At 40.5% G+C, this 122222-nt stretch overlaps 4 protein-coding genes and 1 pseudogene across 11 annotated transcripts; 3 read left to right on the top strand and 2 right to left on the bottom strand.

The window, feature by feature from the left end:
* Positions 1–7335: 7335 nt before the first annotated feature.
* Positions 7336–35012, top strand: LOC100756951 (beta-hexosaminidase subunit beta). The gene is made up of 14 exons (XM_027401676.2): positions 7336–7677; positions 11336–11481; positions 15012–15077; positions 16126–16172; positions 16598–16708; positions 21630–21731; positions 26474–26603; positions 28147–28327; positions 29047–29133; positions 30823–30895; positions 32408–32582; positions 34076–34166; positions 34319–34423; positions 34750–35012. The coding sequence occupies exons 1-14, from the start codon at positions 7457–7459 to the stop codon at positions 34796–34798; spliced, it is 1584 nt and encodes a 527-aa protein (XP_027257477.1). The 5' UTR covers positions 7336–7456; the 3' UTR covers positions 34799–35012.
* Gfm2 (GTP dependent ribosome recycling factor mitochondrial 2) lies at positions 28609–74966 on the bottom strand. Of its 6 annotated transcripts, XR_003482536.2 has the most exons (23): positions 74865–74965; positions 73102–73233; positions 71190–71274; positions 70260–70344; positions 68327–68384; positions 67717–67814; positions 66126–66251; positions 63668–63756; positions 62058–62146; positions 54432–54492; positions 54038–54217; positions 49986–50066; positions 48835–48983; positions 47166–47306; positions 46966–47065; positions 45096–45282; positions 42520–42596; positions 40934–41072; positions 38877–39056; positions 38496–38611; positions 36631–36813; positions 35771–35961; positions 28609–31060 (listed from the first exon to the last, which is right to left on the bottom strand). XR_003482536.2 is itself a non-coding variant. In XM_027401669.2 (22 exons), the coding sequence occupies exons 3-22, from the start codon at positions 71250–71252 to the stop codon at positions 35824–35826; spliced, it is 2340 nt and encodes a 779-aa protein (XP_027257470.1). In that variant the 5' UTR covers positions 71253–71274; positions 73102–73233; positions 74865–74965; the 3' UTR covers positions 35573–35823. The 6 variants fall into 6 exon arrangements, 5 of the variants coding, with proteins under 5 accessions (XP_027257470.1, XP_027257471.1, XP_027257472.1 ...); XM_027401669.2 differs by lacking the exon at positions 28609–31060 and having other exon boundaries at positions 35573–35961; XM_027401670.2 differs by lacking the exon at positions 28609–31060 and having other exon boundaries at positions 35573–35961; positions 74882–74962.
* LOC100755484 lies at positions 64492–65630 on the top strand (annotated as a pseudogene).
* A 48-nt stretch (positions 74967–75014) lies between the features above and the next one.
* On the top strand, positions 75015–82278 carry Nsa2 (NSA2 ribosome biogenesis factor). The gene is made up of 6 exons (XM_027401677.2): positions 75015–75157; positions 76824–77011; positions 77102–77252; positions 79324–79503; positions 81167–81359; positions 81803–82278. Exons 1-6 carry the CDS (start codon positions 75155–75157, stop codon positions 81868–81870), a joined length of 783 nt encoding a protein of 260 aa, XP_027257478.1. The 5' UTR covers positions 75015–75154; the 3' UTR covers positions 81871–82278.
* Positions 82279–84549: 2271 nt separating this feature from the next.
* Fam169a (family with sequence similarity 169 member A) lies at positions 84550–118434 on the bottom strand. 3 transcript variants are annotated; one of them, XM_035440509.1, is made up of 12 exons: positions 118303–118434; positions 117264–117363; positions 116780–116865; positions 112893–113064; positions 106026–106205; positions 100955–101083; positions 100202–100323; positions 97189–97228; positions 96614–96764; positions 92558–92714; positions 88497–88694; positions 84550–86725 (listed from the first exon to the last, which is right to left on the bottom strand). In XM_035440509.1, exons 1-12 carry the CDS (start codon positions 118432–118434, stop codon positions 86183–86185), a joined length of 2010 nt encoding a protein of 669 aa, XP_035296400.1. In that variant the 3' UTR covers positions 84550–86182. The 3 variants fall into 3 exon arrangements, with proteins under 3 accessions (XP_035296400.1, XP_027257476.1, XP_035296401.1); XM_027401675.2 differs by having other exon boundaries at positions 100217–100323; XM_035440510.1 differs by lacking the exons at positions 112893–113064; positions 116780–116865.
* Positions 118435–122222: the final 3788 nt, after the last annotated feature.

Raw genomic sequence — 122222 nt, 5'->3', positions numbered from 1 at the left:
GCTTCCTCTACATACTCATATTTACATTATGAGGGTTATGAAGGGTGAAGGAGTAACATTTTCAGGAGAGGTAGAAGCCATGCAGTCACCAACATGACCTCTGTCCCACGTCAGGTTGTTGTTTTAGAAGCCTTAAAAGTTCAGTGTCTGTTTGGGGTCTTGTTTTCGCTGTTGTTTTGCTTACTTTGGGGCGGGTTTGCATTTTGCATCATTTCGATCTTGGTTTGCATTAATCAAATAAATATCCAAGTTACATAAAGGTGCCTTAGCAATAGATGAAAGTGGAGTGTTGGCGAACATGAGTGCGAGTTTCCAGGAGGGGGTGCTGCCGAGCAGACAAGGAAGTGGAAATGGTTTCCGTGTCTAGTTTAAGGAAATGGGGAAATCGCCAGGGTAGTTTTAACTCCAAACCCTTTCTTTGCCCTCAGGGAGACTGTCCCGTTTAGCACACCGGTGTCAAAAAGAGCTAAATTGGATTTCATAACTGCACGACAGGATTCACAAATGTTTCCGGAGTGCTTATTGCTGTGGCTTGACACAGCTTCCTCACAGGTAGAATGTTAGCCCCCCTCCACTCCTAGTTCTGTGCAGTCCACCTAGCTCAGTCAATTGGTTCACTCAGTCGCCACCCACGCTTTCTCATCGGCACTGAAGCTTGGAACTACAATTCCCAGGCTTCCTTGCTGCTGTCCGTCCCCTGTGATTCCGTGAATCTTGAATTCAGAAGACAGACTACTTTTGTGGGTTGAGTTTGGAGCCACTATGATGTAATCCTAGAGTTAGTTAGCAGCCACAGGTTCTCTCTGTCCACCGAGAGCTTCTCAGTCTGACAGGAGCAAGTATTTAGGCATTTCATCCAAGAATCAATTTCTTCAGCTCTAGCAAGGATTCCATGAGGCACTCGATTCCCTACAATGAATTTGTATCTAAAATAGCTATAGTAAATTCTGTTTTCTGTAACTAAGCCTTGGATATTGATAAAGTACAGTAGGTCTGAGTTAGACATTTGACAAAGTTCCTAAATTCCACTGTCCTTTCTCTCCTTGAAGCCAACAGATCCCAAATATTGTTTCATTGAATGAAAGAAAAGTTATTATTTTGACATTTGCTAAAATAAAAGGAAGACTTTATTCGGGACTATTCCAAAAAATGTCACAGTTACTGCACTGGAAGAGAAAGACTGGCCTGGATTTGGAATACCACAAAAACAGCTAGAGTGAACCAGACACAATAATGAGGCTGGAGATGGAAAATGACTGAGAAGCAACATCAGTGTTGAGGGACTCTTGAGAACCCAACTCAATCAACTCAATAGAAATCTTGCTGAAGACAGACCAAAGTGATCAGAAACAGCCCAGAAGAGATACCAAAGAAGCCGGATGTAGCTAGCGTTGGTGAAGAAGAAAGGAGCTTTTTTTGTTTGTTTGTTTGTTGGTTTTTTTTTTGTTTTGTTTTTTGGTTTTTTTTTTTGGTTTTTCGAGACAGGGTTTCTCTGTGGCTTTGGAGGCTGTCCTGGAACTAGCTCTTGTAGACCAGGCTGGTCTCAAACTGACAGAGATCCACCTACCTCTGCCTCCCGAGTGCTGGGATTAAAGGCATGTGCCACCAATGCCCGGTAGAGTTTTTTTTTTTAAACTTTTTATTTATTATGTATACAATGTTGTGCCTGCATATATGCCTGCAGGCACCGGATCACGTTATAGATGGTTGTGAGCCACCATGTGGTTGCTGGGAATTGAACTCAGGACCTCTGGAAGAGCAGTCATTGCTCTTAATCTCTGAGCCATCTCTCCAGCCCCCAAAAGGAGCTTTTCATAAGCACAAACATGCCAACTGAACAGCGCAGAACAGCAATAGGCTCTACAGTTTTATTCTTGACTCCCCTGCTTTAGTAGTACCATAGGTTAGGCTGGGGGAGAAAAAGCTCCATAGATGCAGATAACACACCAGGGCACCAAGGACCGGAGCACTAGGGAAGGGGAGAAGGGATGTGATAGAGAGATCCGCAGACAGCAAGATCCTCCACACTGGAGAGTGTTAAGGAGTCCGTGTACAGTGAGGCAACATCCACTGATGTGTGCTAAATGCAGAACTGAAAGGGCCTTGTTTGTATTTTACACAGACTTGCTGAGTGACTGTAATTCTAGCAGAGATGCAGGATTAGCAAGATAGGGGAAGCAGCAAGAATCTTGCCAGGCCGATACCTAAAGCCCCACTGCATTCATCTTTGTTTCTAGGGAGGAATTCTAGGTATGGTGGCTTGAATGAGAAATGCCCCCTATAAGCTTAAGTATTTGAACACTAGCTCCCAAGTTGGTGGTGTGTTTAGGAGATTTTGATGCTGCAGCCTTGCTGGAGAAAGCACATCACTGGAGGTGTGCTTCGGGGTTCATAGTCCCATCTTACTTCAGCTTCACTCTTTATGGTTTCTGCTTTGTGTTTGTCACTGGACATATGATCTCTCAGCTTCCTGCTCTGGCCCCTTGCTACCGCCACATCTTCCTTGTCACTATAGACTCTTCCTCTGAACTGTAAGCCAAAAGAAATTTTCCTATAAGTTGTCTTGGTCATGGTTTCAGATCATTGTTGTAGAATATTATTTTAAGGCATGTTGCTTTTGTTTATGCTGCATTTGTTTAACTCTGTGAAGCTGTGATTCCTTGCCTGTTTAAAACACCTGGTACCCCTACTAAAGAGCTGAATGTCCAATAGCAAGGCAGGAGCAAGGATAGGTGGGGCTGGCAGGCAGAGAGTATAAACAGGACAAATGAGGAAGAGGAACAAGACAACAAGGAAAGGAGGACATCAGAGGCCAGCCACCCAGCCATCTGCTACAGAGCAATCCATGGAGTAAGATTTGCAGAAGTAAGAGAACAGGAAAAACCCAGAGGGAAAAAGTAGATGGGTTAATTTTAAGTTAAGAAAAGCTGGCTAGAAACAAGCCAAAAAGGCAGGGCACTCATAACTAAGAAAAAGCCTCCGTGTGTAATTTATTTGAGTACTGGGTGGTGGGCCCCCACAAAGGAGCCCAAAAAGAACAAAAACATCATACAACAATATATCACAGCAACAGAAAAGTAACTAACACACTAGGGAGTGAGGGAACACTACTTAGTAACAGCAGCTAGAAAAACAACAAAAAGTCTTACTGATGTTTAATGAACATGGGAAAGACACTTGGGAAGTAGACTGGAAGGCTTGGGTGTCACCATTTCGCAACAGGCTTATCATCAGAACACAGATGTTGTAAAACCTATTGCCAAATCAAAGCCAAAATGGAGAAAGAAAAGATACAGATCAAAGTCATTATCATTGACACATGGATTCAGGCAAGTCACCAATACTGGCCATCTGATCTAGAAATGTAGTGAGAGCCACAAAAGAACTAATGGGAATTTGAGGAGGCTGAGTTGGGCAAGGTTCCTTCAAGTATGCCTGGGTCTGTGCTGTGAGCATGGTATCCCTGGTGGCATCTCCCTGTGGAAACTTGAGAGTCACAAATACTATGTGATTATCAGTGATGCCCCAGGACAAAGAGACTTTACTAAAAGCACAAGCACAGGCTCATCTAGGGCACATCTAACCATGCAGTCCTGAATCTGGTACCTCTAACAATGACAGACCTGGAGGCATGTCCTGTGTTTCACATCAGGTGTGAAATAGCTAAATGTTGACATTAACAAAATTCATTCCATTGGGCCACCTTACAGCCAGAAAGAGATGTGAGCCATTTACATTTAAAAAAACAAAGCAAAAAAGCTTGCTACAACCCTGATGTGATGATATTTGTGCCAATTTCTGTCTGGAAGGGTGACAACATGCTAGAACCATTGATGTTCTAATACACCTTGGGTCAAAGGGACAGAAATCATCTGTGAAGATGTCAATGGAACTACATTCCTGCTATCAACTTGTCCAACTGATACAAGCATATATATAAGCATACAGAAGCATATATATATACATATATATATATATTCTATATATTGGGTGTCTATAAATTACTGGTAATGTCTCTGTGGGCTGACGTTTTCTCAAACAAATCATGTTCATCATTTTTGCTGCAGTCCATGTCACAACTAAAGTGTGTTAAATGCCCCATGAGGCTTTGAGAGAAGTACCTCCTGGGGAGAAAGTGGGCTTCAATGGCAATAATATGTGTTGACAAAGATGTTTATCTTGGCAGCATTGCTGGTGATGGCAAAAGTGACCCTTGAGTGGAAGCACTGGGCCACACTACTCAAGTGATTATCCCAAAATCATCCAGGCCAAATTCTTGCTGGTTCCACCCCCTTCATTGGGTTGTCACTTGGCTCACAGCGAATTCACTGAACAGAAAGAAAAGATAAATGGCCACTCTGCTACAAAGCTGGAAGGTGGCCCTACATTATGGGAATCTGGAGACGCTGCCATCCTCAGTATGGTGCCAAGCAAACCCACACAGGCTGAGAGCATCTCTGACTATACTGTTCTGGACTGTTGTGCTGTCTGTGATCTGAGACAAAGGGCTGCTGTCAGTGTCATCAAAGCCATAGAAAGAAAGCTGTGGCCGTATGTCCAAACAGACAATTGTTGTTTGCCCCTCAGATATAAGTGCTACTATTGCACCTTGAAGGACATCTTGCTAAGTTGGTTACTGTTGTAGTTATAACTTCACATAGTACTTCCAGTACTATGAAAGGAAGTCCCCTGCGTGGAGGCTTGTGGGTCAGACCCAGCTCCATTCCTCCATAATGATTTTAAAGGTGCTGTGGCAGGAGGAACACTACCAGCTTCAGCCCAAAGGTACACACACAAAATCTAATGGGTCTTCTGAGGCCTCAAAGTTCAACCACTAGAAAGGAGACAGGGAAACCCACTCTAACTCGTGCACATCTGTCTTCAAATAGAAACAGTTGACAGGCAGAGCTGTCTAGAGGCGAGAACTCAGGAATGTTTGCCCAGAATTTGAATCCTAGGCAAGGATGCTCCAACTTCTGTCTTGCTTGGCTTGGGAACTGCTATAGACAACTTGGTGCCTTGGTGCCTCCTGTTTCCTTCATAGAGTAGAATGTTCCTATTGGTTAATCTGTGCCCATTCTACCAATGTATTTTGAGTGGGGATTGGAAAATAACTTGTTTATAGATCATAGACCTTTAGTTGAGGAAGAATTTGCTTTTTATTTACTTATATACACATACACACAATTGTGTATTTGCTTTTTTTTTTTTGAGAAGGGTCTCACTATGTAGCAATGTCTGGTCTAGAACTCCATATGTGAGCAGCCTGGCTTCAAAGTAAGAGATTTGCCTACCTCTGCCTCTCAAGTCTGGGACTAAAGGCATGCCATGAGCACACTTGGCTTTGTACTCATATGGTTTTAGAAAGGAGGAGAAGGCATCAGGTGACTGTGAGCTCAGTCATGATAGATTAGAAACCAGAGTCACTCAACTGCATTTTTTGAGTTCCTGAATAACAACGACTGTGTGATATGTATCACCTCATTATAACCTTGATTTAGAGTGACAGAGCAATAGATAACTACCATATAAGTTGATGTCCTTGTGCATATGGTAATTTCTTTTTTTTATTTTATTAGTTCTAGTTAGGGAACAAGCTTATTTCAAGTCCCTTCTCCCTCTCCCTCCCCTCACCCCCAAACTTCCTCCCCCACCCCAGCCACCTCCCCCCCCATCCACCCACCACTCCCCAGGCAGGGTAGGGCCCTCAACCGGGGCTCTGCAAAGTCCACCAAGTCTTCCTATGCTCATCCTGGGCCCTTCCCCATGTGTCCAGGGCCAGAATATAACCCTTCAGCATATGGTAATTTCAACAACACAAATAGATGTTGCAAATTTAATTCCTGGTCCTTACAAGAAATGGAGAGAGTAATGTGCCCCTGAGGTTTGCTTTCCCGGAAGAACTCAACTTTCAGCATGTATCATGACAGATTTGGAAGTCTTTTCTTGCAACTCTCTTTTTCGACTACTTGTTAATGAGGAACTTCACTAGCTTTCTCCTAGGCAGGCTATGAAATCAAGCTTCTTGACTGGGATCCTGATTTTATGTCTATGAGGTTGAACATGTGTTTTCTTGTGAGGAGTTGGCCCTACCCCTGTAGCTGCCAGGATGACATAATGTGGAGAAAACCTGCCTGAAATTGAAGCTAAGAAAGGACAGCTGGTGGTAAGAAGATAGGAGAGGAGACACAGGGTCTGGTAACCTTGCTTGTATCTAGCAGTGTTTATCTCCAAATATTTCATAGAGGCCTGTCACAAATTAATGTGTGAGTTGCTCTCAGAAACTTTATCATAAGTTTTGTTTTCCTTAGGGATGAAGGTACTGAAAACTCAAGTTTAATAGTGCCGTTGTGGGACACATCACAATTTTGAACCACGTAGCCATCTTACTTTCAACAACATTTAAAATTTTCCTAGTTTATCCTATTGTACAAGTGTTTTGTCTGTATGTAATCTATGCACCACTTGCATGCCTAGTGCCCTCCTGGGCCAGAAGAGGGGTGTCATTTCCTCGGGACTGGAGTTACTGGCAGTTGTGAGTACTTGAAATTGATTCTCTGGAAGAGCACCCAAGCTCTAAACTGCTGAGCCATCTTCTAACATGTGTTTATTAAGTTATCGTTCAATCAGTCATACTGTGATTAGACTTATTGTAATCTCTGATGCATTTTCACTCTACCTAATCATTTTAAAAGTCTTGGGAAAATTATTCGTCGACTTTAATCTCTACTACAGAAATATTCTCCTTGTATGTGGCCCCCCCTTTATTTTGGAGGTTGTCCTGGAACTCGATCTGTAGACGAGTTGGCCTCCAGCTCATAGAGATCTGCCTGCCGCTCCCTCCAGAGTGCTGGTGCATGCGCCTCCTTGTATCACTTTAATATTAGCGTGGTCCATCATGTCCATCTGAAGTTTTAATTCTCTCTCTCTCTCTCTCTCTCTCTCTCTCTCTCTCTCTCTCTCTCTCTCTCTCTCTCTCTCTCTCTCTCTCTCTCTCTCTCTCTCTCCTCTCTCTCTCTCTCTCTCTACCCCCCGTTTTTTATTTTCATGCATAAATTGTAACGTACCATCAGTTCCAAAGTCAGCTCTAGGGAATTTTGACCAGAGGTTTTTATCGATCAGAGCCCACAAACCATCTAGACTTTGTGACAAAAACACCGCCGGTGAAGGGGGGAAGGGGGGATAGAAGAATAAACAGGTGATGCCTGAGGTTTTGAGGTCTAGAGAAGAGGGGTCCCCGAGCATGACAGGCACGAGAAAGACGTCTTGGCTGGGTGCGCAGCCGCCTGGTACCCGCCCAGACCAATTTCCGGGCCGCTCAGAGCTCAGAGGCGGAGCCCGGGCAGGGCGGGAGCTTGGTCATCTGACTCGGTGACCCGGGCACCGACGCTTCTTTCCCTGTATCCTGGGCAAGAAGGCAAGTTTGAGGACTGCTCGGACAGACCGCTGAGCAGCCATGCGACCGTCCCCGCATCGGACCCCCGAGCTACTGCTGGCGCTGCTGGCGCTGGCGGCGCAGGCCTCGGCCCAGCAGACACCCGCACTGTGGCCCTGGCCGCGCTCCGTGAAGGTGTCCCCGGAGCTGCTGAACATCGCCCCGGAAAACTTCCTTATCTCCCACGGTCCGAATTCCACGGCGGACCCCTCCTGCTCGCTGCTGCAGGAAGCCTTTCGGAGGTAAACAGCCCGGTCTGGGCCAGAGAGGCGGACCACCAGGCAACCTGGTCTCACAGGTCTGGAGGATGGCATGGCAGGTCTAACCAATGCAGACCTAAGTCCAATGCTTGACCTGCCCTTGCTGCTTCCTGCGCACCCTGGATGCTCAGGGTCCCTGGTCTGGGTGCAGAATAACAGTGGGACTTGCAGCTTTAGTCAATCAGTTTGTTGGCCTCAGAAGGTCTGTTGAGATGGCTTCATAGATAGGGAGGAGAAGGTGGCTCAATCCTCTAAAGTGAGCCGCCAATGAGAGCATCTGGCCAGGCTTAGGTAAGGACCCTTTGAGGTCCCCAGGTATTCCTCAGTGTTGGCTGAGGCATTCAGCTCCATACTTCCCATACGTGGCAACAATTCAGATGTCCTCTATCTCTTGTAGTTTTTCTTCAAGTGCATCTGAGCCTGCACGAATTTATGTGTACCATGAGCCTGGAGGTAGCCGCAGATGTGGAGGACATGGAATCTTGGTGTGAGCCCCCAGGGCGGGTACTGAAACCAAACCCAGGTCCTCTGTGAGGGCAGTAAGAGCTCTAAACTTCAGAGCTATTTCCCCAGCTCTGAAAGAAAGTCCTTAAGTTGGAGCATTTGGGGAAACCTCTCCCTTCCAAACTGTTCCATTCCTAATGTTAGGTATTCCAATCTCAGTACTTACTTTCAAATGACTCCTAGATAAATATCTGCTTTACTTCTTGTTCCTCAACCTTTGGTTTCTTCCCCTAGGTTCCCTAAAACCTTTTCAGTGCCCTGTGCCCCAGGCAGTCACTGCACTCCAGCCTTACCAATTGTATCAAGAGCAGGCTAGGCTGCATTTTGCAGTGATGGTTGAATGTGCCACCTTCTGTCCCCTCAATGCCAGTCCTGTGTGGATGGGACTGCCCCAGGGAACTGTAAATTGGTGACACCTGTGCGGCTTGCTTTACATGCCAGATCTTGTCTGTGACTGGTGAATTCAACTATAACCTAATTTTTCCTGTAGGACACCAACAGCTGCCCAGGAAATATAAAACAAAGTTTAGGGTGGGTCTAGGCTGTGGTACCTAGGCATCTGCTGAAGAGGCCCCATTGTTTGCAGAAACAGCAGTGTCCTCTGCCACAGAAAGGCTAGTGTTTTCCTTATCATTTGTGCAACTTAGAGGACATTATCACCCTACTTTGGAAGCTTGCTCTAATAATCTTTTTAGGAGTTGAATTGCTAACAGGTTGGAATTCTTATGGTCCAGGTGGCATGAAAAGGTAAAACAAGTGGAGCAGTTTAATCCTGGCACTTGGCAGGCAGAGGCAGGCTAGTCTGGGACAGCCAGGGCTACACAGAGAAACCATGTCTTGAATTCCCCCCCCCCAAAAAAAAAGTAAAACCAAAGCAGCTGGCTGGTAGTATTGAGATGTTTAGGATTGTAACTCAGTCACTGGACTGGATAGCTTTTAAAAGGTGCATGCGCTTTAGGGCTGACTGTAAAACTGGAGTTTTCCTTTCTGCCCTGATATGAGCTTGAGCAGGGATGACTACTTGTTAATGAATACAACCTTACAAGGCCTTGAATCAGCTATGAGATGGTTTGAAAACAGGCTTGGCATCCAAAACAAGTGCCAGCAATTATTACCTGAAGGATTTGCCCAACTAACTTGTACCTTGTGAGAGAAGCAGCTGGTAATTGCACCTGACATTGTTTGGAAGCTGGTAATAAAACATGGCTAAACCTTGGGAGCAGGCAGCTGTGGCCTAGTAACTCCAGCAAGCATGGTAGAGAGGGTTGGAAGTCTCTAGAGATGCAGGGTTATTCAGGGGTCTCTGGGTAGTGAACATTCATACAGGCTGTTCAGAATTGTGTGCTGTAGTTGGAGCTTTCCTGTCCTGATCCCCTGCTCTCAAATAACCAGCAGCAGGTTCCCATAGAACTGACTCAGAAACCTAATATAAATTACAAATGCTCAGCTGATAGCTCACACTTGTTACTAGCTAACTCTTACACTTTAACTGATATTTCTTATCTATGCTTTGCCACATGGCTCCTGGCTTGTTACCTCATTCATTTTCTACACATCCTACTTCCTTGGCAGCTGGCTGTCGTCTCCTCTGATTCCACCCTTCCTCATCCCATCATTCTCAGTTTGACTTTCCTGCCTAACTTGATCCTGTTTAGCTATTGGCCAGTCAGCTTGTTTATTAAACCAGTCATAGCAACACATATTCACACAGCATGCAGGATTATTCTACAGCAAGTGGCTTCTATCACTAAGAGCCCAAGTCCCATCACAAACATTGCTCTCTGTGGGGATAGTTTGGCTGGTCACTGTGGCAGCTTCTTCAGCTCAGAAAACCTACTAAATAGTAGCCACAATTTTGTTTTTGTTTGAGAGATTGGTCTCACTATGTAGCCCCTGGCTAGCCTTAAACTCACAACAGCTTCTGTCTCCCAAATGGTGAGATTAAAGGTATGGACCATCACACCTGACCCAGAACACCTATTTTAAAAGAATAGCTTCAATCCTTTTGTTAATTGGATGGAATGCTAGCTATCCCCTAACTCAGACCTCAGATCTTAAAGGTAGTTAGTGGTCACTCCCTCCACCCCCCACTCCTATCCCACACTGGGAGGGCCTGGTACATGCTAGGCAAAGCGGTACCACTTGAGCTATACCCTAGCTCCTTTTAAGTTTTATTTTTAATTTTAAAGATAGTCTTTTATAGCCAAGTGGTAGTGGTGTACACCTTCAATCCCTGCACTCAGGAGACAGAGGCAGGTAGATTTCTGATTTTAAGCCAGCCTGGTCTACAGAGTTCTAGGACAGAACTTCACAGAGAAACCATGCCTTAAAAACAAACAGCAAAAAAATAGTTTTATGTGTATAGGTGCAATACCTGTGAAGACCAGTTATAAATGATTGTGAGCCACCACATGGATGCTGGGAATTCAACCCAGATTCTCTATAAGATCATCCAGTACTCTTAACTGCTGAGCCATCTCTCCAACACTATATTTTAAAGTGTTTTAATTATGGTAAAATTCCTTTATTTTTTTTCTTTGCTTATTTTGGGTTTTTGAGACAGGGTTTCTCTGTATAGTCCTGGCTGTCCTGGAACTCACTCTGTAGACCTGGCAGGCTTCTTACAGATCCACCTGCCTCTGCCTCGCTATGTTGGGATTAAAGGTATTTGCCACCACTGCCTGGCCACATAAAATTTTCCATCATAAGTTTTAAAAAATACTTACTCATTTTTATGTGTATGGGTGTTTTGCCTGCATGCATGTCTGTGCACCATGTGTGTGCAGTGCCTTTGGAATATGGAAGAGCTTTGAAAACTCCTATGTATGAATCTTATTCTCAGAAAGTTTAATCTGAAAGTCTGGACATTGGGATTTCCAGGAAGTTCCCCTTACTCAATGGTTTTTTGCTACTTCACAACTGATTTTCCTACCTAGTGGCAGTTCAGTTCCTGAGACCACTGGAAATGTGTGTTTTCCAATGGTTGCATCCCACAGCTTGAGAATTGACTGCACTGAAAATATCGTGAGGAAGTCTTTGGTTAGACTGAGCTGGCTTGAGATTTGAGAGTTGACTTCTGTGTCCCCTAGCACATACATATGATTTGGTTCATTATTGAAATGGATTTCTCCCACAGATATTACAACTATATTTTTGGTTTCTACAAGAGGCATCATGGCCCTGCTAACTTTCAAGGTGGAGCTCAGTTAGAGCAACTTCAGGTGTCAATTACCCTCCAGTCACAGTGTGATTCCTTCCCTACTGTGTCCTCAGATGAGTCCTGTAAGTACCTATCATGAAATGTAGTCTTTGTAGAACATTTGTAAGTTCGGGAGTAGGTACAGAAGGAAAGAGAATTCACCTGTCCATCACGGCCATTTCAGGTGGCCAACATGCATGTTGTTTGCAGCAAATGTTTTGCATGGATACAAACATTAATATGAAAATGGGAATAAACTGAATGTGGCACTGGAGAGGCTGAGGCAGGAGGATTGCAGTGAATTGAGGCTACCTGGAACTAGAGTAAGACCTCATCTCAAAAAAAAAAAAAAGAAAGAAAGGAAGGAAGGTAGGAAGGAAGGAAAGAAAGAAAGAGAAAGAGAGAGAGAAAGGACAGAAAATGGGAGTTTTTGTACATGTGGGTTTTGACTTATTTTTACATAATTATGAACTTCATTAACTATTCTTTTATGATACAATTTCTGATGCTTCGTTATTCTACCACTGTATGGAAGAGTTAAACGAATCTTAATTTTTGAGGCTGTGGTATGTTTTTTGTCTTTTTAAAAGATTGTGTGTGGGTTGGTGTGTGTTTGTCTACATGCACACATATGCCCGTAGGTACTCACAGAGGGCATTGGATCCCTTGACTTGGAGCTACACCTGGTTGTGAGCCTCCAGCCTTGAGTGTTAGGAACTGAACTGTGGTCCTCTGGAAGAGCACCGAGCACTTGAACTGCTGATCCTACTCTTCTGTCCTCAATCAACTTCTGTCTTTGAAGGCACATTAGGGCATCTTGCATACAAGACCAGCCTGCCCACAGGACTGTATTCCCAAGCCTTGTGCATACTTTCTCAGTAGGGTGTGTTGACTGGCAATGGTGTGGAATGGTGCCAAGGACTCAGAGACACAATGGAAAGACATGTACTATAAGACAAGTACCAGGAAGAGATGAGGAGATTGGGTATAGAAATCTAAAGAATGGCGGGGCGTTGGTGGTGAACGCCTTTAATCCCAGCACTCGGGAGGTAGAGGGCAGGTGGATCTCTGTGAGTTCCAGGCCAGCCTGTTCTCCAAAGCGAGTGTCAGGATAGGCTCCAAAGCTACACAGAGAAACTCCGTTTCAAAAATCAAAAAACAAAACAAAAAAAAAAAAAAAGGTAAGAAATAGAAAGAATGACGTGTCACATAGTAAGAAGAACTTACTCCTTTGTCCTTAGAATGCCTCCTCTGCATGTGGATAAAAGCCCTTTCCCTCCTCCCACACAGATAAGCTTTTTAAAAGGAATTGTGTTTATTGTTAGCGGTCCATTTATTCGTTTATTTACCTTTGTTTTTGTTTCTGAGCCAGTCTTTTTAAATTTTATTGTTATGCTCAGTGGTGTTTTGCTTGTATGTGTGTCTGTGTGAAGCTGTCAGATCCCCTGGAACTGGAGTTAAAGACAGATGTGAGCTGCTATGTGGGTACTGAAAATTGAACCCAGGTCCTCTGGAAGAGCAGCCAGTGCTCCTAAGAGCTGAGCTACCTCTCCAACCCCCAGATGAGCTTTCTTAATACACCACATAGGAAAATAGTTTCATTTGTTTTCAATTCTGTAGCTGTCCTTGGGAGAGGAATGGGTAACTTACCAGTGCTAGCCACATGATTTCAGTGGATAATGGACATGTAGATGCTATAGGAAGTATGATTTGCAATCTGAATTGAGCTAGAAATGGCCACTGTGTTGCCAAGGTAACTTTGCTGTCCATCACCATCAGCAGTATAGACAACCTATGGTAGATTCTAGAAAATAGGGTGCACTGAGACTGGAGGGACTGAGCTTTTATTTACGTCAGCTCGTCTCAGAAGGAAGCTTCCTGCGGTCAGTGTTTAAGAAATTCGCCAGCACTGCAATCACAGAATCCCAACCCCCTATGTTAGCAATAAAGACAGGCATACCCTGGGACGTGGAAGTGAAACCATTTCTACTTTAGAGAGGTAGCCACATACGTTTACCTGTAACAAAGAGTTAAAAACAAAACAAACTTGCTGTCAGCTGGAAGAGGACTGGCTGAACAGATAGACGTGAATTCATATGACAGACATGCAGAACTTACCAAAACAAACTGCTGAGTTGGACAAAGGAAGTTGTGCCGTATGGAGGGGAGTATACCATTAATACACAGGAATTTGCAGATAAAGAATATTATATTTTTTCATTACACAATTGCCGAGGAAAGGAACTAATAGGTATTTCATTTGGGGGAGGTAGAGAGAACTGGGTGGACACTCACGTAGTGTTTGAGTAGTATTTTAATTATTGATGTCTGTATAGATACCCTCTAAAACAAGGGTATTCACAGTGCAAATCAGTTCAGAAGGGGATAGCTGAAAAGTCAAGGCATCACCTCCTATCCACCCCCCAACAAACACAAAGGAAAGTCACTAACTGACCTACTAGTTGGGTTTTGAAATTAAAATTCTATAGCTATGTGTCTGCATTCTTAGCAGGTAATTCTTTTAATTGCTATGTATGATTTGATGAGTTGAGTCAGGATCCTTTTAAATATACACCAGACCTCAGCTATTGTAGGGAAAAGGAAGCCTGCTTTAAGTGTACTCAAAGTAGCAAAACAGTTCCGAGTGTGGTGTTTCACTCACTCAGCACTGTGGTGTTTTGACTGGAAAAGCTATTCTGATAAAAGACTGTCAGCTGAGCATGTCACATGACTGACACACACATCTTTTCCTTGCCTGACAGGACCTGCCTCCTGACAGTCAGGAGGTAGAAGCTGGCATGACACTAAATCATTAGGCTCCTACCACCAGTGCCCCTTCTCTGTCTGTCCCTGACATACCTTTAGCTTTCAGGGTCTGTACCCTCTGTGCCCACCTTGCCCCAGGATGCACTGATACTAAACTTGTTATTGGTCATTAGGCAGGTATGATTCCCAAGGCTGAAGGTTAATGGCCTCTTGGCACAGCCCAGCCAACTGGAACTCTTGGTACTTTTGTGTTGAGATAGGGTTCCTGTTTAGCCCAGGCTGGCTGTGCTCCTATGATCCTCATGCCTCAATCTTCCTGAGTGCTGGATTTACAGTCTTTCTTTCCCTCCCACCATGCCTGGTTGGAGTCCTCTTCTTGATGGAAGTGACTTCTTATTGAGTGAGATGCAACTGGACTGAGGTAAAGGGAGCTAGAAAGCAAGTCTTAGTGCCAGTTTCTGATGGCATCAAAGGGAAGGGAGGTAGGACAAATGAAAATAAGAAAAGTGGAGTGAACTCACCTTGGGGGATGTAGGAAGTGTGAATAAGGACCATGAAAACAGAAGATGGATTGTATTTCTGTGCTGAGGTGATGAGTGGTGGAGGGATGTGCAGGGCCTGCCTTGAACAGCTCAGCTGCCTGGCCTATGGCAATGGAGGAGATTCACTGAAGTGAGACACAAGGTCTCTGGGCTGGTCAGGCTGGAACATCTTGAGTTGAAGGAATCTAAGTAGAGACACACTGGAGGAACAGGAAAGAATGGTGGGAAAATACTAAGGTTAGATTTGGAAAATAGACTGTTCCTCATTCCGGAAGTAACCAACGTTCACCAATCCTACCCCACAGATTCTCTACTTGTGCAGGGACCAGTGGCTTTCCTCAAGGCTAACAGAGTTTGGGGAGCATTACGAGGTAAGTTCTGTGCAATTTCATTGTCTCCAGTAGAGGGATATTATCATATGTACATCAAGAACAGAAAACTGGGACCCAACCTTGGGTCTATCTTCTTTATTTCCTATGAAAAACTAGCCAAGCACTTAGATGCCTTCAACCCAAGATGCCCCAACCTGAACCTCAGGGACCTTGTGGCTCCCTTCATTGATTCCCAGTGCCATGGGCCAGGCATCTGAGGTGTTGAAGCCAGGTCCTTGGGCATCTGTTCCTCCAGCATGCTTCATCTTCTCAAGTCTGAACTGCCAGGTCAGAAATGCAAAATGTCTCCAGTATTCAGTGTTCTCATTCACTCACAATTCCTACCTCCTCATTTAATCTTGTCAATCATATTTGAGGGTGTGTGTTCATTCAGAGCATCAGACATTTTACTCATGTGACAGCCTTCAGAGTGTAAAGTGGTGGGCAGTCCTTTCACACATGGCTAGCAAGCCGCCCATGGCAGCAACATGTTTTTCCATACAGGCATACAAACAAATAATGAGTTAGTTATAAGAAATAATCTGAAGTAAACACATTCCTATCACTATACCTGGGAGGAGCACAAAAGCATAATCCAAGATCAATTCTGTGTTTTTGAAGAAACGGAGGCCACAAGACTCTTGTCTTATTTTCTTGGAGTTTTCTCAGAAGCACTCAGAATTCTCACATGACTCCATTTATGGACTGTGCTCCAACACTGGGCTGTAACATTCCATGGCGGTCAGTGGCCCCAGTTGGTTCAGCTTTGGTTTGGACTCAGCAATTCCTTCTTGCCACCTTCAGGAACCAAATATGTGTCTTCCCCAGTTTTCCATGCCTATGGCTTCAGAAGCATCAGCTTGAGCACTGTGAAAGGGAGTTTGCTGTAGAACGGTGGGAGGAGTAGGCGGGAGGAGGGCTGCATTTTACCAAGTGTGGATACAGTACTGTTCCGACTATTCACCCTGTGGTCATGAGCCTGTTTGGGTATTACTCTTATTTCAATATTTGATCTTGTAAATAACACAATATCTTTTGCTTCCCCCAGGTTTAGAGACATTTAGCCAGTTAGTTTACCAAGACTCTTATGGGGCCGTGAGTATTCCTATTGTTTTACTGAACCTGGATAGACATTCTTGTTAGGATGTAGCCTCCCCAGAAGTCCTAAGAGTTTCTTTTCCCAATATATTTGCTTACAAATTTCATGCATTTTTGGGTCCTAATATATTTGATTTATTTAATATACAGATATATAGAGATGTATAGTGTTCTGCCTGCATGTATCCCTGTGGGCCAGAAGAGGGCACCAGATCTCATACAGATGGTTGGGAGCCAAAATGTGGTTGCTGGGAATTAAATACAGGACCTCTGGAAGAGCAGCCAGCCAGTGCTAGTTATTTCTAAGCCATCTATCCAGTCACTGGTCCTAAAATTTTGTCTAGTGCTTGTGTATAGTTGTAGCCTTTGTTGAACTTGAGAGAAACATTCTAAAACTCATCAAAATTTATTTCTTCTCCTAGTTCACCATCAACAAATCCATTATTACTGACTCTCCAAGGTTTGCACACAGAGGAATTTTAATTGATACATCCAGACACTACCTGCCCGTGAAGACAATTTTAAAAACTCTAGTAGGTGATTTCTTTATCAGATCCCTTGCTCCTCCTGAAGTTCTGCCCCTGGGTTCCTTTCTCCTGGGTTCTTATGCTGTCAAGTAAGCTGGAGTGAGAGGACTTGTTTTTCTTGTCCCTCTCAGGATCCCTCTCTGGGGGAGAATGATTCTCGGGTGGAATGGTGGCATGCCCAAGTGGATCTCCCTGTGTTTTCACAGACTACATGAATTTGTCCAAGACTGTTATGAGAAATTTTATTGTGTTTTAAGCCAGGCTGCCCTCAAGCCCCCAATCCTCTTGCCTCCGTTATCGGATTATCAGTATGTACTACTACTTTTAGTGAGAATGGCAGTTTGGTTTGTTTGTTTGGTTGGTTGCTTTTTGGTGGGTTTTCAAGACAGTGTTTCTATGGGTAGCCCTGGCTATCCTGGAACTCCTTTGTAGACCCAGTTGGCCACAAACCCACAGTGATCAGCCTGCCTCTCTAGTGTTGGGATTAAAAACGTATGCCACCATATCCAGCAATAAACGAGAAAGGCAGATTTAATACTGCCATTGGGCCAACTAACATGCTCCCATTTGTCAATCAGGGGTCTAGACACACAACCCAGGAACATGGCCAAATCACTCTAGCTATTGCTTTTTTAGGTGACATAGAAAGGGGTCAGGGAGTGGGTTTTTCCCTTTGGAAATGTTCCAGAAAAATACGGAGCGTTCAGGTAGCAGGTAGGAAGGAGTTCGATTATAACTTTTCCTGAGGCCTTTTTATTTATTGATTTATTGTGTATACAGTTTTCTATCTGTATAGCAGAAGAAGGCATCAGATCTCATTATAGATGGTTTAGAGGCACCATGTGGTTGCTGGGAATTGAACTCAGGACAAGAACAGTCAATGCTCTTAACCTGTGAGGCATCTCTCCAGTCCTCCTGAGTGCCTTTCATTGCTTTGTCCCCACTACCACCGGCCAACTGCCTCTAAGCCGCTTAAACTTTTTAGAAGGCTACAAAGAACTTTCATATTCTCCTTAATCAAGATTATATGAATTTAAAGTTTATGACTTGAAAAATTTAAATACTTGTTAAATGTACATAAAACACATATTTGCCTGATTGTCCCAATTATAATGCCTGAGGGGTCCATGCAATAGGTGACTCAAAACACCTTAATATTAGTTTGCATATCCTATTAATAGAGAGAACACATCTCAAAATAGCTTTAGCGAAAAAGTCAGGAGCATGAAGCTGTTAGCATGTGCCCTCCATGGTACCCACAGTGCAGATTCCAGGGCCGACAATACAGCAACCAGCAACAGGATCTGTGCTGTATTTCCTTGTTCCGTCTCCTCAGTGACCTTCAGCCTGCAGCTGTTATCTTTTCTCGTTTTTGAAGACGGTGGTGTTTTAGAAAAGTACAGGCCAATTACTTTTAGAAAATAGCTTAGGTCATTTGATTCTCACAGTCAGGGCTGTGTTCCCGACAGTGTCAGGTGGCAAGGCTTTCTCACTCCAGGTACTGACCACTCATGTTGGTTGACAGGTCATCTGCCTTGCTTCTCCAATATAAAATCAACTTTAGTCTATTATGTGCTTATTAAGTACCCTATGGGAGAATTTGGGGGACTCTGTAAAATCGCACATCTCCTCAGTACTCACCAACAGCTGATTCTCTCCTAAGTCAGGAGGTTATTGCTTTGAACAATTACTGAGTGGTGGTTTCCCTTTTCTGTCATTTCTACAGTTACTCATGGTAAATGACCTTCTATATTCTATAGTAAGGCAGAGAATTCCTTTTTCATTTGAGCACTCATTATTTTGTCAGTCTGGATTATCATTCTGCTTCATGGGTTGTAATTTGTTAACACCCCTATATAACCCTACTGTGACCACTAGAAGCCCTTTCAAGTTGGTTTGTTTATTCTTGAGAGATGTCCCCCTCAATCTCTCTGTACTTTTGGCCCCATTAGAGCCCAGGCTTATGTAGCCTGGTCTCAGTCTAGATTCAGGCCTTCCCCCCTACCCAAGGAACTCTTTCAGTAGGCAGTATTTGAAAATCCAGGTTTGGGTTGTAGGTGGTTATATCTCCTGATTCTATAGACAGCTGGAAAGCATACCCATGTGTGTGTGTTCAATATATTTATTTGAACATGCAAGTGTACAGCTTTCCCTGTGTCTCTGCGTCTATATCAGGTGTTGGTTAAGGACAACCCAGCAGTCAAATCCAGTGCTGTCATGGCTCAGGAGACCTGGTTGGCCCTTTCTTCCCACACCACAGTTAATCAGGAAGACTTCTGTGATTTGAAAGATGCCAAGTTGGTTTTTTGTTTTTGTTTTTTTTTTCCTCTCACCAGCTAACCAGCAGCTCTTCAGCAGGACACCAGCAGGGTGTCCTCAAATCAAGTTCGGTTCTAATGCTGTCTACTAGAGATAGTGTCATATCCCAGAAGCTGAAGCCCCCAAGGCTACCCATCTCCCTTCTGACCCAAGCCCCAAGAGTTTTAACTATGCTTGTGATGTACCACTATAAATCAGGGTCCCCATAATTTCCCCCTCAAGTTCAAATACTTAACTTGAGTGGCTGTCAGAAGGTAAATACACTGGTCACTTTATTATAAAGGACATTGCAAAGGCTGCAGGTGAAGTGGTGCTTAGGGTTGGGGTTTGGAAGCAGGGCTCCCACAACCTCTCTGGGCATGCCACTTCTCCAGGAACTCCTGGGGCCCAAAATTTAGAAGCCCCTGAAATCTGCCCTTTGGGGTTATATGGGGTCTTCATAGGCATGGCTAAGACACAAGCACCACATGGAATGTGATCAAATAGAAAGGGTATGAACGAAGCCCAGTAGGCTGTAGCTACAGCAGGCCTTTCTTTCTCTTCAGAACAGAGTCCCTCCCTGCAGGCCCTCCTGGAGGAGGAGGGTCTTGGGACCTACTATCACACCAGATAGGGCAGAGAATTTCATGAAGGCCAGCTCCCAGACAGAAACCCCTGGCATGATTACTCTCAATGACCAGCCAAGAGTAACAGTTGTCCTAATTTCTACAACTTGTACTGGGAGGGAGTTAGGAACCAAGAGCCAGGAACCATGATCCATGTAAAACAAAACAAAACAAAACAAAACAAAACATAACAAAACCAGGCAGTGGTGGCTCACACCTTTAATCCCAGCACTTGGGAGGCAGAGGTAGGTGGATCTCTGTGCATTCAAGGCCAGCCTGATCTACAGAGCTAGTTACAGGACAGCTAGGGCTACACAGAGAAACCCTGTCTCAAAAAACTAACAAATAACAAAAACAATACCTGAAAACATTTATAATATCACAGTCATCCACCTTTGCAATGAGTTTCACTGGGATATGCACATGCATTGTTGCACACTGCTTTACAGCTGGCAGGGTGGAGTGGTTGCAACAGAAATATGGCCTGCAGGTTGAAATATTTATTATCTGACCCCTTATGTAAAGTATATGATCCCCTGGTCTGTATTAAATATTAACAAGTTTATATTACTACTAATTTGTAACTCCTTTCTCTGACAATAAAAACGCTGTCATCCCAAATGTCTCCCAAAAGCCAAGGCCCTTTAGTCCCAATACAGAGAAGGGAGGCTATGCATTTGTATCATCTGGTAGCACAAGTCTATCCCGTAGTATTTTGTCCTTTTAAGAATCAGTTTTAAGGAGTAAACTAGTTTTATACCTTAAGCTACAGTTTATTTCAACTACAGTTTATTCCTTTATGGTATACATTTCATTCAATATGTCAAGGTGCCCAGAATTCTCTAGGCATTTGCTTGGCTTTATATTAAGTCTATAATGAATTTCATTTGCCAGGGTTATCACATGTTTCGTGTATTATAGGCCATATGTGCCTATATATATTAATATATTCCAGGGTTTTGCATATGTGGGAATTGTAAGCTTTGTTAATTACATAAGTGCTTTGTTTCTCCTGTACTCTAATCTCTAAGACAGCCTCAGCCTCTTCATTCCCTATTCCCGGCAGACCTTGAAGCACAATGATAAATCCATAAGCTTGCTCTCTTATACAGCAATATCACAGCTTCCTATATACGATGTATACGCTCTTGTTGGGTCTGGGTAATGGGAGACAGACCTCCAAAGTTTATTAAATCAGAAGCAAGCTTTATTCCAGAAAAAGAAAAAAATCACCACGGGGCAAAACAAACAAACAAACAAAAACCTTCAGAGCTATAGTGAGGACTAGAGCCAGTGATTGGCTTCTGGAACTGTCCCAATGGGGGCTTGTTTCAGTTCTCCTCTTATAGTAAAATCAAGCAATAGTTGTTGGTCAAAGGGATTTTACAACCTTGAGGTCAGGCTTAGAGACACATCACATTTTAAGTTTTACAAGTTTTGGCTATAGGAAGTTAACTTAGGATGTTTTCAAAAGCCTGTGGCTGGCACAGCCGCTTTTCGCTGTCCCTGAAAGAATGCAAGGCAGAGAATAGAGTCACATAGGAGGACAGTTAAAATTTAAGGGAATACATCACAGAGGGTCCCAGGGAGGCAATGGTTAGAAGCTAACCTTTGTCTGCCATGCCTGCCTAGCTGGGAAGCTGGGAGGTGGGAGACAGTTGTTAGAAGTTTCCCACTGTACACAGAGGCTGCCAGGATGTCTGCTCTTAGACAGAAAGCTGACGTTGAAGGTTAACAGTGGCTGCTGGCTTTACAGGTGTTTTTTTTTTTTAATGTGTTTGGGCTTATAATTTTATATTTCTGTATTTCTCTTCCTGGACCCTCCACTCTGTGTGAGGCTTTAATGAAGTGTGCCAATTTGACTATACATGGTTAGTTTATAATTTCACGTCATTCTTTCTTCACTAAAAAGAAGCATGCATTGGAAGCAATCCCAACGTAGATAGACACAATACAGACCGTATTCCTCTATGGTGTATAATTCTTCCCATCTTTGCTTTCAGGATGCCATGGCTTTTAACAAGTTTAATGTTCTTCACTGGCACATAGTGGACGACCAGTCTTTTCCTTATCAGAGTACCGCGTTCCCTGAGCTAAGCAATAAAGTGAGTAATTCATGTCACTGTCTGTGAACAAAAATCCTTGGCATAGCTTCATTAGAAGATCATAGCTTCACTGGTTTTCTTATAAATGGAACCAATGTGTAAAAGTTAGATATTTGTGGTTTAAAATCCTTTTTAGGTTGCTGCTTATCATCTTATTTTCATAAATCTTTCTGTACTGTTACAGATACTAAGTAGTAGGACTATTACTGCAAATGTTATTCTAAACACAGTTAGTCTCTGGGAGCAGCAAAAATATTTTAAAAGCTTAATGTTGAAGACCTGAGCAGTTCATGAAGGACATAGTTAAGATATTCAATGGCTAACAGTAAATTTGCTTTAAATACGTTTAGAGCATGTACATGACCTACTTCCCAAGCCCCTGAAACATATAAAGTAGGACATTTTGCAGATGAGCTGTTTTGGTTGTTGCAAAAGGGGGGGTCTCAGGCCGGCGTGGCGGTGCACACATTTAGGGAAGCAGGGCAGGAGGACCTCAGTAAGCTGGAGGGAGGCCTGGTCTACACGGTGAGTTCCAGGACAGCCAAGACTAGATAGAGACCTCCCAATAAACAAAAATGCCAGGGTCTCTGCCATCTCAGGCTAGCCGTGAACTTGCCTTGAATGTGGACCCCTTGCTTCCTCCCAAGTACTAGGACCACAGGCATGTTCCACCACTTTGGTGGTGCCTGTTGTGAGTGTTCAAATGGACTACTCTAGAGCAGTGGAACTGGGAGGTCACCCTCGGGTCTCATCATTTATTCTCCCTATAATAGAGAATGCCAGCTGACATGCAGCCACATGCCTTGTCAGGAATCCTGTCTTCTGGCCACAGCTCCAACTCTGGGATGGATCTGGGCTGAAGTATATGGCAGTGAGTCATTGATGTGCTGGCTGCTTCTCTTCTACTTTTGTGTGCCATTTCCAATGCACAGAGGGACAGAATAGTTCATTCAGTCCCCAGCTCCACCATCAGTCTGTGACCAATTCTGCTGTCACTGGCAGACTCTACCCTTCCCCCCACCCACTCTTTTAAATCAAAGTCCAGACTTACCTCACTTTCAAAAAGGCTTGGTTTGTATCTAATCAGTCATCAATGCTCATATTATCCTAAGTGTTTTTCCTCTTGTGGTCCATGAATTATGGATGTTAATGAGTCTGCTAATTCATTTCTTCTTGTAAATTATTGTTATGGACGAAACCAACGGAACCTGGTGTCCTGTCTCTCTGCTGTCATGGTTTTGCTGGTTACATTCCACAGTCTCAATTAACATGTCCACTATATTTTGATTTGGGGCTTAGAGGTCAAGGTGATTTGTACAAGCTGAGCATGGTATAGCCTATATTTTGAGGCAGGTGCCAACCCTTATCTTCCAGTGGATCTTCATCATTACTTAGAGTCACTGCTAACTCTTCAGGTGACACCAAGAGACTGAGTTAATATTTCAACATAATTAAGTTACTTGTTGTCAGTCGTCACTGCTCAGAGACATCTAACACCAGCGATGTGTGCACTGGATCCGAAGTCGGTGGCGGGATCCGACACACTGAGGCACGGTGGCAGTTCTGCCTACATCCGCCGGCCAGTCAGAACCTGGTACGCCCGAACACTGCTGATGCCGGGGTAAAGGTAACACCTCCATCCACCAGAAGAGGGCATACATCAGAGTATTCGATCTGTTTGCATCCACCAGAAGAGAACCTTTGTCCCATAGCCACCAGGAGAGCAAGAAACTCCTGCTACACCCACCAGAAGAAAGGATGAGAAGAGGACAAGGTAAAAGTACATTCAACAACAGAAAACCCAATATGACATCACTGGAGACTAGGAACCATACACCAGCAAGACCTGAACATCACAGTGCAGATGAACCAGAAGAGAATGACCTTATAAACATCTTCAGGAAAATGATAGAGGACCTCAAAGAGGACATGAGAAAATCCCTTAAAGAAATGAAAAAAAAAAAAAAAAGTACAAGATATCAACAAACCTCTCAACGAAACAGTTCAAGACCTAAAAACTGAAATAGAGACAATAAAGAAAGCACAATCTGAGGGAACGCTGGAAATAGAAAAGCTGTGTAAATGATCAGGAACTACAGACATAAGCATAACCAACAGAATACAAGAGATGGAAGAGAGAATCTCAGGAGTTGAAGACACACTGGCTGAAATAGATTCATCAACCAAAGAAAATCTTAAGTCCAACAAATCCCTAACACAAAATAGCCAGGAAATATGGGATACCGTGAAAAGACGAAACCTAAGACTAATAGGTATAGAAGAAGGTGAAGAAATCCAACTCAAAGGCGCAGAAAACATTCAACAAAATCATAGAAGAAAACCTTTTCACAACCTAAAGAAAGACATGCCAATGAAAATACAAGAAGCCTACAGAACACCAAATAGACTGAACCAAAAAAAAAAAAAAAAAAGGTCTTTGGCACACAATAATCAAAACATCGAACATACAGAACAAAGACAAAATATTAAGAGCACAAATGAAAAACATCAAGTAACTTATAAAGGCAAACCTATCAGAATCACACCTGACTTTTCCATGGAAACTCTGAAAGCCAGAAGGTCCTGGATAGATATTCTACCTACACTAAGAGACAATGGATGCCAGCCCAGACTACTATACCCAGAAAAGCTTTCAATCAATATAGATGGAGAAAACAAGATATTCTATGACAAAACCAGATTCAAACAATACATATCCACCAATCCAGCCCTACAAAAAGTTCTGGAACGAAAACTGCAACTTAAGGAAGCTAACTACAACCAGAAAAATATAGGCAATAGATAACCCCATTTTAAAAACAGCCTAAAGGAAAAAGGGATAGAATCCCACACATAATCTCACCACCATCACCAAATCAAAAACAAACAAGAATGAACAATCAATGGTCATTAATATCCATCAACTTTAAGGTTGTAACTCCCCTATAAAAAGACACAGGTTAGCAGAATGGATAAGAAGACAGAATCCATCCTTCTGCTGCATACAAGAAAAACACCTCAACTTCAAAGACAGACGGTACCTAAGAATTAGTGGTTGGGGAAAGATTTTCAATCAAATGGACCCAAGAAACAAGCGGGGATAGTAATCCTAATATCCAAAAAATTGTACTTTAAACTAAAATCAATCAAGAGAGATGAAGAAGGTCATTTCCTACTCATCACAGGAGAAATCCATCAGGATGAAGTCTCAGTTCTGAACATATGTGCCCCAAATAGAAAGGCATCCACGTTTGTAAAAGAAACTTTACTAAAACTCAAATCACACATAAAACTGCACACACAGCCTTGAACTACTGATCTTCCTGTCTCCATTGCTTAATGTCTTGAATTATCTGTGAATGTCATTATTCAAATATATTTTCAGTTAGTAGTAAAAGCTATTTTTATTTAGTAATATTTAATTTTAAATTCTGGAAATATATATTAGTGCTCACAAATACAGATTTTTCAATCCCTCAAAAAAAAAAAAAAAAAAAAAAAAAAAAAAAGAAAGTAACTGCCGGGCTTTGGTGGCACATGCCTTTAATCCCAGCGCTAGGGAGGCAGAGGCAGAGAATCTCTGTGAGTTCGAGACCAACCTGGTCTACCACAGCGAGTTCCAGGACAGCCTCCAAAGCCACAGAGAAACCCTGTCTCGAACCCCCTCCCCCCCCAAAAAAAGTTACTTATTGTCTGGTGGTAAATTTTTAGGTGATATTAGTTACATAGATTAGAAGACAAGAAATCTGTGTTTTGTAATAATGGTTGAGTTGGTGTCATGACCTGGCATGTCTCAGCCTTAAGTCATGAGGTTCAGCCTGAGTGGGGGGTGTGTGGACCTGGAAACTCCTAGCAACCCAGCGGCGATAAAGACCAAGTACAGGCATCCTGTCAGATTTAGAGAGCTCTCAGTTCCATGTTGTAAAACTAGAGTCTCTTTATTTACCATCTTTTCTGCTGTTTCTTAACCATGCTTCCATGGACAGGAGAACACTTCTGTCCTTCTGTTCTCCTCTCTGCTAGATGGCTCCTAACTCTCTGTTTGGAGCCTCCTCACACCTCTGCCCAGATGCAAGCCTATTCAGATGCTCAGGCCCATAGAGATACAAACTAGGAGGCATTCTATACTGAGGCTATGGTAAACAATAGGGGACCTGCTAGCATTAGCAATACAATAGTGAGCCAGAGCTTTAGGGTGCTCCTGTTTAGTGAAACCAGAGGCTGGACCTCAAAACATTCCATAAGGGAACTATTTTGGTCCCCCCCCCCCAGTTTGGATTCTAAACTTGACAAGAGCAGTGTTTTCACTCTGGAGGCAAACATTTTGTTTGTTTTGCCGTTAGCTTGCAAAAAGTTGAAGTAACTATGGACATTTCTTTAAGTTTTTTCTTAAACAATCTTATTTCATATACCAACCCAGTTCCCTCTCCCTCCCATTCCTTCTACCATCTCCCCATTCAATCCCCCATCCATTCCTCAGAGAGGGTGAGGCATTCCATGAGGAACCATCAAAGTCTGTGTATATTCTTAAAGCAGAAAGCACTGACAATCCCATTAGTCAATTATGAAAGCAGCGGGCAAAAATTCATCATTTTTATAAATTCAGCTCAGAAACTAGGAATCGTCCAGTGTTAGGCAGGACTGTTTACTACCCTCTGGTAATAGGAAAACTGGCCAGCAAAGGATAAATGAAATTGTTTATGGTTTCCAGGGCCAAATCCATCTTAACTTGAATATTACAGGGAAGCTATTCTTTGTCTCATGTCTATACACCAAGAGATGTCCAAATGGTGCTTGAATATGCCCGGTTCCAAGGAATTCGAGTTATACCAGAATTTGATACCCCTGGACATACACAGTCTTGGGGAAAAGGTAAGGACTTTGTTTCACAGGTTGAAAAGGGAGTACTTGAGATCCTTTGTCTCTTAATAGTTTGGTAGTGTTGTTTTTAAGTGTGGTTTGTGCAATGGTAGCAAAAGTGCTACAGATTTTGTGTCCCTTCTAAGTCACTGTCTAGGTACCACCTAGTGTATCAAAGTTGGGAAAGTAGAAAACTTGATTATAAGTAGAACATGATAACTTAGTTTCATTTTACTGATGGGCATGTTTTGGGAGAGCACAGAATATAGTCATGTTTCTGCTGGAGGGAATAGCATGAGGAAAGGCATTCAAAGATAGTATGTAGTGGGAACAGAGTGGAAAAATTTTAGGAGATGCTACAGGTGGCGACTAAGAATGTGGGCTCTGGTGCCAGCCTGTCTGCATTCAGATCCTGCTTTTGTCATTTGGAGCAAGCCTTGGGAAAGTTAACATGTCACCTCCAGTTTCCCCATCTACAAAATTCAGCTAACATTTCTAAGCATCAAATAAATAATAGAAAGTACATAGCATGGGGCCCAGCATTTGTACTTGTTCAGTACATAGTAATATCATGGTCGACATGGAAAACAATGGGAACTGAATCTGGGAAGGGTATCATCAAGGCTCTTGATGACTAGTGGGCTTTGTAAGGACACCCCAGAAACCAGTGTAAATTTCTGAGTAGAGAAGTAACATGATTGGGGTCACTTTTGGGGAAAACCTTTGTGAAAGGAACTGACTGTAAGGAGAAAGACCCTGGAGATCGCACACTGGAAGGGTCAACCTGGACTTGAATAATAATGAGCAGAACCAGAAATGTTCTGGAAACACATCATAGAACTTGGTAATCAACTCCAGGAAGAGAGGCCTCAGAGTTTAGGAAGGCCAACAAGCAGACCTGGCAGAATCCAGAGAAGGAGATTTGGGTTTTTTGTTAGATCATATTGAAAGGCAGCAAGGGTCTCTATTTTTATTGAGCAGGGAATCTGAACTATGTATTGAAGCTCAAAGAAAAAGTTTGAGTCCCTGACGGATATTTGAAGTGGGTAAGACCTCAAAGTCTGTGTAAAGCAGAAAACGAGGAATGGAGGAAGCAGCTCTTGTCTTCCTGGGGAGAAACTGCCAAATGAATCTTGTAAATGTGGTTGACTTTTCTATATAAAATTTCTGTGGCTTCACCAACATAAAGTCCAGATGGTCAGGTTTATCATGGTTTGTTATGATGATGGTATCAGAGGGATTCATCCTCAATAGAAACATGCTTTGAATCCTGGTCTTTTCCCAGATGAGGGATATGATCTGAGTAGACACAGTTCTGAAGTCTCCAGGCCCCAGCAGATACACACACACAGATGCTGCAGTGTGTGTTATATCCTGCGCTACACTGGGTGGGTTAGTGTGTCAAATGAATTTTTGACTACTGATATGTTCAATTCATGGAGTTTATTGGGATTCAATACTATTGTAAGGGGAGTAACATCTATAGCATAATTGTGCAAATTCAAGTCTTTGTGATTAATATGCTTAAAAAATAAATCTTTGTATTTTCTTCTAGGTCAGAAAGACCTTCTAACTCCATGTTACATCGAAAAAAAGGAAACTGAAAGAGTTGGACCTATAAACCCAACTCTAAATACAACTTATACATTCTTTAACACATTTTTCAATGAAATCAGCAGTGTGTTTCCAGATGAGTTCATTCATTTGGGAGGAGATGAAGTAGATTTCCAGTGTTGGTATGTTAAATCTGAACCTTTATTTATGTTTTCAGGTTTTGTTCATAAGGTGTAGACATACAGAATCCACACGGACAAAGGAAAGATTGGGGGTAACATTTCTTCTTATAAGGGTTCCAGCAACTCCTGAGATAGTCAGTTATTATATTCTGAGAGGTGCAACAAGCGAAAAAGTTTAGGAAGAAGAATCAAGGGGCAGAAGCTGGATGGCCGCTCATGCCTATAACTAAGTTCAAGGACAAGCCTGGTCTATAGAAGTGACTCAAGAAAAAAAGAATAACAAAATCTATAACCAGTCTTGGTGGCACATATCTAATTCCTGTACTCCGGACAATAAATGTTAGGTATTGGTAGTTCAAGGAAAACCTGACTATAGTGAGACTGTCTCAAAAAACCTAAAAGACTGTAAGGACAAGAGACCTTTAGTGAAAAGGGGAAAGACTAATAAGGAGGATGTTCAAGTCAGAATCCTTAGATTGTAAAGGGGCTGAGATGGAGGATAGGTATGGAAAACCTTTTTTAAAATGGGAGTCATTTCTGGAAAAGCATTTCTGGGAAAAATAATTTGCATTAGAAAACGAAGGGAACTCATAACCAAGAACTTGGATCCTTTAGTATGTTAAAGTTGGTATAACTGACATGTTAGATGCACACTACTACTAATAATAAAGTAAGCAAATCAAGATGTCTGTAACATTTCATTCACTGTTTTCTTTAAGGTCATCAAATCCTAATATCCAAGATTTCATGCAGAAAAAGGGGTTTGGTAAGAACTTTAAAAGACTGGAATCTTTCTATATTAAAAAGTAAGTCACTAGAAAGCCTACTTATCAATGCTTTTGTACAAGTTTAAGCTGTAACTTAATTCTCTGCTTTACTGTTTCATTTTCTCCACTCCTTTTAAAAGTGGAGACATAAAAACCCACTACAGAAGGAACTTCTATACACTGTTTTCTTTAAAATGATGAGCATTTTGCAATAACCATTGAAATAGAGGGAGAAGCCATGTATTTGAGAACTTGGCTCCGAGTGATGGCTGCCTGCATCCCCATCACTACCCAGATGCTGCAACTAGTTCCATTTGTCAAGTCCTAGAGCATGGCTCTTGCTCCCTATGCTGTGTGTCCAGTAGCCAGAGATGTACAAGCCTGCTTGCTGCATTAGAGTTAAAGGCAGTTAAGTCCTCAGCTGCATCAGCTCCATGTCCAGTGTTTCACAGGACAGTACAGTCACGTTTCTCAAAAGTCTCAGTGTGCTGCTCTGCTGGGAATCAGCACATTGTTTATGATAGAAGAACCAGAGCCTTCATGTACCATGTGGAGGAGAGAGAGGGAGAGAGGGAAAGACAGAGAGACACAAAGACACACATAGAGAGAGAGAACGCTTTGCAAATTCAACAACCATTCTTAGCTTGTCAGCCATAGAAAAAAGGCTGCATGCTGTGGTTTTCCAAGTTCTGCTCTGCTCTATCCATTTGGGAGGCTCAGAGTTCATCTGTTCCTTCCTATTTAGCTTTTTGTGTGATGTTTTCTTTCTTATTTACCCTTTGAAGTGTTTGTTATTGCCTAACTAAGTATCAGTGCCAGCTAATAACTGAACATTATTGACGTGACATGTCAGGCTAGGTGTCAGTTTCCTTTCTTCCAACCTGTGGATTAAGGCCATTGGAAACATCAGATATTTACATTACAGTTCCTAACAGCAGCAATATTACAGTTCTGAAGTGGCAACAATAATAATTTTATGGTTGGAGGTCACAACACGAGGAACAGTATTAAAGTGGCATTACAAAGATTGCGAACCACTGTTCTGTAGAAATGTGTCACAAGCATGGGGAACAAAGCTCAGGTTTGAAGTTGTCAGCCCTGAGGCATCTCCTGAGGGATCTCCATTCATGTGTGGCTGACTCTCACAAGTCACAGTGAAATACTTGAGTTCAATTAGAAGGGCAGATGCATCCAGGAAGATTTCGGTCAGGGGGGCAGTACCTAAGTGGTTCAGTAGAGGCTATGGACGTGATTGGAGGACTTTGGGATTGCATTGTTTAAAGAGGTGATCTATAAGATAAGGGGAAGCTTACATATGAGGAAGACAAAAATATGGATCAATATTTAAAAATTAAGTCAGGTTTTCTATAAAAGGGTAAGAAATGTTTTTATCCTGAGTATGGCACTAATCTTAATAATCTTGCCTTAATAATCTTGGTATTTTAAGGTAGCATACTTTCTGTGTAGTTTCTTTGGAGGCAGTCTCTAGCCAGCAAGACATATCTCAGGTTGTCTTAAGGCCAAAGAATTCTTTCCATTTCCCAAGCCCCTTAACCTTGGCCTGTCTCTCTACCTTGCCTCCTACCCAACTTTAGCTGGTTCTGTATTGCTATGTTATCGTGAGGTACAGTACTTGTCAACGTTGCAAGCTGTTCCTGGTAGAAAACATGCATGTTGAAGAGCGTTAACTTTGTGATCCTAAATAACTGTCAATGTTTCCAATTTTAGCATTTTGGATATTATTACATCCTTGAAAAAAGGCTCCATTGTTTGGCAAGAGGTTTTTGATGATAAAGTAGAGGTAAGAACTGTGAAAACTCCACTCAGGGCTGTAGTGATGGCTCAGTGGGTGAGACTGCTTGCTGTACCAGTCTGAGCACCTATTTAAAAGTTGGGTGTTCATCAGCAGTGAGGTTGGATGGAGGAAGGGCTGGAGGGCTCCATTTCTTCACTGCTGAACTCTTTCCTACAGATAGATTCAAGGAGAGGAGGCATTGCTTCAGTATATATATATATACTGGTGACCCTACCAGGTCCAAGAGATCACAGCAGTCCAGTGGTCTCACAAACCAAGTCACTAGTGGGGGGAAGGGATTGAAGATTCAAGGGAGAGACTAATCAGTATGCATTATATACATATACGAAATTGTCAAGAACAAACTTAAAAAACAACAAAAAAAATCTGGCTGAGTGGTGATGGTGTAAACCTTTAATCTCAGCACTTTCTTGTGAAGAAGAGCCAGGCTAATCTGTGAGTTGGAGGCCAGCCTGGTCTACAAAGTAAGTTCCAGGACCGTCAGGACTGTTAAACAAGAAACCCTGTCTCAAAGAACAACAAAACCAAGCATGGCCTAGTGTGTACCTGTAACCCAAACACTGTCAGGACTGGGACAAGGAGGTTGCTGGGACCTGCTGGCTCCAGCATAGCTCCAGGTTCAGTGAGATTTTCTTGAGGGTATAGTGATTAGAGCATGATGGCAAACCTACCCATACACATGTGTGCACAATTATAGTGTGCAGACATATGACCTCACTTTTTTATTCTCATTTCTTCCCCCAACTCCTGCTGTCTCACAAGTTGAAGTATTTTGAATTAAGTTCTTTTATGTTTTTAGGAGCAAAACAGACAACAACTGATCTTTTTCTTTTTTCTTTTTCTTTTTTTAAAAGATTTTATTTATTTATTATTATGTCTACAACATTCTGCTTCCATGTATATCTGCACACCAGAAGAGGGCACCAGATATCATAGGGATGATTGTGAGCCACCAAGTGGATGCTGGGAATTCCACTCAGGACCTCTGTAAGAACAGTCCATGCTCTTAACTTCTGAGCCATTTCTCCAGCCTGAGCTTTTTCAAAACATAGTGTTAAAGTGGTTTTAAAATAAGTAAAATTAATATACACTTTTAAGAAATATTTGTTCTGACACAATTACTTATTATTTATTTGTAGTGGATCTCACAATTGCAGCTACCACTGTTACCTCTCTGGGGGGCTGGTGATAGTCTCATGGTTCCAGGTTAAGTAAAATATTAGTGTGTCGGGAATAGGATCAAGGAGCACATCTTACCCTGAGTTCTTTACCTCTCTGAGGTGTTAGCTTAGGCAAAAGTTAAATATCCAGTTTTAAGGGTTGAAGAAAATTTAAGTAGCAATGAAAACATGGTGAGTGAATAGCATATGACACTGACTGTTAGGAAAAAGAAAATAGGATATATGATTTTTTTTCTAAGATCTTAGAAAGTTATTCCAAGGCCTTAAAGATTGTTTTAGCTAGACCTAATACTGTGATTGCCATCTGCACCTTTAGCTTCAGCCGGACACAGTGGTTGAAGTGTGGAAAAATGAAAATTATTTGGCGAAGCTAGAAGAAGTCACATTTTCTGGCTTCAAAGCAATCCTTTCTGCTCCTTGGTACTTAGACATCATTAGCTACGGGCAAGACTGGAAAAAATACTACACAGTAGAGCCTCTTAAATTTGACGGTAAGTAAAGCAACCATCATTACTGCTACTTTCTTCCATAACTTTCATTCTCTCATCCCAAATCTAACTTGGATGCCTATTATTCCTTTTATGTCCGGTCTTTGATTTTATTAAAGATAAAGATTTGGTATCATTTTAACTTCTGAAAGGAATAGTGTGCTTTCTAAATGAAATAATACATAAGTAGATCCCACTTAGATTTGCCTCCATTTTCATGGAGTGCTTTCTATATCTGAGAGATGTTTGGCTGTGTTAACTCTGTAAGGCATCTAAGTAAGGGTAAGGTTACCATTTCTTCTGTGGATTTCAGGCTGTGTAGTCCTGGGTTTTCAACCACTTTATTAGCAATTCTAATTTATTCGGTTTTTGTCTATCAGTCTTTAGCTTAGAAAATGATGTTATGATTAAAAATCTCAAAAATATTGATCCACTGAAAACTATGTTTTTCTCCACAAGCATTTTGAGGATCCACAATGCATTTTTATACATTAGGTATAAAAAAATAGTTCTTAGACTCTGGGCAATGGTGGCGCATGCTTTTAATCCCAGCACTTGGGAGGCAGAGGCAGGCAGATCTCTGTGAGTTCAAGGCCAGTCTGGTCTACTGAACCAGTTCCAGGGCAGCCTCCAAAGCTACAGAGAAACCCTGTCTCAAAAAAAATAGTTTTTAGATACTCTTTTTTGTTCTGTTATCAAATACAAAGGAATATAAACCAAAAATAAGTGTAGTGGTCATAGTCCATTAAAATGAAGCTAAATATTCCAACTTGTATTTCTTGGCACGCCACTAATAATAGGAAGTGGGAGGAGGTGTCCAAAGGAGTTTGTGCAGGACCCTGAGTCAGCACAGGCTTCCATGTCTGTTGAATAGTGATGGGGAGTTCCTTCTGTGTATGTTCATCTTATTGATTGTTGAATTAAGTACTGTTTGGCCAATGAGGCAGCAAGTTAGGCGTTGAGGACGATTCTGGGACATGTAGTAAAAAGAAGTCTTGTGATATAGGCAGGAAGTGACATAGCAGGCAGACTGATATATAAGCAGGGACAAACAGGAAGTGGTCCTTTTCTCTCTCTTCCTCTTGCTGTCTGCTCTGAAGTCACCATGTGTGCTAGGAAGTTTGTTGCTGGCATCCAATAAGATAAGTCTTATAAAATATATGGATTATGATAATTAAGACTGAGCTAGCAGATGAGAAATCTAGTCTTGGCCAAGCAGCATTTGTACCTAATATAAGTCTCTGTATGTAACTTGGGACTTTAATGTGTGGGCGGGCAGAACTCCGGTGGCCTGGTGGAATGCGCCCACGTGGCTGCAGGGCTGGGGTGGCTTTGGAGTAAAGACTTATTGTTTCAGAGTAGCACTGAGCCAGGGTGGGAGTAAAGTTTCTGCTGCCTACAGGGTGTAGGGTGTGGGAAGGTAACATTGGACGACTACAGAAAGAAAGCCAGTGTTGTACAGCTTAGCTGCTTTCCCTTCAACTACTTTAATGCAGGTTCTGTGAAGCAGAAACAACTTGTCATTGGTGGAGAAGCTTGCCTATGGGGAGAATACGTGGATGCAACTAACCTTATTCCAAGATTATGGTAAGGAAGTAAAGGGTACCAACTGCCTTAAAAGATGCCTTAGGTCTTATTTTCCATGTAAGTAGGAAAGTACTTAGGAATTTCCTTAAGTAGATGACTTAATGGAAGGAGAAATCTAAATTGCCTTGGCAGACACATATTTTAATTTTCAGGCCTCGGGCAAGCGCTGTTGGTGAGAGACTCTGGAGTCCTGAAACTGTCATTGACATAGATGATGCCTACAGCAGACTGGTGAGACACCGCTGCAGAATGGTCAGGTGAGAGGCACTCCCTTCCAGTCTAGGATCTCTTATTAAAGTCCAGCACTCAGTGTAACTAGTGTCTTCAGCTTTTCGCTTTACAATAAATAAAAATGTCACCTAGGAAATAGTGATTTACCTAGTAGAAGTTGGACATTCCTTGTTGCAGGGGAGAAAGTAAAACCCATAAGATATATTTTAGTATAACTGCCATCTTAAAGGGGTTAAGTGCTTAAATTAGAATCAGTAAGTCACCGAAGGGGTGGGGATGGGATGATTTGCTAAAGTGATGTGAGATGGGAGAGCCACCAACCTAACACATCTTTTTTGTTATCTGTCAACAGCCGTGGAATAGCTGCACAACCTCTTTATACTGGACATTGTGGCCATTAGCATAAAGTGAAAAAGTGAACAGAAAAGGCTTCAGCAGCTTGAACTATAATCATGTTGATTTTGAAATCATGTAAAACTATTTGTTAGGTTTTGTTTTGTTTTTTTTTAATAAACCATCTTTTTATTGATTGACTACCTGTTGTATCGCACGCTGAATACTGGCATCTATTATGTGAGCATCTTAAAAAATAAAAGGAAAAGCTTTGTGATACCACTCAAATATTCCAAACATCTGCATGAATGCCTTCATTGTTGTGATGGCTTTACTGATAAATGTTGAGCTAGATAGAAGGCTCAGCATTTAAGAGCAGTTGCTACTTCTACAGAGGCCTGAGTTCTGTTCCTGGGTCTACATGGTGGTTCATAAGTATCCATAACTCTAGTTCTAAGGGATGTAAACATCCACTTCTCACCTCCATAGGCACCAGGCACACACATGGTACACAGACATGTATGTAGGTAAAACACTCAAAAGGAAAAATGTAAAAAGGCAATTTTAAATGAGCAATTATGTTCTGCACAGACCCGAGCCTTTGGACAAGTGCTTCCAGTGGGTGGTGCTATTTGGGGAGGTCTAGGAAGAACAGCCTTGCTTGAGTTCATCATTGGGTGGACTTGGAGAGCTCACTGGCTGGCCCCACTTCTAGTTCTCATTCTCTGCTTTGTGCTTGAGATTAAAGATGGGCTTTCTCAGCTTCCTGCTGCCTTCCTATCCCTGCAATTGTGGACCCTCCTTTAGGATCTTAAGCCAAAACAAACTCTTTTATAAGCTTCCTTGGTCAGGTTATTTTATCAAAGTAACAGAAGTCAGGGATCCAACCAGGGCACACAGTTGGGGGGCATTTAGAGAACAGTACATTCCACACAGAATGAGAATGGCAGCTCCAATGCCATTATCTACATCTTTTGTCAAGTTCTTTCCATAAACCAAAGCATTAATTTACCATCCAATGAAAAAAACAGCGTTCTTACTGAGAATGAAGCAGCCCGTGCTTTTCCAGGCATTAATCCATGTTCCCAAGGTCCTAAAGCACATGAGCCAAACCACTTCTCTGGGTGAGTAGAGTACTTTGGTCTTGAGGACTCATGGCTTGATAAGTAGAGAATTCTAAAGCAAAAGTAGCCGAGCCTGATGTCAGCGTTCGAAGCACAGTTGAATATCCCTAATGAAAAGAATTTCAGTTTGTTACTGCATTTTATTAGGCCTTAAGCTTTTTTTTCCTGCTGATAGTCTTTCTGTAGACCACAGCAGACAAGGTGGTGGTAAGGCAAAGCCAAACCACTGACCCTACGTACATCTTTTCAGAAAGAAAGAAAGGAAGGACGGAAGGAAGGAGGAAAGAAGGAAGGAGGAAAGAAAGAGAAGCAAAGAAGGAAATATTATGTCAAACAGGAAAATTTAGCATAGGGTAAGTCAGCTGTGCATTCAGTCAGAGGCCCAAGAATTTGGTGCCATCACTCTGACCTTCCTCCTTATTGATTGGTACCCCTAGTGCCTATCCCAGGAGCAAAAGAACCTGGTTGGGGAAGAGAATGATGTTGGCTTCAAAACTAAGGTAGAAAGGGGAAAATGGTCATTCAGACTGACTACATTTGGGACAGTATGCCATAATCTTTGTGGTCCTAAGGTGGAAATAACCTGCCTGAAGCGCTGTGTCCCCTAGCTCTCACCCACCACCGATGGCCAAAGTCCTATCATTCTTGGTTGAAACTTGGCATACATTCTCCCAAGCCAAGCCCCGATGCCCTCAGGTGTTAGCAACCACCTGGTTTTATTGAGAGTAGATCTCCTATATTAAGCAATGCGTACAGTTTAAACACTAAGAACTTACCATCATCTCTGCTAAAGGAACAAATCCTATAACAACTTTGTTGTCCTGGCGAGTCTGAATTTCCTGAACGTTCCCTCTTCTTTGTGCCAAATCTGCCAGGACAGGGCTGAGGTAATCTCCAGTCACTGTGACCTCAAGACTCATCAGTGGCTCCAGGACTTGCTTGTCAGCTTTCTTCAGGGCCTGAAGGGGATTTCACAAGTTGAACAAATTTCTATTCTAGTAAAACCAAGTTACATAAAAACTGAACTATTTCCTATATTCTTGAGCCTAGGACTCTGGTAACCCACTTGCTTCAACACTCCACAAAGAACATTTTGTAAGAAACCAAGAGCTTTAAAAATTGATAATATATACAAGACAATCGAAACATTCTCTATAAGCAAACCCTTTCCTTGTATAACACAGTTTACAACTTTAGAATTCAAAGGCCACAAAAGGAAGCTGAAAATGTTTTCAAGATAATTGTGTGACAAGGATGAACATCAAGGGGCAAATGGGACTGGACTCTGCTAACGAGCAGTGCTCCCCGAACTGCCCTCCATCCTTTTCACTATCTTCTCAACGTCACCCAACTGCAGAGGTTCATTATCAACAGCAGTCCCTGCCCAACCTGAGGGCTCCACTCCTGTCCTCCAGTTTCTACTCATGGCATTACTAGTTTTCAGTTCACTTGTATATACTTCTCTGATCTCCTTTTCCTCAGCAAACTCCATTACCTCTAAGCCTGTTGCTGGTATCCTGATTCAGACCTCATGTATTTCTTGTCTGTCCTAGACTGTCTTTCCCATACCAGTCACTTCTGTGCTCTGACCATACTGTAGTCTTCAAACAATTTATCCTCCGTTGTTCCCACAACAAAGTTCAGAGTCCTTCATATAGGGTTAAAAGGTTTCCCTCTGACCTCACTTTACTCTCCAGTGCTAAGCTATGCTCCCACACTGGGAAACAAGCATGGGAGTTGCTAGCTCTGGTGGGTGACTGAAGAAGCAGCAGATGGCCATGACACTCACTCCTCAGATGACCACATGTGGGTAATTTGAGAGGGAAGGTACTGTTTCTCAATGGAACTGATCTGTTTTGTTTAAATGAAATCAATCTAATTTGAACAAACTTAAAAATTGGAATTAATATTAGATTTTCATTGTTGTTTACATTAAAGCCCAGTGTCAAGCTAACCCCTAATCTGTCCATTTAAACCCACCATGCCGGTAGCTAATGGCTGTGTGTTTAGAAAGGGGAAGGCATAGATCTTTTGCTAAAACCAGGACGTTTTAATAGCAATCTATATAACCAATAATTTCTAAAATATTTCAAATGAAAACTTGGTTTAAGGCCAAAGATTCCCCATTCAAGGACCAGTTTAAAATTTTAAAATTACATTTATTTGTATGTATAGCATATGCTCGTGAGCACCACATTGTATATGTGGTGGTCAGAGACATCTTTCAGGAGTCATGTTTCCGTTCTACCATATGGATCCTGGAGATTAAAAAAGAATCAGGCTTGGCATCAAGTGTTTTATCCAATGAGCCATCTTTATGACCCCATAGCAGCAAGAACATAAGGTCAGGTCTGTTACTACTGCTTCCTGTGGAATCTACGGTGCTCACTTGGTGCATTCCCTTATAGTGGCAGCAGGAGGACTGCTCTATACCTTGTGTTCCCTAAAAACAAGCAGCAGGACTGCTCTATACCTTTGTTCCCTGAAAACAAGCAGGAAGACTGCTCGCTCTATAGCTGTGTTCCCTAAAAACAAGCAGGAGGATTGCTCGCTCTATACATGTGTTCCCTAAAAACAAGCAGAAGGACTGCTCTATACCTATGTTCCCTAAAAACAAGCAGAAGGACTGCTCGTTCTATACCTTTTGGATACATCTTGAGACACAGGCATTAACCATAGTTGTGGAGGTACCAGGGTGAATCATCAATGAGTGTAATGTTATTGCCACATCTTGAACTGGGGATCCAAGTAAAGGTCCTGAGTAAGGAGGAAAATAAAGCAGAATAATATAAACAATACAGCAATAAAGAATAATGCAACAAAAATACAACTGAGGTTCAAAGAAATACAGAGAGAACACTGAACATCTGTAAAACATGTAATAATTAGGAGGCTAGGAGTGTAATGCTGAGGCAGAGTATATGCTGGTTTGTACAAGAAACTGGCTCAGATTACAGGATAAAGAAAAAAGGAGGGACTACGTAGTCAAGGGGGAGATTGTGCTCTTATTTGCTTCCCTTACCCTGGAGGCATGCACTGTGCACTGCATTTTCAATGGCCTCACGGGAGGCCTGCAGTAGGTCTACACTGATACAGTCAGCATACTCAATCACGGCCATGCCAGATGATGCTTCTACTGGCCGGGCTTCCAGTTCTGCTCTCACAAAATGCCGCTTGTCTCCTAGAGTCCGGTCTAGGGTATCTGAAAACAAACACATTGAAATGCATGAAAATAAGGAGGTAGCTACAGACAATGCACAACTTTTGTCCAGGAAATAAGGAAGCCAAAGAAAGATGCCAGGATAAAGGCCAAGGGATATAGGCTGCCCCCGCTGATACTGCCTGCTTCTAAGTCTGAGTCCATTTAAAAAGAAGTCTTTAAACCAGGCGTTGGTGGTGCACGCCTTTAATCCCAGCACTCGGGAGGCAGAGGCAGGCAGGTCTCTGTGAGTTCGAGGCCAACCTGGTCTCCAAAGCAAGTGCCAGGATAGGCTCCAAAGCTACACAGAGAAACCCTGTCTTGAAAAACCAAAAAAAAAAAAAAAGTCTTTAAGAGTACCACATAAATGACCCTGGGCTGGTGGCACATGCCTTTAGTCCCAGAATTCAGGAGGTAGAGGCAGACAGACCTCTTGTGAGCTTGAAGTCAGCTTAGTCTACAAAGGGAGTTCCCAGACAGCTAGAGTTGCTACACAGAGAAACCCTGTCTTCAAAACACACACACACACACACACACACACACACACACACACACACACACAGAGTAAATGGAATAAATGACTAGAGCTTGAAAAAAGATAACACTCAGATTATAACACATCTAGATAGTATAAAAAATGGCTAAAAAATATAAAACTTGTTCCTCTGCCAATTTCCAAACTGTTAAATTTCATATATTCTTTCAGCAACATTTAATGTTTCTTTCCCCCAAAAAACTTTCTTGGAATACAGGTAAACAGTTTTCCTTGTTTTTTGATTGTTTGTTTGTTTGGTTGGTTTTTTCCTACTTTTTTTCTTTTTTCAAGACAGACTCTCACTTTTTTCAAGACAGCTCTAGCTCTGGCTGTCCTGAAACTCACTCTGTAGACCAGGCTGGCACTGAACTCAGAGATCTGACTGCCTCTGCCTCCCAAGTGCTGGGATTGAAGGCGTGAACCACCATGCCAGACTCTACTTTCTTTTTAAGTGCTGGGGATTGAACCCAGAGACCTTGCTCCATCACTGAGCTATGCTCACACTCTTACAGCTCTAGTTTCTAACAGCTGCTACCAGCATCGTACTGAAAGAAAACAGCTATATGTAATGCAAGAACTCATATCCCAGATTCAAAACTAAAAACTGAGCCTTTATAATTCCCTTTGAGCTCACTATTATGAAATATCTAAGAAGGTTTATATAAGCTAAAAATAAAACAATTATGAAACCTAGATTTTTTTTTTTTTTTTTTTTGGTTTTTCGAGACAGGGTTTCTCTGTGTAGCTTTGGAGCCTATCCTGGCACTCGCTTTGGAGACCAGACTGGCCTCGAACTCACAGAGATCCGCCTGCCTCTGCATCCCGAGTGCTGGGATTAAAGGCGTGCGCCACCAATGCCTGGCGGAACCTAGAATTTCTAAAGAAACAGAAACTGTCAGTACGTACTTTCTGGAGCACTAGTCACACACATGCATTCCCCGACCGTCTTTAGTGTCCTCATCTGCATGTAACCCTGTGTACGTAGGATTGCTTCTGCACGTTCTCTAGAATGCTACCAGCATAGGACTGCTGCATTAAATAGCAAAATTTTTCAATCATTTTATAAAATCAATATAGTTCATTGACTTCAAATTCTTACACTCATTTCAGTGGTGAGTACAGAGTGGAACAAGCACCTACTTCCCTGAATTATCCTGTCCCATACCCACTGGAAACACATTTGTCTGATGAGTGGGTAGTAATGGCTCTAGGCCTTCTGTGTTTATCACAATTTTTTTTTTAAAAATTGACACAGTAAAACTATGGGAACACTAGAAACTGTGACCCCTATTTACACAACTAAACACTGAACAACCCAGAATGTCCAAAATGTTTTATTTTTTACCTGTGGCACGAACTGAGTTTAAGATGGTTTCCCGGTATGCCACCTGCAGAGGCCCTAGATAGGTGTCTAAGCCATACTCCCTCTTGATTCGGTCATGAATAATCTCAATATGTAACTCCCCCATACCACACAGGACTGTCTGTTGATAAAAAGGAGAAAAAATAAAAATACTATATACAAGGAAAAATTTTTTTAATATTATAAAAATATGTTCGCATATTAAAGTAATTTTCCATTAATTACAACTAAATTTCTTCTGAAAAATTTCTGGGGGCTCCTACATGAAAACTGACTTTTCTGGCTAGGATAATAAATTAATTGTAATCTCCTTCTATGACAGTTTGGGACTGTGAGCTGGGTAAGTAAGTAACATCAAGTTATCTAACCCTTTATCAAATTCGGGCCAATACAACAAGAAAGAGTACAATCAATGTTCTGGATTATGCCTTATATCTTCTTTCTTCGTATGCAGTTGTTTATTATTCACTATTGTATGTGTGGTATGTTTGTGTATGATGCAGAGGAGGGGCATGTGTAGAGGTCAGAGAACAACTTATTTGGAGTCCAGGACTGAATCCAGGTCATCAAGCCTGTGCAGCCAGGGTTTTTACTCACTGAGGCATCTCCTCGGCCCTAGTTTTTAATAATTTATGTGTATGGATATTTTGCCTACATGTGTGTCTGTGCCCTACTGGTATGCCTGGTGCCTGACAAGCCAGAATAGAGCATTGGATCCCCTGGAACTGGAGATACAGATAGTTGCAAATCATCATGTGGGTGCTAGGAATTGAACCCAGGTTCACTAGAAGAGCAGCCAAGTGCTCTTAACGACTGAGCCATCTCTCCAGCCCCTGGTTTGCTTTGTGACAGGGTTTTTTTTTTTTTTTAACTCTGTGAAGTCCAGATTCACCTTTTCTTTCTTTTTTGGGTGGGCTAGAGTTGGTGGTGGTGATACTTTTGAGCCAGGGTCTCATTATACAGCTCTGGCTGTGCTGGAACTCACTTTGTAGTCCAGGCTATCCTAGGACTCAGAGGTCCACTTGCTTCTACCTCTCAAGTACTAAGAGGGCGTGCACCACTACACCTAGCTAACACCCTTTTCTTAGTGAAAATGCAGACAACTGTTTGAAACTATGCTGAAGACATTGCCTTGAGAATGGGATAAATAACTTCCCCCTAAAACCTCCCAACTATATAGATGTTTCCTAAATGTTGGAGGCAGTGACAACCCATGGGCTAGTTTCAACATGCATATAACAGAGAAACTGGCTTCTATGGTTTCTGACCTCCTTTAGTATGCTGCTTCTATAAGCATCAGTGTTGAAGACACAAGAGTTGAACCTTATCTTAAAACTTCACAAAAGCCTATATTATGGAAAGTCAAAACTGATGGGGACTGATCTGTATATGTGAAATGTAATTGTTTTAGGGAATTAAAGAGTATGTCTATTTAGTATGACAACATACATAAGAGAAACTTAAATAGTTAATCAGAGCTTTTCTTTCAGGAGCACAGACTAGTCAATGTTATATGCATGTCCTTCCTTCTTTCTCTCCCTTCTAGGGCTGGGCAATAATATACGCACTTGTCCAGAGTCAGGATCAAGCCTCACTTTCAAACTGGGATCTTCACGCTGAAGGCGTTCCAAGGCATGATCCAAATCTGAGTGATTAAACAATACCTATTGTTATCCTCACTTCATTTCTAAGTAAATTAAAAAATAAGTCTATAGTGGTGAGCACAGGTACACTGATTTAAAAAAAAAAAAGAAAAGAAAATTTCAAAGAGCCGTGAATACAGAAACTAAATACAAGGTAGGACAATTCCAATGAGAGGTGCTGAAGAGTGAGTGATGTGCACATATCTCCACAGTGAGTTGGGTAAAGGAGCAGTCTGGCAGGTAGACATCAGGCGGTGAAGAGCAGCAACAGATGAGAAGGAAGGCACATGTCTTATAGGCTATGCTGAGAAGTTTGGCTTTACACTGGGAAGCAACTGAAGGGCTTTAAAGGGGCCAGTAACCTCATCTGGTTCTATTTTGTAAAGACAAATCTAGGAACTGACAAAACAGGAAAACACACACACACACACACACACACACACACACACACACACACACACCAATATGCCTTCATAAACACTGGCTATAATGATGAGCCAGCAAAGGGAAGGTAAAATTACATCTGATCACTCTATGGTGAATTCTCAACCACAGAAGAGATGAAGATGAATCATTGTGTGAAATGTGCTATGTGGAGTAAGGTGTTAATAACCTTAGCTGATATATATGTTTGCCTTCTTTACAAAAGTTCCACAGACTGAAAAGTGCAGCCAAAAAAAAAGGTTGGGGGGGGGGCTGAGCCACAGATTAAAAAGCTAAGCTTTATCAACTACATTCAGTCAAACTATTCTTAGGTGTATAACTAGGCCTTCTAACTTCTAGAGTTGGGCTGTCTAATAGTAGCCACGGGCTACTATTTTAAGATTATGGCTCTGAATTAAGAGGTACTATAAATGTAAAATGCACACCAGATTTCACATTTCAGAGACTTAATATGAAAAAATGGTACTTTAAAAAGATTTATGTGTATGAGTACTTTGACTTCTTGTATGTCTGTACACCACTTGCATGATGTCCTTGGAGGCCAGAAGAAGTTGTCAGAGTCTCTGGAAACTGAGTTATGGATGGTTGCTAGCCACCATGATCCAGCAATGGATGCAGGGAACCCAAACCAGTCCTCTGCAAGAGCAGTGGTGCCACTAACCACTGAGCCATCTCTCTTGATCTAATGTCATTAATACTTTTTATATTGCTTATAATGATAATAAAGGATACATATCTCTTATCTGAAATGCTTGGGATGAAAAATGTTCAAATTACATGCATTTCAGATTTGGATTTTGCTATTTTTTTTTTGATGTGTTATGCCTGAGTGTCTGCATGTATAAATGCACCAATAACTGGGTGATACTGAGGAACCCAGAAGAGAGCACTGGATCCTTGGAACTTGAGTTACTGCCAGTTGCAAGCAGCTATGTGTGTGCTGGGAGCTGAACTCAGGTCCCCTGAAAGAGCAAGTACTCTTAACCACTGAGCCACTGCTCCAGCCCCTGCTATATCTACCTTATATTAAATACTGTTCCTTCAGCAACTTTCATTACTAAGGATCTTACATCTGCACTAGGATTTCTTTCATGTGTACTCTAGCTGGGTAAATGAACTGTAACCCACCTGGCTAGAGATTTTCTTTCCCATTGCACCTTAGGAAATAGGGAGAGGAAATAAAGATTTCTCTTGTTCTCCTGTAATCTGTGAGTGCAACTTGTTTTTAAGGAGACTAAAGAAAACTATAAAGTTTGTCTTTAAGTGGTCTTCATAATTGAGAAGTCATTGAGAGCCTCAGAAAGCACTGATTGTTTGAGCTGAGACCTATGAGTTTTAAAGACAGACAAGTTCAGCGAAACATAATTAACTATAATTACATTATAATGTAAGTAAGACTAGGTGAAAGAAGAGAAACCACAGTGCAAAATGACAAACCATCTTCAGGAAATCAGAACTGGTTCATACTTTAGATGCAACACAGTGAATTCATGTCCTAATTAATCTAACACATTAGGAGGGCAGGGCAAGGCAGGGGAGTGTAGGGTCCATTGCTTGGAATCCCATAAAAAGCATTACAAGGCCGGGTGGTGGTGGCACACACCTTTAATCCTAAAACTCTGGAGGCAGAGGCAGGTGTATCTCTGTGAGTTTGAGGCCAGCCTGGTCTACAGAGTGAGTTCCAGGACAGTCAGGGTAACACAGAGAAACCCAGTCTAAAACAAGACAAAACAACCAACAGGACAACAAACAAACAAAAGCATTACAATGATAAGAATGAGAACAATATGAAAGTAGAAAATTTGCTAACATATATGGAGTCTGTAAAAATCAAAGTGACTTGGGGTTGCTCTTCCAGAGGTCCTGAGTTCAATTCCCACCAACCACATGATGGTTCACAACCATCTATAATGTGATCTAGTGCCCTCTTCTGGCCTGCAGCCAGAACACTGCATACATAATTTAAGGATCACGCAGGAAGCTGCCTGAGGACTACCTGTGACACTACTTCTCATAGGCTACAGACACCGATGCATTGACCCACACACTGTCTGTACCTGGCTGCTTAGCCACTGATGGTGGTTCTATGGTGCAGAAGAAAACAGGCTCTGGAATCTCTACCCCAGCCAACAGCAGACTCTCTGTTTCACTGTTTTTCCCAGGTTTCTTTTCTCCTCTTCCTGCTCGACGGGCTGCAGCTAAGGCACTGGACTTGGAAGAAACAATGGTGTCTCCAGTGGCAGTCTGCAAGCAAATGGGACAGCTTCCAAGCTAGCACTCATCTTCCACCCAAAACCACAAGACAAAATGTTAGTGGCGCATATTCTTCTCATTCAACTTAAGAGAAATAAATTCACAAATCTTATAACTTTATGTAAACAAAGCTCCTTTACCTTTCATAAGAACTCTATCTAAAATGTCATTGTAATAAATCCTAACAAATAATGAAACATATGTATATATACATACATACGCATATGTATGTATGTATGTATGTGTGTATGTATGTATCACACCACACCAAAATTTACTGGCAAAATGTATCCGTCTGCCTGAATTTCCCATCATAGCAATGCAGGTTCAGTAAAAACTCATGAAGTATTTTAATACCAGTTAATAATTTCTTACTATTTTACAGGAAATTCTCTATTAACTTGAATATTCAATTAAGCAGAACAGACACAGATGGACACGGGAATAAAATAGTATTTTAAATTAACTTGATACTCCCATAAGTAGTATGGACTGTACATAAACTTTGAAACTACAATTTTACTCCTGCCCTGCTCATATCAAGGCTGTGCTGGTTTCTCTCTGTAGACAACTCTCCAAATTTTTGCAGTGCTCCTTCAAATATGCAAAAGGAGCAGGTCCTGCCTTTAGGAAGACAGAGAAGACAACAGTAATAAAGCCAGGTTCAGCCAAGCATGGAGGCTCACACCTTTAATCCCAGCATTCTGGAGGCAGAGGCAGGCAGATCTGAGTTTGAGGCCAGCCTGGTCTACAGAGAAAGTTCCAGGACAGCCGTGGCTACACAGAGAAACCCTTTCTCCAAAATATCCTAGGTACAAAATTCAGACCATGTTAAGTTTTCTCCTAAACATTTCTGAAACCTGCAGTTAATCACAAAGAGTTAAAAAGTTTAAAGTAACAATCTTATCGCAATAGGAGATATGCCAAAGCTTAATGGAAAACTACATTTGACTAATCTGAACTAAAAGAGAGTCCTGAGTTTTAACCCACCCAAACGAGATGTGGCTCCAAGTATTTCCTTCCATTCACTCTATAAATGTCTAGGCTATGCCTATTGTGTGCAAGTACTGGCGAGCTGTGGGCTGAGAACCTACTAGGAACAAAAGAAACCCAAACCCTGGTCCTTAAAGAATCCCCAGTAGCAAAATGTCTTTCATCATTACCTGATCAGTTGTAAGGTTAGTTCAAACTTTCTGCCATGATCAAAACAAGTAAACACTTACCAGGCATGGTGGTGAAAAGTTTGAGACCAGCCAGGGCTGGACAGCAAGCTCTCAAGGCAAGCCTAGGGCAACTTAATGACAGAGAAAGGGAGACAACCCTGACCCCCCATAACCCTGTCACCGCCCATGCACAGAGATACTCCTCCCCATGTACAAATAAGCAAAAGATTCCATGTGAATAAAACAGCATTTTAAATAAGCTTGACACATATATTTCAACAAGTAGTAGGCTTTACTTGGAGTTGAACTTCATTTGACTACAATCCATACTGTCTGTGGGTTTCTCTTAATCTATTTTTCTTTCTAGCAAATGTATGACATCCAACTATATTGATGATATGCCATCATATTCATATAATGACATTTAGATGATTTGTGAATTTTTTGCTATTATAAACTATTTATAAATCATATGTACACGATTTGCTATGGAACCCATGTGGTCACTCACTTGTTTAAGTCCAACTGTCAAAGCGATGTTACCAGCAGTCAGGGAAGGGATTTCTACATGTTGGTCAGCAAATGGCAAAAGCAGACGACTCATTCTCTCCCTAAAAAAAAAAAAAAAAAACAAAAACCATGATTTATATCAGTAAAGTACTTTTAAGTAAATGAGTGCAGTTTTAGAAAATAACCAAAACTTCCTCTTACGTGCAGTTTCTATTAATGTTATGGATGGCCAACTGGGGCGTCAGTGTGCCCGAGTAAATGCGCAGGAAAACCAGGGGTCCCCGCTGCTTGTCATGCAGCACTTTAAATGCCAGTGCACACAAGTCACCCTTATACCACTGCCTGCAAGACAAAGGAGGTATCAGAGAAGAACCAGCTGTCTGCACAAATCACTAGGTTCCTCCCAACGGTCTCATGCATCTTTGGTAGAGTTATCCAGGCCCACTAAGTAATGTCACTACAACCCTCTCTGCCATCACTGACTAAAATACTTAATGGAGGTCTTACAAATAAATCTTCAAAACTAAAATTAAAACTAATGGGTTCTCTTTCAAGTATTGCCATATTTGCAAACATCTTCATTGCATGAACTCTCGGCTTAAAAAGCATATCTTCAAAGGTCATAAAACCAAGGAATCTACAGGATGAATGAATATTCTTTCCAATTGTTGTTGTCAGGCTCTCATTTCATTTCATGTATAGCTAAATAATACCATTAATCTACGGTGGAAACTGGAACTTGTTTACAGAGATGGTATTCCTTTTTTTTTTTTTTTAACTAAGGTTTTTGTTTTTGTTTTTGTTTTGTTTTAAAGATTTATTATGTATACAGTGTTCTGCCTCTGTGCCAGAAGAGGGCACCAGATCTCATAACGGATGGTTGTGAGCCACCATGTGGTTGCTTGGGAATTGAACTGAGGACCTCTGGAAGAGCACCCACTGCTATTAACCGCTGAGCCATCTCTCCAGCCCCAGAGATGGTATTCTTAAAGAAACATAAAAGTTTGAATTTTCCTGAAACTGACAGATTCTGTGCATAGGTGCTTTTTTCTGACCAAAGATAAATGGAATTTTCATCAGTCTCAAGGAAGTATATGACTCAGTAAGTTAAGCACCTCTAACAATAGCCTTTCCGTAATCTCATTCTTAGTCCATCTGCCTTTAACCTTAATACAAATATGGAAGCTTTCGACATGCCAGCGCTGGTCCTCACGCTTAATAAACATTAACTTACTGGATTTTTATAAGTCGTGGTAGGAAATGGGTCCTATTGCCTACACATCATTGATACAGAGGTTTAAGTGACTTGGATTAGCTGGGAGAAGTCTACATGGCATGAAGCCATGCCCATTCTCACTTCACATGATGCCGTTCCAGTTTAGAGCTGTGAAAAGTTATTACTGTCCTTCCTTGTAACACAAAACCCATTTTTCTGCTATTCTGCCTACACTACTTCAGATGTTAGAGATCTATTATGCAAGTAGAGAGCTGGACAGCAGGGAGAAAACAATGATCTTTTTCTATAGCCACAGATACTTTACCACAAGAAAACCCTGAAATCCAGATGAATATAAACTTATCTACTAAACGAGTAACAACCTTCGACAAATACCAAAACAGAAGACCCAACTGGGATGGCACAATCAACACACATGGGAAATAGCCACCTTCACAGCTCTACCTAGAACAGATTTTCAAAGAGGGCAGAATGTCTTTTCAAGTGAAAATTACTATGACTATATATCATTTACAGAGATATTCTCCACCACTGTCTCTTTCTTAATGGCTACTTTAAGTGACTACTTTTATGAAACAAGGCCTATTCATTTTTTTTCAAGTGTATGAATTTAATGTTTGGTCACATACTTACAGAAACCCGTACTCGCGTTCTTCAGGTGATGGCAAGTACATAGTAATGGCATCCAGCAAGGGCTGAACACCCTTGTTTTTCAAGGCACTCCCACACAGCACAGGCACTGCGGCCTGAGCCAGTGTCACTCTGTGTATTGCAGTCTGTAACTAAAGGCAGACACAGAGGATGAACATGGACCTGTGCACAGTACACTAGTCCCCGTCAGAATCGGTCAGAGGCTTGCCCTGAGTGCCCGTGTAAGACAGCACTCTTCCTCACACCTCCACCCTTCTGTATGGCATATATATTAATCACTACTCAGCATGTTGGATGTCTGGTGTCTCTTGATCACTAGAATAAGACTTTATGAGCACTACAGTGAGGCCTCTGAAAATACAGCAAAGCTTTAGAAGATAGAAGAAAAGTTTAAGATATAATGGATGTTTAAAAATACTGACAAAGGGTAGTACTCCCTGGGGCTGATCTCTGCACTGTCTGTAGTGGTCTGTCTGCTTCAGAGAAGCCTCTTTGAAGCATGGGGAGAGCTACACTCACTGTTGGCCTAAGGACAAGGGTTAGAACGAAGCTATCAATTCTCCTGGCCCAGGAAAGTGTCAGTAGCAGGTTCTCCTCCTCTAAGAATCACGACCCCACTACCCCAGGTAGTTGTCTAGGTTCCAGTACCAGGGATATCCTACTCAGTGGGCCTCAGGCCCAATTTAGAGAGCTACTGATGGGAGAAAATTAAAGACCCCAACTCTATGTATATAAAGAAAAATGACTCCACTTCTAACTCTGTAGAGTGTGTCTGGAAACAGCATACTGCTGGCATTAGGACTTATATGAGCAGTGACTTTCATTTTTAAGCCACCATTTTTAAAATTATTTATTTGTTTATTTTGGTTTTTCAAGGCAGGGTTTCTCTGTGTAGCCTTGGCTGTCCTGGAACTCACTCTGTATACCAGGCTGGCCTCGAACTCACAGAGATCCATGTGCCTCTGCCTCCTGAGTGCTGGGATTAAAGGTGTGCACCAACACTGCCCAGCATAAACCACCATTTTTAATAGTATAAAAGGTTAACACACACATTTACACACACTCCAAAAACAGAAAAACCAAACCATATTCACTTAGTAAAATTTTGTCTAAATGAGTGAATAACACATTACCTTTTCAGCTGGTACCAAATCAAAATTTTCACTAAATTCTTCTAAAACCAAGTCAGCAAATTCATCATCCAAATCTGCAACCTGTAAAGAAAGACAAACTCACACAACGTGTATTTAGTTTCATCCTTAGCTATCAACTTTACAAGTGTGCACCGGGGAGATGTTTCAAGGCAGTCTATAACCTGCCACATGCAGGCCAAGCAGCTCTTTGTACCTTTTGAAAACACAGTCTGGTTTTTGTTTTCCAAAGAAAAGGAAACTGGAAATTGAAATGCTGTACTGCTTAATAAACTTGTATACATAAGACAAAACTTGTGCAAGGCCTCCCAAGCCTAGTTTTTTCTTCTTTCTGTCTCACATACCCATCAGGCCCCTGTCACCAAAGAACAATCTGCTGTTCCAGGTTACTTTCCTCTTAGGGCTGTACTGAGGATCAATAGCCAATTCTAAACACACTTTCAGAACATACAGTAAGGGCCCATAAGTATCAGCTATTACCATCATCATTACATTTCACCTCTAAAGTTGTCCTAAGACACAGAAAGCTGACTCCAGTTCACATTTAGGATTTCAATTTAAGATAAACCTAACTGTGGTTCAGTTCAAGTTTTACCATCATAGCCTAAAAGTAGTTTGCCATTATAATCATTTTTAGGTATAGCTGAACAGTATTAAGCTGATTTGTATTATTGTTATGTAAGCTCCTAAATGCTTCAATTTGCAAACAGAAAGCCTAAACAACACCCCATCTTCCCATTCCCAAGCCTCTGTCTCTGAATTTCCTCACAACATAGGGCCATCCAGTGTTTGTAGCTGGTTTATTTCACTGAGCACAATGGCCTCGGGTTTACTAATGTTGCACCTTATGTCAGAATTCCCTTTCCTTTTAAGGGGGAGTAACAGTCTACAATCTGTTGATCTACTCATCTGTTAATGACCACTTGAGTTGCTTCTGCTATGGTCTACTGTGAATAATGCTAATAGGAATGGGGATGGTTTTAAGACACTGCTTTTAATTCTTTGGGGTACATACCTCAAATGGAACGTTTAGAGGAGCCTCCATTTGGTATTTCCCATATGGCTTCCTTCCTTCCTTTCTGCCTTTCTTCTTTTCTTTTTCTCTCTTTCTTTCTTTTGGATGTATTTATGTTCTTTTTATGTATATGAGTGTTTTGTCTGCATGTAAGTATGTGAATCACACATGTGACACAGGTCATAAGAAAGTGTCAGATACTCTGGAACTAGAGTTACAAACAGTTGTTAGCTGCCATGTGGGTGCTTGGAATTGAACCTAGGTTCTCTGCAAGAACAAGTCCTCTTAAATATTGCCATCTCTCCAGCCTCTCCTCTATGGTTTTCTATTATAACTGTATCACTGTATTCCCACTGCAGTACCCAAGGATTACATTTGTTCTACACTCACCAACATACTTGTGGGGCTTTTCTGTTTTGTTTTGTTTTTTTGTAGCTAATGTACCTGAAGTGGTCTTGTTCTCTAAAATTTATCCACATACATACATACATACACACACACACAAACATATAATCAGTACCTGTTATTAGTTACTAGTATCACATTTTCTTTATCCACATCATACCCTACCATGTCCTAGTAAAAGCATGTGCACTTGTGTTTTGGCTATCCATCTAGATGACAAGATCATTCTTTATGCATATTAAAAGTGCATACATACACACATACACACACTCAAAAAAGAGCCAATTATGTGTCCAATTTATGATCACTGCCAATTCTACTCCTGCTCTTCTTATTATGCCTTACTAACCAAGAGAAGCAGGCTAGCAGGGAGCCATGGTGGCACGCCTTTGATCCCAGTACTTGGGAGGCTGAAGCAGCCAGATCTGTGAGTTCAAGGCTGCCCAGTCTATAAGGCAAGTTCCAGGCCAGGCAAGACTACATAAAAAAAAAAAAAAAAAAAGAAGAAGAAGAAGAAGAAGAAGAAGAAGAAAAAGAAAGAAAGAAAGAAAAGAAAAGAAAAGGAGGAGGAAGAAGCAATGTAGCAAAGTGGGTAGCAGTCCGACCTCTGATCTGATACTGACCTGAGTTCAGATCCCAGCTCTCCCTTTATTAGCTGTAAACTTTTTTAAACATTCTAAGCTTCTGACTCTTTATCTGTAAAGTAGGGATGATACATGGTTGTGAGAATAAGAGTGCATGTACAGCACTTAGCCAGCAAACACCAGGCCCTCAACAATCACTATCCAATAACAGTCATTATTATGTTCACTATAAAGTCAATGAGTAAGTTATAAATGGCAAATAATTTCTCTAAAAATATCTCCCTATACAGCATAGATGTCAGAAAATGCTGCCAGAATCTGTATGGCCTGAGCAGGTATAGTAAGTAGTCCATACTTGTATCCCCAGTACTCAAGAGTATGAGGCAGTAGGATGGCAAGTCTGGGCAACAGAGTCAAGACTGTCTTAAAAAACTTTTTTTTTTTTTAAACTTTGACCAACTCAATTTTGAAGTGAAAAATCAAAGGTTCAAATGCTTTGCTGTAAGATTCGAGAAGTCTATGATACGTATTATTTATTGCCACAAATACTGGTATAGTGTAAATAATACAGCATTAATAATCTTGCTATGTTCTATTAAAGTTTTGAGAGCCAACGCAGACCTAAGCTATATACTAACTATAATAAATTGATGGCTTTAATTTTTCTAAGCAATTTGGCATCTGGTAAAGTAGAAGATAGGCAGGGTCCTTGATGTAGTCATTCTGTTGCTGAGAATTCAGGAAAATTTTGCACATCGAGCAGGAGGACGATCATGGTTTCTCTGTTTGCCTATAATTTCGGGTTGGCCTGGAACTCACTATGGAGCCTCGGCTGGCCTTAAACCCCATCAACCCTCCTGCCTCAATCTCGGAAGCACTGGACTACAGAGGAATGCCATAACAAACTCAGAAACGTTATTTCTAACAGAAAGAGAAAAGCAATTTTAAGTCAATTCATGAGAGAACTGACAATAAACTGTACTATAATAATATGTCAGAACACCACACAACACTGAAAATAAACTGTCACTACACATACCTACAGTTACTAAGAAAATACAAACTATACCACTCCTCTTATATGGACAGAATATGCAAACTAATGCTAAGAGTAACATAATGTGTTGGGGTGTGTGGAGCATAGCTCAGTGATAAAGCACATGCTTAGTATCTATCCTCCAAGTCCTAGGTTCAACTCTGAGCCCACACACAATAAAACCAAACTAGGGCTAGAGAGATGACTCAACCATTAGAGTACTTGTTGCTCTTGCAGAGGACCTGAGTTCATATATCAGTGAACACATGGTAGCCCACAGCCATCTGTTAATTCCAGTTCCACAGGATCCCAATGCCATCTTTTGACCACCCTGGGCACTAGGCAGACACATGGTAAACACAAATATATGCAGGAAAAACACTCATACGCATAAAAATAAAATGAATAAATAAATCTTAAAAGAAAAAAGACTAAATGTGCTCCTGTGGTAGATTTTACCCCCCCAGTATGATTGTGCCCTTTTTCCCCCTCTAATCAAAATCAGTAGTAAGTTTCCAGAAAATTGGACAGTCTGCAATGCCAAAAAGGTCAGAGTCTGTATTTCAAGTTGTATAGAATAAAACTTTAGGCTGGGTGGTGGTGGCGGTGGCGGCGCACGCCTTTAATCCCAGCACTTGGAGGCAGAGGCAGGTGGATCTCTGTCAGTTTGAGACCAGCCTGGTCTACAAGAGCGAGTGCCAGGACAGCCTCCAAAGCCACAGAGAAACCCTGTCTCAAACAATCGAAAAGAAAAAAAAAAAAAAAAAAAAAGAATAAAACTTTAGTAAAATATAAAAAAAAGAAAGAAAAAAATGACATATAGGTAAATAGAAAACAGGATGCAGGCAGTTACTATTTTACTTGTTTATGAGTGATAGACACATTTTAATTCACTACATTTTACATATTACATACATAATTTTATATAAAGCTTCAGAATTAATCTGTCAAAAGAATACTGAACACTTACAGAATTTTAAAATAAAGTACTTACTTGTTCAATTAAGGAGTTCCTTGCTTCAATAGCCTCCTTCAGCAATTCCAGATCACTTGTTTCTAAGAGGGGTTTTCTCTCGAAGTCTTTTCCATCATCAGAGTTAGAATTCCAAACAAGTTTTTCTTTGTTTACTACATCAATCACTCCTTTGAAAGTTCTGGCTTCACCAATTGGCAGCTGTAAGTCACAGCACACTTTGTATTGGTAGATGATACAAATGCAGATACCCCAAGTGACAAAACTTACCATTATACTACTTTCCTCAAATCTTAACTATCTCAATCAAAATCTTTAGCTGTACTTATTTATGGTTTGAGTTTACTTCAAAAGTGTGAATGCCATAATAAATTGAGGAGGAAATACCAGAATGTGGTATCAGTTAACCAATTACCTGTAGAAGCAGAGGTTTCACCTTTAACTTCTCCCTGATGCTTTCAACTGCATAGTTAAAACTGTAAAAAGCAAGACCATCCTTTAGAAACACAGTAAAAACCTCTCAAAACAGGCTTAAAAATATTCTCTAACATATCCCTTTATTCTCCATAATGCTCACTATGTCAGTTTCCACAGGGCAGTATCTTAAATAAATCTCCTAACAGCAATTGAGTGTTTACCATTAATCTCATCATGGGGAAGTTAAAGGAATTGTTATGGAAAATGTCACATAACCCAATTGTGATGCTAAGATTAAAATCACAAATGCAAGATTCCATTTGAATTAAGGAGTCTTTCTTCCATAGCTATATATGCAATTGGTTCTCTTTTGAGAGCCAGACTGCCTAACTTTCTGCGCTATAATCTTAGGTATGCTACAATGCTTGTTTCTATGCTAACACTGGGGTGGGCTACCTATAGTGCATATGCTGCAGTTGGCACACAGGCTGATTTATATATACATGCACATCACTCTGGCTCCAAAATCTTTGAGAACTAGCTTAGAATCCAGGCATCACCTTCCTCATCACTGCAGACACTTAAGTCAACTAATGAGTGTAGGGAGCCGTCCCTGCATTCTCCATTACAATGATGGTGCCTGCAGGCACTGAATGTAAATTATTTCACAGGCGCTGGGTAATTTTCCATTTCCTTGATCTCTGCCTATCCCGTGGCTCATATGGCCTGAGGAGCTGAAGCCATTCATAGGGTGACACGTCCCAGGCGGGGCTGCCAGCCTTTATTAGGGGACGGGATTCTTGGCTCGGGGTCTCCGCTCTGGTAAGCTTATGCTCTCCTCTCTCAAGATGCATTAAAGCTTTCCTGCAGAAGGATCTGAATGTCCTGTGTGATTCTTGCCGGCGAGACTATTGCGCGGGACATCTGGTGCCGAAAACCGGGAACTTGTTAACATCGCCGGCACTGCGGAGACCCCTCTAACGGGCGGATTCAGAACTGCAGGGTGGTAAATTCGGAGAGGTATGTCTTTTCTGGACTTTGGCTTGGGAATGTTGCTATTTTGGGAGGTTAGTGTAGAGGCTTCTGTGCTTTTACTAGGAGCCATTTTGACCTTTCTCACTGTTGTAGCAATCTTAAAGAAGTCCAGAATTACATGTCAGAAACCGAATGTAGTGAGAGATGGGGCGCGCCCAACAATAAAATATAAGGAAAAAGGACCTCCCGGGATGTCTAGTGACAAGGGAGTGTGTATAAGAAGAGAAACAGCAACGAATAAGGAAAAAGGACCTCCCGGGATGTCTAATGACAAGGGAGTGAGTAATTTGTTAGATGATTCTGTAAATAAGTTTAAAGCTTTAAATCTTGATAGCTCTGATGACTCTAAAAGCTCAAGAGATAAAGTTTTAGAGGAAACAGCTCAGCTAGGTAAAAAAGAAACAAAAAAGGAGGGAGAGAAAATAGGGGATAACCGGTCACACCCCGGTAAATTTAAGAGACCTGTTAATCCAGCGGGTGTACTTCCATCAACACCCCCATTATTTGGTACTGACTCCTTTTTACCATTAGAGGAGCGGAGGAAATTACAGATGGCTTTCCCAGTCTTTGATAGGGGAAAAGGCCGTGCATGTTATTCAACACTTCTTGGAGGCCTGGAATGCCTGGGGCTTTAAAGCCTCATAAACATTGACGCTCGGGGCCATACTGCGGCCAAGCTCACACCTCAGAACCTAAAAGGCCAAAGGAAATGGTAAAATGAAAAGATATCTTAACTGGTCTTTGGAGAGGCCCGGATCCTATTCTCATAAGATCCAGGGGAGCTATATGTGTTTTTCCACAGGATGAAGAGAATCCCCTATGGATCCCGGAAAAACTCACACAAAGAGCCCCTTCGGACCTTCAAAAGTCGGAACTCCACCCTCTCCCCGGGAGCTGAGAGCCGCTATTATTATCCAGATTAACTCCTGTCCTTGACGGAGAGATTGTCATCATAGATCGCTTAAGGGGTGGGGATGGGATTGTTTGGTGCAGCCGTTTGCTGTGGATTGGTGTTACTTCTCTGGCTGGTCTGTAAGCTCAGGGCTCAAACTAAGAGAGACAAGGTGGTTATCGCCCAAGCGCTTGTAACTTTAAAATAAGGGGCTTCCACTGATATTTGGCTAACTATGCTTAAGCAATAGGCCGCCGGCCAGACAGCTCTTGCACACCCGGAGCCTAGGCTCATTGCACAGGGTAGAGTGTCTGGTTTGAGCAGCCCATGAGGGATGTTGAGCAAGGCATCGCACAGAGAGTTGCCCAGTATGCAGGCTTCTCTGGGAGGCATGTTGTCCTGCATAAGGGTTGCCTGCCCTAGTCTCCCTTTCCCAGAAAAACGGCAGAGGACAGGTCGAGAGCGCTTCGGGTCAAGCTAACAGCCTGATGGCGACTCTTGTACACAGTCTTAATGTTTGATTGGGAAGGTACAACCTCTGCCTCTATCCCTCAACATATGGGTGACCTATTTGCTTGTAAAAATATAAAGCCTTATCATTAATTAATAAAAAAAGGGGGATCTGTAGGGAGCCGTCCCTGCATTCTCCATTACAATGATGGTGCCTGCAGGCACTGAATGTAAATTATTTCGCAGGCGCTGGGTAATTTTCCATTTCCTTGATCTCTGCCTATCCCGTGGCTCATATGGCCTGAGGAGCTGAAGCCATTCATAGGGTGACACGTCCCAGGCGGGGCTGCCAGCCTTTATTAGGGGACGGGATTCTTGGCTCGGGGTCTCCGCTCTGGTAAGCTTATGCTCTCCTCTCTCAAGATGCATTAAAGCTTTCCTGCAGAAGGATCCGAATGTCCTGTGTGATTCTTGCCGGCGAGAATATCGCGCGAGAAACTCCAAAGGTTCAAAGTCTAGCAAATGCTCCAGGTCACTGTGCCATTAGTAATCAAGGGTTGCCAGTAAACAGAGTTGCCAAAGAAGTCATATAACCACAAAACACATGACTGTGGTCTTGAGGAAGGACAGTTTTTGTTTTTTTACTACCCTCTCACCACTTTTCCCTTTTTTTTTTTTTTTTTTTTTTTGGTTTTTCGAGACAGGGTTTCTCTGTGGCGTTGAAGGCTGTCCTGGAACTAGCTCTTGCATACCAGGCTGGTCTCGAACTCACAGAGATCCACCTGCCTCTGCCTCCCAAGTGCTGGGATTAAAGGCGTGCGCCACTACCAACCAGCCCAATACTTAGCATTCTTAATCCTGTTCACATTTCATCAACTCCTTCATATACTTTTGATTCTCTATGTTTTGGGGCCTAAAGTGGCCTGAGTGCGAGGCCCAGTGAAACTACCTGAGCCTGGCTAGAGTTTGACCACCTGTCTTTGGCCTGTAACCTCCACATGAGAGTGACTCAGCAAGGCCTGATTTAAGACTGCCCCCTGCTGAGCTGACTGCCAGCTTAGTGGAATATTATTGGCCCTTACTCCTCAGGTCACCTTACCCCATCCTAAGATTTCCATCCCCTACCTCAGCCCTATATAAGGTCCTGCCTATTGCAATAAAACAAGATCCTGCTTCGACAAGTTTCCTGACTCAGTGTGTTTCCCGGTAACTAGGAAGGGGCTCTGGGTTGCCCACACTCATCATCCTGCTCAGCCCTGGGAAGAGATCCCACAGCCCTACCTGCCAGAGGATCCGGCAGACTGGTGTCCCATGTACCAAAGAATTAACTCCTTTGTTTGACCTCCTAAAAGGTGGTGATCTTTCCTCACAGAGAATCCTATCTCCCAGTCATTTACAGATTTGAAGTAAAGTTCAACAGGCCAGCAACCTTAAGGAGGTGTGATGCTCTTTTGCCCCTCACCCTTTATCTTTTTCCTGGGGAAACGTTATGTACCGCCTTATTAGCACAAGAGGGTGAGCCCATACATTGGATTCACCTCTCTATCGGTGGTGTCCCCAGAGTTTATTCAATAACCAATCATATTGCTGATTGCATTATTAAGGGCAGGGACACCTCTGCCCACTGTTTGGCACAGAACCTCATCTTATTGTAACTCCCTTTAAGACAACAGATTTCACCTGGCTTCAGAGAAACAATAACAGGATTGCTATGGCTCTCAAGGGGTTTCTGGGTAAAGTTGATAGTCACTATGGTCCTCACAAGTGGGTGAGCTCCTTCTCTAGGTTAGAATGGAGGCCCCCAGAATTTTTTTTTTTTTTACCTCAACCCAATCCTGGCTTTCTTACTGTGTTTACTGATGGGGGGTGCCTGAGGGCTTCCCTAGTCCTTTATCCTCCCTTAGAATATGGTAAAGTGCCCATAAAGTCAGTCTCCCATGAGGTTGAGGGGTCAGCACAATTTAAAGAACTGTTTGCTGTGGTTCTTGCATTAGACACCATTCAAGAGTTATTTAACCTATTCTCTAACAGCCTTTATGTTGTTAATTTGTTACCCAACCTAGCTGAGGCCCATATTAAGCTGGACTCCAATCCTATATCGCCTCTAATGATTCAAGCCCGCTCCCTACTCAAACAAAGGATTAACCCCATTTTCTTCACCATCTCAGGAGTCATCAAAATTTACTAGGATTTCTTTCTGAAGGAAATAATCTGGCCTATAAAAATGGCTTCTGTGTCTCAATGTAATATTGTTACAGAAGCTACATGCTTCCACCTACTAACCCATATTAATTGGAGAGGTCTTAAACACAAGTATCCACATGTGCCAGTCAAGGACCTTAAAAAGATTGTCTGAACTTGTAAGTCCTGCCAGCCTTTCCTTCAGATACCTCCCCTCCAAACTACTGGAAGCAACCCTTGAGGGTTTCGTCCTAATAACCTTTGGCAAATTGATGTTATACCATTATTCTCCATTTGGAAAATTAAAGTATATTTTTCTCTCGGTTGATACATTTCCGGTGCCTGCTGGGCATCAGCACACAATGGGGGGGGGGGGGACGACAAACAGGCTCCAATGCTTTGCTACCCTTGGATTCCCTGATCAGATTAAGACAGATAATGGCCCGTGCTTAGTAAGCAGGGCTTTTATGGGCTTTCTTAAGACTTGGAGAATCTCACACTCCACAGGCATCCCATACAATCCTAGGGGCCAAGCAGTTGTGGAAGGACACAATTAAATTCTCAAGTCTCAATTACAAAAACAAAAGGGGGAATCTTTACACCCACATGACCAATTAAAAAGGGTGTTACTCACCGTGAATATTTTAAATTTTCTTAAAGAAGATAAATACCTGTCTTCTTTTCAAAAACATTGGTCCTCATTGGTTACCTACAGTTCTATTTGGGTCAGACGGAGGGGCCCATTGACAGGAGGGTCTGGAGAGGACCAGACCCCCCCCCCCACAGGAGGGAGAGGATTTGGATGTGTCTTCCCTCAAGATGAAAAGAGACCCATTTGGGTACCAGCGAGAGATGGTCATTGCCCCAACAAAGGGACAATGACCATCACTTCTCCAGGGAGTGTTCCACTATGCCTCTTTCCCCCCCAGGAAGGAATGAAGATGTGGGTGATGCTGCTCTTCCTGGTATTGATGCTCATCTCACCCAGTGATGGAGGATTTGGAAACCCACAGGACGCCAGAGATATCCTGAATGACCAGATGGGGAAACCCTGTGACTGCCAGGGTAGAACATAGTCAGCATCTCCCTTTAGTGGACACATCATTCATCAGGTAGATTGTGGTACCAGACAGCAGTCAATCTGATTGACACATCAGGATCCCATTTTTCAAATTCCAATAAGTGGATATGCATAAAGAAGCCCAAGGTTATCCCCCAGGTTGATGGGAAGCCAGGGCCCTGTCCTTGCACTGCTTTCTATCAAACAATGCATTCGGTTTGCTATGGCACTGCCCAAATGTGCACCCGTAATTCCACTCAAAAGACTTACTGGACTGGGGTCTGAAATAGAGTGACCTCCAGAGGTAAGAGTGGTTGGATTGTAGGAGATGGAGGGTGCGCCTCTGCCCCTTGCTTTGGGGCAGCGGGTGAAACCATCTGCTGGGAACTTGCTCCCCCTATCGGTTATGGTAATTCAGATGCCGGGCGGGCAAGTTGAAGATGAGGTTAGAGAACAAGTTCATAAAAGGATTGGGGAACCCCCATGGAGGGCCTTACCCTCCCTGGGGAACAGAGGGGGAATGAGGTGGGGAGCTGGTGGGGGTTGGGGGGAGGGGATGGAGAAGGAGAAGGGATTGACATGTGAAGCAGGCTTGTTTCTAATTTGAACTAATAAAAAAAAATCTCTTGGAAAAAAAAACAAAAACAAAACAACAACAAAAAAGAATAGAACAACTTGTTTTGGCCCAGTACCCAGAGCTCAACTATCACCCTTGTTGCCTTCCTGAAAATTGGGGTGAGCTAGCCCCCGACCCCCATAATGAGTCCCTTCTACAAATGGTCTTTGCATTACTGAATCAAAAGACTCCCTCCCTTGCAGAGGATTGCCTCCAATGTGGACCTCCTCAGTCGCCAATGATACAATCACAGATGCCCCTGCAGCTATAAAAAATTGCTCAGCTACATTTCCCATCCATGTCCAGCTCCTCCCAATGTCTCTTTCTGGGGCTTGCGTTTGGGCCCTGCTTGCTCCTGATAAATCCAGTATAGATGTGGGCCACATTGATCTTTCTTTCTGCAATTCAAATATGACCAAATCTAATGCTCAATGCTGCCTGCCTTCTGGAATGGCATATGACTTCCTGCCCACCAACTGGATGGGCCTTTGAGCCCCAGACACCTTGAGTCCCAATGTGGATATTATTCCCGGGGATGAGGCTCTTCCTGTACTCTCTTTTAAGACAGCCATACAGATTGTTCCTTTACTTGCTGGGTTGGCATGGCCACTGGAGCTGCAGGGCTGGGCATGGCATTTGAACTCCACAGACAGCTCTCTACCCAGTTGACTAACGGTATAAAGGCCGTGTCTAGTACTATCCTTGATCTCCAACAGCAGCTTACTTCCCTGATTAATGTAGTCTTACAGAACTGAAGGGGATTAGACTTATTTATCAGCAGAAAAGGGAGGCATATGCTTGTTTTTACAGGAAAAGTGCTGTTTTTACGCCAATAGATCAGGAATGGTTTAGGACAAGATCAAAAGGCTTCAGGAGGACTTGGAGAGGAGACGTCAGGACCTCCAGGACAACCCACTGTGGACTTGCTTACATGGCTTTCTACCCTACCTTCTCCCCCAGCTTGGGCCTCTCCTCGTCCTTATCCTTGTCCTCACTGTCGGGCCCTGCATGATTAATAATGAGGTCATGCAATTTATCCACTAACTCCAGCCATCAGATCAGAGCAGCCTTCAGGAGCAAAGGTGGGATGCTGTAGAGCTCCAAAGAAAATCAGTAGAAACAGCAAGACTGCATTCCATCAGGATTCTACAAAATGTGCTCATAGATCCAGATGGCTCACCACTTTGCAGCTCTCAACGACAATTGAGCTGCTTTGAAATTATTTTAAATTGTGTCTTTAAGATTCCATACTTTATAATTACATATCTATATTATATATGTCTATATATCTAACGTATATAATTATACTTAGAATTGCTTTTTCTAAACTGAAGCTATAAGCCATGATTGCTCTGTAACCTTAACAGCCTAAGAAGCACTCTTCATATACCTTGCTCCAGTTTTGTCCATCTTGTTTAAAAAACAGATCCGGGGTATCTTGTGTTTGTCAGCTTGCTTCCACACGGTGAGAGTCTGGGCCTAAAGGAAAAATTAGAAAAAAATGCCTGTGGCTGTTGTGAGACACCAGGCGAACAGATCAATGAATCTGTGGTAATGTGGACTTGGGCCTGATGCTGGCAGACAATCAGAACCTCTATAGTCCATTTCCAGAGGCCCTCTTTTGGCTCCCTGGAGAACACAACAGGAAACACAATGAAGTGACTGAAAGCTACTTTCTGCTGCTTTAGGTGAACCTGGTTCCCACACAAAGTGACATGAAATTCAGGAGATACTCAGAATTCTCAAAAGGGAACTTAAGGTTACAACCAGAAGACCTACTTTTTGTTACACTTCATTTTCCCAGTATGCAATTATAAACTTATTTATTTTAATTACTAGTTTTAAAAGCAGGTCTCACAAAGTCTAGGCTGACCTGGAACTTGCTACACAGCAAGGCTGCCCCTGAACTCCTGATCCTCCTGCATCCACCTCCCAAGTGCTGAGGTTCCAGGCAGCTGCCACCACATCTCATAATGTCAGTTTTTGATGTGTAAAAAGGGATTTTGCCTTGAGGAACAAATAATAATAAAAACATTAGTATAATAAAAATCACATATTTCAATGGGGAGGCAGAGGCAGGTGGCTCTCTGTGAGTTTGAGACCAGCTTCATCTACATAGCAAGTTCCAGATCAGCCATAATACATGAGACCCTGTTTGAAACAAAGCAAAGCAAAACAAAAACAGCATATTTCATCCTATAAGCAATAAGCTCTATTAAAAAATCCATTTTCAGAATTTACTCAAGGACTACATGTATGAGGGAGAAGGTAGCAATGCTGCACTTCAACCCAGGCACTCATACAAGTCAGGCAAATAATCTAGAAATGAGCTATAGACCCTCCTAAGAATTTTTATATTAACTGTGAGGAGATAACTATTATGTGTCTGCACTGCTAGAGGTGCTGATTCCCGCCTCCACACTATCTTTTAAGGATGCTTCCATAGCAAACAGTCTTTGAGGTAGTGTCAACCTTGGGGGGAAAAGGTAGGTTTGCTAACTGCCCTAGAAAATAGACACTGTCCATCCTGCAGAGCAATGTGGAGGAATGCTAATTACACATTGTAAGATATTTCCATTCATCTTATCCTGTCACATGACCAGCTGCCCCTGACTCCTACTCCTATCATGCCACTCTCTAGACTAGGACTGGGGGGGGGGGTTGACACAGGTGGTTACTACATGTAGACTAATAAAGTCCCCTGATTCTGATTCTCACCTAGTGCCTTTGTGACTTTTGACAGAATCCATGAAACTAACGCAGAGGAACTTGTTAGTTTGAAATCAACAGAATCCCAGCCTCCTCAGTTTCCAACATCAATCTTCATATTTTCTAGAAATAACAAACTTTCTTGCCATTGTAAACAACTGCCTGTTACCACAACCTGATTTATATATGGATTTACCAAATAAAGGGATATAATTAACTAATTCAGATACATTCTATATTTTTTTAAAAAACACACATTGTTGTTCTGTCTTCGCTTTGGCAGTACCTTACCTCGACACCAGCGGAGGCATCAAACACAGCCACTGCACCGTCCAACACTCTCAAGCAGCGCTCAACCTCCAGGGTAAAGTCCACGTGACCTAAGAAAAAATAAGCACTGAAAATCTTCAAAAACAATTACATGGGTCAGCAATGTCCCTCGTGAGTGCCCACACAAAAGAAGGTGAACGCCTGAAAGAAGTGCTTCAAGCAGTGATTTGTCCACCCACATTCACACTGAACAAAATCCATGCAACAGTCGTCTCCCACACCCACAGGCTCTGAATCTGGAGATGCAGTTATGGGCTGAGAAGATTCAAGAATAACGGTGTCTGTTCTAAACAGGGACAGACTTTTTTCATGCCATTACTCTCTAAGCAATATAAAATAACAACTATTTACGCAGCAATCAAATAGAGTGATTCCACTAACAGGTGTGGAGAGCAGTCATGTGACCAGATGTAGAAAGCAGAATGGTGGGGAGAGGCGCAAGGAAAGCACTTGTCTACAGAGTACAAAGTTTCAGTTCTATAAGATGAAATGCTCTAAACAGGGGCTGGAGAGATGGCTCAGAGGTTAAGAGCACTGATTGCTCTTCCAGAGGTCCTGAGTTCAATTCCCAGCAACCACATGGTGGCTCACAACCATCTATAATGACATCTGGTACCCTCTTCTGATGTGCAGATATACATGGAAGCAGAATGTTGTATACATAAGAAATAAAGAAAATCTTAAAAAAAAAAAAAGAAAAGAAATGCTCTAAACATATGTTTCTCGGTGCACACTTAAAAATGGCTAAGAGGGCCCACCAGGAAAGAGACCTGTAGAGTTCCAGCATGAAGCCACCACAGCAAAGGCGGAAGGACCTGCCCACTATGTAGGTGAGGCCATCGGCCCCGCAGCTAGAAGCCCCTGTGAGACGTGGCATCTACTGAGACCACTCCAGGCTCAGCCATAGAACTGGCCAAGGAGCTGCGCGGCCTCAGTGGGGCCAAGATCTGCTGATTTGTGCAGCAACTCAAAGGTTGAGTGGTTCGTGAAGTCATTTGGAAGGTGCATCCAGGTGGCACAGAAGGTCTAAGGCGTCAAGAAGCACAGCCCCAACCCCCAGCCCCCAGGGAAGTATGGATGGATCTTGTTGAGACTAACAGGCCCACTGGAGGGAGCCCTGACCACAGCTTTCTCCCAGGTGCCCACCATTGCTGCTGCAGAACCTGTCAGCATCCTGCACTCCATGCCGGACAATACCACAAAGGCCTATGGAAGCCACTGCTGATTTTGAGTACCCAAGGAGGGCAGAGGAATCCTGGCCTTGAGGCTGGGCCTGCCCCTATGACTGCTGACTCTACTCCGAGGCCTCTGTTCCTGTCCCTAAGGCCTCGGACCCCAACCCTGACACCTCTGGCCTCGCCTCTGAGGTCACTGTCTCTGATGCCCCAAACAAGTTCCTGGCTGGCCCCTCCACAGAGAGAGACCACTGTGGATTTTGAGAAGATCTACAAATATCTGTCCTTCTCCTCCAGAAACAGCCATGGCCCTGAGCTCTCAGCAGCTGGTAAGAGGAGTTGGGGAAGAGAGGGGCTCTAGTGGGGGAAGGTTGGGGTGCAGGGTCAAACCTTGTCCCCTCATTCTTTCCCTTTCCTTCTATCAGAGTCAGCTGTGGTCCTTGATCTGCTCATACCACTTCCAGAGGAGCTGTCCCACCTGCCTTGCACAGCCCAGGTGGAACATATGACAAAAACATGCTCAGCTGATGGCTCCCTAGACTTCTCTTCCTTGCTAGAAGAGCCGCAAGCCTGGGAGTGAAGATCGAGGGACTGACTGCAAGGGACCAGAGGAGCCTGCCCAAGCCAGTCCTCAAGCCTCTGAGCCTGTAGAACACAGGCCGGCTTGGCAAGCAGTTGGGATCTGCCCAGTGAACCCATTCCTAGTACCCCTAGAGCTATAGGGCCAGGTGCCCAGTCCTGCAAGGTGAGAAATACATAAGACCAATATGCAGACTTCTGCCTGGGACTTCAGTCCAACACCATGGTACTGGGTGGCCAGGAGGATGACTGTGGAAGTCCCTAACATACATTAGCAGCCTCAGAAAGGGAAGTAAGTCTGTAATGAGTGGAGACAGAGAACTCTGCACACACAGGCAGAATTCCTGGACAGACAGATGGGGATGGCTTCCCTATCCCAGCTGTGCCTTGTTCTCTGCTGTGGGTACCATAAAAGCATCATCTGTTTCATGTATATGCCCTCCTCAATCTGGGCTTGCATTTAGATTCCCCCACCTAACTGGTCACTATACATTTTTCTTCACTCTTTTCTGTCCTGTAAGTCTCAATAAAACTATCAACCAAGAGAAAAAAAATGGCTAAGAGAGGAAATTCAATGTTTTTGACCATGACTAAAAACCAAAAAACAAAAAAACAAAAAACTCCCACAGGAACAGCCTCAGTGACAGAGTGAAGCTACATCATACCTGGTGTGTCAATCAAATTGACTCTATACCCTTTCCAGTCAAATGTCACAGCTGCTGACTGGATGGTAATGCCCCTTTCTCGCTCTTGAGCCATGAAATCTGTCACTGTGTCACCATCATCAACATCTAATCAGGAAAAACAGGTCACAGATTAATTCAAAACAAGTGCATCTTAGTGGTTCTCAGTGCCTTACCTCCCCAGGATAGTTTAGTCTGCTCTGAGAAAAAAGCTCCCCAAAATACTCAGTTTAATACTAGAGCCCTTTATTTTCTCTCTATAAACTCAAGAGAAAAAGCTTTTTCAGCAGGATTAGTAATTCTGTCATGAAAGTTTCTTTCTTAAAAAATTCTACTAAACCACACACTTTGACTTTAGTTTTAGCTTGATGTTTCTTATTCCCTCTGTGCCACAAATCCCTTGCTATGGGGTAGAACAGCTCAATGAAGTCCACTGATTAAACTACCCTCCTAACTTTATTCCTATTCCTACCATCTTGATTATCTGGCCTACATGGTAAAGCTTACATAACAGAATTGCCCTTACCAAGCCATCACAAGGACAAAATAAGGCAGGATATAAGATCTAGCCCAGTTCAATAATGCCAAGTAGAGGCCACACTACATGAGGAACAGAAAACATTCTTCCCAAGTTAAGTTACCCTTTACAAGGACTCTCACAATTAAGTTTTCCAGAGCAAGGATTTGCCAGCAAATAAGGCCTGAGGTAAAGTCTTCAGTATAAACCAGTTGAGAAGGGGGTCAGGAGGAGGGTGTGGAGGACAAAAGAAGGTAATGATGGATGAAATACATTATATGCCCATATAAAATTGTTAAAAAAATAAACAAGGAATGCATAGAAAAATTGATGCAAATAAAACTAGAAAGCTGCTCTGGGAACCATAAGTGCAAACCTACTAAGATTTAACTACAATTTACAAAAGCTACAATTGAGCAGTAAACTGCAGACCTCAGAATATACAACACTAAGCTAAGGATTAACAAAATCGTCTCCTTTTCTGTAGAGATTTTGATCTTAACGTTCCAGCTCCTTTTCTTCTAAAAATAAAACAAAACAATCAGACGATAGAAGTATGTCAACTATATGGCTGGGACACACACACACACAGAGAGAAAGAGAGAGAGAGAGAGAGAGAGAGAGAGAGAGAGAGAGAGAGAGAGAGAGAGAGAGAGAGAGAACCCAAAATAAAACCTACATTCTTACTGGCAAACTCTATTAACTTGAGAATTACAGTTTGGAGTTACTTGCCTTGGGCCTCCCTGAGTTGGGTATGGAATGTCCCTTATGTGAACCCTGGAAACTGTAACTGAGTCTTCTCACTAGGGTGCTCTTGTAGAAAGAAACATCTAATGTTAAGTGTGGTTCTGACCTACAACCTTCTAGTAGACCAGTGTCATATGAAGCCCATGATGGCCTTGGGGGACTCAATTCTCACTTAAAACTCAGAAGACCCTCTGGTGGTATTGCCAGCTACCTTATCTTAATGTTGTTGTTTAGACATCAGACTCCATGCCATACTCTAGGTGACTTCTTTTGCTAGTGGGGGTGGGGAGAGGAGGAATCCATTCTAACCTCCCAATGATCTTGTGTATCCGGAATAGTACAAAATTCGTTCTGTGGTAGTAGTTTTCCCTGCATCAATATGAGCCATAATTCCAATATTACGAATTCTGTTTAAAGGGGGGAAAAGGATGCATTATGAAGTGCATATTATTACCAAAATATCTAAGCTGTGAAAGTTTTAAAGGTGATTAGTACTCCTATAATATATGTAATTATGTACAAAGACAAAAGCAAACACTTTGGTTTTAATATTAGCATATATTAAGTATACACAGTAATGCACTGTACTATGGTGTTTTTATATACATACATACATACATACATACATACATACTTAGGTCATATTCACCCCATATCTCTCTTGTTCCCTACCCACTCCCATTAATACATCCTACCACATTATCAGACAAAATAGCTAAGTAACAAAAAGGCTAACTACAATCTTAAAAATATCTTCTTTTCATTTGTTACTATAAAAAATTTAACTGAGGAAAAATACCTTTTGAGATACATACTAACGTTTATATTGAAATTAAATAAGTCACTAGTAAAGCCTGACAAGGAAGACTTGTAAACTTCCTCAACAGCCTATGGAAACCAGTATAATGACAGTACTTACTTAGCCACAGGAGGGCTAATGATGGAATAAAGGGATTTCACATCATTTCCTACTACACCTATAGGAAGAGAATTGAAATTAAACTGTCAAATTAATGAAACATTTTCTTTAATTTATAAATGAAAACATACAAAACAATTTAAAACAAATACAACATTCCAAATCAAGCTAAATAAAATATAATTATTTAAGATTTGTTTTCTATTAATACATAAGAAAGTTATGATTGATAGCAGAAGTTCTGGATACCAATTTCTTTTTTTAGGCCACACCCATGAATACCAATTTACAAATGAAACCCTTAAACAACACAGATTTATTTCAATCAGTTATTTATTACACCTCTATTCACAGAACTGTAGAATTAGTGTTTGTAACAATATGACAGAAGGTAGCAGTAGGTCCTAAATAAAAGGGAAAATCTAAATGTGCAGTCATGTAAATCTGCATTTTCAAGTCTTAGAACATTCAGAGTGATCAACTGAGTGTGAGTTGCCACACAGGTTAGAACCTCCCTTCCCTCGACTATGCCAAGCCCAGCACCTTTAGAGACAGACGCCTTAGTGAGATCAGTCAGCAGAAGCTGAAAAACCCTAAGGCTTCAAATAGCTAAGTAGTGTTTCTTTTTTATTTTATTTCTTTAAAGTTTTCTTTGGTTGGTTTGTTGAGGCAGTGTCTCAGTATGAAGCCTTGGTTGGCCTGGGACTTGATATGTAGACCAGGCTGGCCTCGAGCTCACAGAGATCCTCCTCCCTCTGAATTCTGGGTTAAAGATGTGCACTACTACATCCAGCTTTTATTTAAGGTTTTGAGGCAGAGTCTGGTATGTAGTCTTGCCTAGAGTTAGACTCTCAAGCCTCTGTCTCAGCCTTGTTAGTACTAGAATTTTAATGTGAGCCACCACACATTCATATGGTATTTTTTACATGAAATATGTCCACAATGATCACTCCATGCTAGCCTAAGTTTCAGTAATTATTTTGAAACAATAGTTTTACTTGTGAACTTAATTTCTGCTTTCATGCTATTTAAACCAAGTCTTCTAAATTTCTAAAAATAAAAAGTTTTAGATTTTTTTTAAATTTTATTTATTTATTTATTTAGGGGTTTCTCGAGGCAGAGTTTCTCTGTGGCTTTGGAGGCTGTCCTGGAACTAGCTCTTGTAGACCAGGCTGCTCTTAAACTCACAGAGATCTGCCTGCCTCCGCCTCCCAAGTGCTGGGATTAAGGCATGTGCCACACCACCTAGCTCAGTTTTAGATTTTTAAAACCTCATTGGGGCATCTAAAGACCAAAAGACAAAGTACATGCCACAGTTAAATTAGCAGGGGCAGAATACAAAAGCCTGCATACAGACTAACAAAGCAGCCCATGAAATTCACATATCCATGTAAATCAACAGCCAATCAGTATTATTTCACTTCATTATTTGCACATGATAAATATGTTAATAAGAACAGAAAAAAAAATTAAGCCATTTTCATCCAGTACTGTATGTCTGCTCACTTCAAACACAGGAAGGCAAAGAGGAATGAAGCATTCAGTTACTGGATATTCCAAATCTAGAACTCATGCATCTAATTTAAACTACTCCAGATAAATATGTAACCAAGCTTGTATAAAACCCTTCAAAATAAATTATCCTAGTGAAATATCTATTGACAAAAATGAGGAGCCCACTACTAAGCTCACCACTCTCTGTTGGCTCAGCTCATCACAGGTCCAGCAGAGGAGGAGCACAATTCCACTAGGACCAGTCCCCCTCACATCTACCAAAATACTCTCCCCTAATAATCTCAAGGAATTAGCCAAGAAGTTAAAATAGGTTGGAAAACCCGAACAAGCAAGGCTCTTTAAGAAAAAGGAAGTGAGAAACATGAGAGAGGAGAAAGCAATCATGTCAGGTAAAACAGAGGAATCTTAACATCTGTACCTGGTGGGGAGCTGTAGTTTCTTCTAAGAGGCACCGGAGTTTTCGATCTTTTTAAAATGGCTTTTATTTTACAGTAACACATAGTCTAGCAGAGAGAAAAAGAAACTGACATTAATTTTATTTTAGCATTATACGTCAAAAGTGGAATATAAAAATATTGTTGCTGGGTGCAATAACATATGCCTGTAATCCCAGAAATCAGGAGGCTGAGGCAGGCAGATCTTGAGCTTGAGGACAGCATGCACTATATAACAACAATCTCTCTGTATCCTCTCTCAAGAGAAATATATATTGCTCAGAACATCACTGAAGGAATTTTAAACTAGCAAAATGAGCTGACAGCCCGATGACAAGGCAATGCGTCATTTGGGTTACAGGTTCTCCGAAGCTCGCTGCTGGGTCCCTGCTCAAGAAACAGCCCAGACAGAGGGCACAGTTCTGCTTGAGGATTCACATTTTCAATACGTGGTGAAAATGTGAGTTTACAAAATAGTATATAGAGCGCTGGTGTTAGAACCAAGCTTACAGGGAAGAGGCTGTCATGAAACGTGAGGCACATGTCAAACTGCTTCAGAAACCGGCTGGCAACGGCTCTGTGACTATTTAACAATAACGCTGTATCCTGACATAAGGTCACAGAAACATACTTCACAGATGTTTCAAATTACTGACATTAAAAATAGGTAATACAACACACCCTTACTAAGAGTGAGCAGTAAGTTCTACTGTTCTTAGAAGAGGCAGAAAACACCAGCTGCCTCCAAAACAACTGACATTTTATTACCTCATGAGAACAGGATTTCATTTTATCTGCTTCTCTTTTTATCGATGAGCAAATTTTTATATTGTATTTCCAATTAAATTAAGGTAGTCTGACCAAACCAAAAAATAGGCTAATAAAGTACAGTCATTTTTGTAAGAAACACTTACTTTAAAATGCACACTGAATATTCTCTGATGATTCATTGCAAAAATCCTCCAGCTGATAAACATTGTGGCCCTCTAAAAGTTATCCCTGAAAAAAAAATTATAAAACTAAACATATGCATTACAAGTCAGTAAGACATATAAGAAATAGGACAGTAGGTTTTAGAAAATAGGAATCATTTTAGCTACAAAAATTCAGTGAATCATTCAAAAAGTAAAACTTTAAATTTAAATTTAAAAAGACATCTTTAAAAAAAAAAAGACACCTTAATTCTTAAACAAAGATATGGAAGGCTGAGACTTTGGTAGATACCTGTAATCCCAGCACTTGGAAGCAGAGGGAGGAGAGTTGCCAAATTTGAGACTGCCTGGGCTACATAGTAAGACCATACCTCAAAGAAAAAACAAAACCATAAAAGACAAACAAAACTTCAAGATATAATTGAAGTACAACTATTAAATTTTTAAAAATAAAAAATAACTTACACACACACACACACACACACACACACACTTGGTTTTTCGAACAAGGTTTCTCTGTGTAACAGCCCCAGCTATCCTGGAACTTGCTCTGTAGACCAGGCTGGCCTTGAACTCACAGAGATCCACCTGTCTCTGTATCCCAAGTGCTGTGATTAAAAGTATGCGCCACCACTGCCTGGCTCATAAAAGTATATTTTAAACATAAAATTAAGTATGATAAATATTCTCATGTAAACTTGGTAGTTTCTCATTGACAACAAAAATCTATCTAAATTTTCTGATGTTTTTAGCTGTAAATATGTGAAAATAAAACCCATGAAGATATACCAAAGTGGTTACAGAAAAAGAGCACCTTTGTTTTATATTCTCTAACCCTGAAGTGTCCCCCTTATGTAGAGCATTTGCTTAGTATGCCCAAGGTCCTGGCTTTGACTTCAGCACTGCAATAAGTCCCTAAATCCACATTTATCAAGTCTCCACTGGGCTTAAAGTACAGTATCAAAGGTATGAGGAGAAGACAGAAGTATCTAACACCCTAGGACATGGGGAGACAATGAGAAATCAGTTATGCAGGAAGGAAGTCATGCTGAAACTGTCTTCCTCCTAAACCCACATGTAATCTCAGAAGTCACCAAGTCTTTCTACTTTATTTCCTAAGTATATCTTGAATCTATTCCAAATGTTAGAGTTCAGGCCTCATCTTCTCTACTTTCTAATGTAAGACACTATCTTTAGTCACTCTAACCCAGTGCTGTCACCAGAAAAAGGTTTATATACTATCCTTGCTCAAGAGACAAAAGCAATAATTGGCATCCAGTAGATCAATACTGCTTCATATTCTAAAAATCACAGAGCATCCACCTCTGACAAAGAACAAAATGTCAGTAGGTTGAGAAACACCTTGCAACTCATTGATTCTCAAATGGTGATCTATAGATCTTTAGGATTGTTAAGTTCTCTTCAAGGTCAAAATTAGTTTCATAATAATACTAAGGCATTAACCATCCTTTTCAGTATTCACATTTGTACTGGTTGTATGGTAGGCAAAGCAGGGGTGGATCACCTTGGCAGGAATGTATCCAGGCACTGGCAGCAAAATTTATTATCAGTTGGCCAGAAGTGGTGGTGTACAACAATTTTTTTTTTTTTTTTTTTTTCTTTTTCGAGACAGAGTTTCTCTGTGGCTTTGGAGACTGGCCTGGAACTAGCTCTTGTAGACCAGGCTGGTCTCGAACTCAGAGATCCACCTGCCTCTGCCTCCCGAGTGCTGGGATTAAAGGCATGCACCACCACCACACAGCTATGGTGGGGCACACCTTTAGTTCCAGCAGAAGCAGATGGACATTTGGGAGTTCCAGGAAAGCCAGGGCTTTTTATTTTCACTACAAAACTTATTTCAGGCACAAGTAACTTTAAAAGACTTAAAACTTACTTTTATTTATGTGTGTCCCTGTGAATATATGTCACGTGTGAAGTGGCCTGCAATGACAGCTGGAAAGAAGAACGGCAATTCCTAGATTCAAATTAAAGTCATTTCTTCATCTGGCAGTTGGTTAAACAGCATCTGAAAACCCAATGAGACATACTTCTATAATATATCCATTTTCTATAGCCATGTTCCACTTCAACAAATTCTTTAAAAACAACAACAAAAACCTATGTTTTAGTACTAGAAGACTGGAGTCCTAGGTCTTCTGAAATTTTAGCCAAATCACTAGAAGTCTCTGAACTTCAGTCTTTCACCTATGACACCACAGAAATGGCATGAGAATTAAATCCGCACATTCAGTAAGAATTGCATTTAACACTGCTTTCTAGGTATTGGAGTTAATGCAGTGGACAAAGACTATTTTTGCACCCACACTGACTCTAGCCAACTCAAGGGCTACAAACAAAGAAGTAAAGAAAATATACAGCATCCTATTGCCATAGATGCTGTAGAAAGGAAATAAGCAACAAAGGGAAATGGGGGAGTCAAGGTCAAGGGAGGCTTTGCTAAAACTATGAAATTAAAGCAAACACCTAAAGTAGGCAAGGGAGGCAATCGGGAAGGAGGGCCATACTTTAGTGTGATAAGATACATAATTTACTGCACCTGAAATCACATGAATGCTAATTAGTATTAGTTCTAGATTTCAAAAAATCACATTATACTATGGAGACTTGAGCCTGGCCTGATGGCACATGCCTTTGACCCCAGCACTCAGGAAGCAGAGGCAGGCCTATCTCTGTATGTTCCAGATCAGCCTGGTCTACAAAACGAGTTCCAAGAACAGCCAGAGCTACACAGAGAAACCCTGTCTTGAAAAATCAAACAAACAAAACAAATACTATGGAGAGAAAAACCTGAATCCAAGCACTAAGACTTTTTGAGATGAACACTTTCTAATATTGGTAGTTCCAAACTTATGCATTAATTAGGAAGTTTCTGTGACTACAGTAAAAGGTAAAAATAGGGGCTGGAGACATAGCTCAGCAGTTAAGCTGTCCTTTCAGAGGGCCCAGGTTCAATTCCCAGCTCCCACTAGCCCTCCAAACTATTTTTTAGGATCCAACATTTTCTTCTGGCCTCTGAGGGCACCAGGCACGCATGTGGTGCACAGATACACATGTAGGCAAGACACCCATACACACTAATAAAGTGACGAAAAATTTTTACAGGCAAAACTGAGCCTAATTATATGTGCTTTCTTGGAAATTCCTTCCCCGCACTAGAGAGCCAGTTCACCCAAGTCCGTTCAATCTAGTTCCCAGATTTTAAAAAGAGGTCTCAAGAACTTAGGGAATTAAGTAAGTCCTGAGCCGCCATACAAACAAAATTATCTATTGCCTTCCTGGCAGTTGGCCCTGCAGTTTTACTTTCTACATAATAAATTTCAATTAAATGTGTACACACTAGTGACAGGGGAGAAACAAAAGAATCAGTTGTCCTTGATAAAGGATGAAAAAAAAGTCTCTAATTCAGCAGGTGTCAAGGACTGGGGTTTCTGTAGCTGTCAGTTGCAGTCAAAAGGTCAGCATTGCACAGCACAAGACCCGGTCGCCGCTACACAGCGTGGCACCCACAGGGCACTTGGGTGTGCACCAACGACTAGCTTCTCTCCGCCAGGCTGCGGGGAGCAAGGGGTGCCCGCCACTCCAAAACTGGAAAGGATCTCACGTTACAGCGCCCCACCGCCTAAATCACCCTCCTACCTGCAGAAGGAACCTACAAAATTCGCGGCTGGAGGTGCCATAGGCAGCCCCACTTTCCCATTTCCGGTGGTCCTTCAGCTAAATCTCGCCTGCCAGCAACTTCCGCTCTCCTGCCTAGGAGCGTAGAGCCGATGCGGAACGGTTGTGTGGTGCTTGCACTTCACTCGGCCTACTTAAAGGGTTGCCCTTTCCTGTTCCGCCTTCCGCGAAGTGGGCTCGTGGACCAGTGAGACCCAGAAGAGGGTTTTAGCACCCGGGAGGTCGCGGAAGGCTGCTCCGCGGCTGTCATCATGGTAAGGAGGCCGCGTCGGGCGTTGGCAACTGGGGGCATGGGGTTTAGCGTGGTTGGACTGTCGGGCGGGCGGACGGTGGTGGGCGGAACTCAGACGCTGTGGAGCTTGATGTAGACTCTGGGAACGAATGTTTAATGCTTAGCAAGAATGCATAGCTTCGGGACAGGGAACACACGTGAGACAGAGTTTACTACTACTAATCTTGTGTCGGCAGTGCCAGCCTAACGGAATAGAGTTGAGGCTTGTGGTAACAATCCTCTATAATAAGTATTAATGGCATCACAGCATTTTACTGCTCAATAAGCCTATAGTCTTTGCAAAAAGCCAAACAGCGAATAAAATGCGTTACCAAACCTGCCCACCGAGACTACCTTTTTACTAGATGTTTCTCAACAAAAATGGAATGCCTTATACCTTTCTTGTAGATGCTGCAAAGTTTATGTGATAGCAGTTGAAAACACCACCTTTAATGGTTCTGTTACTTAACATTATTCTCTGAGCTGGATTTGGACTTGGCCTTCCATTATTGTTATATGTGTGTGTGTGTTCAAAATAAAACTGGCCACAGTTTCATCGTTAAATTAATAAAGTTGAAACTCTTTAAGATGAAAAGGGATCCCATACATTACTGACAACATCCAAAATAATACACCCACTTCGGGAGACAGTATGACAGTAGACAATTTCCATACAGAGATCTGAATTCAACTATATTTATTGCAACTTTATTCTTAATCACCAAAGGGGAGGGGAGTCCAAATAGCCATCATTTGGTCAGTGAACAGACAGATTAGTTTATGTCTATACACTGGAACACTACGCATCATTATAAAATATACACACAAGAAGGATATGTTCTATTTGAAAGAAGTCAAATGCAAAAAGCTGTATGTTCTGTAGACTCCATTCACTGGGAAATATAAAGTTGTGTGAGATGGTCATGGCACAGGGCTAGAATACCAGCAATCGGGAGGCAGAGGCAGATGGATCTCTGAGAGTTCTAGGACACCCAGAGCTACATGGAGAAACCGTCAACAAAAACCAAAAAGAAAAGAAAAAATATGTAAGGATGAAGATGGGGAAAAACTGACATTATAGTAGCACAAAAGAGCATTTTGGGGTGATGGAAAATATATATGCCATCTTGATTATAATGGTTACAGAAATGTATGATAGGTCAGAAATTACAACTACACACCTACAACAAAAAATGGCAAGTTTTTTTGGTTGTTGTTGGTTTTTCAAGACAGGGTTTCTCTGTGTAGCTTTGAGGCCTGTCCTGGAGCTTTGTGAACCAGGCCTCCCGAGTGCTGGAATTAAAGCAAATTTTGTTTTATGTAAATTGTTTTGATAAAACTGACAAATTTCCTAATTAAAAAAAACCTGAAAATTTACCAGTGAAAAAAGAATGAAATCCTGTAGTTATCTCATCTTTTTAGTAGATTTTGGATAAATACTTTCATTGAACAGTAGCTTTTCCTGGGAATGAATGATGTCCAAGGTTAAAATATATTTAATTTATATCATATGAATGGGTAATAGTGCTAGAGTCATTAAAGCTTTGGATAGTAGGGGAGTCTTATCTATTTTATGTACTATGTAAAATCTTAGACTAATCCTGTCAGTACTTACAAAAATTAAAGCAACATTTCTTTACTTATTACAGCCACAAAATGAATATATTGAATTACACCGTAAACGCTATGGGTATCGTTTGGATTATCATGAGAAAAAGAGAAAGAAAGAAAGTCGGGAGGCCCATGAACGTTCAAAGAAGGCAAAAAAAATGATTGGCCTGAAGGCTAAGCTCTACCATAAACAGCGCCATGCTGAGAAAATACAAATGAAAAAGACGTAAGTGGTCCTGTCTAACTCTCATAGTCAGGTAACACCTATTGTGTAATAATTAGCAAACATGCTCTGACTCTCCTTCCTTTCTGATAGTATTAAGATGCATGAAAAGAGAAACACCAAACAAAAGAATGATGACAAGACCCCACAAGGAGCAGTCCCTGCCTATCTGCTGGACAGAGAGGGACAGTCTAGAGCAAAAGTACTTTCCAACATGATTAAGCAGAAACGAAAAGAGAAGGCGGTAAGCAATAAATCTTTTCTTGCTTGAAAGAAATATTTAAATTAAAATTTGAGGTTCCAGATTTATCTCCAGTTTAATTTGGAACATTAAAGGCAATAATAGAACATTAGTTCTATTATTTGGATATTGCTTATTTTTATTTTATATGTGTGTTTGCCTGTGTGTGTGTATTTAAGACACCACATGATGCCAACAAAAGCCAGAAGAGGATGTCAGATCCCCTGGAACTGGAATTCTTGACTGTTATGAGGAGCTGTGTGGGTGCTGGGAACTCAGCCCAGGTTCTCTGAACAGCAGCAAGGGCTTTTAACTGCTAAGCCATCTTTGCATCTGCATTTTGCAAATTTAGTTTGATAGAAACTTGCTGTCTTGTCACCAAGGTTGATATATCCCAGCTGAAAAAATTTTAGAGTTTAAGTTTTAACAAAAATTTATCAGAGTGAGCTGTGGATGTAGCTCAGTTGATAGAGTGTTTGCCTACCACGTCTGTAATCCCAGCACTGAGGGGACTGGGGAGTCAGGAGATTCAGAAGTTCAAGGTCATCCTTGGCTAAACAGCAAGTTTGAAACCAATTTCGTTTACATGAGACCCTGCAGGACATTAGAATGTCATACATCTTTCATTTAAAATTCAATTAATAACAAAGTGAGTAAGCAGTGAACCTTTAAAATTCAGTAATGACTTCTAACATTTAAAAATCTCTGATGCTGTGCTACTGTGGAGAAAAATACAACTTTCTTGTTTTTCTTCCTTGTAGTGCCAAAATTGGTTCTAGTGGATTTAACTTAAATATTCAACAATTCTTTTAGTATACCTTTTACAGTTACTATTTTTAAGTACTTATGGATAGATTGATTTAAGAAATCCAATAGGAAAATACATAGTATTAAAAATCTTTTTTTATAATTTGTAAATATCCCAAATTGCTATGGTGTGACTAGTACTGATGATACCAGTGGTTATCTATTCAAAGAATATATGGAATTAGTCTAACTGCAGATAAAAGACTAGAGTTCAAGGAACTGTAAATCATTCTTGGCTGTCAGATCATTGGGAAATGCTAAAGGTGCTCCTAGAACCCATGTCTATAGCACTAATTCTAGCTGTTCTTTTTAATAAAAACTCAGAGTCAGATATTGGGGTTAATGCTGAAGATCAGAGAAGCAAAGCGGCCGGCCACTAGAGAGTTCTTACCTCTACCAATGCTCAGACCAAAGGGGCAGTCTTGTCCTCAGACTGCTTAGACTACACTGTTCTTCAGACTGCATCTCTCTCGTCTCCTCCCATCTTGTATTCCTCTCTCTGTCTCTGCCTCCCTAGTGCTGGGATTAAATGCATAGGATCCTAGGTGCTGGGATCACCTTTGTGTGAGCTCTGTTTCTCCTTTAGACAAGATTCAATCTCGTGTAGCCCAGAGTGGCCTTGAATTAACAGAGTCCTCTGCCTCTGTCTCCCAAATTCTGGGATTAATGGTGTGTACCACCACAGCCTGGCCACTAGTGTGGCTAACTAGTGTGGCTAGCTTTGCACTCTGATCTTGAGGTAAGCTTTATTTGTTAGATCGTAAACAACTATCACCACACATTTTAGTAATATTGGTTCAAAATTCTTTCCATTGCCTTACATTGCTATAGCTTTAGAGGTTTTGTGGGTCTGTATTCTGGAGCAGTACAAAACATCTGATGATTTTACTAGCAGACTCAAAGTCCATTTTAGGGAAAAATACAAAGAAAGTAAGTGGACTCCATTCTCTAACATTGTGCTTGTAACTAGTAACAAGGATATACAGTGTGTATAAGTCATTGCCTTAAAGGATATATTTTGGGTCCATGACAAGGTTATGAAGAGATTTTAGCTTAACAAAACCGTTTATTTAATGTACCTAGGATATATGAACTTAACTGGTTTTGCTTAATTATGGCTTGTGAAGAGACTGCACAGACTTCTCCAAAACAGTTGAACAACAACTGAAGTGTGTTGAGTGGTTAAGGAGAGTGAATCTTCTACTCTAACTAAAAACTTGACTTATTCTTACTATCTTTTTCTTACAATATAAACCTATACTTTTAGGGGAAATGGGAAGTCCCTCTACCCAAAGTTCGTGCCCAAGGAGAAACAGAAGTATTGAAAGTTATTCGAACAGGAAAAAGAAAAAAGAAGGCATGGAAGAGGATGGTTACTAAAGTCTGCTTTGTTGGTGATGGTTTTACAAGAAAACCCCCTAAATATGAAAGGTTCATTAGGCCAATGGTAAGAAAAGAGTGTGATGACTTATTGTGAGCCCTTGTTAAATAGTCTTGGATAAAGCTTAGTACACTTTCCTGAAATTGCTAAAATTAGTGTGTAAAACAGTATGGCCAGCACAGCATCTTGTGCTATTTTTAAGTCATTAGTGGGAATTACTTAGCATTTTTCCATGAATCTAGATTGAATCTTATTTTAGATTCATGATTGATTTGAATTGAAAGAATTTTTATAACACCTTGCCAGTGAATTCTTGTATTTAAAACATGATACATTAGGCTCTTCATTTTTTATAGTCATATTTTCCTTATTCAGCAAGTAAGATACTATATGCCTGTTGTGCTAGGCCTCAAGCACAGACCTTTGATACCAGCCCATTAAGACAATTTGAGTAAGAATGTTTCCTTACATATGTTCATAGCTGAAAGACCAAAACAAACAATGGATTTAGCTGAGCTTTATGAGGTAAATGTCTTTTATTACTTTAGTAGTTCTATATGTAACCATTTTGTTTTTATAAGGAAACATAAAAGTAGCTTAATTTCTATTGATAACAGTATAATATCTCTATAGATAATCCCATGCCTGGAATTTCCCCTCCTGCTTTGAAAGATATGGAACTGATTTTTTTATATTTTTGAGAATCCTTCCAGAGATTTAATGTAAGTCTAGCTGCTTAGAAACAGGAATGGTGGTGTTGATCCTAATGCTCAATCTGAATAATTTGTAATGTATACAAATCCTGCAGTCACTCAGTCACTGGTAACAGCCATGCTCTTTCACTCCAAGGATGCATCCCCTCCCCGCCAAATTCACTTACTACACCAGAGGCTACCTGCCCGGCCTTCAAAGCCCAGAACATTTGTTCACTCTTGGACTATGTTACAATTCCTGATTTTGATTTTGTATTCATAATCTTTGGACTGCATTTTGGTGGCTTTTTGCCCCCTAGGGAGAGAATGTTCTCACAATTAGTCCAGTACTAAGAACTTACTTAAACATCATTTTTCTTCCATCCCCACACAGGTGAAATAAAGCAACACCATAGTGTTCTGACATTTAAAGTACTGTACTGATAGGATCTCATTTGGGTGACTTTGTGATGTCTAACAAGGACCTCTCAGAATATTCTCCAGTCTTTGAATCATATTTCCATCTACATAAAGAGAGCTAACACCCTCCAATCCCTTTTTCTTCCCCATCTTTAGAGGTGGCTGAAGTATTTGGAATCTGAATTTGGAACTTGTAGGTTTGATTCCATTTACCACATGTGATTTAATCTAGAAACAAAACTCAAACCTGCAGACCCTTGTTTTTTTATTCGTTGTGAAGATGGAAGGCTCATATAAGGTTGTCATGTATAAATGAGCCAGTTGTTAACTCTAGCAGTGTCTAGCATATAGTAAGCCTTCCATAAATGTAATGAAAAATACATTTATAACAAATAAAAATACAAGTATTGACAGGGTATTTTTACATGGGAAAACCTTTTGGATTGGGTGTACTTCTTCCTACCACATCTATCCACTGTAAAATTTTTAGTCTGTAGAAACATTAGTATTTTATCTGATGTTTTAAGACATTATTCATCCCTTAGTTGAGATGGTTAGAAAAGATGATTTTAAAGACTGTTCATCATTTGGACTCATTCTTATGTTTGACTTAATAGGGCCTACGCTTCAAAAAAGCCCATGTCACACATCCTGAGCTGAAAGCTACCTTTTGCCTGCCAATACTTGGGGTGAAAAAGAACCCATCCTCCCCATTGTATACAACTCTGGGTGTAATCACCAAAGGCACGGTTATTGAAGTCAATGTGAGTGAGTTGGGCCTTGTGACACAAGGAGGCAAGGTTATCTGGGGTAAGTACAAGTTTAAATATGGGGTTGCTTTCCTGTAGTCCTACTGCAAATACTTTTTAAGTCTTAAAGTGTACAACAACTTTCTTTCCAGTGTAGAAGAGCCAAGTATGTTAGGGGGTTGGAGAAATGAGGTCTTTCCTCATTGATTTAGTTTCTGCTTTTACTGCCCAGATTATGCTTAAACTTAGAGGTGTTGTTTGAAAAAGAAAATATTGTTTAAAATAGGTTGTTAAATTAATGTAGACACTAATGTATTAATAAAATGGAGCTGGCTGCTTTTTGTGAACATTGTTTACATAAATTTAACAGAGTATAACCTGATCTTGATTAGCTTATCTTGCACTAATTTCTTACTAAATTTGATAGGAATATTTTAGACAAAAGTTTTATTCTCTAAAATTAGTTTTGTTAACATTCTTTTCTTTGGGTTTTGTTTTCCTTAGGAAAGTATGCCCAAGTTACCAACAACCCTGAAAATGATGGGTGCATAAATGCAGTCTTGCTGGTTTGATAGTGACTTCTGCTGAAGACCACAGGCCCTTAGGAAAACACCATCACTGTGATCTTTCTGAATACTACCAAGCTGCCTTACCCATGTGAAGTCATCGAGGAGTATTAAATTGTAAAGAAAAATAAAAATAAAAACTGCTCAGTTTTACAGTTAGTCTTTAGTTTGGGGCCTAAGGGCTCATGTATTAATAAAATTTAGTGACTGAGTAGCAGACATACAAATATATGTATGTGAACTAAAAAGTGTATGTAGCCATGCATGCCTATCATTACTGGAAAAGCCACCAGTATAGTTTTAAGTACCCATACAGGTTAATGACCACTTATTTATGGATGGGCTAGGAAATCTAAATTTGTTCAAATTCTTCCAATCTCATTGACATTAAGCCTTAAAAAAAAAAAAAAAAAAGGGGGGGGGAGCATTTTAAACACAGTTTATAAAATAAAATATTTAAAGTTTATAAAATATTACATTAACATAAAAGTATGTAAGAAGGTAAACTAGACTGAAAAAAAACCACAACTTGTAGTTTTTCCACTTGTGATTAGTACTTTATATAGTGCTGCAGTGAACTCAAGTGTATTCTATTTTCTATATTCTAAAAATAGGGTAGGGCATTTACACTGCTACCATGATGTTAAAAATTGGTTTAGATAATTCTAGATTATGTACCAGTGTCCTGAGATGCAACACTTAATTAGATTAAAAGTCATGATTTGGAGTTATAACTTAATCTATTTTGTGATATATGAGTCATATATGGTCATGGCTTTGAGTTTCAGAAATGGTATATATCACCATATTGTTTTAAATTGTTTATTTTTTAAGTCTGCCTTCATCATACAGCCAATGTGGTTAGTTATACCTTTGGCAGAATCATTTAATGTATAATATAATATCTGTTAACATCTTCATGAATGAAACTCAGGGGAAAAAGAAAACATTGAAAACACAGACCAGAAAGCAATCACAAAATATAGGTTTAATTACTATTTTAAACATTGGGGGGGGGGGGAACTAGCAAGGAAACAAACCATAAATTCTCCAGTAAGACTTGTTACTCTGAATAATACATTTCCCCTGCTAAGTCTTAGAACGTACAAAGATGGTAAGGGAAAAGGAAGGCTAGTAAATGACCATTCCGTACAGACAGAATTACCTTGGGACCTTTCTTACAATTAGATTTTAACATTTCCCACCAATAAGAACAGGTAATATGAGTTATTCACTTAAGTTACAGATGGTGAAAGGAAGTTTGACTTCAGGTAATCAGTGGGTATTGTTGAAAAAGGTTTGCTTATTTTTTTTTTTAGAACTAGAAACAGCAAACAGCTTTATATATCTTGGACCAAAAAAGCATGTTAGAAAGTATGAAAACAAGCATGATGTATGTTAACAGACCACACCAAAAACACCGGATTTCTAGTGGACATAAAAAGCAGAAGTTGGTTTCTAAAATATGGTTATATATGAGTAGTGTTAGTATAAATTCCTTATTTACATTGAAATCTGTTTCAGTTGCTGGTGTGACCACTCCTTAGAAGGTAATCCCCAAGGAAAGAACCTTAGAGCAGATGTTTAGTTGGTAGAAAGGGCTTAAAGGAATACTACTCTAAAGTCACAAACCATCTTCGGTAACATTGTGGTCATCTGTTAAAAGTAAACCATTAATGACTAGATGTCCTCCTTACTCTGAAAACCAATGGAAATATGAAAGTAGACACATTAAAGTTTGTGAACATATGTAGAAGACTGACATTCTAAGTCATGCTATTTGATTTCATTAAAAAAATCATAATAGACTCTCCATCTTTAAAAGTTGTAAAGGAGCTTTACAATAAAATTCTTAAATAAATTTTTATGTGGTCTAACAGTAGTTTAAGTTTGAAAGTAGAACTAAATTTTTGCTAATACTCATCTGCTTTATATATAAGGAAATATATATGTATATACACTAGAAGGGAAAGTCATACTCCAACAGTACTTCTAACTTCTAACAAACATGACCTCTAAACAAAAGTAACAGTCACAAGAGATGATAGAATGTGACCAAACACTCAACAAAAACTGTTTGAAATCACAGCAGACCTGGTGCCTTGCAAAAACTACAGGTATCTAATTATGTTTATTTAGGTTCCCTACTGAATATAATTTTGTTATAAATTTTATATAATCAGTATGTTACTGAATATAAAAGATCTCTCCTGTGTGACCCAGCTTTTTCCTCTGTGATCTCTAAACTTTAACTTCTATCACAGACAATAACAAGTTTTCTTGTGTGCTAAATAAAATGTTTTGAAATTGCTTTAAATTCCAATTATATTAAACAAGTTTGAAAAGTATAAGTTCATACTGCTAGTCCCCAGTGTGATATATTTTTCTTTAATTCAACAGACTATTCACATATCGAGCTGCCAGTGAGTACAATCTCCTAAAAACACTCATTTTTAAAGAATGTGATGTAAAGGAAATAGCCAAAAATAAAATAACTAGAATTCTTTAGTGTGCATTAAAAAAGAAAACCAGCATTTTAAGTCTCTGAATCTAACAGACTCTTTAGTTACTATCCCTAATTGAGATATTAACTAAAGCTTCTCTAAATGTGTGAAGCAGCGTCAGCATTTGGCAAATTTGCCAGGGTTAATCATAATTATTCTTTAACTTAGCATTTATTGAGAAAAAAACACTATACTTTTCACTTAGAATGAAACCATCTAGCTTACAACCAAAAATAAAGACAAGAGATAAATACAAGTGTTCTAACATCATGGAAGAGTTTGCTATTTGGACTGCTTAAAGATTTTAACTAATTAGAGTTTTCTAAAACACCAGCATCCCTAAGAAAAATGTAAGACATGACATACCAGATCACCCAACTTAAGAGTGAATGAACTGAACAAAAACTTAACAGCACCTCAGATAAAGTCCAGACGTTTCTCCCACAATGTTGGAACCATTAAAAAAAAAAAAAAAATCTAAATGGTTTCAAAGTAGTCTCCAACTTAAGAGTAAATCAGAGCACATGGTACTTCCTAAGTACTATTGACAGATTTGCTATGTTTCATTTAAAAACCAACTGCCATAAAGAAATGAACAGGTCCCCCCACCCCCATTAAAAAATCAAATGCTTTTGCCATGGCAATAAGTTACCCATATAGGACATCCTGTAGCCAGTACTAGGAATCCACCTAAAGTATACAAAACCCAAAGGGACAGCAGAGCAAGATAGAATTTAGACATCGGTTCATCTCATAGGTTAGTTTGTCTAATAAATACAGTGGTCCTAAACCTATCCCAAAATGGACACAAGGGTGTAACTCACAAGCTAGATGGAAGTCTTTTTAACAGAAGAATCACAGTGACTTAGTAGTAGAGGGACTAAGCAGGCTTAGAAAAGGACCTGTATTTATGCAGTACTCTCATTAATTAGGTAGGAATAAAAAAGTATGTGTGGTCAGGACCACAGTCCAATCTAAATTCAATTACTCGGGGTATTTACCAGATTAAAGTGTACTAAAGCCATCTTCAAATGTACAGAAAATTTTTAAAAATTACAACAAACTAATACTTTAAGCAGAATTTTAAATTGCCCACATGCCACAGTTAAATTTCTAACAGTACTGTTAACACCAGTTGTTAAGGAGGGGGAAGGAAGAGTTGCAAAATGATTTCTTATAAGAATTTATTGTATTGAACTTGCCATGAGCCGGGCGTTAGTGGAGCATGTCTTTAATCTCAGCACTGTTGTTAAGGAAATTGCATCTATGACTAATAAGTAAAAACCCAAAACAATCATCTTCACTGACCATAAACTTCTATTTTTATCCTCTCACTTGAGATTAATTTATTGACACATTTTTTTGTTTAGGTATGCCTACACATAAAAATGAAGATTGCTCTTGATACCAAGATTAAACTCAAGAACCCTTGCCAAGTTTTACCATTAAAACCCTTAGTACAAAAAAATGTCTGTGATCTTTGTGTTAGAAAATCTACTAGTTTTAAATTTGTATTTTTAAAATATTATGGTTAGATGTTTCACCCACCTGCTAAAGAAAAATATATGACCTGAATTCCCAAAATTGATACATGGGTCATAAAAAAATAAAAGTTACTTACAGAAAATAGCCTGAAAAAATTAAAAAGAATGGTGAATCCTAGTTCCTAAAGTGAAGAGGAAAGCCTGCATTTAAATAAATTCAAATTGAAATTTTGGAATTTGTCCTGTGCCTCACACTGTTTATTAATTACCATGGTTTAAAAACAACAACTACATTACAAAGAAGAGGATTTATCATACGCATTTCTTCATTCAAGACAGTTTGGCTTTCTTCTTGGCAGGTCCTTTATGCCCTTTGGCCTTTCTTCTCAAATTCCGCCTGTCTACTACAGGAACCTCCACTTCTATCTCCTCTGAGCTGCTATCCACAGCTTTCTCGGCTGATTGTGTAAACTGGTCCAGTTGCTCAGAAGATGCTTCAGATTGCTCCTCTGACTGGTTCTTCTGTCCTGCATTCTGTGGAAATGGCACATCTTCAAGTTCTACCTCTATCAGAGAACTCTGAGCAGCAGCTGTTTCCTGGGCCTCCGGGATTCCCTCCTCACCCTGATCCTCCAGTGAGGAAGTAGTGTTGGGTGACAAATTCTCAGAGACTGGCTCTTCAGGAAAGTCTGCTACTGCAGAATGTGGAACACTACTGTCAGATTTCTCTTCGTTTGACAGAGTGGCAGCACTGTCTGAGCTCCCCAGATGTGTTTTCTTTTTTGAAACTAGGGACAGCTTCTCTTCATTATGTCCTTTATCATTAGATGGGCCTTGATCTGTCAACATTTCTGAGTCAGACACAGGTGAAGTCTGAAAAAAAAAAAAAAGTTTAATAGTTTTACAATACTGTTCTAAAATGAATTATTCTCAGACAATGTCACTAAACTGTAAAGAACTCAGGATTTAGCCAGGCGTTGGTGGCGCACGCCTTTAATCCCAGCACTTGGGAGGCAGAGGCAGGCAGATCTCTGTGAGTTCAAGGCCAGCCTGCTCTACAGAGTATGAGTGCCAGGATAGGCTCCAAAGCTACACAGAGAAACCCTGTCTCAAAAAAACCAAAAAAAAAAAAAAGAACTCAGGATTGATTATTTTTCTTACAAATGAGTCCATATTCTAAATTAAACTTAATTTTTTCAAAATTGTCTCATGGCAAGTTATTTTGGTTTGGTTTGGTTTCGTTTTGGTTTTTCGAGACAGGGTTTCTTTGTATTACTTTGGAGGTTGTCCTGGAACTCGCTCTATAGACCAGGCTGACTTCCAACTCACAGGGATCCACCTGCCTCTGCCTCCCGAGTGCTGGGATTAAAGAGATGTGCCACCAATGCCCAGTTCATGGCAAGTTTAATATAATAAATTCTTATAAGAAATCGTTTTGCGACCCTTCCCCCTCCGCCGGCCCAACCTCTCCTGAGAGCCGTCATCCAGTGGCTGATGGAAGCAGAGGCAGACACCCACAGCTATACACTGAACTGAACCCTAGAACCCAGTTGCAGACAGGGAGGAATGAAGATCAAAGGGGTCAAGACTAGGCTGATGAAACCCACACAAACAGCTGGCCTGAACAAGGGGGAGCACATGGACCCAGACTGCTGTCTGGGAGGCCAGCACGGGACTGATCCAGACTCCTGAATGTGGTTGTTAATAAGGAGGCCTCGGCACTCTATGGGGTCCCTGGTAGTGGATCAGTATTTTTCCCTGGTGTAAGAAGGGACTTTGAGAGCCCATCCCACATGAAGGGATGCTCTCTCAGCCTGGACACATCCTAGACCCTCCCCAGGATGATGTGGTGGACTTTGGGGAGCCCCCATGGAGGGCCCTACTCTCCTCAGGGAGGGGACTGATGGAGGGTTGGGAGGAGGAGAGGGAGAGGGAGAAGGGATTGACATGTGAAACAAGCTTGTTCCTAATTTGAACTAAAAAATAAAAAATAAAAATTTGCCTCAAAAGAGTAACCAAGACACTTTAAACTTCAAGATTCTAACAAACCATCAAATGCCTCTAAGTTTTAATTTACTGGAGCCAGAACGAAGAATCTCTTAGGACAACACTGTGCTACCCTACCCCTTGCTCATTCTAACTGGTTTCATTAGACAACAGCAATAAGGTGATGGGAGTTTTATTCACCAACCTCAGTAAGACACTTAGAAAGCATTAATATAAATGTCTTTTAGCCATAAATTGAAATATTCAAAGTAAAGTTAATTTTTAAATATTCCATCAAGCCTTTCTTTAGCTTGTCTATTGAATTTAAAACAACCAAAATTACTGTAGTGGTCATAGCCACTGCACACAATGAGTACTCAAGTATTTGTAAACCATGTTTTTCTGTTTTTGTAATTTTTCTAATCATTTCCCTAAGTCTGTAAAAGAACGCTCATTTTGTCACCATAAAGCAAATATGATGTGGGGTGGGTGTGGAATTGAACCTTGAAAGAGAAATATAAAAATCTATGTCTGAAAAAAAATTTTCCTAAAGGACTACATGCTAGGGTGAAGGGAGATTCTGAATCCTCTACCCATTCCTAATGGCACCAACACTGGCAAACGTTAGCTATAAGAAAATGAGGTGATTCTGCCTTACCTTATCTGGAGCAGTCTCGGGAGCTTTTGGAGAGTCGGCCCCTGGTGGAACAATATTCACAGTCTCTTCACTAGAATTAAAAGACGGAACTTTTAACTCTTCTTCTAGACCTTCACTGGTGGAGTCCTCCTCTTCAGTTACAAGTGAGGTCTTCAGGGCATCATCCACTACACCATTCACAGGCTCTAATACAGAGTCCTATACCAAAAGGAAAGCCAGGGTTTAATTACAAACTGAATGACTCAAGAAAGGTCCATTTTCAGTCCCTACATGTCATCCATAAGAACTCACAATAAATTTAAGATAATATAAAGTATGAGGTAAAGAATGGATTTACTGGAAGAGAGACTTAGTAGGCAGTGTCAGTCAAGTAAAGAATCTCTAAGAACCACACACTCTTCCTGTTCCCTGCTGATAGGGCAGTGCCAGGAGGCCCCATGGGACTATACAATGTGAGTCTGAGATTCAATGAAAAGATCCTGCTCCTGTCTATTACTTCTTTTTCTTTTCTTTCTGATTTTTTGTTTGTTTGGTTGGTTTGGTTTTTTGAGACAGGGTTGGCTTCTCTGTGTAGCCTTGGCTGTCCTGGAATTTGCTCTGTAGACCAGACTGGCCTCGACCTCAGAGATATGCCTGCCTCTACTGCCCAAGTGCCAAGATTAAGGCGTGTGCCAACACCACCTGGCCCTATCTATTCTTTCTTAAAGGGCAACTTGAAGATGAACTTCTCAGTGAAGAGGCAACAGAGCGAGCAGAGACTTGCTACCAGCTGCTCAGGACCTGGGAAGTAGGGGGCTATGCTTAGATAGCTCACCATGCCAGAGGTGAGCACCCTCAGGCCTGTGGAAATCTAAGTCTAGCTGATTCTCGCTGGGAGAACAAAGGCCCAAGTCTCAGTTGGCTGAGTCAGTCAACCTAGAGTGATTTCTGGACAATCAGCTCTTTGCTTCATTATTAAAATACAGAAAAGTAATCTGATGGAACAAATCTTCCAAGTTTTGAGATTTTCTTCCAATATTTATCCATTTATATCTGTTTAATGCTGAATATTTATTTTCTTGTTTAGTTTTTGAAGCAGGTTTTTCTGTGTAGCCCTGGCTGTCCTGGCACTCTCTGTAAAGCAGACTGCCCTTGAACTCAGAGATCTGCCTGTCTCTGCCTCCAGAGTGCTAAGATTTAAAGGTGTGCACCACCAACGCCCAAGTAATGTTGATTATTTAATTACTAATGATAGTCTAATAACCAGGAGACATTCTATTACAATTTTAAAAATCAGAAAATTTATGCACATTAATGACTATTCAAACTAGATACAGTACCATATTCTTCAAAGTAAATAAGAGAAAGTTTCCAAGTGGGTGTGGTGGCACACACCTTTAATCTCAGCACTCAAGGCAGGCAGAACTCTGTGAGTTCAAGGACACACTGGTCTACATAGTGAGTTCCACAACACACAGGACTCTGTACAGAAACCCTGTCTCAAAGGAAGTTTTCTAAAGGAGATGTTAAAATTACACTTTAAAATTTTTCTAAAATCAAGGTTTTTCAAGGTGAGTCTGGTGGTATGACTATAATCCTAGCATTTGAAAGACTATGGGCAGGAGGATTCCAAATTTGAAGACAGTCTATGTAAATATAATGGCAATTCTAAGGATAGACTGGATTACATACAGGGAGATTCTATCACACACACACATACACAGAAAATATTTTCAATCATTAATATATATTTGACTTCTATACTAAGTTGTATACAAAGTTGGTTACACACAGAAGTTAATTACAATAAACTTTATAAAAGAACCAACCAGAGTGGGAGAAACGTTAAAGGAGAGAAAAACAGAATATAATAACTGTGACCACAAAGTAAGAAAAAAATGAAAAAGAAAAGGTACATCATTCAAGTTTAAGATTTGAGAACAGAATGAACAAAACGGGAAAGTAAACTCAACACTGAGTGATTAAGAGTGAGTACTGCTGTTCTAAGTTAAGTTCCTAGCTCCCCTGTCATGAGGTTCACAACCACATGACAAGCCATTCAGCACCTTTTTGTGGCTTCTGTGGGCATCGACACTCATATGCAGACGAGTATACACAGCAATACCGACATACACATAATTAAAAATACACATAAAGACTTGGGGTTGGGAGATGACTCAGCTATTAAGGAGCATTTGGTATGCAAAAGCATGAGGACCTGAGTTCAAATCCCACACTACATAAAAGGGTAGATATACAGCTGCTTGTTTCTGTGACTACCAGCAGTAGGAACCAGAGGCAAATGGATTCTAGGCTCACTGGTCACCAGCCTAACCAGCAGTCTAGATAAAAGGCAAGCTTCATTTCAGTGAGAGACCCCATCTCAAAACACTAAGGCAGACAGCAATAGAGGAAGACACCCAACATCCTTCTCAGGTCTCTGCATGTGAACCCCCACCCCACAAAAGACAGGCAATGACCCAAAGATCAAAGGACAAAAGACTGAGTTTCCCAGAATGTACACATTAAGGAGAAAAAAAGCATGACTGAAATATAAATGCAGACACATGGACACATATACATACACAAGAATAATTAAAACTATCAAAGATTAAAATGTTATAAAGCAAGGAAAAGAGAGGACCTTAAAGAAGGTAGTTTGTCACCCCAGATAAGGGAAGTCATTGGAATTCCAATGGAGCTGTCACTGAGTGTTATAATATGCTCAATGTCTTGCCGGATGAGACAGGTCACATGATACACACTATATACTACAGTTTCAGTAAGATTGGTAAGAGTGCTTGCTGCTTTTCCAGAGATCCAGATCCAATCAGCAGCACCCACATGGCAACTTAAACTGTTTGTAACTCCATGACCTCTTTTTTGTTTGGTTTTTGTTGTTATTGTTGTTGCTTTGGTTTTTGAGACAGGGCAGGGTTTCTTTGTGTAGCTTTAGAGCCTGTCCTGGAACTTGCTCTGTAGACGAGGCTGGCCTTGAACTCAGAGATCCTCCTGTCTCTGCCTCACGACTGCTGGGACACCACCCAGCCTGTTTTTCATTTTTTGAGACAGTCTTTCTATATAGTGCTGGCTGTCCTAGAACTCACTGTGTGGATTAGACTGGACTCAAACTCAGAGATCCACCTGTTTCTGCCTCCCCAGTGCTGGGAGTAAAGGCATGCACCACCATGCCTGGCCCCTCTTTGACCTTCAAAAGCAGTAGACATTAGATAGACATACATGGAGGCAACATACCCATAAACATTTAAAAAGTAATACTAATAAAGAAAATTGGTAGAACTTTTATTTTTATACTGTATACACTAAGGGATTGAGTGAAAGACTTTTCTTTTTCTTTTTTGGTTTTTTTGAGACAGGGTTTCTCTGTGTAGCTTTGGAGCCTATTGCCCTGGAGACCAGGCTAGCCTCGAACTCACAGAGATCTGCCTGCCTCTGCCTCCCAAGTGCTGGGATTAAAGGTGTGCACCACCAACGCCGTTGAGTGAAAGACTTTTCATCAAACTCAGGTGCATAGAAAACCTTGAACAAGGAATGTGTGATGTAGAAAGGACTGAAGGTATCAAAAAGGAAGGACAAATGGGTAAAGATGGGGAAAGGAAGATGGGAATAATAAAGAGCTCAAGTATCAAGCCATATTAATAGTTCCCTTAGCTACAGAGAATGTATCTATTTGTTTTTGGGTGTTGTTTTGTATTCTAACTACTTTACCTATTTTTTCCCAGGGATTTATAAAATCATCTGAAGTAAAAAAAAATAAAAATAAAAATCCAAATCCAAATAACTAACTTCTAATTCTTCTAACAAGGTAGGGTTGCAACTGAGGACTGTCTGGACCCTAATCACTCTACAGGCTTTAGCACTTGTGTTCTTAAGTATATGTATTCCAAATGTATCGAGAGATCTTCCTATTTGCTTTCCTAACCCTGCCATTGTGTACTTTTTCTTAACCACCAACCACTATTTCTAAACTATGGTTTTTGCTCTCTGGCAGTATACGGTTAAAGACATTTTCTTCTAGTTGACTTCCATTGGTTTTATTTCACAAGTGAGTGACTTCATACTTTGTCACCATCTTGTTTCTCCAGGCATGGCTGAGTGTCCAGTGCAGGCTGCCCATCTTTCTCACTGTTTTCATCTTCAAATTCAACCACTCTCTGCTCAGGTTCTTCTTCCAAGAATTCTTCTGAGCTCTCTGATGTTCTTGCAGTATATTCTAGTCTAGAAAACAAATCAACACCATTCTTGTTTTGTTTTATTACAGATAAATTTTAAGAATCCCATTTTTGAGACGGTATAGGTGATGAAATCAGGACCTCTAGTATGGTTAAGCAAAGCATTGTACAATCCTGGCCCTCTTTACTTTGAAAAAGGTCTGATTAAAATTGCTCAGCCTGGGGCTCACCCACAAGCTTCCTGCCTCAGCATCTTAGAATCCCTTCTTAACCCAAGAAATATTTTAGACCACTAAGTGTTATTCCATTAGCTTGAGATTCCTTAGGTCCAAAATTAATCTTTTTCGTCCTGATAAATTTGTTCCTTTTTTTGTTCTTGCCTGTTGTTTAATTCAATTAAAAACATTACTAATTCTCTATTTAAACTAGACTTTTCATCTATTCTACTAAAATGAACACATATCCCAGCTGACTTCCAATATTTTTAGTGCACAGTAATTTTAGTGTCCATAATCATAGGTATTGAACCTAACATATACCCAAAGGACCTGGCATCATATTCTATACACACTCGCTCAGTCATGTGCATTGCCACTATTCACAATGGCTAGGAAATGGAAACAACTTAAATATCCTTTAACTCATGAATGAATAGTGAAAATGTGGCAACTATGTACTACAGATTTCTATTCAGCTGTAAAGAAAAATGAAATCATGAAATTTGCAAGTGAATGGATAGAAGTAGAAAATACATACTGTAGTAGCTTAAAAGATAATGGCTTCCACAGGATCCTGTGTTTAAATTCTTAGTGCCTAGCTGCTGGGACTGCTTGGGAAGGGTTAGGAGATCAAGCCTTGTTGGAGATGTGTCACCAGGGACGGGCTTAAAGTTTTAAAAGACTTCCAGTATGTTCTCTAGTGTCCTGTTTGTGGATGGGATGTGAGATGTCGGCTGCTGCTCTAGATCCATGCCTGCCTGCTTCCTGCCATACTCTCTACTATGGTGATGATAGGCTCCTAACCCTCTGGAACTTTAACCTCTTAATGAACCCTTCCTCCTTAGGATGACTTTGTCATGGTCTTTTGAAAACAAAAAAATCACAGCATTAGAAAAGAAACTAAGACAGGGGCTTGGGGCATGCTGTGACAGACATGAGATCTGATTTCTTCTTTTTTTTTTAAGGAATATGGAAGACTTTGGGACTTTGGAATAGTAAAGTGGTTGAGTGCTGTAAGCAGAGGTTAACAGGTCATCCTAGCAGGAGCTTGAAAGACAGTAGTGCTGAAGACTTTGGAAGAGGTTTCAGGAGGAAGAATTTCAGCAGCCTGCCATATATCATTCTTATGCTATGTGGACAAAGAATGTGGCTGCCTCCTGTCCCAAGTTCCCTCAGAACTTGCCTGAAACTAAAATGAAAAGCAATGGGACAATTTCTGTGGCACAGGAGATTTAAAGACAACCTAAGGCGTCTTAAAATTACTAATAACCACTTCACAATGTGGTTATTAATAATCAAAATTAAAAAAGATTTACTTATTATGTATACAGTATTCTATCTGCACATATGCCTGCAAGCCAGAAGAGGCACCAGATCTCATTACAAATGGTTGTAAGCCACCATGTGATTGCTGGGAATTGAACTCAGAAAGAGCAGCCAGTGTTCTTAACCTCTGAGCCACCTCTTTAGCCCCATATTATTATTAACAGCTGAGTCATCTCACCAGCCCAATCACAACCACTCTTATGCAGAATAACAATGAAAAACAGCAAGTGGGATAAAAAGAAATACAAAACACATAGTTTAAAGAGAAAAGGAGCCAGGTGGTGATGACACACACCTTTAGTCCCAGCACTTGGGACTTAGGAGAGACAGGTGAATCTCTGTGAGTTCAAGGCCAGCTCAGTCTACAAAGCGAATTCCAGGAAAGGCTCCAAAGGGGAGAGAGGGGGAGAAAGGGGGAGAGAGGGGAAGAGAGGAGAATGATTTAGAGTTTTCTCTGCTGGGTTTCAGTCTTGCTTTGGTCCAGTATTTCCTCACTATGCCACCTTTTAACCCTTAATGTATATTCTGTGCCTTGTATGTTGAAGTATGAAGTATGTAATTTGCTTTTTTGCTTTTGATTTTACAGGGGGTTACACCTGCCTTGAGTCTGAGAAGAGACTTTGAACTTTGGACTTGTAAAGTATTGAGACTAATAATTATGGTGACTTTTGAAGTTGGATTAAATACATTTTGTACTATAAGCCTATGGTGGTCAGGGAGTGGAATGTGGTGGTTTGAATGGCAATAATCCCCATAGGTCATGAATTAAAGACACAGTTAGGGGATGGGACACGAGAGTTGCAAGGGGAGAAGAAAGATATAGATGATGTAAATACAATATTCACGTATGAAATAACACCTGTGAGCCAGGCAGTGGTGGTGCACACCTTTAATCTGAATACCCGGGAGGTAGAGACAGGCAGATTTCTGTGACTGAGTTTAGATTGTGCTTGTAGGGCCCTGAAACTGTCTTCTCTCCTAATTCTGCTCATAAAGTTCTACTGACCTCAAAGGAGTATGTGGACAGTGACGGAGGACACTCAGTGCCCTCTTCTTTATTCTACATGTGCTCACAGATACACACACAAAATCACACAAACTCATAAAAATCTTATAAATTCAAGCCGGGCAGTGCTGGTGCCCACTTTTAAGCCCCGCACTCAGGAGGCAGAGGCAGGCGGGTCTCTGTGATTTTGAGGCCAGCCTGGTCTACAGAATGAGTGCCAGGACAGGCTCCAAAGCTACACAGAGAAACCCTGTCTCAAAGGGGAAAAAAAAAATCACAAATAAAGTCATTACATTAAATAACTGCCCATGAGACTACTATAGTTATCTAAACATATTACTCATTTCACACATTTTAGATTTAAATATTTACTTATATTATCTTTAGCATGAATTTTATTAAAATCAACCACTTAATTATCCAATCTAAAATTATTTACATAATCAAATTAACAGTTTTTTTAACTTAAGTAATTTAACACCTATGAATTACCTAAATGACTGAATTGAATGGTTAAGTCAGAAGAAAGTCTAATTTTATTATAAAATATAAAATCTTGATTTGTATCAGATACTAATAAGGGGCTGCAAAGATGGCTCAGTATAGCCTAGTTCATACAAAGCACTGGTTTTGATCCCCATGCAGCACATAAACAAGATACTGTGGTACATGCCTATAATCCCAGCCCTCGGAGGTAGAAACAGAAAGAAACAGCCACATAGCAAGTTTCAGAACATGTGAAATTCTCCTCCAAAAGCTGGAAAATAGATTCACAAGAACTTTTTTTGCTATTTTCATTTTTCTCAGAAAGGGACTTGCCATACAGCACGAGATCACCTCAAACTCTCAGTAATCCTCCTATCTCAGCCTCCTAAGTAATGGGATTACAGGTAGGAGTCACCACATCTGATCTGAAGATAAAATTTTTACCAAGAGTTCTGCTGATTCTAGGGACTGCAAAGTCTCTGGAAAAATTGACTGTACTAAGGTTATTACAACTTATAAATTATATCTAGTAGCCCAGGAAAAGTGGATTAATTATAAAGTTTTTTTGTTTTTGTTTTTTTAAATAGTGTCAGCATTACTGAAACCTATCCTATCAAATTCAAAGTTGATGACAATGAATGAGTTTTTTAGGATAATACATTGACTAGAATATTCTGGATTTGCATACAAGGAAGGTTCCATCGTGAGCTTATTCCAGCCTCTTACTGGCTATGCTTCCCATCACACTGTTCAGATGCTAACCCTCCTGGGAAGCAGACTCTAAATACAAACCCTCCAGGAGAACACCTGCTGTGCCATGATAAAGCAACTCCACCTTCAGTACTAGACAGCAACAGTATGGAAGTGACAAGACATGAAATGTGAGTGAAAAAATCCTTCTTTCCTTACTTGTTTACTGAAGCCAAAGGTGAAGTCTGAGCAGTGTTTTCATCTTCACCCTGAGAACTACTAAATTCAGAATCCTGAAACCGCTTTCCAATCTTTGGTCGCTTTAGATGACTGCTTCGAGTTCGAGTGGAAACAGGAGTTTTTTCTGGACCTGAGGGAAAACAGTAAAATTGCACTTGACTATGCATGGGAAGAACTACCTATTAAAACAAACAGAAATGCAACAACTACACCAGATTAGCCCACCCACTGCCCCATCATACAGTTTTACTCCTTCCTTCAGAACAAGCTAAGAAAGCAATGTCAGTATTTGTTTTCATTATAAAATAACTGCCAAGGGTCACTCCTCATATTTCTACATTATCCTGAGGTTTACTGTGTTTCTTCTCTTTCATTCATGTTCTCTTACTAACTTTAGGGAATGATACAGACATTATGATCCATCCCTATGTTACAAGAAAGGAAGGAGGAGCTCAATAGCACCCTCAGTGTCCACACACAGTAAAATCAGGGTTAGTGGTGGCATAAGAGTCCATAGCTACAAGGCTTACTAAGAGAACTGCTGATTTTCTTACCTTCAGAAGTGCTAGCAAAGGCATCTTTTATGGAATGACTCTAAAATAGAGAAAAGATTAAAATGTAATGTTTTAAATATCCTATCTCACTATGGACCTATTTCGTTCATAGTTTCAAAGAAAAATATTTAACTCTTCCACTAGTCCTTTTTGTTGAGAAATCTACCTTTAAAATTAAAATGTTCTGTTATAACCCTTGGTTCATCATAAGCCTAAGAATTCATCCAAGGATCTGAAATGTTACAGGTTTACCTGGGAGTGTTTTAGCACTCTGCTCACAGCTACCAGCTTTCCTGATATTTCTTGCATATTATCTTCACTTAGATAACTATTCCTGATGAATCAAAACATACAAATAAAGTGCCCCAACTTCCACCTTGATTTCCAAAGCAAGTATTCCCAACATTATTCCTTATCTACATTAATGGCAATAGCAATTAACAGCCATTCCAGCAAAGACCAGTAAAATAGCAATGAGTCCTTCCTATCCCTCAACCGATCACAAAGCTTGTTGATTTTAAGTGAAGGCTCTCTCAGAACTATCCTTTCCTATCACCATCACTTTTTCCCAGACCTTCATCATCTTAAATCAGAACATTCCAAATAGCTTTGTCCCTAGTCAAGTCTCACACTTTAACTACAGTCTATCTATACTTTACACCCAATAAATAATGTTTCCCAATCAAACCATGCAATTCCTTTGCTTAAAACTTTTAAATCAACACCTTACCACTGTATAGAATACAAAGTAAAACTTTTGGATAATTCATTACTTCCACATTGAGTATCCCATTTCTTAATTATCTCATGTTTCTTTTACATGCTATTTTCTACAATATCCTAACGACCCTTCTAATAGAACTCCATCTGTCCTTTAGATTACCCTGTGCTATTTACTTTCAACCACTTGCAATAGTAACTAAGGCAATTATTACCCTGCAATTTATTTATGTTTCCAACAATGGGTCATTTAGTTCTTTCATGTATTCAAAAACCATACCGTTACCTTTGGACATCCACTTCTTGCTCTGATATCTACTCTATTACACAGTATCACCCACTCATTCACCCATTACACAATTACTGAACTACAACATGGTAGATACACATGTCAAAAAATCTATTTAGAGTTGAAAAAATTCATCATGTATTTCAGAACAGCTAGTACAGCAATGTGAATCTGAAAGTTGCCAGTAAAAGAAATGACTAATGTTTTGAGGTAATGGGTATGCAAATGATCCTGATCTAACCATTACATAATGTACATAATAAAATGTCACATTGTATTGTATAAGCATATTACGTGTTAATTGACGTTTTAAAGTCTAATTATAGACTATAAAGGAGTTAACTGTGGCAAATAAATAATAAAAATCTTGCACTCACGAAGCATGTAGTTCAACTAGAAAAGAAAAATGATATGAGATAAACACATGTAATGTTTCATGTACAGAAATATGTAAAAGCAACCAAAATACCACCCACCGTCACCCAAAGAATGAACCATATATTCAAAATAAAATTACTGCAAGTGGTTACATATTTTTTCCTTGAACTAAAATATTAAAAGTAGTATGAAGAGGGGCTGGAGAGATGGCTCAGTGGTTAAGAGCACTGATTGTTCTTCCAGAGGTCCTGAGTTCAATTCCCAGCAACTAAAAGTTGGCTCACAACCATCTGTAATGAGATCTGTGTACCGTCTTCTGTCATGCAGGCAGGACACTGTATTCATATTAAATAAATAAATCTTTTTTTTAAAAAAAAAGCAGTATAAGGAATAAGAACTTCAAAAATGACAGAAAATACAAGTTATGCTATTAACCTTACAATATATTGCCACTACAATATATTCTCATTCAAATGACATTTAAAATTATTAAGCTTTATATTAAAACATAGCCTTTACTACATTTGTGGGAAGAGCAAACTTTTTGGGTTTTCTTGATCTTATGATAATTGAGAATAGTATGTGTGACTGTATACTGTAACATTAAAAGAACAGAGGGTTGCCAGGCATGGTGACAGACATCTTTAGTCCCAGAACTCAGGAGGAAGAGGCAGGAGAATCTTCATGAGTTCCAGGCCAGCCAGGGCAACATGACCCTCTATCTTAAAAACAAACTAAAGAAAAGGAAGGGCTGGGCTGTGGTGCCAGAAGCAAGTGGATCTCTGTGAGTTCGAGGCCAGCCTGACCTACAGAGCAAATTCCAGAATAGACTCCAAAGCTACAGAGAAATCCTGTCATGAAAAACCAAAAAAAAAAAAAAAAAAAAAAAAAAAAACCAAAAAAAAAAAAAGAAGAAGAAAAAGAACAGACACTGTGATTTTTTAACACACACACACACACACACACACACACACACACATACATAAACTGACTTTTCAGTGTTTTATTACTTATGTTCTCCTTAGATAGTCAACTCATGTCAATTAAGACATGAAACATAAATTGTGTTAACTATACTACAAAAAATTAACAGTAGCTAATAATCTATGTAATATTTTTTCAAAAAGCATTACATCTTTAACAATCAGTTGGCAGAAGTCACCAAGAATACATATGAATGCAATTGTAATTACCTAAATTTGTTGAATAAACTGTAATACCTGAACCTTAAGTTGGGCCTTGAAGTGCAAACCTACAATCTGAGCTATTCATGAGGCTGAGGGTATTTTCTTTCTTTCTTTCTTTCTTTCTTTCTTTCTTTCTTTCTTTCTTTCTTTCTTTCTTTTTTTTTTTTTGGTTTTTGGAGACAGGGGATTAAAGGCGTGCTGAGGCTGAGGCTGAGGCTATTTTCAAGTTCAAGGCCAGACTAGACTATAAGCCAGCCTAAGCAACATGGTGAGATCTACCTCAATATAAAAAATCAAAGGAAAGCTGGGCTGGGGATTTAACTCGGTGGTAAAACATTTGCCTAGCACACATAAGTGCCCATGTTCAATGTTCATGATCACCAAAACAATAAACAAACAACAAAAATAGAACATAAAAGCATTACTATTTCCTATTGACTGTCAAAAAGTGTACCTGCATCTCACTAGACTGATTGGCTTCCATCCCAGGTTCATATTCTGGTACAGTAGCAAGACCATATTCTCCAGACACAGGTCTTTTAGCTTCAAATTGAGAAATCTCTGTAAATAGAAAAGATTTAAAATTATCAATTATATTTGGGTTTCAATTTAATAGTATCTAATGATTTTCATCAGCTTCCAAGAGCAGCAAAAACAAATGGGAATCAATAGTGTGCCATGTCTCCTTTACACCATCTTATACCCAATCTTTTTAATTCACAAAGCCTAGTCCAGGCTTCTTCATGAATACACTGATTTTCTACTCCCAATTCCTACTGAAGTAGTTCATTATTTGGGGTAGTCAAGGTCTGTTTTTGTTTTTTAATTTTACTTTTTAGACTTATTTAATGTGCAGGAATATTTTGCCACCATGTATGTATGTATGTATGTATGTATGTATGTATGTATGTGTGTATACATACCATGTATGTACCTGGTGCCCAAGGATGTCAAAAGAGGGTGCCAGATGCCATGGAACTTGAGTTATCTAGATGGTTGTGAGCCACCAGTTGGGTGCTGGGAATTGAATCCAGTCCTTTACAAGAACAGTGTTTCCTAATTCTCCAGCCCCCCCACCCCGTCTACGTTTTATGTGACTCAAAACAGCACAATAAAAACTTTAAAAGAGGATCTGCAACCAAAAAGTCCTAGCATTATCAGTTGTTGCTTTTACATAGTCTACTAGTCTTACCTGTAACTTTAATTGCCTCTCTCTGTAATGCTCTGGTGACTGGTATTCGCTGATGCCAATGACCCACCCCTTCAACTTCCCAAAGAAGCTCATGATCTCCCGGATACTTTTCAAAGTATTGCTTGGAAGCTGAAAAATACAATTAATAATTTCCTAGAAATCTCAAGTAGCAATCAAGGAGAGGAAAGTAAGGTGCTCAGGCCATTCAGTGAGGTAGCATAACCACACACCAAAAACATGACCAAGAGAACTCACCGAGAGTGTGCAACGGTCTCAGGCACAAGTAAACTTGATGCTGGAGATACTGGCTTCATGGTTAAGAACATTAGCTACTCTTCCAGAGGACCTGAGCGTGGTTCTTAGCACCCATATGATGGCTCACAACCATTTTTAACTCCAATTTCAGTAGATCCAGTGCCCTCTTCTGGCCTCCACAGGTACTAAGTAGCACTCACATGGTGCATAGATACACATGCCAGTCAAATATTCATACACATAAAATAATGTATCTTTAAAAAAGTAAAAAATCTAGCCAGGCATTGGTGGTGCATGTCTTTAATCCCAGCACTCAGGAGGTAGAGGAGGTGGATCTCTGTGAGTTCGAGGCCAGCCTGGTCTCCAGAGTGAGTGCCAGGATAGGCTCCAAAGCTACACAGAGAAACCCTGTCTCAAAAAACCAAAAAGAAAAGAAAAAAAAAAAAGTAAAAAATCTTACAACATTCCAAGTAAGAATTTTAAGTGATAAATCTAAAGAATGTCAGTACAATGTATAAAAGGACATCATTGTGTGAAGTTTAAATCATACTCCCCAAAATGGTAGAAGGAAACACCTGGTAGTTTATCAAAATAAGACAAACAAGAGGCCAAGCACGACTTGATTCCACTTAGGTGACCTCGCCAGAATAGGTACTTCACAAGGAACACAAGGCAGAAGACGTTACCAAAAGGCAATCCATGTTAACATGAGAAAAAGTTTTGGATATGGGACAATGAAAATACAATACTGAATACAATACCACCAAAGTGTGTACTTATAAGTGAAAAATATCATCACTATTGTAAAGACTGGTTAAAATAAAAACAATCAGAAAGCACACTATGCTTTTTAAAGTTATGGACAAGCAAATATGACACCATGAGAAAGATGCATGCACTGACTAAGGAATGTAATTATTTATGTAAAGAGCAAAGGAAAAGGGGGAGGGGCTACAAACAGCTCCAAAGGGAAGATGAACTGTATTGTATATATATAATACCCTGTACAAGACTCCCTGAAAAGCTTCCCTAACCCTTCTATTTAAAGCAGCACTTCCCCCACACTCTCTTGGCTGCTCTCAATCACGAAGCCAGTGTCTCCAGCATCAAATTTACTTGTACCTGAGACCTTGGTGAGTTCCCTTGGTCATGCTTTTGGTATGTGGTTATGCTACCTCACTGAATGGCCTGGGCACCAATATCTGAAATGCTAAATGTCCCAGAGTTTTTCATATTTCAAATACTTGTGAAGGCTATATTATTGAGCTTACTTAATATAAACATTTAAAATGCTATTATACATGCAACTTTTTGAGTGACATATGCTTAATAAGTCCAGACTTGGAGCATTTTGCATTTTGGTGAGGCATGCTCAGCCTATATGCAATTCTCATTAAAAAAAAAAAAAAAAAAAAAAACAAATTTTTGTCAAATTTGTCTAGTTGGAATATTAGCAATAGGACACTATTCTATCATGTGAACAAATTATAAAACACCTAGTGTGAATCCATAGACTGACTTGTAACTGAGCATTTTTCAGTCCTTCTCTCAAACCATAAGGCTATGTTACTGGGCTGGAATAAGGAAAAGTAGTTCTTGGAGCAAGAGGAATTCTAACCCAAGGTCACTCTCATACACCAAGACTGTAGGTATCTCTTACTCCAAATGCTTCAGACAGTTTATTGGGTTTGTTTTTTTTCAGTAGTTTTGAATATTTGTCAACCTTAAATACAAAGACATTTTAAATACACACCGTATATACACAGCCTGAAGGTAACTATATACAATAGTTTCAGTGTGTCTATGCTTTGTGACCGGTCACTTTTTGTCTGTTCTTGGGATGCTGACCACAAATCCCAAGTATTCTCACTCTCCCAATGATCCTCACTGTTTTCTCTGTACACCCTCTGCCCCCACCGCAGCTGCTGGCACATCTCAATTGCTGACCCTAACTCAATGGCTTGCCTGTCTCCTTTTCTCCATCTGTCTCCTCCTAGCAGCTTCTGGCAATCTTGTGGTTTTTCTCTCAAATTCTCAAGTTTGATTCTTAAGCTTCATTCTAAGAATATTTTTAATTTTTTTAAATCAAGGACTAAAAACCTATAAAAGAAAATTCTAATTCCTCAGTAACCCAAGTTTTGTTCAGTTCTATGTTAGAAAACACAGTAAACTTGCAGAACACAAAATCAACATAAAAAAACCATTAGTGCTGCTATTCAGAAATGGCAAACTATTTTTAATGTATTTGTTTTATGTGTATAGGCATTTGCCTGTATGTCTGTCTGTGTACCACGTGCCTATCTGCTGTCCATGGAGGCCAGAAGAGAGAATAGGATCCCGTAGGACTGGAGTTACAGATGGCTGTGGGCTACCATGTAGTGCTGGGAATCAAACACACATCTTCTGGAAGAGCAGCTAATGCTTTCAACTACTTCTCCAGCTACTATTTATTTATTAATTATACGTACCGTTTATTTTTGGATGGAGTATGTGTGGTGTGTGAATGTGTTAAGTACAAGCACATGCATGTCTGAGTACATGCACCTACCCATGCAGAAACAAGAAGATATTTGCATCGTCCTCTATTACTCTGTTTTATTATCATCTGGGGTGGGGGGAGGGCTTCTTACTGAACTCAAAGCTCAGTTTTGGCAAAGCTGGCTGGCTAGCAAGCATGGAATAATCTCCCCATCTCCAACCCTCAAATGCTGGGGTTACAGGCACTTACATCCATGCCCAACTTTTACACTCATACTGGGAATCTGAATTCATGTTCTTTTGTCTTCAAACCAAGTGTCCTTACTGAGCCATGTCCCAGGCCCACTAATGTCAGATTACTAGAAATAAAATCAGGAACATGACCTCATTTGCAAGAGCCTTACAATAATACCTAGAAATAAATTTAACAAACAGGATGAAAACTTCCTATAATAAACAGTATAAAATACTGATTTAAAAACAAAAAAACAAACTTGAAAATAAGAGCTGGAAACAGCTGTTAAGGGCACTTGCTACTCTTCCAGTGTACCTGAATTTGGATCCCAGCAGCCATGTTCTGTGGCTTACAACTTGCCTCTAATCCAGGTCTAGGAGATCCAATATCCTTTCTGGAATCCATAGGCACTAGCATACATGTGGCTGGCTGGCAAGCAGGCAGGCATACATGCATGAAAGCACTCAAGCATGCAAGCATGCACACAAGCATTCTAAAGGACAGTTTATTAAAGAGGAGGAGTAGAGGTGGGAGAGGTCAGAACCTTATGAAAGCCTCTCTCCAACATTTATCCTACACTCAAATGATTAAATAGTGCTTACTTAGACTTAAGAGTGCAAATAACCCCAGGAGTTGTTAAATTTCACGTTAGCAAGAGAATATGAGTTAGTGTAAATAAATGCACAAGTGGATAACCTGTCTCTGATAACTGGGTGTAGGGGCACAGAGGTCCTTGCACTCACAGATAAGCACCAGGATACCAGGAATGTTGAACACACAGTTGTGTATCCAATGAAGGGATGTATAACCTGTTTCCTGACCAGAAGGCTGGGAACTAAGGTGGTTAACATGCAAGGTGACCTCTGTGCTATCTGCAGGGCCAGGCCATATCTGGCTCCCACATACAGGACCAGAAATGGTTAATAGCCCAGGTGACCTCTGCACTAACTATATGACTGTTAAAAAGCACTTGCCACCCCAGACCCTCCCCTCAGGCCCCTAAGATAAAACATGTAGCCTACCCTACCTACATGACCTATCTTCATATAAGAAGTGACAGAAGTGAAAAGAATTTTGATGTAACTTATTCCTTAAGCTTCATTGTGGACATAGGCTTGTGTTACACCAGGAAACTTTTTTCCAAACTGCCCTGTACTTAAATATGCTTAAAATTAACTGCCTAATATCAGACTCCGGACTTTTGAACCAACACTGGCCACTGAGTCATGCTGAACTGGATTTCCTTCTTGCCTCAGGTGGATCCTTACTCTACTGGCCATGGGGTTTGCAGAGACCTCCACAACAGACTTTATTTGTAATCAACTCTGAAAAGGAGAGGTCATTAGGAGCTTTAGTTACTGGTGGGGGTGAGGGTGGGGGTGGCAGACTACCTAAGTGAGACATATCTACAGAGTTACCCTAAGAGACATGAAAACTACAGGAGGGTTTTAGAAAAAAAGTCAGATGATGATGGCACAAACCTTTAATCCTAGCACTCAGGAGGCAGAGGCAGGTGGATCACAGTGAGTTCGAGGACAGCCTGCTCTACAAAGTTAAGTTCCAGGACAGCCAGGGCTGTCACACAGAGAAATCTTGTCTCCAAAAAACAAACAAACAAACAAACAAACAAACAAACAAACAAAAAACCAAAGAAACAGAAACTCCAAAAACAAAACAAAAACCCCAACAAACTAAAAAACAAAAAAATGAAGAGGAATCAGAAAAACAATATAATAAGAAAGGCACACCATTTTTTCACTTGAAAAGAAACAAGTTTTTTTTGGGGGGTGGGGAGGAAAAGCCTTGCAGAAAATGTTATGCCTTCCTTGGCATATAATTCCGCAACTCAGACGTTAAGGCAGGAAAGTCACTATTTCAAGGCCAAACTGGCCCTACACAGTGTGTCCCCTGTCTTCAAACATTAAAAAGGTTATGTTCCATGTAACAACTATATACCATAAAATAAAATTACATTTGAAAGGTTAAGTCCTAGAAAGCAAAAACTAATCACATTTAAAACTGATATCTATACCTTTACAATATTCTGGAAAAACAAATTTTAGGTGACAAGTTTAGCATCATTTTTCAGATCAGTCCACTTACCTATGTACATGAGAGAAGACAGTGGATACCGCAATCCAAGAGCTTCTTCTGTAAAGGAATCAACGAAATCCTCCAGCATATGAAGCCCCAAATCTTTTCCTCTGTATTTCTTTCTTATAAACATTGTATCAAGAACTGGCAGTTGGTAACTCTGGGTAAGAAATGAGGCACATAAGCTTCCTGTAGTAGTAAGAAAAACCAAAGAATTGTATACATTAAAGTACATGTACATTTAGTAAATACAAGTTAATGTTTCTGAATATTTTCCCACATGTTAAGAAGCACATAAAAGAAATGCATAAAATCTATAATATAAAGTATATTACAACTTTTATTATACACTCTAATGTACACATGTGATAACAAGAATAGCTGTTATCTTATGTTTGCCGATAGTTAAGTAATAAAGGACAAACAGCTCGTTAATAAAGGACAAACAGCTCATTCCATTTCATGACATACATACTTGATAATAACTATATGTATACAACATTATTACTATCTTTGGACATAAGCTTAACCTTCTCCCTGTCTCTACCATGGACTAAAACTGTTAAAATCATGAGTCAAAAATAAATCTTCCTTCGGTTGCTTTTGCTCAAGTATGTGGTCACAGCACTATACCAGGACTAGAGCACTATACCAGGAAATGTTTCTTGGTCATATGAAAAGAAGTGTTGGAGCTGGAGAGATGGCTCAGCAGAGAACCTGGGTTTAGTTCCCAGCACCCTCATGATGGCTAACAACCAACCATAACTCTAGTTCTGAGGATTCAATGCCCTCTTCCCCTGAGAGCACAAGACATACAAGGATGCACATACATACATGCAAACAAAACAATACAGATATAATGAATAAATAAGTTTTTTAAAGTACTGATACAGACTACAATATATATGAGACTTGGAAAAAGGATGTTAAGCTCCCAAAAAGCTAGATACAAGCCACATGATGTATGGTCTAGATTAATTAATGGTTAGCAAAGGCTGGAAATGGAAGTGACTCCTACTGTATACAGTTCTGTCTTTTGCAGTAATAAAAATTAACTAAAATTAGTGAGATACTATGCATTTGAAATGGGTAAATTGTATGCGAATATACAAAAATGTGTTTCAAATATAGTTTACACATTTGATGTACACCATTTATAACCAAACCCTGTAGAGACAGTCTGAAAATACATTTCCTCAAGTTTACCTATTTTCTCACTTTCTCAGTGAGTCTCACCACCCATGTGTCAGTTAGTCACCCTGGTTCTTTCTATACAGTGCACAACAATGATCAAAAATCCTGAAGCAGTAATAGTAACAAAACCTGGGGCCTTGTTTTCTTTGCCCAGGGCACAAACACTGCCCAACCCGCCTTCCAAAGTAGCCTCCTCACTGAACTGTCAACCTTAATTGTACTGGAAAGCTGTCAGGAGCTGTTTCTGTTCACTGAGAAGCTGGCACTGGGTAGAGCTGACCCTAATCCTGCCTCATAGGATCCTCTAAGGCCCTTGTCTGGAGATGTGATCACCCCCTACCCCCCCTCACCCCCAAAAAAGCAACTCTGTGACAGGGAGGGAAGAGAACAAAAAGCCCAAGGGTAAAAACATCATGTTTTTAAATACAACTAAAAAAAGGCAAACTATTTCCAACAAATATTACTATTGTTTATCCCATGATGTAAGAGTGGAAGAAAAGTTGGAAGCACATCCCTGGAGAGAAAGCTCAACAGGGAATTCCAGCTGACTGTCTCAACTTCCCCAGTTGGTCTCAGCTGGTTACTGTGAGCACTAGATTTGAGGATGTCATCACTATCTGTCGGGAGTCTTACTGGGAGACTGCTCTGTCAGGGACTGTCTTGATCTTTAACTCCAGCTGGCTGCCCTAATGAGGCTTTCCCATTGGGCTTCTGATAGATTTAATGACTTTACACATTAGCTGTTATTTGTTCTTTTACTTGGAAACCTCAAAGGGGGGAGAGGGGATGTGACATGGGACACTCACTGTCAAGACACACTCTAACTACCTTGCTCAATGGAGCTTTCTGTACCTTATTTAATGATATTTTGCTAGCTATGACTTATTATTATCTATCTTACTGCAGCTTGCTATGTACTTAATAAACTCATTCAAAACCAAAAGTATGGGGCTGCAGAGATAAATTGGTGGTTAAGAACATTTGCTCTTGTAAAGGACCTGGGTTCAGTTCACAACACCCATATGGTGGTTCATAACCATCCAGTAACTAGCTTCACTAGACCTGACTCCCTCTTCTGACCTGTGTGGGCACCAGGATGTACACAGTATACATACATACATGCAGGCAAAGCATTCATACATATAAAATAAAAAACAAACTAAATACATGACTATTGTAGGTCATTCTCCAGACTAAACAAAATACCTGCCCACTCTGGGCACCCTGTACCTGGATTCCCTTTTAAGATAGCAAGGATGGTTACCCTTCATCCTGAAATCCCTTCACTACTTCCCTTCACCATAGAGCAGAATTAATGTTCTTAGGCCTAGAGACTTTTCAAGGTACAAACTTTACCCTCTCCAAATTCTATCACTCACTCTCTATTAATCAGGCTTGGTAGCCATCTGCAATTTCTGAAGTATTCAAACATGTCAGTTTCTGCCTGAGTCTCTTCAGACACTTCCCACTTCCTATTACTCCATCAGTTCATTCAAAAAAGCTTCCCTAATCCTTCTATTTAAAGCAGCACCTCCCCTGCACTCTCTTGGATGTTCTTTACTCTCTGTTCCTCTAAAATCTAAGTTCCTCAAGGATGGCGCTTACAAAATTTTTATTATTCTCAACTTATCCCTCTTATTCTTTTCTCCTCCTCTTCCCTCCCCTTTTTCTCATCTGTATTCACCTAGAAATAACATGAATAACTGCTCTTCAATGATGCTATGCAAGATCTAAGTGTAGGCATCACAAATCTATTCTGCCACACTGAGCAGCTTCCTCTTCTCAAGGAACTCCTTCTTTGTCCTCCAGGAAGGTATTCCTTTGCCGTCCTAAAACCACAGTTGGCATCTCATAAAAGGGTCTGCATGGGTTTGTCTTTCCCACACTGTATGATGTGAATGCCAAACAGATTAGGTGATATCATTCTTTATACATACTTTTTTAAGTCAGTTAAGCATTAGCTATTCTAAAGAAAACAACCCAGGAAAACTTAAGGGTCCAGTTTGGGCTTGAGTAATACAGTAATATTTAATCATCCAAAAGGTATCTAAAATTATCTGACATTGCCTAACAAGCCAGACTAAATTTTATTAACTTAAAACAGAAACTTACTACTCATCTTCAGAGAGCTGAAACTCAGACCCCATCTCAGGCAGCATGGGTTCACTACCCTCTGAACTGGAAATCTGCATTCCGTTTTCTCCTTGGTTTCTACTACTACAGTCCTCACTTGGGCCCTTCCCTCATCTGAATTACTACAGATATACTAAGGACGTCTTTGACTTCAAAAGATAACTTTCCTACATGCCAGTCAAGTGTTACAAAAACCATGTCCCTAACGTGTTCTTTGATAGTTTCATAGACAATAAAATGTCACCCATCTTAATACTGCCTTTACAACCCTTCCCAATGTGACCTTCATCTGCATCCCTCCAATTTTCTGGTGCTTTGTTCTATAGTAAGATTCTTCTCTTTATTCTTTCCAATGTTTTAGTCCCACAAGCTTACTCCAAGATGCCCTACACATTTGCAACCCTCCTTTACATACTAGATCCCATGTGTGTGATTACTAGCATGGCCCTTTCCCGTCCCTGCATCTCTAACTTCTGATAACCTACTGATCTTCTAGGGATAGTTCTAAATCTTTCTTAATGACACTTTCCTCTTGCACAATTAAGTGCTTAGTCTTCACCAACTACTCTTGCCAATACATGACTCATCAACATGAATAACTAGGTGTCTACTGACTGTAGGGTTTTGTTTTTTTTTTTGTTTTTGGTGGAAGGTTACTTGTCACATTCACTACATTTTGGGTGTTTTGAGGCATGAAACCATGTTTGTCTGCACTGAGTCATCCCTACCTCCCCAGTTAACAGAGTCCTTATTGGGAGCATTTGTATTTTCAGATAGCTAGACATGCCCCAAAGAACACATCTCATTTTCAAAGATAAGTACCCTAGCAACAGTGTGCCAGAGAAATCAGAAATTCAAAGTCATCCTGAGCTAGTTACACAATAAATCTGAGACCCTCCTGGAATACATTGAAGCTTTGTGTGACAGAAAGCCCAAAGAAGAATTCAGCTGGAAGAAACACATGCTCCATAGTAGACAAAGTTGCCTTGATTTAAATTTACCTTTGCCCTCTGTCCTATCTACAGCCACCCTGTGTTTCTTTCCTAGGTCTCTGGGTTAATACATTTATGTTGCTACAACAGAATCCCCAAGACTGGGTGATTTTTTGTGGGCTTATTTTTTGTTTGTTTTGGGGGGAGCATTTGGTTTTCCTGTATAGCCCTGGCTGTCCTGGAACTCAATATGTAGACAGGCTGGCCTCAAATTCAGGGACTGCCTCTGCCTCTGCCTCCTAAATGCTGGGATTAAAGGTGTGCGCTACCACCCCTGGTTGAGACTAGGAAATTAATAAAGAAAAACTTTGTATTTCTCAGCATTTTAGAGTCTGGAAGGTCCAAAGTAAAGGGGCCGCATTTGGTGAAGGTGTGGTGGAGACCATAGCTTTAGAAGCAACTGTTATATGTCTGTGTGCATGGTGGGCTTTCTGACAGTGTCACAGCAGAATGACCTAACATAAGCATTGCTATTTTTCATCTTCCACCTCTTCTTGACCTAGTCAAATCCCAAAGAATTATTTGCTCATTAACCATTAAAATAAACTTGAAATAGCATATATTCACATATCTTTGTGGTATCTAAAAAGTTTATACATAAAAGTTGCATGTTCAGGGCTGGTGAGATAGCTCCGTAGATAAAGTGCTTATGGTAAAGCCTAATAACCTGAGTTTGACCCTGGGACCCATGCAAAGTGGAAGGAAAAAGTTGAGTCCAGTTAAATTGTCCTCTGACCTCTGTATGCGCTCCATGGTGGTCCCAGGACCTGCCCCCATAATAGAAATAAATAAAATTCATTTAAAAGAGCTTCAAAACAAAGAGCTCCCATGTGCCCTTTCCGAAGCTTTGCCCAATACAAACATCTTATATTGCCAGAGTATTGTCAAAACCAGAAATTTAACATGTTTAATACACAGGATTTGCTAAACTGACTTTATTTAAATTCCACCACTTTTAGTAGACCTTTCCAGTTTCAGAAAGGTTTCAGAGGTTCTGCAATGTAAATTGAGTTGCTTCCTCAAGACCACATTAACATCTCAGAATCCAATTAATACACATCTACCCTTTTTTAAAATGATGGGAGAGTTGCACAAGGAGGATGAGAAGGTGGGAGTATGGTCTAAAATCCACGCTGACGTTTATTCCCTATTAGAAGATATAAAGAATTAGTGCCAACTCAGATGTGTTGATGCAAGTCTACAAAGCAAGTTCCAGTACAGCCAGGGCTACACACAGAAACCCTGTCTCAAAAAAAAGTAAAACTAAAAAAATAAACAAACAAAACCCCATAGGTACCCTTATAACAAAACTACTCAACATGGAAAACAAACTAGAAATGCCTCACAGTAATCTCTTTATTTCAAGCGAAAATAATTTCTGGTTTCTTGGGTGTCAGTCACTATGTTGTGAAGACTCTGACCTCCTCAGAACAAGTTCTTTTGTCTTCCACCAAAGCCGATAATAAAAATCAAGAAATAAATTACTTCAAAAGATTTCATTTAACTATGCATTTATTTAATAAAGGTTTAGGGTCCAATGAGGTGGCTCAGAAGTTAAAGGTGCTTGCTGGCCCACAAGCTGAAAGGTAAGAACTGACTTCCACAAACTGTCCTCTGACCTCCATTCATGCACTGTGGCATTCCAGTGCATACACACACACACACACACACACACACACACACACTTTATCTTACAGCTACAGGTGTATCTTTATGTACTTGGGAGGGAAAGAAAGTGAGAAAGAAGGTAAGGGTGTTTCAGTTTTTCTTTGAGACAGTATCTCAAAATATTGTTACACTTCAGTTTCCTTTAGAGAAAAAGGACTCCCTTGAAATAAAGTTATTTACTTTTATCTAAAGGCTGTCATAAACACCCGTAATTCTACTACTACCCAGCAGAGGGAGATGGAGCTTAAGAGGCAAAGAAAACAATGAAGACTGGGCTATTAGAATGGAGAATGCTGAAATTAGCAGGAGTTGCAGAGTTGTGGTAGCACCTCACAGCTCTAGGGTATAAAATGGAGTCAACTCCAGATTAGCAAGAGCAGAGTCCAAGTCCCAAAAGAGAAGGGAGCCCCAAAACACATCAAATAAAGAACAGTATACTCAAAACTCTTCAGAGTAAGAATAAGACCCTTCCTAAAAAAAAAAAAAAAAAAAAAAAAAAAAAAGAATCTGTATTTATTTTGGGCATCCTAAGTAGAAATGGCAATGTCTGTAGGCTATGGGGGTTTAGTAAGTAATAGGAACAGCAGCAGAAATCAAAGCAGCAGCCTTCAAATGGAAGGAGATGCAGGGCTACAAAGACAAAGGTGAAATGACCCTCTTCTCTCATATACACAGAAAGGGCATCTGCTGGGTCTAAGGTCTAGTGTCTCCTATTCAAAAGACTTTCCTAACAATCCTCTCTGTTGGATAGTACAACTGTGACACTCCCAAGAAATCTTAAGTGCAAGCATCTCAATTTGCATTCTAGTGGTCAATTTAAGACACTGACACAGCTGCGGGTCAAAATGGAGATTTCTGTAACACGGTTTAAGTAACTTGTACAACTCACCTGTAGGCTTAACTGAGTAAAACCCAACAGCTTCTCCTTTCTTCCACAGAATCTTAGCATAGTCAGTACTGCTATGGCATAGGAATGGGATCTCATTTCTCTCCATTTCCTGTTTTCTATAAATAACTCGGTTGAGAACATACAGAACCACTCTTTCTCCAAGAGTGCTCACCTACAAAGAGAGTCAAACAGCAGGCACAGCAGTTACAATATGCAGCTTTTAGAAAATAGCAATCACCTTGTTCCCAGCTCCCACAGCTCCAGAGTACTTCAAATACATCCTATTATCATAGAATCAAGGCTAACCACTCCTAACAAGAACAGCACATTCCCACAAACACATTTTACGCACGGGATGCTGCTTTGTAGCAAATTCTAAACTGGGCAAAACAGATGCCCAGGCACACACTGTCCAGCATCTCACTCAGTGCAGTGTCTTCATGATGCTAGCTGCCCAGATCCAAGGGGTCTCTGTGGCCCTAACTACTATCCCCCACTACATACTCTGTTTCAATCCTCTTTTACCCTCTTTCATTCCTGGCCCCTATATTAAAATATATATAATTTTAAAAACCAGAACTATTCCCAGGAGACTTGCAGAACAATTACCTCATTTCATGAAGGCAGCCATAAGTATCCCTTGAGAAAGGCATCTTTCTCTCCTTTTTCAGGTGAAATGTTCCTTTGATAGCCCTATCCTTGCTATGAAGAGACCCAGCCCTCTCACCCACACACCCCTTTGCTAGAGCAACTGAGCAAATATGGTGACAGCAGGAAATCCAGTGGAACACACTTGAGGCACAGAATGAAAACAGGGGCCCAGCTCTCATTCATGGAGCCACTATCACAGGCACTGCACGATTACCCCCAGCCTTCTGTTAGTAAAGCCAGCTTTCCCCAGACATCTCTAATGCTAGTAACAAGACTTCTGTTTATAAAGTCTATTTTCTTCCAAGTCCCCTTAAAGCAGTAGTTCTCAACCTTCCTAATGTTGTGACCCTTTAACACAGTTCCTCATGTTGTGGTGACTCCCAACCAAAAATTATTTTTGCTGCTACTCTGTAATTGTTGCTACTGTTATGAATCATAATGTAAATATCTGATATGTAGCCCTTGGGAAAGGGTCATTTGATCCCCCCAAAGGGATTGAAATCCACAGGTCAAGAATCACTGTTGTAAAGGAAAACAACTTTGTCCCGATCATTTGTGCAGAAAAAGAAACTATTACTACATGCACACACTACTCCAAAAATAAATACCCCTGGCAGGGTCACCCAAGCCAAACAATACAAGAAATGGCAGAACAGCCTATCTCTAATTGACAAGGCCACTTCTTTATGTAGCACTAATCAACATAAAACTCCCTCTCACATTTAGCTGAAATCTACTTTCCAATGGCTATTCTTTGATAATATGCAGCCACATGGAGAACCAACATTTGAAGATAGCCATAATGTTCTCAATTTATACCAATGCAACCTAAACTACTGAAGAAATACAATAAAGCCAGTTGAAAGTAACTTTGGAATCCCCATCCTTTCCCTTAGGAATGCTTAGGACCCTATACTATCTCTGTTCACACTTGGCATACATTTATTAAAAACACTGAAGATAATATGGAGCTAATAATGTGAGCTTGCTAACAAGGCTCCTTAGCTTCATTTCACTTCCATTTATCTAAAGGCAAATTTTTCTCACTTATGCTGCTGTTTTAGTTTGAGGGTAGTAGTGTGCATGTATAACTTATCTTCCTCAAACACACACACACACACACACACACACACACACACACATATATATTATCTTACATCTATTCCTATTTAAATTCATTTGCTCCTATTTGTTGCTGAGAATGACCCCGAATTCCTAATCCTCCCATGTTCCTAGGTACTTTACAGGCATGGTACCACACACACTTTATGAGGTGCTGGGGATCAAACCCAGGGCCTCGTGCATACTAGGCAAGCACTCTACCAACCGAGATACATCCTCAGTGCTGTGCTTTGAAGGAGAAATGTCCCTCATAGGCTCAGAATTTGAACACTTGGATCCCAGGTGTTGGAGCTCTTTGGGGAGCCTCCTTGCTGGGAAAGTGTGTCACTAGTGATGGGCTTTGAGATAATACAGCCTTGCCCTACTTCCAGTTGCTCTCTGCTTTGGAGTTTAGTTCAGGATGTTTCTCAGTTTCCTCCTCTGGCCACCATGTATGCTTACTATCATGCATTCCTGTCCTGATGGACCCTTCCTTCCATAAACTACCTTGGTCATGGTATTTTATCACAGAAAAATGGCAAATCTACCCAGGTTCCATCTTTGTTTCTGGATTCTGCTTTTCAGGGAATAGTTCCTTCATTTAGCACAGGGACACAGAAAATTAATTAGTAAGCATGCCATCCATGTCCTCCAAGGAACTGGTAGTATGATGACCAGGACATAAAAGGGGGGAACGTCTCTTAGCATGAGCCTGGGGATCTCTATCCATATATAACTAAACATAAGTTCAAGACATGGGGTTATAATCTTTATTATCTCAATTTAACTTTATCACAACAAATAAAACAGAGGAAAATAAGGTCTACAACAAAAATGTCACTTTCTCAAGGTCATACATTTATAAACAAGCTATTTCCTCCTGTGACTTTACCATTTTTTTCTGACAGACCAACTGGTCCTCCTGTCCCACCCCTCACTGATTTCCTACTTCTCAGAGGTGACACTGTCAAATGCATACTGAGCTGAAGGCATTTTCAATCTTAGGTCATCCTCCTTTCCCAATCCACACCTGGAGGTTTTAGTTTCTTCCTGTGAGTAGGAGAGGACACGACATCTATTTGTCCTTCTCTATCCTTTAACTTTTGTCTAGATGTCCTCTATAAGATGCCATAACTCAGTCATTTTCAATTGCATGGGGGCATTTATTTCCTTTCTTTACGTAGAGTTCCACTGTCAGAGCTTACAAGTCACACTCTTGCACTGCTATCTACACCTACTTTATGGCTTTATACATGCTTAAGATTCCTTCCCCCTAGGGGCTGGAGAGATGGCTCAGAGTTTAAGAGCACTGCCTGCTCTTCCAGAGGTCCTGAGTTCAATTCCCAGCAACCACACATGGTGGCTTACAACCATCTGTGAGATCTGGTGCCCTCTTCTGGCCTGTAGGCATACATGTAGGCAAAACACTGTATACATAATAAATAAATCTTAAAAAAATAGAGTGTTGGGATTAAAAAAAAAGTGGGGCGTTGGTGGTGCATACCTTTAGCCCCAGCACTTGGGAGGCAGATGCAAGTGAATCTCTGTGACTTCGAGACCAGCCTGTAGTTCCAGGACAGCCTCCAAGATTCTATATTGGCTAAGACTAGGCAGCATTACAGAGATGGGCAGATATCCACATGGGCCTCTTACTCTGGAATCTAAAGGTATATTACGCTAAGACTTCTTTTTATGAATAAATACAATATCCAGAAGGAAGAAGATTCATACTACTTCCCTAAAATTCCTTCCCTTTGAGTCTGATGTCTCTCAGAGTTCCAAACTCAAAAAAAGGAACTGCAACACAGCCTATCTGAGCTGTCAAAATCTGGCATGCTTCTAGTTCCTTCCAGTTGGTGTGCTTCAACTGCAACCACACCAGAACACTAGCTTCTCCTTCACCAAACAGAAGGCTTAAGTTGAGAGAGGCAGGGAGCCTCAGTCAGCTAACCCAGGGAACCCATTCTTCTCTCCCACTTCTCAGAAAAGAAAGGATCATATAAACAGAGTTCCCGGTTTCACCATAAGAAACCCCAGGAGTTCAGTGTAACTTGGTTATATGAAAATGGGAGAAAGTTCAACAACTTCAAAAACTATCACTTTACAGAAATCACTGAAGGACATGATCTGATTACCTGCTTTAGCCCCTCTCTGGAAGGTTCAGATGTTTTCACAATATCATCAATGGCCCACCACTGGTCAACAAGGTAAAGTGCCACAGCTAAAATAGAAACATGGCCATTAACATTTAAGTCTGAAGGGTTAAAACAGATAATAGAGCTGCTTGCTAAGGACTATATACACACTATAGAGTACACCCATTCTGGCTTGCTTTCCATTTCTGTCATGCTGAGAATCAAATCCACACCCCTCACATCCAGGTTAACTGCTCTACCTTTCAGCTACAGCCCCTTCTCCCTGGATCCTAGACTCACACTTTATACCTTCATTTTACTTCATTCATTAAATGTTTAATTATAAGCAACTGAGAATTACATTTTTCTAAAACTGAAATTTGAGAAAAGTTAATACAACAAATTATCGCATGTTTTTCTCAGTAAAATCCTAACAGTTTGAATTCAAGCTCCTCAATTTACAAAGACAAAGTGAGAAAGAGACCTGTGAGGGAATCCTCGGGTGCAAAGAGAGCAAGAACTTTCTGGGTCTGAGTGCCACCATAGAGAGGCACAAAGCCCACATTTGACAGGCTGATCGGCATCTGAAAGAAATGATGACTCAAGATTAGTGGAAAATTTAATGAAAATACATAACAAAATACCAAAGGATTTGCCAGAAATTAAGCTTTTCTCGAGTTTATTCTAATATACAGCTCCATTTCATACAAGATAATAAATATCCCTAGTCTCTCCCAAAAAGAGTAAAAAACTAGCAAAAATGAAAAAGAGACTTCTACAAGAATTTTCTTGTGGAAAAAAATGAAAATTTGTGCCGGGCGGTGGTGGCACAGGCCTTTAGTCGTAGCACTCAGAAAGCAGAAGCAGGCGGATCTCTGTGACTTCAAGACCAGCCTGGTTTACAAGAGCTAGTTCCAGGACAGCCTCCAAAACCACAGAAAACCCTGCCTCAAAACAACTGGAGTAACGAAAGACCTGTCTGTCTGTCTTCAAAGAGAGGCTGGGAGCCAGCTCAGTGGGGAAAGCACTTGCAACCTGAGCATGAGAGCCTGAGTTCAAAAACCCAGCCCCCACATAAAAGCCAAGCACAGCCATGCTCTCATGCCTGTACCCCAACATGGGGATGGGTGGAGCACAGAAGGACCCTGAAAGTTCACTGGCTAGCAAGCTTAACTGAAATGATAAGCTTCAGGTTTGGTCAAAGACCCTGTCTCAAGGGAATAAAGTATAAAGCAATACAAGACATCCAATGTCCTCCCCTGGCCTCCGTATGCACATGCAAACACACACACACACACACACACACACACACACACACACACACATTACACACAGCAAAAACCCTGATCTGTCACTCAATTTGTTAATATTAATACATTTTACTGATAGATTTCTGGTAAATATTTCAAAATTGAATCTTTTTACATTGATATATTTTTAAAAGACACTGATTTCATATGTAACCTTGACTAGAAGTTTGGTTTAAAAACAAACAAACAAAAATCCACTGCAGAATGCCTTACCGTAATATTGACATTAGAAAAACACTCTGGATTTTCAGGGTCTCCACACCTTAAGTTGGAGAGGTAATCCTCGGCAGAATTTTCCAATTCCTCATGTGTGCAGTTATCCAGCAAATCCACAGGGAAGGCCATCCTCTAACAAACATGGAACAATACACTTAGAATGAATGACATCTTTTCTTACTCAAAAAAAAAAAAAACTGCTGTAATATACCCTATTTTATTATAAGGAGACTTCTATACTTTTATTTCATGAGGCCAAGATAGATAGTCAGTTGTTAGACACATATGTCAAAAACTTTCTAGAATTATTCATTTATATTAAAACAGGTATTAAAGCCAGACATAGTGGCTCACACCTGTAATTAAGCACTATGAAGACTAAGGAGAAAAAAATTGGTCAAGTCTGAGGATACCTTGGACTACACAGAATTCTAGGCCAGCCCAGGCTATCATGTAAGACCTCCCAAAATAACAACAAAAAATAAGCAATGAAATAGGAATTCATGGGTACGTTTGTAAATGTTTATATATAGATATGCACATATGTTCATATACATAAAATATGTGTGTAAATATGCCCTTTACATACCCCTCAACATAAGTCACTATAAAGTGACATGGGGTTGGGGCTGGAGAGATGGCTCAGCAGTTAAAAATACTTGTGGCTCTTGCAGAGGACCTGGGTTCAGTTTTCCAGCACCCACATGGTAGCGCACAACCATACAGACTCTAGTCCCAGGGGATCCAATACCCTCTTCCAACCTCCACTGGCACCAGGTACACATGTAGTACACATATATACATGCAGGTTAAAACACCACACATGAAATCAATAAATCTAATTGTTTTTACTACATGGGAATTTTCTAGAATGATACAAATCTACTAAGTGCTAGGTCCATAGTTTGATACATATTTTTAAATCAAGTTAATTGTAAAAGCCAAACCCAAGAAATAAAAATATAGGTCTTTTGTAGCCATCCGCCATGGTGGGTGGACAAAAGACCCGAACTAACATGGGGTTAGCTCGTTAAATTACAATAAAGCCTCATGCAGTTTGCAGCAAGCTAAAAAAAATAAAGAAATAAAAATAAAAATATAAATTTAGTCCAGCTAATAAACAACCCTACAAACCTGTTTTTTTAGAAACAATTACTATATAGCATACACCTTTAATCCCAACACTCGGGAGGCAGAGGCAGGTAAATCTCTATGAGTTCAAGGCCAGCCTAGTCTACAGAGCAAATTCCAGGATAGCAGAGCTGTTACACAGAGAAACCATCTTGAAAAACCAAAAAATAAAATAAATAAATGTTTTAAAAATCACCATACATACACACATAGAGAGAAAAACAAAAACCACTATATTATATACACTTACAATGGGTGAATGTTGTGGTGTGTAAGATACACCTCATATATAAACGTCTGTAGAAGAAAATGAAAAACATATAAAAAATTGCTATTCATTTTGTTTCTTTAAAGTGTTTACTTTAGGGCTAGGTATGATGGTGCACACCTTTAATCCCAGCATTTAGGAGTCAGAAGCAAGCAGATTTCTGTGAGTTATAGACAAGCGTGGTCTACATAATGAGTTCCAGGCACAAAGAAAAGAAAGAGAAAGAAAATAAGACCCAAAACACAACTATTAAAAAAAATTGAAATTAAAACTAGAAAAGACGATCTTATTTACAATTGCAAAAATAAGCTTACATTTATCAACAATATGATAAATATCCTCCCCAAAATGGCCTAATATAACACAATACTAATGAAAATATCTTTGTCTTCTTTCCCTTGAGGCTACTTAAGTTGATTAAAGTTAATATGAAAGAGGAAACAAGAAAAATAGCTAGGAAAACCCTTAAAAGTCAGAAATAAAAACAACACCTCCATAACTGTGATGACACAGTCACATAAGCCAATGACAGAACAAGATACAGAAATCCATGTAAGAGCCTTGAAAATTGAGTAGATAACATTCTTCCATCTGTGGGGAAGGATTTGCTAAATGCGATTTGTTTCACAGTCTTAGGATTAAGTGAAAAATTAGTTTTGCTTAATTTAGTTAACTTAGAACTGAAATCTTTTAGGATATTCTCTACTAACTCTGCTCAACATGGCTTCTGTAGGAAACACAAATGCTGCCAGTTAAAATGTTTTGGGTTTTTCTTGGCTATGTGGTATTCTACCAAATATCATTTATTTGCCCACTCTACTGCTGAAGGACAGCTGGGCTATTTTCAGTATTTAGCAATGCTGAATAAACCCACTGAGAGGCCTATGGAATCTTTGGCTAGACACATGCCCTCCTTTGTTAGGTCTACACGGGTATGCTAATTAATCTCACTAAAACCAAGGCTCACAACCCTCTATAACTCCCAGTCCCAGAGGATCCAACACCTTCTTCTGGACTTTATAGCTACCTGACAGGCAGTACATAGCTACACATGCAGAAAAAAGCGCACATACTCACATTTTTTTTTTTTTTTTTTTTTTTTAGAAATTAAGTAAAATGATGACCTGTGACAACTACTGAGCTACCAGTTCTTAAAAAAGTTAAGAACAAAACTAGGATACACTGTCCTGCTCTAAGAGTTCCCGGAATCATACACTTTTTAGTTTGTAATGCCAGGTCCAGGCCATGGCTTCTGAGTAGAAGAGAGAAGACACTGTGCAAGGAGTCAAGTTTTTCCTTCTACCATATGGGTACTGGGAACTGAGCTCAGGCATTCAGGATAGTATCAAACTCCTTTACCTGTGAGCCACCTGGGCTCCACTCTAACCCATTTTTATTTACCTAAAATAAAAATTGGAAAGCCTAATTGTAAAACTTATTAACAATCTCTCCAACTTTGACTTATAGATTAATTGACTAGTTTTGTTTTGTTGGGGGAGGGGGTGTGTCCCTGGGTTGTCTGAAGGTCAGAGAACAACCTCATGAATTGGTTTTCTCTTCTACCAAGTAGGTCCCACCCTTCATGTTGTCAGGTTTGACAGCAAGTGCCTTTTTATCTGCTGAGCCATCTTGCCAGCTCCTGAAATTCAATTTTTATAAAAGTATAAAAGAATTTTTTTAAAAAATCAACAGAATTTTCTAGTCCTGTTAGCTCAAAGGTGACACAGGTTAATTTAGGCAATTTTTTTGTCATAAATTCAAAATGAAAAAGAAAAAAAAAAGAAAGAAAAACCACTTAGGGAAATACCTAACGTTCCAGACTGAAAGCAAGTGAGAAGCCCTGGGTTGGCTGGGCAGGAGGAAGGTCACAGCAGAGACAAGCAGAAGGAAGGGGAGGGAAGGAAAGGAAAACAATGAAATGCCCTAGTTTATTTTATGGGCTGTTCAGTATGACTCTCCTACAGGCCAAAGCAAATGACAACAATGGGTTCTCTCCTTCATTCTTAGACCTTTTCAGAATGAGGTTTGAGCTTGATTTTATTATCAAACATTATTTCTTTACTTGTATACACAATTTAAGTAGAAAACAGTCCTGTTTCTTGAATTTGGCAATTCAGATGTTCTCAAACTCACAAGCACAAAAACACCAGGAAAAAACACTTAAAAACTACAATTTATGAATAGTTTTACAACTAATCCATCACAGGCTTTAATATGAAAAAAAAAATAATTCCACCTCCAAAGACCTTATAACAACTAAACCCACCATTGGTTTTAACATGGGGAAAAAAACTTCTTTAAATCTTAAGTCTAATCACACACATACACCTGTGTTTCCAAGTCTGCCCCATACCCACCCTTTTCCTCCTAGCCATTCTCAATGCTAAACTTCATTAAGTTTGAAAGTCAGTAGGACACACTGAGAAGCATTATATTCAGACTTTAACCGATTTATAGCAGTCAACATTTGAACATTGACATAAGCATCATTTAAAAACAGCTCCTAAATCTCTAAGGT

This window comes from Cricetulus griseus, chromosome 2 (genome assembly GCF_003668045.3).
Source record: "Cricetulus griseus strain 17A/GY chromosome 2, alternate assembly CriGri-PICRH-1.0, whole genome shotgun sequence".
NCBI classification, from domain to species: Eukaryota; Metazoa; Chordata; class Mammalia; order Rodentia; family Cricetidae; genus Cricetulus; species Cricetulus griseus.
This window is presented reverse-complemented; position numbering and strand designations above follow the sequence as displayed.

Bases quoted from the DNA above. Each gene is read 5' to 3' on its own strand.
- Gfm2 (XM_027401669.2), bottom strand. From the start codon at position 71,252: ATGTTTATCAGCTGGAGGATTTTTGCAATGAATCATCAGAGAATATTC. The intron at 63,757-66,125 runs GTATGATGTAGC...ATTTTTTCTTAG, and splicing joins CAATTTGATTGACACACCAG to GTCACGTGGACTTTACCCTG. The intron at 35,962-36,630 runs GTAAGTTCTTAG...TCTTTTCATTAG, and splicing joins TTCCTTTAGCAGAGATGATG to GGATATTCAACTGTGCTTCG.
- Nsa2 (XM_027401677.2), top strand. The intron at 77,253-79,323 runs GTAAGCAATAAA...CTATACTTTTAG, and splicing joins AGAAACGAAAAGAGAAGGCG to GGGAAATGGGAAGTCCCTCT. The intron at 81,360-81,802 runs GTAAGTACAAGT...TGTTTTCCTTAG, and splicing joins AGGAGGCAAGGTTATCTGGG to GAAAGTATGCCCAAGTTACC.
- Fam169a (XM_035440509.1), bottom strand. From the start codon at position 118,434: ATGGCCTTCCCTGTGGATTTGCTGGATAACTGCACACATGAGGAATTG. The intron at 117,364-118,302 runs GTAAGGCATTCT...CATTTCTTTCAG, and splicing joins TTTCTAATGTCAATATTACG to ATGCCGATCAGCCTGTCAAA. The intron at 101,084-106,025 runs GTAAGTGGACTG...TGTATTTTTCAG, and splicing joins GTCTTCTCTCATGTACATAG to CTTCCAAGCAATACTTTGAA.
- LOC100756951 (XM_027401676.2), top strand. From the start codon at position 7,457: ATGCGACCGTCCCCGCATCGGACCCCCGAGCTACTGCTGGCGCTGCTG. The intron at 16,173-16,597 runs GTGAGTATTCCT...TTCTTCTCCTAG, and splicing joins ACCAAGACTCTTATGGGGCC to TTCACCATCAACAAATCCAT. The intron at 16,709-21,629 runs GTAGGTGATTTC...CTTTGCTTTCAG, and splicing joins AGACAATTTTAAAAACTCTA to GATGCCATGGCTTTTAACAA.